The sequence below is a fragment of the Hordeum vulgare genome, chromosome 5H, assembly GCF_904849725.1.
Source record: "Hordeum vulgare subsp. vulgare chromosome 5H, MorexV3_pseudomolecules_assembly, whole genome shotgun sequence".
NCBI lineage: Eukaryota > Viridiplantae > Streptophyta > Magnoliopsida > Poales > Poaceae > Hordeum > Hordeum vulgare.
The window spans coordinates 299,411,968-299,556,146 of NC_058522.1; the positions used below are offsets into that span (position 1 = coordinate 299,411,968).

The window sequence follows — 144,179 nt, forward strand, 5'->3', positions numbered from 1 at the left end:
TGGTGCACCCCCCTGACTAGCTCTCCATCTCAGTATTTATCAAAAATTTCAGAAAAAATCATACTTGATTTTCACGACATTCGGAGAACTTTTATTTTCGGGGTACTTTTCTACGGGACGCTAAAAAGAGAAAACAGGGAAAACTAAACTAAATCTATCGTTTTTCTTCTAAGCAACCGAAGGTGAAAGCTTGGAACAGAGGTTTGTGACTCCTCGATTCATCCATCTCATGGTCATCGAAAGAAATCTGTCAATGAGGTTGATCAAGTCTCCTTGACAAACTTTTTCGAATCGGAAAAGAGAACGGAGAATTTTCGAACAGTCACTAGGTTACCTCAATGGGGATGTGCATCGCCCCAACAAGCAAATCATACTTCATCTTAACAGGAGGTATAGGGCATTCAAAGCTCCCAATAAGAATCGATGAATTTTTTTCGATAACATTGATGCAATGTACTCGATATTGTTTCTTCGAAAAGTGTACCGTATGCTCATTACCGTTGACATTGAAAGTGACATTGCCTTTGTTGCAATCTATAACAGCCCCTGCAGTGTTTAAAAAGGGTCTTCCAAGGATGACCGCCATGGCATCATCCTCGGGAATATCCAGGATAACAAAGTCCGTTAAGATAGTAACGTTGGCAACCACAACAGGCACATCCTCGCAAATGCCGATAGGGAAAGCAGTTGATTTGTCGGCCATTTGCAGATAGATTTCAGTGGGTGTCAACTTATCCAGTCCAAGCCTACAATAAAGAGAGAGAGGCATAACACTAACACCGGCTCCAAGGTAGCATAAAGCAGTTCTAACATAGTTGCCTTTAATGGAGCAAGGTATAGTGGGCACTCCGGGATCACCTAGTTTCTTAGGAGTTCCACCCTTGAAGGTATAGTTAGCAAGCATGGTGGAAATCTCAACCTCAGGTATCCTCCTCTTATTAGTCACAATATCCTTCATGTACTTAGCACACGGAGACATTTTGAGCATATCTATGAAACGCATTTGCAGAAAGACAGGTCTAAGCATTTCAACAAATCGCTCAAAATCCTCATCATCCTTTTTCTTGGATGGTTTGGGAGGAAAGGGCATGGGTTTCTGAACCCATGGTTCCCTTTCTTTACCATGCTTCCTAGCAATGAAATCGTTCTTATCGTATCTCTTATACTTAGGTTGTGGGTTATCAAGATCAACAAGTTCAATCTCCACATCCTTATCATTGCTAGGTTGAACATCTTTATGAACATCACTATTGATATTATCATTAGGCTCATGTTCATCACCAGATTGTGTTTCGGCATCAGAGATAGAGACATCGTTTGGGGTCTCAGGTGTATCAGCAACAGGGTTGCTAGCATGCAAATCCCTATCATCTTTCTTCTTCTTTCTAGGATGACTAGGTGCATCAATGCTAACTCCTTGAGAATCTTGTTCAATTCTCTTAGGATGACCCTCAGGATACAAAGGTTCCTGGGTCATTCTACCGCCTCTAGTGACGACTCTGACAGAATTGTCATTCAACTCATTGAGCAAGTCATTCTGATCCTTAAGTACTTGTTCTACTTGAGTAGTAACCATAGAGGCATGTTTACTCAAGAGCTTAAGATCATTGACGTTTCTGTCCACACAAATACTTAAATGACTAAGCATACGAGCATTCTGTTCCAATTGTCTGCTAACATAATCATTGAAACTCTGTTGTTTGGCAACAAAGTTATCAAATTCATCTAGGCATAAGCTAGCAGGTTTATCAAAAGGAATATCACTCTCATTGAATCTACGAAGAGAATTTACCTCTACTACCTGTATCGGGTTATCAAGACCATGGATCTCTTCGATAGGCGGTAGATTTTTGACATCTTCAGATTTAATGCCTTTCTCTTTCATAGATTTCTTAGCTTCTTGCATATCTTCAGGACTGAGGAATAGAATACCTCTTTTGTTTGGAGTTGGCTTTGGAGGTGGTTCGGGAATAATCCAAGCATTCTCATTGCTCAAGATATTATTCAATAGGATCTCAGCTTGTTCTATAGTTCGTTCCCTAAAAACACAACCAGCACAACTATCTAGGTGGTCTTTAGAAGCATCGGTAAGTCCATTATAGAAGATATCAAGTATTTCATTCTTCTCAAGAGGGTGATCAGGCAAAGCATTCAGTAGCTGGACAAGCCTTCCCCAAGCTTGTGGGAGACTCTCTTCTTCAACTTGCACAAAGTTGTATATTTCCTGCAAGGCAGCTTGCTTCTTATGGGAAGGGAAATATTTCTCAGAGAAGTAGTAGATCATATCCTAGGGGCTACACACACAACCAGGAGCAAGAGAAGTGAACCAAGTCTTAGCATCATCCTTTAGCGAGAAAGGAAACAGCTTGAGGATATAGTAGTGGCGGATCTTTTCCTCACTCGTGAATAGGGTGGCTATATCGTGCAGTTTGGTAAGATGGGCTACAACCATTTTAGACTCATAACCGTGGAAAGGATCAGATTCGACCAAAATGATTAACTCAGGGTCGATAGAGAATTCATAATCCTTATCGGTTACAACGATAGGCGAAGTGCCAAACTTCGGGTCGTATTTCATCCTAGCGTTCAGAGATTTTTTTTCCACTTGAGCAGTAATTTCTCAACATCATAGCTATCCTTACAAGCAAGAAAGTCCTCAGCTATCTCTCCCCCCATAACATAACCCTTAGGCATATCAGGCAATTCATATCGAGGAGAGCTAGTTCTAACAGGCAAAATAGCAGGTTCTACTTCAATAGTATCAGCAGTTTCAGAAGTATCATCACATCTAGCAGCAACTCTAGCAATTTGTGCATCAAGGAATGCACCTAGTGGCAAAACAGTATCAAGCATAGCATCATCATAAGCATCATGGGCAGCAGAAGTAGCATTATCAAGCACACGCGACATATCAAGATTTCTAGCAGGAGGTGGTGTCGCAAACTTACTCATAACTGAAGGTGAATCAAGTGCAGAGCTAGATGGCAGTTCCTTACCTGGCCTCGTTGTTGAGGGCAGGACTTTAGTTCTTGGATCTTTCGGATTCCTCATAGTGATTAGCAGACGTAAATCCCAAGTGACTCAGAGAATATAGATATGCTTCCCCGGCAACGACGCCAGAAAAAGGTATTGATAACCCACAAGTATAGGGGATCGCAATAGTTTTTGAGGGTAGAGTATTCAAGCCAAATTTATTGATTTGACTCAAGGGGAAGCCAAAGAATATTCTCAAGTATTAGCAGTTGAGTTTTCAATTCAACCACACCTGAAAGATGTAGTATCTGTAGCAAAGTATCAGTAGCAAAGTAGTGTGATAGCAACAGTAGAAACGGTAACCAGTAGCAACAAAGTGACAACAGTGGTAGCAGAGTAACAGCAGTAGCAACAGAGTAACAGTAGCAGCAGTGACAACAGTAGCGGCAAAGTAACGTAGCAAGGACCAGTAGGAAAAGACTCGTAGGCAATGGATCAGTGATGGATGATTATGCCGGATGCTATTCATCATGCAACAGTTATAACACGGAGAGATATTTAACTAGCTCCAGTTCGTCAATGTAATGTAGGCATGTATTCCGTATGTAGTCATACGTGCTTAGGGAAAAGAACTTGCATGACATCTATTGTCCATCCCTCCCGTGGCAGCAGGGTCCTAATGGAGACTATGAGATATTAAGGTTCTCCTTTTAATAAAGAACCGGACCAACACATTAACACTTAGTGAATACATGAACTCCTCATACTATGGTCATCTCCAGGAGTGGTTCCGGCTATTGTCACTCCAGGGTTGCCGGGTCATAACAGATAGTAGGTGACTACAACTTGCAAGATAGGATCAAGAACACACATATATTAGCGACAACATAATAGGTTCAGATCTGAAATCATGGCACTCGGGCCCTAGTGACAAGCATTAAGCATGGCAAAGTAGTAGCAACATCAATTCAGAACATAGTGGATACTAGGGATCAATCCCCGTCAAAACTAACTCGATTACATGATAGATCGCATCCAACCCATTACCGTCTAGCAAGCCTACGATGAGATTACTCACGAACGATGAAGAGCATCATGGAATTAGTGATGGAGGAAGGTTGGTGATGACGATGGCGACGATCTCCCCTCTTCGGAGCCCAGAACGGACTCCAGATCTGCCCTCCAGAGGAAGAACAGGAGGTGGCGGCGCCTCCGTATCGTAAAACGCGATGAACTCTTCTCTTTGATTTTTTTCCACACGAAAGGGACTAAATAGACCTGAGATTGGAGGCGGTGGAGCAACATGGGCCCCACAAGCCTGCCAGGCGTGGCCAGGGGGCCCACGCCTGGTGGGCTTGTGGGCTCCACGCTCCACTTCATCCATTGATTCTTGCGCCAGTATTTTTTATATATTCCACAAAAAATCCCCGTAAATTTCCAGGTCATTCCGAGAACTTTTATTTCTGCACAAAAATAACACCATGGCAATTCTCCTCAAAACAACTTTAGTCCGGGTTAGTTCCATTCAAATTATGCAAATTAGAGTCCAAAACAAGGGGAAAAGAGTTTGGAAAAGTAGATACGAAGGAGACGTATCACCCTCCAACATATCATCTTGCCTAAGGAGTTTTGTTTTGATTTAGTTTTGGTTATGTGGGGCTGGGCACCCCTTTACCAACCTCCCTCATGCAATGATAGCATATAAAAGTGCGTCTTCAGAGTAACCTACTTAGCATGCAAGATACCAATTTCCCCGTTGCTCCATGAGCGGTACGAGTGCACAAAATAGATGTTTATTTGAAGGTTTTAGAGGTGGCACATGCAAATTTACTTGGAACGGCAGGGTAATACCGCATATAGGTAGGTATGGTGGACTCATGTGGAATAACTTGATTTCAGGATATTGGATGCACAAGCAACATTCCCGCTTAGTACACGTGAAGGCTAGAAATAGGTTGGGAAGCGACTAGCTAGAGAGAAACAATGTTCATGAACATGCATTGAAAATAATCAACATTGAGCGCTAGCATGACTAAGATATGAGCACTCTGAATTTAAATATTATGAAGGCTGCATTGGTTTTAAATCAACTACATGTTTGCACACGGGCCAAGTCAAACCACTCGAAATATTGAGAGGAAAATACTATACTGCCATATCACATCATAACCATTTTAATGCATGTTGACACACAAGGTAAATCATTATTAACTCCTAGCTATTTAAGCATGGCATGAAGAGCTATGATCTCTAATTGTCATCACAAACATGCTCACTCATGATATACCGAATCAAGATCGAACGAGCCAACATATTTACAAAAACTAAAAACAAGAACACTTCATACCTGTTTCCTTTGCCACGATCACTTAATCTAATATCGTCATTATTGACTTTCACTTACATGACTGAATGATATGATAATAATAAAAGTGCAAGGGTGTCGTGGACTAAGCTCGAATCTGCAGGGTATTTTTAAACAAAGGAGAAGACATAGTAACATTGGCTCTTTGTTGGATCCACAATAAGGCATATGTAAGCCACTCAACATTTTCATCGTGGTTTTCTCCATTTATAACTCATCAAACGGGAAAAGAAGTTCACAGGAAAAAGCTGAAATATTATTGGAGTTTTTGTTTTTCTTTAAGAAAGAAGGGTAAACTACGGGAAAACAAGAACGAGAAAAATTATGTACCCGGGAAAGCTCCCAACAAGCAAGAGGAAATATTTTTTGGGTTTTCTTTTAAGACTACAACTAATTGAACAGGAAAGTAAAACCAAAAAGAAGTAAGAGATATTTTTGGATTTCCAAAAGTTTTTCAAACACACAAGAAGAAAGTGGGAAAATAAAGCTAACATGGATATACAATGAAATAGGTTGAACACCAAAAATTTGTATGAATTGTGTGAACATGACTGTAATGTCGGTGAGAAATACGTACTCCTCCAAACCTTAGGCTTTTGCCTAGCTTGGTAATCACCACTGGTAGTGTGGAAAGTGGTTAAGATGGTAACTTGTTGGTGCATTCCTGGCTTGCTCTTTCGCCAGGCGAGCGGCCTCTACTGCAACATTGTACTCCCACACTTCGTTCTCAAGAACGTCGTATCTCTGGCGAGCCTGAAAACTAAAGAGGGCAGACGCACGCAAAATAACAAGCAATGACGTGTACTTTTCAAAAATTAAGTTATACTCATATCTTATAGCATGGTTTACAATAAATTCATGATAACGCATATCTTCAAAGTCTAAATATCTATTAGTTCAAATTGGATCAATAAATTGGGGTGTCACTCCTAATTGTGCAGCTACATGGGATGCATAAACTCCTCCACATAAACCTCCGTTCCTAGAGTTGGAATGCAACTTCAGCCAACAATTACACCAAGGTTATAGTGTCGCTCATGACCCAAAACAGTGTGAATAATGCTTAATCCATGGGCACATAACGCAAAACAATCTTCTTTCCCAACTATGCATTTACTGCTAAATAATGCAAAGTAGCAGATAGAGGGAAAATGAATGCTTTTAATTCTAGCCTGTGTTACTCCTCTATTTTCTCCAACACACAGGATTTCAAGAGACATATTATAATCATTTTGTGAGGGCTTTTCTAGTGAACCCCAAACTGGGAGTTCACATGTAATGGAAAATTCTTCTAAGCTCATGTTATAGGCTTTATCATAGAGAGTAAATAACACTTTGGAGGTACTAGAGTGATAACGAATTCCATTCGTGAAAGTGTGTGTAAGGTTGTAATGTTGGGCACACTTATCTTCAAGGAAGTCGGTGAGGCTAGTATTGTAAATAAAATTATAAACTTCCTCCTTGATACGTGCACCATTGATGAACCCATCGCTTGGCCACTGGCACAATTTTGCGTCACCCATGACTACTTGGTTGGCCTGGGGCCCATTATAAGGTTGTCGTGTCGAGCCCTCACTCGAAGATTCACCATGATTACGCCTTATCGAGGAGTTCCTCCTAAAGAAACTCATCTCCTTGCACACAATTTCTGAAATTTTTGGACCACAAACACTATGTTAATAAAACCTTGCAAGATTGGTAGCAACTACTCATATGGGTACTTAGAGGCTACGTCAAGCATTCATGCTACTTGGAGCTCAAAGATTTCAGCATGCAAGCTCATATTCTACAACACCAAGTGAAGCAATTTAAGAAAAAATTAAACTACTAAAGTAAAAACTAATTGGAGGAATGGAGGAGTCACATACCAAGGAGCAATTCCTTCAAAACAGTTTCAAAACGGAGTCCCGAGCAAAGAGATCGAAAATTTCAGTTTCTAAGGGAAGAACACGGGAAAGAGAGTGCTAGGAACTAGGTAGGAGATGAAGTGAGCTAAAGAGGTAAGGCAGGGGCCGTGTGGGCCCCACAAACTATCAAGTCGCGACCCTAGGGGGTCGCGCCCTGTTGGCTTGTGGCCCACAGGTGCACCTCCCTCCTACACTTTTTACTCCAAAAATTCTTATTTATTCCAAAAAAATCATGTTGAAATTTGGTGGCAATCTGAGAATTTTTATTTTTGGGCCATTTTCTAGTGCATGGAAAACTCATAAAATAGGAAATCCATGGCATTTTATTTTTATACGGCTAAAAGAATAGTAAATAAACTTGGGGTACAAAGAGATGTGAAAACTAAATTCATCAATCTCATGTCTTTTGAAGAGGATCCATTAATAAGGTTGATCAAGTCTTACTAATATCCGATTCCGATTAACATGAAACCGAAGAACTTTCGTATGACACTAGGTTACCTCAATGGGGATTTGCATATCCCCAACAACAAGATTATAGTAATTCTTTTTCTTGGTAGTAGGTAGAGGGATTTGAAAATCTCCGATGATGACCACGATGCATGGCTCCATAACATTAATATTGTTTACCAAAATTTTCTTCTTTAGAAAATGCATAGTATGTTGCTTTCCATTCACATTGAAGGAAACCTTGCTTTTGTTGCAATCAATAACAGCCCCTACAGTATTCAAAAAGGGTCTACCAAGGATGATCGACATATTGTCGTCCTCGAGCATATCAAGTATAGCAAAGTTTGTTAAAATAGTAACGTTTGCAACCACAACGGGAACATCCTCACAAATTCCAATAGGTAGAGCAGTGGATTTATCAGTCATTTGCAAAGATATCTCAATGGTTGTAAGCTTATTCCATTCAAGTCTTTTATAAAGAGAAAAAGGAATAACACTAATACCGACGCCTAGATCACATAAATCAGGTTTAATATAATTTCTCTTAATGGATCAAGGTATAGTGGGGATACTAGGATCTCCCAACTTCTACTCCACCATGAAAAGAATAATTAGCAAGCATGGTGGACATTTCAATTTCACATATATTTGTTTTGTTGGTAATAATATCTTTCATATACTTATCATATAGAGACATTTTCAATATATCAGTCAAGCGAGTGCACAAAAAGAGAGGTCTAATCATTTCACTAAAGCGTTGAAAATCTTCATCATCCCTACTTTTGGAAGACTTTTGAGGGAATTGCATAGGTTTTTGAACCCATGGTTCTCTTTCCTTACCATGTTTTATAGCGACAAAGTCTCTCTTATCATAGCGTTTATTCTTAGGAGGTGGGTTATCAAGACCCTCAACAGGTTCAATTTATATATCATTGCCATGTTCTTTATTACTTTCAGGTGGAACATCAACATGCACCCTATTATTCTCACTTACATTTTCGTTATCACTTGGTGCATGTTCACTACCAGACTGTGTCTTAGCATCTGAAATAGAAACATCATGGTGATTCTCTACAAGTTTTTCTATATCAGGTTCAATAGGAGCATGCAAAGTCCTGTCATTTTTCCTTCTCTTTTTCTTCTTAGAAGGACTACATGTATCATCATTCATTCTGCGAGAATCTTGTCTAACTCTTTTAGGGTGACCTTCATGATAAAGGGGTTCCTGAGTCACTCTACCTCCTCTAGTCACTACTCTAACATCATGACCATTAAAATTATTCATCTCTGTAAGCAAATCGTTTTGTGACTTAGCTACTTGATCTAGTTGGGTGTGAACCATAGAGGCAAGTTTATATAGACCTTTCACATCATTAGCAATTCTAAACATCAAGTCACTCCAATGATTTATCATCAGCATTATTCCTCAATTGACTCTTAACATAGTTATTGAAGTGCTCTTGCTTAGCAATGTAATTATCAAATTCATCCATGCATTGATGAGGAGTCGTAGCATAAGGTATAGCAGTCTCATTAAAGGAAAGGAGAGAGTTTACCTCTCCTACCTGTGTCGGGATATCAACTCCTTGTATTTCTTCATCGGTGGTAACTTCTTAATATCCTCAATTTTAATACCTTTCTCCTTCATAGTTCTTTTTGTTTCTTGCATATCTCCAGGGTTGAGAAATAGAATACCACTCTTCTTTTGGGTAGGTTCAGGTGGTGGTTCAGGGAGTGCCCAATCATCAGCATTTTGCGACATATTATTTAATAGCTTTTTGGCTTGTTCAACGGTTCTTTCCCTAAAACACAACCAACACAATTATCTAGGAAATCCTTAGAAGCGCATGTTAGTCCATTATAAAATATATCCAGAATTTCTTTTTTCTTAAGAGGACAATTAGGCAAAGCTCTTAGTAACTAGAGAAGCCTCCCCCAAGCTTGAGGGAGATTCTCTTCTTTAACTTGAGCAAAGTTAAATATTTCTTGTAAGGTAGCTTGTTTCTTATGAGCAGGAAAATATTTTTCAGAAAAGTGATAGAGCATATCTTGGGGACTACGCATCAGCCAGGAGCAAGAGAAAGGGACCATTCTTTGGCCTCGCCTTTCAGCATGAAAGGAAAAAAGCTTAAGGATATAATAGTATCATATCTTTTCAACATTGGTAAACAAGGCAGCAATATCATTCAGTTTCATAAGGTGTTGTACCACAGTTTCATTCTCATAGCCATGGAAAGGGTGATATTCCACTATAGAAATCAGTTGAGGGTCTATAGAAAATTCATAGTCTTTATCATTAATAAGTATAGGAGAAGTAGCAAATTTAGGATCATATTTCATTTTAGCCATCATAGACTTTTCTTCTAGTTTACCTAGTAATTTCTTAAAATCATCTCTATCATTACTAGCAAGAAAGTCTCTAGCTACCTCATCATCCATAACATAACCTTTAGGTACATAAGGACATTCATATCTATTAGGTGGACGAGGTGTAGCAAGTAATTCAGAGTCTTCGTCAGTTTCAGCATTTTCAAGTTCACTAGCTCTAGCAATATGTGCATCAAGTAATTCTCCTAGTGGCACAGTTTCAGTTTCATCATATGTAGCAATATTATCATCATTAATTTCAGAAGTAGAATCATCAAATTCATGTGGCATATAAGGTCAAGCAATAGGTGGCCGTGTAACAAGCCGATTCGAAACAGTGGGTGAATCAAAAGCAAAGCTAGATGGTAGTACCTTACCTCCTCTCGTGCGAGAGGGGACGATCTCGGTTCGATTATCTTACAGATTCTTTGTAATAGAAATTGAATATCCCTAAGTCAACACAATAAATAGAGCTATGTTTCCTGGCAATAGTGCCAGAAAAAGGTCTTGCTAACCCACAAGTGTAGGGGATCACGACAATCTTCACGGGTAGTATTTCACCCTAATTTATTGATTCGACACAAGGGGAGCCAAAGAATATTTATTGTCCGTAAGAGTTGAGTTGTTAATTCAACCGCACTTGGGATATCCTTCTAGAGAAAATATTTAGTAACACAACAAATGATAGTAGTAACAATAACAGTGATAGTAGCAATTTTGGTAACAGTAGTAGCAGTAACAGTTTAGTAACAGGTGTGACAGTAGCAGCCATAGTAGTAAGTTAGCAAGATTCAATATATGTAACACGCATGCACATGGATGAGCAGTGAATAATGATTTAGATGACATTGATCATATAATAGTTACACACTAGGGCGACACAGAACTAGCTCCAATTCATCAATATAATGTACGCATATATTCAGTATATAGTCATACGTGCTTGTGATAGGAACTTGCATGCCATCTTTTTTCCTACCCTCCCGTGGCAGCGAGGTCCTATGGGAAACTAAGGGATATCAAGACCTCCTTTTAATAGAGAACTGGAACAAATCATTAACACATAGCAAATACATGAACTTCGCAAACTATACCTGATGGAGTCATAGTCCTAGGGTAGGGTCATAGGCCTGTCGTACAGGTCCTACCCAAGGACTACCCCACACAAAGGACAAGACCCTAAGTCTACCCCGACTGAATTAAGGAATCCAAATTATCCAGTCGGCAACAGGTCCTATATCATCCAGTCGGATACTAGCATTCTGAGAATACCAAGCTAACCGACTGGATACACTCGGTACATCGTAACCTCCCTGGAGGGAAACGGTCGTACGTTTCCGGGTGCATTTATTAGCATTTAGAGCATACGTTACCTGTAACGTATGCATTCAATCCCCACTACTCCGCCCTTATACCGGAACCGTTGTGGAGGGCAGCGCACTCCATATAAGCCGCCCTCCCCCACTGGTAGAAGGGTTAGCAAATCATTGTATTCCATATTACACTCGGTAACAAGCTCCGAGAGCAATGAGACGTAGGGCTGTTACCTCCACCGCAGAGGGGCCTGAACTCATACAACCTCGCCGTAGCTAGGACTCTGCCCATCTCATTCGTACCCTACACATCTACTGTCAGGCTTATACCCACGACAGTTGGCGCCCACCGTGGTGCAGGCGTCTAAGCGACTTCCGGCGAGTTTGCGATTACTTCCTTTCGTCATGTCGTCCGGTGGAGATTCGAGCATGAGTCACCAGATCTTCTTCGGTGCTCTCTCCTTCATCGTCGACGATTCGGCATGGCTTCGGGAGGCACCTCTCAACGTCGAGGCGCTTCCCCGTCGCGGGGCCACGCACTTCCGTGCCGGCGCCCGCGGCGTTCTTCTTCTCCAACAATCGGCTCCGTTGTCAACCTGCACCTCCATCATGCGCCACAACAAGCGGTCCCGCCGTCCGCGTCTCCAACGTTAGGTGCAGCATGCCCGAGCGCGTCAGATCGCGTCTTCTCAAGTGGCAGTTCTGGAGTCTGTTGTGGTTGCCCCGCGTTCCCAGCACTCGGGCTCAGTTCCGACTAAGTTTCCTTCCGAGTACGCGGGCCGCGGGCCTGCAGCAGAAGTTCACATGGCCAACACCCATGAAGATCCCCGTCAAGCTGGTCGAAGCGAGCGCGAGGTCGGGGAAGCATCCGGTGCGCGCCGTCCACCTCGCCGTTCTACGAGTCGACACACTCGGCGGAGCAACGTAGAGTTGTTCCGCACGCCCCTCCTCAACTTGGCTGCTGCTGCCAAGATAGCCGATTCCCTCCAGTCGACTGATTCAGAGGCTGGTAGAGGGATCGAGCAGATCCGAGCCCTGTTGCACACGGCGCAACAGCAGAATTCGGCAGTCTCCCAGTCATACAACCGGATCTACAATAATTCTGTCCACGCCAACACGCATCGGTCGGTTCACAGCCCTGGATCCCATCAGCGCCACAGGGGAGGCAGCCGTTCCTTGATTCATGAAGATCGCCGCCGCTCACGCACCCCTCCGCGGGGTGGGCCCTATGGGTCCGGACATCATGATGATCGACGTTCAGTCGACGACACTCACAACCCAAGACCCAACGCAAGAGGACGTATCGCCCAGCGAAGAGTCGATAGGGGTCGAGCCCACCGTGATGGTTTCAATATGGACCGTCCGAGTGGAAGCCGAGCCATCGTGTCCGGTCCCGAGTGTTTTAGTCGAGCCATCCGCTCGGCTGACATCCCGCCCAACTTCCGATTGGCAGCGGGAATCAGTAAGTTTACAGGAGAGTCCAAGCCGGAAACATGGCTGGATGATTACCCAGTGGCAGTCCAGATCGGAGGAGGGGACGACCATGTCGCTATGAAGCACCTCCCTCTGATGCTCGACGGCTCGGCGCGAGCGTGGCTAAACCAGTTGGCCCCCTCGAGTATTTACAGTTGGGTAGATCTGGCCCAAGTATTCATCAGGACCTTTGAGGGGACGTGCAAACGCCCTGCAGGCCTTGTGGAGCTCCAGCACTGTGTCCAGAAGCCGAATGAGCCCCTGCGCGACTTCATCCAGCGTTGGACAACTCTCTACCACACGGTGGAGAACGTCACCGAGCATCAGGCAGTCTGCGCCTTCAAGGCGGGCGTGCGGTACAGAGAGTTGTACTTAAAGTTCGGTCGAACAGGCGACATCTCCATGAGCAAGATGATGGAGATAGCGGCGCGCTATGCAAATGGCGAAGAAGAGGACCGCATCCGGAGCGGCAAGCACAAGACAGTCGGCGATGTTGACGGAGGTAACACTCGGAAGCAGAAACAGAAAGCTCCGCCCACACCGCAAGCAGAAGCTGCAGCCGTGACCAATGCCAAGTTCAAGGGCAAAGGGAAGGCGCAGTTTACCCCCAAGAAGAAGCCGTTCAACAATCCCATCCTGGACCAGCCTTGTCCGGTTCACACGAAGATGGACGAAGAAGGCAACCCCATATATACAAAGCATACCACTCGACAGTGTCGCCTCCTGATCCAGGGATTCAGCGAAGGGCAACCGAGTGAGAAGGACCATGAACAGGATGAGGAGGATAAGGAGGATCCGTTCCCCCAAGTCCATGCCACCCTGATGATCTTTGCTGACGTCGAGAGCAAGAGCCGATTGAAGCTGGTGAACCGAGAGGTGAACATGGCCACCCCTTCCAACCCCAAGTTCCTCAAATGGTCCCAGACTGCGATCACCTTCGACCAGTCGGATCATCCGGCCCATGTACCCACCCCGGGAAGACTGGCCCTGGTCGTCGACCCGGTGGTAGAAGGAGTCCGACTTCACAAGGTCCTCATGGATGGCGGCAGCGGCTTGAACATCATGTACGCCGACACCCTCAAGGGGATGGGCATCCCGATGTCCAGACTCAGCGAGAGCAGCATGCAGTTCCACGGAGTCGTCCCTGGACGGAAGGCCAAATCACTCGGCGAGATCGCGTTGGACGTCGTTTTTGGCTCTGACAAGAACTTCCGCAAGGAGAGGCTGACGTTCGAAGTGGTTGACTTCCAGAGCGCTTATCATGCAATTCTGGGTCGCCCAGCGTATGCGCATTTCATGGCCCGTCCATGTTACGTGTACCTGAAGTTGAAGATGCCGGGCCCGAAAGGCGTGATCACCATCACAGGCAATCGGCAGCGGGCTGAAGAGTGTCTGCAGCAGGGATCAAGGATCGCCGACCAGCAGATGGCCGTCCTCGAGCTGGACGAGTACAAGAAAATAGTCGACCCCGCCGACCTGATGCGCTCGAAGAAGCCAGCTTCAGAGTCTGCATTTCATTCGGCGGGAGAGACGAAGAAGGTCAGCATCCACCCGACGGACGCCACTGCTGCCCCGACGAACATCTCCACCACCCTCGATCCTAAATAGGAAGCCGAGCTCACCCAATTCCTCCGTGAGAACTGGGACATCTTCGCATGGAAACCCTCTGACATGCCAGGTGTACCCAGGGAGTTGGTTGAGCACCGACTGCACGTGGATTCCACAGCTTGGCCTGTCCGAGAGCGCCTGCGCCGGTCCGCCGCACACAAGAGGAAGGCAATCGGGGAAGAGGTGGCCAAGCTGTTGGCAGCCAACTTCATTCGCGAGGTTCACCACTCCGAGTGGCTCGCCAATGTTGTCATGGTGCCCAAGAAGGACAAGTCGCTCCGAATGTGCATCGACTTCAAGCACCTCAATAAGGTGTGCCCGAAAGACCATTTTCCGCTCCCCCGCATAGATCAAATTGTCGATTCGACTGCGGGTTGCGAGCGTCTGTCGTTTCTCGATGCCTACTCGGGCTATCATCAGATCCGTCTGTATGGTCCTGATGAGTTAAAGACAGCCTTCATCACCCCATTCGGGTGCTTTTGCTACATCACTATGCCTTTCGGTCTGAAGAATGCAGGAGCTACCTTTATGCGCATGATCCAAAAATGTCTCCTCGACCAGATCGGTCGCAATGTGGAGGCATATATGGATGATATCCTAGTCAAGTCACGCAAAGGTTCCGACCTGCTGACTGACTTGGCAGAAACATTCGCCAACCTTCGTAGGTACGATATCAAGCTCAACCCAGCCAAATGTTCATTCGGTGTTCCCAACGGAAAGTTACTCGGTTTCTTCGTTTCCGAACGAGGGATCGACGTCAACCCCGAAAAGATCGGGACCATCGTCCGAATGAAAAGGCCGGTCAAAATACACATGTTCAACGGCTCACAGGTTGCCTAGCGGCTTTGAGCAGGTTCATCAGTCGACTCGGCGAAAAAGCACTTCCTCTGTACCGACTCATGAAGAAATCAGATACCTTCAAGTGGACAGATGAAGCCCAAGTCGCATTCGACGACCTCAAAGTCCTACTTTCCACCCAGCCGGTTCTTACTGCTCCTCTCAGTAAAGAGCCCCTTCTTCTATATATTGCAGCTACAAATCAAGTCGTCAGTGTTGTTCTTACAGTCGAGCGAGAAGAAGAAGGCAAAGCATACAAAGTTCAGCGGCCAGTGTACTACGTCTCTGAAGTCCTGACTCCTTCCAAGCAGAGGTATCCCCATTATCAAAAACTTATCTATGGGATCTATATGACTGCGAAGAAGGTGGCTCATTATTTCCAAGACCACTCGGTATTTGTCGTTTCTGATGCTCCGTTGTCGGAAATTCTCCACAACCGAGACGCATCAGGCCGAGTGGCGAAGTGGGCAATGGAGATGATGTACTGTGACATCAAGTTCGAGGCCAAGAAAGCTATTAAGTCTCAAGCCCTGGCTGACTTTATAGCAAAATGGGTAGAACAACAGCAACCGACCCACATCTACTCGGCTCATTGGACAATGTTCTTCGATGGGTCTAAGATGTTGAATGGCTCCGGCGCTGGCGTTGTGATCATATCACCAAAGGGATACAAGCTCAAATACGTGTTGCAGATACACTTTGATTCCTCCAACAACGAGGCAGAGTATGAGGCTCTCCTCTACGGATTGCGCATGGCCATCTCACTCGGCGTTCGTCGCTTGATGGTCTACGGCGATTCGGATTTGGTGGTCAATCAAGTGATGAAAGAGTGGGACGTCAGGAACCCCACCATGACCACATACTACAATGCAGTGAGGAAGCTGGAGAAGAAGTTTGAAGGTCTGGAGCTCCACCATGTTCGAAGACTGAAGAACCAAGCAGCTGACGAGTTAGCAAGACTCGGATCCACTCGGAGACCAGTCCCGAGTGACGTCTGCCTCGAGCACCTCCACCTCCCCTCAGTCAAAGAGGATCCTTTCACAGAGGAATCGATACAACCCAAGAGCGCAACAGATCCGACTGAAGTCGATGTACCCGCGGTGGTTGATCTGGTCATGGAGATTCTGGTTGTCATTCCCGATTGGACTGTGCCGATCATGGCATATATCTTGAGGGAAGAACTTCCAGAAGACGAAGTCCAAGCCAGACAGATAGTCTGCAGATCGAAGTCATTTACTGTCATTGAAGGCCAATTGTACAAGGAAAGTATCTCGGGTGTTCTTCAACGATGCATCTTCCCAGAGGAGGGGCAGCTGATTCTGGAAGATATTCACTCGGGAACCTGCGGTCATCACGCTTCTTCGAGAGAAATCGTAGCCAAGGCGTTCAGGGTTGGCTTCTTTTGGCTTCAGGCTAATGAGATGGCTAAGGATATGGTTGATCGATGTGAGGGCTGCCAGTTCTACTCCAACAAGTCCCACAAGCCAACGTCTGCGTTGAAGACGATCCCTCTTGTGTGGCCGTTTGCAGTGTGGGGATTAGATACAGTCGGCCCATTCAAGACAGGCCAAGGTGGATACACACATCTGTTGGTGGCAGTCGACAAGTTCACGAAATGGATCAAAGCGAAGCCCATCAAGAAGCTCGACGCTTCGACAGCCGTCAAGTTTGTCAGGGACATCATCTTCAGATTCGGTGTACCTCACAGCATAATTACGGACAACGGGACAAACTTTGACTCGGACAGATTCAAAGGGTTCTGTACAAGCCAGGGCATCCGAGTGGATTTTGCTTCCGTAGCACATCCTCAGTCCAATGGACAAGCAGAGCGGGCAAACGGGCTTATTTTGCAAGGATTGAAGCCCCGGCTCCTGCGAGAGATAGGACATGCCGCTGGCGCTTGGGTTACCGAGCTACCTTCAGTGCTTTGGGGACTTCGAACAACCCCGAATAGATCTACAGGGCGATCACCGTTCTTCCTCGTTTATGGAGCAGAAGCGGTCCTTCCGAGTGACTTGCTTCACAATGCGCCACGAGTCGAACTCTTCTCCGAAGCCGAAGAAGAACAAGCAAGGCAAGACGGAGTGGATCTTCTGGAAGAGGAGCGTGAGATGGCGTTAACTCGCTCGACCATTTATCAACAAAATCTGCGGCGTTTTCATGCACGCCACGTCAGAAGTCGGACGTTCCAAGCAGGCGACCTCGTGCTCCGAGTGGATCAACAAAGACCCCACAAGTTGGCTCTGGCCTGGGAAGGACCCTTCATCATCTCCAAGGTGCTGAACAACGGAGCATACAGACTCTACAACATTCAGAGGGAGACAGACGAGCCGCGCGCATGGAACGGAGACCTCCTGAAGCGCTTCTACACGTGACCGTCGACTGAAGCGATGTAACGAACAAGTATTGGCGAAATAATATAAAGCAGATTGAGCTTTTTGCAGGTTCAAAGTTCTTCCGCGGTCACAAACTCCGGTCTCAAAAAAAAAAATAGCTGCGATCCAGAATCGCCTAAGTATTAACCTTCTCCGAGTGTGCACTACACGTCACACTCGGGGGCTTAGCTGCGATCCAGCATCGCCTAAGTACTAAACTTCTCCGAGTGTGCACTACACGTCACACTCGGGGGGGCTTAGCTGCGATTCAGCATCGCCTAAGTACTAAACTCCTCCGAGTGTGCACTACACGTCACACTCAGGGGGCTTAGCTGCGATTCAGCATCGCCTAAGTACTGAACTTCTCCGAGTGTGCACTACACGTCACACTCGGGGGGGCTTAGCTGCGATTCAGCATCGCCTAAGTATTAACCTTCTCCGAGTGTGCACTACACGTCACACTCGGGGGCTTAGCTGCGATTCAGCATCACCTAAGTATTAACTTCTCCGAGTGTGCACTACACGTCACACTCGGGGGCTTAGCTGCGATTCAGCATCGCCTAAGTATTAACCTTCTCCGAGTGTGCACTACACGTCACACTCGGGGGCTTAGCTGCGATTCAGTATTGCCTAAGTATTAACCTTCTCCGAGTTTGCACTACACGTCACACTCGGGGACTTAGCTGCGATTCAGCATCGCCTACACTCGGGGGCTTAGCTGCGATTCAGCATCGCCTAAGTATTAACCTTCTCCGAGTGTGCACTACACGTCACACTCGAGGTCTTAGCTGCGATTCAGCATCGCCTAAGTATTAACCTTCTCCGAGTGTGCACTACACGTCACACTCGGGGGCTTAGCTGCGATTCAGCATCGCCTAAGTATTAACCTTCTCCGAGTGTGCACTACACGTCACACTCGGGGGCTTAGCTACGATTCAGCATCGCCTAAGTATTAACTTTCTCCGAGTGTGCACTACACGTCACACTCGGGGGCTTAGCTGCGATTCAGCATCGCCTAAGTATTAACTTTCTCCGAGTGTGCACTACACGTCACACTCGGGGGCTTAGCTGCGATTCAGCATCGCCTAAGTATTAACTTTCTCCGAGTGTGCACTACACGTCACACTCGGGGGCTTAGCTGCGATTCAGCATCGCCTAAGTACTAAACTTCTCCGAGTGTGCACTACACGTCACACTCGGGGGCTTAGCTGCGATCCAACATCGCCTAAGTACTAAACTTCTGCGAGTGTGCACTACACGTCACACTCGGGGGCTTAGCTGCGATTCAGCATCGCCTAAGTAATAAACTTCTCTGAGTGTGCACTACACGTCACACTCGGGGGCTTAGCTGCGATCCAACATCGCCTAAGTACTAAACTTCTCCGAGTGTGAACTACACGTCACACTCGAGGGCTTAGCTACGATTCAGCATCACCTAAGTACTAAACTTCTCCGAGTGTGCACTACACGTCACACTCGGGGGCTTAGTTGCGATTCAGCATCGCCTAAGTATTAACCTTTTCCGAGTGTGCACTCCACGTCACACTCGGAGGCTTAGCTGCGACCCAACATCGCCTAAGTATTAACCCTCTCCGAGTGTGCACTTCACGTCACACTCGGGGGCTTAGCTACGATCCAGCATCGCCTAAGTATTATCCTTCTCCGAGTGTGCACTTCACGTCACACTCGGGGGGCTTAGCAGCAATCCAGCATCGACTGTTTGCTTTTGGCTTCACCAAGAAACGCCAAACAAAAACTCGAATCAACATTGCAACAGAAGAGCAAAAATCGGATTCCAAAATCCTCACAAAGATAGCTAACTCGGTGCGGATCAAGTTTACCCGCACCGATTTAAAAGTGTGACGGCCAACAGAAGTGGCCAAAGTACCTTACAGATAAACACTCGGCATACCGAGGATAAAGTTTCTTACGCATCAGCTGGGCCGGCACCAGGACTGGACGGCTCCACGAAAGTGTCCAAGTCGATTCCGTCGGCGATGCGGGTAGCACTCTCAAGGAACGTCTCCATGAAGTCTTCGAACCGAAGCTTCTTCGTGTTGGCGACCTTCAGCGTCTTCAGTTTTTCCTCACGCACCTCCTTGCAATGGACTCGAACCAGGTACAGAGCAACATCTGCACCGCAACGAGCTGCAGATTTCTTCCACGACTACACTCTCTTGGGAATCTCCGCCAGTCGGGTCATGAGGTTCTCCATCTCCTGCCGCGACTCATCTTCTGGCCAAAGCTCCTTGTCGATTCGGCCGACGACTTCTCTCAGTCGACCGATGAAAGGACCAACTTTGCCCACGCGGATGTGCGCACGGAGCAGATCCCGATTGGCGTCTTCGCCGAGCGGAACGTTCTCAAGAATCGAAAGCTCCACGTCAGCCGCTTCAGCTTCGGCGTCAAAGCAAAAATCTGCGACAATAGGACAAACAGACAATAAGTGCCGAGTGCTACGTGCATAGCACAACCACTCGGAAATATAAGGACTTACCAGCCAGACGCGTCATCATCTGCCGAGCCCAGTCGCTCACATATTTCTCTTGTGCTCTGCATCGTTTGTTCAGCACGTCCATTTGACTCATCAGCGCAGTCCTCTGCTTCCCAATCCTTTCCACTTCCTCAGTCAACACCTTGTTCACTTCACGCGCCTGCTCCAATGACTTCTCCCGTTCCGCCAGAGCTTCCTTCATGCCGACCATTGCAAGCATGGCCGCATCAAGTTCACCAGCGAACTGATTCCTCTCCGCGTTGAGAGTCTCATAGGCTGATCCCATTGCACAAGTTTTCTGCCAACAACAAACAAGGGACAAACAGAAAGTTCAACAGTTAAGACTCTAAGTTCTTCAGACCCCTGCCGACTCAAGCAGTCGACAGCAGTCTCGGGGACTACACCCAGTGGGTTCACTAAGTGTGACCCCGCTGGCATGCACCTCAAGCAGGCCTACCCTATTGAGATGCATGTTATCAACTATGCCTCCAAGGCCAATACTACCCGACCTGAGTACAACTTACTCTCGGGGACTCTTACCGTAAGTGCGATCCGACTGCAACAACTACTCGCACTCGGTACTCCTATCTACAGACACAACCAAACTCAAAGCAACATGTATAAAGACAACTGTCGGTGCAAGCACTCGACAGAAGTCTCGGGGACTACACCCACTGGGTTCACTCAGAGTGAACCCATTGCAAATAACAGCTACTATTCAAGAACACCCAGTGGGTTACAGGGGAAAAGTAAATACTTACTAGACCACTTACTCGGATATCATCGCGCAGCTCCAAGCTCCGCTGGTACAAGGCCGCAATGGAGTCATAGGCCTTCTTGGCTTCTCCAGTCATCAGCTCCGCCTGCACCATAGCCCCCTTGGCCGCTCCCACCTGCTCCTCCGGAAGACGCTGGATGCTGAATTCAGCATGCGACGAACCGGGAATCGTCGGAGGTTCCTGAGGCATCCCAAGGTCCGCCCCAGTCGGCTCCTCCTCCACCAGCACTGGTTCAGTCGGCGGCGGTGCCTCTGTCGGCGGCGCGTCGGTGGTGAGAGCGGCAGTGGGAGGAGCAGCCTCAAGAACAGGCTCCATAGCTGGGTCGGTTCTCCCCTAGTCGCCCTCACCTAGGCAGATCGCCCCTGACAAGCCGAATGACACGAGGTCTCAGAAAAATAAAGAAGCGATGGTATAAAACACGCGACATTCCTACAACGCACCTGGCTGAGACGAGACAACGTTGTCCGTGTCCATGGGGTCGTCTTCCTGACGTGCCGGGGAGTGGCAGAAGTAGCGACCCTATAGAGTGAGATCCAGTCGGCCAGTAAACAGAAGTTCACTCGGATATCAGAAAAAACTGAAAGCTGAGTACACTTACGTGGAGATGACGGGGACAGCGACCCTCATTCGCGGCAGAGCCTTCCGGGGTTTAGGCCCACTCGGCTTGGGCGCCTTACAAGATTGGCCCGCAGGCTCAGCGGCGACATCCCTGGTCGTCTTAGCGCTTCGAACACTCGGGACCACTAGAGCAGTAGCCGGAGCACTCGAAGACGCGGGAGGAGCTGAGGGGACAGCGGGCTCGTGTCGGCGCTTGGTCCAATGCTCCAGTTGTGGAGGTGGCGAGTCCTCCTCCTCGTCTTCTTCCTCCTCCTCGCTGGACTCTTCCTCCGACTCCCCACTGTCGGAGACATATTCAGCACTCTCCACGCTGCCCTCCTGGCTGCGCTCCTCCTCTTCGGCCGAATTCCCGTTCGAGACGGGAGAAAACCAGTTGGTCCACTCCTGCATAAAATTCAGTCGGCGACATCAAACATCACACAGAGATTCAAGCAAACGACAAGATTAAGACAGTTAGGAGCACTCGACAAGAGTCTCTCACCTGATTCGGCGGGGGATTATCCGCGCAGAAGGGCTTCACTCGCCGTGATCCTTTGGGATTCTCACAGGGGCCCGTGATCTGGAGCACCCACGAGGTTACCCTCTCCTCAGTCACGCCCACAACATTGGTCCGAGTGGAATCCTCGGGCCCCGTGTAATGCCACATGGCATGGTCGCGAGCCTGCAGAGGCTGGATCCGCCGACCAAGGAAGACTTCCAGCAGGTCTATACCGGTGATCCCCCTCCTGACGATGTCCACGAGCGCCTCAACCAAGGGCTGGACGTCGTTCTTCTCCGCCTTCGAGAGTGCGAGCTGCTTAGGCGGGGCGGGCCGGTCTAGACTAAAAGGAGGCAGACCAGTCGACGCATTCGGACAGGCTATATCCTCGCAGTAGAACCACGTCGACTGCCAGTTCCTAACCGACTCACTTAACTGGAGAGCAGGATAGCTACTCCGACTCTTCTTCTGGAACCCTAAACCCCCACAGAGCTGGAGGAGGTGCGTCTTATCATCCGACTGGCTAAGTCGTTTGATGGTTTGGGATGGGGCGGAGAAGATGTGTTTGAACAAACCCCAATGGGGAGGGCAACCGATCAAACACTCACATAAGACTATGAAGGCAGAAAGGTGCGCGATGGCATTCAGAGGGAAATGGTGAAGTTGGGCACCGAAGTGATTCAAGATGCCCTTGAAGAAAGGATGCGGGGGCAAAGAAAAACCTCGGTGGACATGGCTGAGGAGCAGGACGCGCTCCCCCTCCCGGGGCGCTGGCTCGACCTCGTCCTCCGCCGGCAGTCTCCAGGACTTGTGCACGAGCACTCCGTGCTCCACCAGCTGCAGCAGATGCCCCTCCGTCACCGTGGAGGGGAGGAAGTCTCCTTGGATCCACCCCGCCGGCAGCGGCCGCTGCCGCCGCTGAGCAGGCGCCGCCGCCTTGCCCTTCTTCTTCCTCGCCTCCATCTTGCTGGTCTGACCCTTGGTCATGGAGGCGACGGCGAACTCTCGAGAGCAACGAGAAGGAGGGAGTGTTGGAGCGCTGGAGGTGGCGAGGAAGACGGAGCAGGCGAGAGCGAAAGACTCGGCGAGCGTAACGAAGAAACCTCGCCGCCCAGATTTAAATAGAGTTCCGGCTGGGTCACTGGCGGGTGGCCCCGAAACCTTATCCGCCCGACCGGCCGCGGCGATATCAGTGGAGGACTTGAAGGCACGATAATCGAGGCGTCAGGCGCTACTCGAGTGCGCCGACGTCGTCCCGCTGAGCGCGCGGAACCCGAAATTTGAGATCCCGGAAAATCCGCCGCTGTCAGTTGACCGGTCGCGTCAAAAGATGCCGCGGAAGCACTCGGTTCCCGACAGTCGGTTTCGCAAGCACTTCCACTCGGATCATTGGTCAGAAAAGGTAAAATGGATAGAGGCAAGCAACGCCCAAGCCGAATCTAATCCAGTCGGATCCGAACTTCAAGCACCGCTTCGTCATTTCAACCCCAATCCATTCGGGGACTAATGATGGGGTCATAGTCCTAGGGTAGGGTCATAGGCCTGCCGTACAGGTCCTACCCAAGGACTACCCCACACAAAGGACAAGACCCTAAGTCTACCCTGACTGAATTAAGGAATCCCCATTATCCAGTCGGCAACATGTCCTATATCATCCAGTCGGATACTAGCAATCGGAGAATACCAAGCTAACCGACTGGATACACTCGGTACATCGTAACCTCCCTGGAGGGAAACGGTCGTACGTTTCCGGGTGCATTTATTAGCATTTAGAGCATAAGTTACCTGTAACGTATGCATTCAATCCCCACTACTCCGCCCTTATACCGGAACCGTTGTGGAGGGCAGCGCACTCCATATAAGCCGCCCTCCCCCACTGGTAGAAGGGTTAGCAAATCATTGTATTCCATATTACACTCGGTAACAAGCTCCGAGAGCACTGAGACATAGGGCTGTTACCTCCACCGCAGAGGGGCCTGAACTCATACAACCTCGCCATAGCTAAGACTCTGCCCATCTCAGTCGTACCCTACACATCTATTGTTAGGCTTATACCCATGACAATACCAATTACCGGAAAGAATCACAATTATTGTCCCCTTGGGGTATGCGGATCAAGACACATAATAGGTAACTATAACTTGCATGAGAGGATCCAAATCACTCTTATATTCATGAAAAAATTAATAGGTTCAAATCTGAAATCATGGCACTCATGCCCTAGTGACAAGCATTAAGCATAGTAAAGTCATAATAACATCGATCTCAAAACAAAGTGGATACTAGGGATCAAGCCCTATCAAACTTAACTCGATTACGTGATCAATTTCATCTGATTCCACTGCCATCAAGCATGCCTAAAAAGGAATTACTCACTCCCGATGGTGAGCATCATGGTGGTGTTGATGGAGAAGGGTTGGTGATGACGAGGACGGCGAATCCCCCTCTCCGGAGCCCCAAACGGACTCCATGTCAGCCCTCCGGAGGAAGAACAGGAGGTGGCGGCAGCTCCGTCTCATAAAAGATGATGAAAAGTTCTCTGCTATCTTTTTTCTCGGCGAATATGAATTTATAGGACTGGAATTAGAGTCGTAGGAGCCTCAAGGGCCCCACAAGCTACCAGGCCGCGACCTCGGGGCCGGAGGGGGGCTGATAGCTTGTGCCCCTGTGGCACTTCCCCTCAGCAGGTCTTTGCTCCATAAATCCTTATAAATCCCAAAAAATAATTCAAAAACATTTCGTCCGATTCCGAGAAGTTTTATTTCTGCACGAAAATAACACCACGGTAGTTTTGCTGAAAATAGCGTTAATCTGGGTTAGTTCCATTCAAATCATGCAAATTAGAGGCCAAAATCAGAGCAAAATTGTTTGGAAAATTAGATATGTTGGAGACGTATCAAAGGGCTAGCGCCCAAGGGATGGACCAAAGATATGTAGGTGTCCATGACGGGCTCCTCCATGATTGCCGAGCACCGCGTCCTTCTAGGCGCGACGCTGCAAAATTATCGGTCCGGAGAGGCTGGTATGATGGAGGACTTTAAATGCCTCTATCAAGGCTTTCACATAATGTTTGGTCTTGGTATTAAGAATTTACTTCATTGGATAAGACTGTTAGAGCTGGATGTATTCAGCATTCCTTAACACATAATTTAAAACGTTTAGGTGGTCGGCACACATATGCTGCCACGGCCAAATTCTGAGAGCGTATAGCCACAGTAGCCTCTAAGCCCTCAGTTAGATACAAATATCTTACTCACGGGTCTGAAAGTTCATTTTTAAGAGCAAATGTAGTACCCCCGAGACCCTGATTGGTTTAAGAGAGCCGATCAAGGGATCAATATCATCCGGGGAATCTTACTATTGATCCTTTTTAGGTGACGGCCTCGGCTTCAGTGTCCAACTCGAGAGAGTTCGAAGAACTGAACAACAAGCTTGATCGGTCCGAGAAGGACACAGATCTGCTTAAAAAGTAGATAGAGGAAACTCAAGGTAAATTCCAAAAAGCTTTGAGTCTTTTTAGATTTGTACTTTAAATAGTAACTTGGCATCTTTTAGAGCTCTAATGTTTTATTAATGTATGTGTAGTTTCTTGTGTGGAGCTTGAGAAGCTCCAGTTTCAGCTGCAAAAAGCTCGAGGGGAAGCTGAGCGGCAAGGGGCTATGGCTAAGCACACGAGCAAAGAGCTCCCCGTGTCGAAGAATACGTAAAGAGGGTTTACGCTGAGCTTGATACCCTTTAGTAAGAAAATGAAAAGCTAGCCGCCGAGCTTGCCAAAGCGAGCTTGGATTGTAAGGCGGCTTCGACCCAGGCCCGGACCGGTCGCAAAGTCCTCAATCAAGTGATGCAGATTGTCGGTCGGTAAGCCATACTGATACGTCTCAAACGTATCTATTATTTTTTATGGTTTCATTCTGTTATCTTGTCATCTTTGGATGTTTTATGTACCTTTAATATCTTTTTTGGGACTAACTTATTAATTCAGTGCCAAGTGCCAGTTCCTGTTTTTCTGTGTTTTTGGCTCTTTTCAAATCTGATTTTCGAACGGAGTCTGAACTGAATAAAATCCCCAAAATGATTTTTTTCCCGAACGGAAGAAGATCAGGGGGCCTGTGGGCCAAGCCAGGAGGGCTACAGGGAGGCCACAAGCCCCCACTCCGCCACCAGGGGGAGGCGGCAGTGGGCAGGCTTGTGGCCTCCCTGGCGCCCCCCTGACCTAGATCTTGCGCCTATATATTCCCTAAAAATCAGAAAAAAAATCAAGGGAGCCTCGAAATTACTTTTCCGCCGCCGCATGCTTCCGTTTCCGCAAGATCTCATCTGGAGACCCTTCCCGGCTCCCTGCCGGAGGGGACTTTGGAGTTGGAGGGTTTCTTCTTCATCATCATCGCCCCTCCAATGACTCGTGAGTAGTTCACTTCAGACCTATGGGTCCGTAGTTAGTAGCTAGATGGCTTCTTCTCTCTCTTGGATCTTCAATACAAAGTTCTCCATGATCTTCATGGAGATCTATTCGATGTAATCTTCTTTGGCGGTGTGTTTGTCGAGATCCGATGAATTGTGGATTTGTGATCAGATTATCTATGATATATATTTGAGTCTTTGCTGATTTCTTATATGCATGATTTGATATCCTTGTAAGTCTCTCCGAGTCTTGGGTTTTGTTTGGCCAATAAGATCTATGATTCTTGCAATGGGAGAAGTGCTTGGTTTTGGGTTCTTACCATGTGGTGACCTTTCCCAGTGACAGTAGGGGCAGCAAGGCACACATTGAGTAGTTTCCATCAAGGGTAACAAGGTGGGATTTGTCGTTGATATGAGATTGTCCATCTACATCATGTCATCTTGCTTAAGCCGTTACTCTGTTCTTTTGGACTTAATACACTAGATGCATGCTGGATAGCGGTCGACGTGTGGAGTAATAGTAGTAGATGCAGAAAGTATCGGTCTACTTGTTTTGGACTTGATGCCTATAGATATAATCATTGCCATAGATGACGTCACGAATTTGCGCAGTTCTATCAATTGCTCGACAGTAATTTGTTCACCCACCGTCTACTTGCTTTCATGAGAGAAGCCACTAGTAAACACTACGGCCCCCGAGTCTATTCACATCTATCGTTTACACCTCCTCTTTTACTTTGCTTTGTTACTTTGTTGCTTTCAGTTCTCACTTTGCGAACAATCTGGAAGGGATTGACAACCCCTTCATAGCGTTGGGAGCAGGTTCTTTGTGTTTGTGCAGGCACTTGTGATACTCCTTCAGTGGATCGATACCTTGGTTCTCAAAACTGAGGGAAATACTTACCACCGCTACGCTACATCACCCTTTCCGCTTCGAGGGAACACCAACGCAAGGCTCCAAGGCCACGGGGAAATCCTTTGCATATTTGCCTAGGAAGTCCCTAAAGGCGTAGCCGTAGCAGAAGGATTCCTGGTGCCGTTGCTGAGGAGAATCAAGACAAGAACAGTCTCCTGTCAGCATGTGTTTCTGGCGCCGTTGGAAGGTCTTTTTTTGCAGTAGCAGAAGTATTTCTGGCGCCGTTGCCGGGGAAGAGAGATCTATCCAAGTAGGTCTCACAAACTCATCTCCTGCATTTACTTTTTTGCCAGTTGCCTCTCGTTTTCCTCTCCCCCACTTCACATTTGCAATTTTCATTTGCCTTTCTCCTTTGCGTTTTTCATTCGCCATTTTCTCTCGCTTGTGTGGTTTCTGCCTTCATTATGCTTGCATCTTGGCTTGCTGAAAATCTATTGATATGGATCCTCATCCACTAGCTAATCTCTTTAAGAGACCCACTTATGTGGAACGAATTGCTAGTGAGTTGAGTGCACTTGACTATCTTTATGGAGTTTTTCTTGAGATGCGTGAATCTCAAAACTGTGAGAAAGAAATTTATGAAGAGATTCACGAGGGCTCCTTGGATGAAAAGCATGATTGCAATGGTTTCACTATAAATTCTATTAGTGACAATCATGCTAAAAATATGCAAAACCCTAAGCTTGGGGATGCTAGTTTTTCTTTGTCCACTACTTGTTGCAATAATCATGATTGGGGTGATGATCTTTCTTCTGATCTTGAAAATTTGTTCAAACCTCATGATGAATATGATATTTGCAACAATACTGAAAGTGGGATTGGAAAAGGCATGACTTTATTTGATGATAATCCCACTATTTTTGAAGAGCGTCAACTTTGCATGCATGTGGATCATGAAAATAATATCCTATGGGATAGCTATATTGTTGAATTTGAATATGATCCCACATGTAATTGCTATGAGAGAGGAAAATATTTTGGTAGAAACTTTCATGTTACCAAATCACCTCTCGTGATGTTGAGATTGCTCTTGTCTCTTTCTTCTTCCTTGCATTTGGTAACTATTGGTTGTCTTGACAATCTATTTTCCTATAAAATTCCTATGCATAGGAAGTATGTTAGACTTAGATGTGATTTTCACATGCTTTATGATGCTCTCGTTGTGCTTCAATTCTTGTCTTTTGTGAGAGCATCATTCAATGCCTAGCTAAGGGCGTTAAACAATAGCGCTTGTTGGGAGGCAACCCAACGAATTTATCCTTTTTCTTTCTGTTTTGTGTTTTCCACACTTTCATAATTCTGTTATTATTGTGTTTTTTGTGTTTATTTTTGTGTTTGTGCCAAGCAAAACCGTTATGATTAGTCTTGGGGATGATCGTCTGGTCATGCTGGAAAAGACAGAAACTTTCTGCTCACGAAAAGAATTTTAATTTTTTTCTGTAAGAGATTTTGAGTTGATTCTTTCTGCTGTTGATTGCTACGCAAATTATTCAGACTGTCGTAATTTTTCAGAATTGTTGGAGTAACAGAAATATACAAAATATACAGATTGCTACAGACTGGTCTGCTGTTGACAGATTCTGTTTTTTTTTTTGGTTGCTTATTTTGATGAAACTATGGATAGTATCGGGGGGTATTAGCCATGTAAGATTGAAAATACAGTAACCCAATATCAGAACAAGGAGAATTTATGTTTTCTACAGTATCTAAGGAAGTGGTGGTTTCTTTCTCATACAAATGTTATCACGAGTTTCTGCTTAAGTTTCGTGTTGTGAAGTTTTCAAGTTTTGGGTGAAGTTCTTATGGACAAAGAGATAAAGAGTGGCAAGAGCTCGATATTGGGGATGCCCAAGGAACCCCAAGAGATTAAAGGATGCCATAAAAGCCTAAGCTTGGGGATGCCCCGGGAAGGCATCCCCTCTCTCGTCTTCAATCCATCGGTAACGTTACTTGGGGCTATATTTTTATTCACCACATGTTATGTGTTTATGCTTGGAGCGTCTTGTATCGTAGGAGTCTTTTATTTATTTTTTGTTGTGTCCCAATCATCCTTGCTTCACACCTAGAGAGAGAGACATGCACTCACCCTGATTTTGTCGAGCTTCACTTATATCTTTTGGTAGACAATTCAGCTCACATGTGCTTCACTTATATCTTTTGAGCTAGATACTTTTGTTCTATGTGCTTCACTTATATGTTTTAGAGCACAGCGGTGCGTGGCTTGGTAGTTGATATATTATTTGAAAGTAGTCTCAAAAGGGGTAGTTATCCAAAGGGATACGAAAACTTCCACCTTCATGTGCATTGAATAGTTAGAGAAGTTTGATTCATCTCAATTAGTCTTGAGTTGTGGTTTTGGTAATAGTGAAGTTATGCTAGTAAGGTGTTGTGGATCTAGAAATACTTGTGTTGAAGTTAGTGATTCCCGTAGCGTGCACGTATGGTGAACCGCTATGTGATGAAATCTAAGCATGATTAGTCTATTGATTGTCATCCTTTGCGTGGCGGTCGGGATCGCGCGAAGGTTTATACCTACCAACCCTTCCCCTAGGAGTATGCGTTGAATGCTTTATTTCGATTACTAATAAAACTTTTGCAACAAGTATATGAGTTCTTCATGACTAATGTTGAGTTCATGGTTTAGATGCACTTTCACCTTCCACCATCACTATCTTCTTTAGTGTCGTGCAACTTTCGCCGGTGCATAAAACCCACCATTAGCCTCCCTCAAAACAGCCACCATACCTACCTACTATGGCTTTTTCAAAGTCATTCTGAGATATACTGCCATGCAACTACCACCATGACATGTGTCGTCACGTCTACATTGCCATTGCATGATCGTAAGATAGCTAGCATGATGTTTCCATTAATGTCTATGCCATGCTAGATCATTGCCACGGTACACTACCGAAGGCATTCCATATAGAGTCATAGTTTCTCTAAGTTTTGAGTTGAAAGTGTGATGATCATCATTGATGGAGCATTGTCCCATGTGAGGAAATAAAAGAGGTCAAAGAAGCCCACCAAAAAAACAGGCCAAAGAGCCCACCAAAAAAATAAAAAAAATGAGAGAAAAATAGAGAAGGGACAATGCTACCACTTTTCCACACTTGTGCATATGAAGCACCATGATCTTCATGATTGAGAGTCTCTCATTTTGTCACCACCATATAGCTAGTGGGAAACTTTCATTATATAACTTGGCTTGTGTATTCCAATGACAGGCTTCCTCAAAATTGCCTTAGGACTTCATAAGCAAGCAATTTGGATGCACACCCACTAGTTTTCTTTAAGAGCTTTCACTTACTCTTAGCTCTAGTGCATCATTTTTATGGCAATCCCTACTCATTCAAATTGATATCTATTGATGAGCATCTCCACAACTCATTGATATGCCTAGTTAATGTGACTATCTTTTTTTTGTCTTGCAACCTCCATCACACTCCACACCATCTATAGTGCTATAACCATGGCTCACGCTCATGTATTGCATGAGAGTTGAAAAGGTTTGAGAAAGTAAAGGTGTGAAACAATTACTTGGCCAATACCGGGGTTGTGCATGATTTAAATTCGTTGTGCAATGATGATAGAGCATAGCCAGACTATATGCTTCCGTAGGGATAACTTTCTTTTGGCCTTGCTATTTTGAAAGTTCATGATTACCTTGCTAGTTTGCTTGAATTATTATTGTTTCCACGTCAATAGCAAACTATTGTTTTGAATCTAATGGATCTGAACATTCATGTCACATAAGAGGAGTTACAAAGGACATCTATGCTAGGTAGCATGAAAGCATCAAAAATTCATTCTTTATCACTTCCCTACTCGAGGACGAGCAGGAGTTAAACTTGGGGATGCTTGATACGTCTCAAACGTATCTATAATTTTTTACGGTTTCATGATGTTATCTTGTCATCTTTGGATGTTTTATGTACCTTTCATATCTTTTTTGGGACTAACTTATTAATTCAGCGCCAAGTGCCAGTTCCTGTTTTTTCTGTGTTTTTGGATCTTTTCAGATCTGATTTTCGAACGGAGTCCAAATGGAATAAAATCCCCGAAATAATTTTTTTCCCGAACGGAAGAAGATCAGGGGGCATGTGGGCCAAGCCAGGAGGGCTACAGGGAGCCCACAAGCCCCAACTCCGCCACCAGGGGGAGGCGGCGGTGGGCAGGCTTGTGGCCTCCCTCGCACCCCCTAACCTAGATCTTGCGCCTATATATTCCCTAAAATTCCGAAAAAATCAAGGGAGCCTCGAAAATACTTTTCCGCCGCCGCAAGCTTCCGTTTCCGCAAGATCTCATCTAGAGACCCTTCCCGGCGCCCTGCCGGAGGGGACTTTGGAGTTGGAGGGCTTCTTCATCATCATCATCGCCCCTCCAATGACTCGTGAGTAGTTCACTTCAGACCTACGGGTCCGTAGTTAGTAGCTAGATGGCTTATTTTCTCTCTTGGATCTTCAACACAAACTTCTCCATGATCTTCATGGAGATCTATCCGATGTAATCTTCTTTGGCGGTGTGTTTGTCGAGATCCGATGAATTGTGGATTTGTGATCAGATTATCTATGATATACATTTGAGTCTTTGCTGATTTCTTATATGCATGATTTGATATCCTTGTAAGTCTCTCCGAGTCTTGGGTTTTGTTTGGCCAACTAGATCTATGATTCTTGCAATGGGAGAAGTGCTTGGTTTTGGGTTCTTACCATGTGGTGACCTTTCCTAGTGACAGTAGGGGCAACAAGGCACACATTGAGTAGTTGCCATCAAGGGTAACAAGGTGGGCTCTGTCGTTGATATGAGATTGTCCATCTACATCATGTCATCTTGCTTAAGGCGTTACTCTGTTCTTTTGAACTTAATACACTAGATGCATGCTAGATAGCGGTCGACGTGTGGAGTAATAGTAGTAGATGCAGAAAGTATCGGTCTACTTGTTTTGGAGGTGATGCCTATAGATATAATCATTGCCATAGATGACGTCACGACTTTGCGCGGTTCTATCAATTGCTCGACAGTATTTTGTTCACCCACCGTCTGCTTGGTTTCATGAGAGAAGCCACTAGTAAACACTACGCCCCCCGGGTCTATTCGCATCTATCGTTTACACCTCCGCTTTTACTTTGCTTTGTTACTTTGTTGCTTTCAGTTCTCACTTTGCGAACAATCTATAAGGGATTGACAACCCCTTCATAGCGTTGGGATCAGGTTCTTTGTGTTTGTGCAGGCACTTGTGATACTGCTTCACTGGATCGATACCTTGGTTCTCAAAACTGAGAGAACACTTACCACCGCTACGCTACATCACCCTTTCCGCTTCGAGGGAACACCAACGCAAGGGTCCAAGGCCACGGGGAAATCCTTTGCATATTTGCCTAGGAAGTCCCTAAAGGCGTAGCCGTAGCAGAAGGATTCCTGATGCCGTTGCTGAGGAGAATCAAGACAAGAACAGTCTCCCGTCAGCACGTGTTTCTGGCGCCGTTGGAACGTCTTTTGTTGCAGTAGCACATACCTACTTCGTTGTGTTTTTGGCGACAATCACTTTGCCCACCTTACGTAAATGTGGCATTCCTTAGAGGCCTTCAGGGACCTGCCACGGAGTGCTGTGCACGTCGTCGCCCACTACACCGCCCGCCCCGATGGTCCCGTCGAGAAGATCTTCTAGGCTCAGTTTCCCTAGTCCAGGACATTGTCATGTGTGCACTTGCAGGACATCACCAAGTAAATTTCTTCCCTCCCAAGGAGGTTCTGTATATAGATTGCCAACTCCTTTTTCTTCATACTAACATCAGTTGAAAACGACATTCTCGTCAAAGCCTCAAGGTCCTTCGACGCCTTCGTGATACGAGTGTGAGGGCCCTTTAGCACTCTTTTATCCCATGCATAGAGGTCCTTAGGAATTGAATTGACATTGTCCTTCGTCGTTGGACAGGGCGTGATACGAGCGTGAGGGCCCTTTAGCACTCTATTATCCCATGCATAGAGGTCCTTATGAATTGAGTTGACGTTTTCCTTCTCCGTTGGACAGGGGGCATGTTGCATGGCCTTCAAGGATGCAGCCTTAACTATTTCATCCACCGTTTCTTCAGCTTGCCACCTACCCTCAAATTTCATCTCATAAAAGGACTATTATTAGCCACACCTACTAGATGACTAGTGTCCATGCAAATAGGTCGGTGGTCTGACTTTCCCGTCATCAAATTACATAACTTATCCAATGAATGCTATTATACCCGGCCTGCGTTTAAAACAACTCAGTCCAATCGCTCACGTAGTCCTCCCCGAAACCAAGTAAATTTGTCCCCTTCATACCCAACATCCTCAAGCATGCAACCAAACGGAGCATCCTGAAATGCTTGAAGACACAAGTGATGACTAGGAACTCCTCCTTCCTTCTCCTACAAGGACAGTTAAAGTCCCCAATGACGAGCCATGACAAACTTGACTCAGCATGGAGATCATACATGTAACGATACATGCGATCTTTATTATCCCAGCTTGGTTCCCCATAAATTCCATTCAATCTCCACATGTCCTCACTCGGGCCTCAATTGAAACATCAATTAAATCCAGGATGGTAGCCTCACAATAGATCCTCACCTTCTTCTTCTAGACAAACAACAATCCACCCTTTCTTTCATCTAAACTTGGAACAATGATCATGTGATCCATACGTATTTTTTTCCACCAATTATTCTGCGTTAGTGTCATCTAGATGCGTTTCAAACAGAAATACACATCCATGTCATGTCGCCTCCTCATGTTCAAAAATAAACCCTCATGACCTTAAGAATACACTCACAGTTCCAACTAACGTGCTTCATTGCTTCCGGCGAGCCCCACAAAACTCGGTCTTTGCCGAGGATAGATTTTTTTTTTACTTTTGATGAACCCTAACTTGTCCGAGTGGAGGAGGCTTCATGTAGCAAAGTCAAAATTATGGTCAAGGGAAAAATTGCAGATGTCGGACAAAACCACAAGCGCCAAAGTCTTAAAAAAAAGAGCTTTGTTTTGCCACTTGGCTTTGGCATAGCTGGTTGCTCGTCCTTTCTTTCCCACTTAATGGGCTTAATTTGCTGTCATCTAAAAAATTCGTTGACAACTGTTGACCAGGATAGACTAAAAACACTATTGACCAGGGGCGGTAGCCCCACACGTCAGTGAAATTCAATGACCAGGCTGACTGGATGATGCCCCACCAGTCAGCGAACAGGCCTGTGCTTCGGAGCAGCGCCTCCTTGAAACGACCCGCTTGGCGCCTGAACAAAACCGTCGTAACAAACTCTTCTCCCCTCCCCCTCTGCTCGTCTTCCTCGCAACGCCAAGAAACCAAGAAAGCCGAGGAGAATCAAGCCACCCGCCTTCACCCCTCTCTGGGCGAAGCTTTGATCTGCGGCGGAGAGAGATGGATGTGTTCGAGGGCGTGGACTTCGTGCGGCTGCGGAGCATGCAGCACGGCGGCGCGTACTTGCACGCCGCCAAGGACGGGCGCTCCATCCGTCTCCACCGCACCGGCCTGTCGTGGTCGTATCATGCGGTATGGGCAGTGCAGCGGCGTGTCTCCGCCGCAGGCACGCCCTACGTCCTCCTCCGCGGCGCCTACGGCCGGTACCTCGGGGGCCCCGACGCTAGCACCCGCGGCTCCCTCTGCCCGTTCCCTGCCCCCTGCCGGGTTGCCGCGCAGCGGGACTTCGACGAGCCGGAGGTCCTCGCCATCATGTGGCGGGCCGTCGCCACGGGCCGCCGGGGCCGGGGCGCATTCCTGCTGCACGACGCGTCCGGGCGCTACCTCCGCGCCAACTCGAGGTGCCTCCGGGCGTGCCGCTCCGGCGTCTCCGTCTCCTCCTGCAGCAGCGTCGGCACGGCGGTCCAGTGGGCGGTGGAGGCCGCCCCCCGGCTCCAGGCCAGGCCATACCTCCCGATAGCGCGTGATGTGAGTTCCTTACTCATCCCCTGCATTCTTCCACAATCTTGTCATCTGGATTCTTGACTGCGCATGTGATTCTTGAGATTGTCATAATATCATTCTTGCGAAACTTCTGCTAGAGTTCTTTCTAGCGAAGTTCTTTGATTCCCGTGCTTGCTCGTGTCAAAGAATCAATCAATCAATCAATCACAGTATCATTCTTGCAAAAGAAACTCTGCTAATAAATTCAGTTCGAGTTCTTCTTTCCGGCGCAGTTCTTGCCCGATACTTTCATCGCTTGCAGTTACATTTGGTGTCAAGATTTCCAGTTGATTTTTCGATTTTGTGCAGTCGGAGTGGGGCAAGCTTTTCGCCCTGGTATGCCCATCGCTGTCCCACCTCTGCGTGCGGTGGTTCTCCTTGGAGCGGGAGATACGGTGGGTGCGGGCCGACGACTCCGGCGCCTTCAGCGAAGAAGACTGGGCCTCCTTACGGTACACCGGGAGGCACACGATCATCATGAAGGGACAGGTGGTGAACCTGCAGGACCCTCCGGAGTCCGCCTCCAGCTGCACTCTCTGCGTCCGCGCCGGTCGCTACGGGCAGCCGAGCCCTCTGTCCATCAACCTGCCTCACAGCCGGGAGCCGTTGGACGTGGTGATTTTCAGGGTCGGCTCAAGAGGTCAGTGTACTTCTGAATTTACTGTTGCCTGTGGCTGCTAATGCATTTTGCAGTTACGAATTAGGAATCTGTCAGCTTGATTTTTTGCTGGCTTGGTTTAGGTTAGTAATGTGATATTTCTGAAAGTTAAGGGCGTACATAAATCATCTGAAACCAGTGATGTGCACTAAGAAAGCAGTAGATGGTCCGAAACTAATTACATGAATCATCTGAACAATTATGTGGATCATCCGAAACTAGTGATATGCACTAAGAAAGCAGTAGATGGTCTGAAACTAGTGAATTTGTCAGCTTGTTTTATGCTGGCTTAGTTAACCTTCTGTTGCTCTGCATTATTTTCTATTACCTGGTTTCACTTCTTAGGGTTTTTTAGTTTTTACCACTTGCCATGTAGCAGGCCGTGCCTAACTGACTGCATCTGTGGCTGCAGCGGATGATGAGCTGATATACCCAGATGTGATGGCACCGGAGATGGCACGGGCAGAGCCAGCGGACGACAACGAACCACTAATCTGACTCCGACCGCGCCCTCTTCAAAACCATCGCAACTTGTTCCAGATTTTATAGCTTGTAGGGATTAGAAGGGATGAATGATCCTGTTTTCCTTTTTTCTGAACTCCAACATATTGCAACTTCAGTGTTTGATCCAGGATTGAAGTTTCCAGTCGATACTGAAATCCAGTTTCCATGATGTACAATCGCAGAAATCAAAGTTTTGTCATGTTTTCCTGTCTTGCACGTTGACATGGGCTGCATCATCTTCTGAGTTGTGAACCAAGTAGTGGTTACACTTTACAGTCTTCAGATTCATATGGGTATAAATATCTTCTTTTTATGGTGTTTCTGAAGTGATATGAAACACTCTCCCATATGAATGTAACGGTAGAATGCATGTCTGAATCCTGCCTTGCGCACTGACATTGATTACATGTTTCTTCTGGACAAAATAACGTCGCAGTTACCGTCTTCAGTATTCACTGGCTGTGTTATTGTTGCCATGTGCTCGGGAACAAATTCTCCTGATATTGCACTGTATACGCCATTAGGTTTCTTAATGCCGGAACTAGGAAAACTCGGAACATTCAGGTGTGCATTTCATTAGCTCAGCTACAGTTACTGTACTGTGATTACTGATAAAGATAGAAATGCGCTATTGTTTCCTGTATCAAGTGTTTCACCCTTGTAGGTATAATTCAGTCGCCTGCAAATAACGCTGCCATGGCAACGAAATCCATAGGCATCTTTCTGTTAGTATTTCCCCCGTTTTCAGTTAAGTTCAGTAGCTGCACAAGGGCATGCTTCATTGTGTGCTCAGTGCGCTTAGGTAGTGTACCCGACATGGCTCAGCTAACGTTTCCTATATCAAGTGTTTCGTCCTTGTTGGTATAATTCAGTCGCCTGCAAATAACGCTGTGATGGCAGTGAAATTCATAGACATTTTTTTTCTTTAGAGAAAAGACATATGTACGATTTTATAAATAAAGTCACCGGAAGAGTTAACACACCAAAGATCAAGACACACAGTATAAACCAACACAGGCAGACAATGCGTAAATAAAGCGGAGGCCAGATAGCTATGGCTCGCATGCCATCGACCTACAGAACCAGGACTGAACACCACAGAACAAAAGTCATGAGCTATCCGTCGAAGACTCGGCTTGGGCGAGGAAGAAGCAGAAGATTGTACTCTTGAGATGAGCTCCTCCAAGGCCGTCCGGTCAGCAGTGCAAGAGGTAGAGGGTAGCTTGACATTTGACAATCCCCAGAGAACGACGGCTCAGATTAAACGATACCCTTTCATAAAAAAAGGCATGATGGTCTTTTTCCCGTTCCGACATAAGCACGTCAGCCCCGCGGGCGCCAGCGGACGGACGGACGACGTACAGGTACCGAGGAGATACGCGTCGTATCCGCGTCCACCAGCGTGACGTGGCGTCTTCACGTCGGCCTGACCGCGGTCGCGTCGGTTCCGGATTGACCGGTCGGTTCCTGAGACCGCCGCCATTAATCGCGCGCTGCGTCGTCAGTTTGCCGTCTCCCGAAACATCGCCATTAACACCGAATGTGTCGCACCAGCGCCAGACGCCGCCGTCTATGGCCCGTCGTTTCGCGGTCTCCCGAGGCGATGTCACTAATGGCGACCGCGTCGTCAGTGCCCCGTCGAGTCGCTCCCTGAGGCCGCCGTCAGTTCGCCGCCTCCCGAGGCGACGCTGCCTGTGGACCGCGGGTCCACCGCACCCCCGAGGCCACACATTTACTCTCGGGAGTAACGCCGCTCAACCACCCCGTCGCCTCCCCTTCCCCCGGTGTGCCATATATAGCCGGCGCCCCGCGACACGTCGACCACACCGTCGCTCTCTTCTCGTCTCCTCTGCCCCCGTCGCCCCGCTGCTCCTCTCGACCCTCTCGCCTCGACGATGGCCTATTCCGCCGGCAGCAGCAGTTCCGGTGCCGGTGGTGCCCCGGAGAGCAACTGGTCGCCGAGCCTCGACACGCCGGTGACGGAGGAGCTCCACCGCAACGAGCTCCTCGTCCCGCCGGGGTGCCGGCTCGCGAAGCCGTGGAAGGTGAGCAAGGATGGCTTCGTATACTGAGTAATTTGATTGTGGATCGCACTTTGGATCCGTACTGAGTAATTTGATTGTGGATCTTTCTATCCAAACCCTCAATAAGTTCAACTGTGGCAATTTTGTTTTCAATAGCGTCAAGCCTTTGCATCACGTGTTCCAAGGTCAAGATAGTTCCATTAACCATGAGCGGGGGTGAGCCTACCAAATTAATGATAGCTCTATAGGAGTAAACAGTATGGCTCCCCAAAAATTTCCCGCCTACAATGGTATCAAGGATATACCTATTCCAAGGAGAAATTCCAACATAGAAACTGCGAAGGAGGACCGTAGTGGATTGCTTACGAGTAGATCTACTTTGAGCATTGCAAATCCTGTACCAAGCGTCCTTCAAATTTTCTTCCTCATTCTGCCTGAAATTGAGAACTCCATTTTCAGGGGTGTCGTTTGGAGTGGTGGGTCTAGCCATTGATGGACTATCTCACACACAAACGAGCAGAAAGAGAGAGTGAAACGGGCAAAAGAAAACGGCGAAAGAGAAAGGTAAATGAAAACGGCAAATGTGAAGTGGGGGAGAGGAAAACGAGAGGCAACTGGCAACAAAAGTAAATGCAAGGGAAGAGTTTGTGAGACCTACTTGGATAGATCTTGATTTCTCCTCCCCGGCAACGGCGCCAGAAATACTTCTGATGTCTGTTGTGTATCCCTTGCAACGGCGCCAGAAATAGTCGTGTCGACGGCACCATGAATCCTTCAGCTGCGGCTACGCCTTAAGGGACTTCCTAGGCAAGTATGCAAAGGATTTCCGCTGTGGCCTTGGAGCCTTGCGTTGGTGTTCCCTCGAAGCTAAAGGGTGATGTAGCACAGCGGTGGTAAGTATTTCCCTCAGTTTGAGAACCAAGGTATCAATCCGGCGGAGGAGTATCTCAAGATCCTGCACAAACACAAAAGCTTGCTCCCAACGCTATGAAGGGGTTGTCATTCCCTTATAGATTGTTTTCCAAGTGAGAACCGAAAGCAACAAAGTAACAAAGCAAAGTAAAAGCGGAGATGTAAACGATGGATGTGAATAGACCCGGGGGCCGTAGTGTTTACTAGTGGCTTCTCTCATGAAAGCAAGTAGACGGCGGGTGAACAAATTAATGTCGAGCAATTGATAGAACCGCGCAAAGTCGTGACGATATCTATGCAATGATTATATCTATAGGCATCACATCCAAAACAAGTAGACCGATACTTTCTGCATCTACTACTATTACTCCACACGTCGACCGCTATCAAGCATGCATCTAGTGTATTAAGTCCATAAAAACAGAGTAACGCCTTAAGCAAGATGACATGATGTAGAGGGATAATCTCAAACCAATGATAAAAACCCCATCTTTTTACCCTTGATGGCAACTACTTGATGTGTGCCTTGCTGCCCCTACTGTCAATGGGAAAGGTCACCACATGGTAGAACCCAAAACCAAGCACTTCTCCCATTGCAAGAATCATAGATCTAGTTGGCCAAACAAAACCCAAGACTCGGAGAGACTTACAAGGATATCAAATCTTGCATATAAGAAATCAGCAAAGACTCAAATATATATCATAGATAATCTGATCACAAATCCACAATTCATCGGATCTCGACAAACACACCGCCAAAGAAGATTACATCGGATAGATCTCCATGAAGATCATGGAGAACTTTGTATTGAAGATCCAAGAGAGAGAATAAGCCATCTAGCTACTAACTATGGACCTGTAGGTCTAAAGTGAACTACTCATGACTCATTGGAGGGGCGATGATGATGATGAAGAAGCCCTCCAACTCCAAAGTCCCCTTCGGCAGGGCGCCGGGAAGGGTCTCCAGATGAGATCTCGTGGAAACAGAAGCTTGCGGCGGCGGAAAAGTATTTTAGAGGCTCCCTTGATTTTTTGCGAAATATTTGGGAATTTATAGGCCAAAGACCTAGGTCAGGGAGCGGCCAGGGAGGCCACAAGCCTGCCCACCGCCGCCTCCCCCCTGGTGGCGGAGTGGGGGCTTTTGGGCTCCCTGGAGCCCACCTGGCTTGGCCCAAAAGCCCCCCTGGTCTTCTTCCGTTCGGGAAAAAATCATTTCGGGGTTTTTCTTCCGTTTGGACTCCGTTCCAAAATCAGATCTGAAAAGAGTCAAAAAAATGGAAAAAACAGGGACTGGCACTTGGCACCGAATTAATAAGTTAGTCCCAAAAAAGATATAAAAGGTACATAAAACAACCAAAGAAGACAAGATAACAACATGAAACCATCAAAAATTATAGATACGTTTGAGATGTATCAAGCATCCCCAAGCTTAACTCCTGCTCGTCCTCGAGTAGGGAAGTGATAAGAATGAATTTTTGATGCTTTCATGCTACCTAGCATAGATGTCCTTTGTAACTCCTCTTATGTGACATGAATGTTCACATCCATTAGATACAAAACAATAGTTTGCTATTGACGTGGAAACAATAATAATTCAAGCAAACTAGCAAAGTAATCATGAAGTTTCAAAATAACAAGGCCAAAAGAAAGTTATCCCCACAAAAGCATATAATCTGGCTATGCTCTATCATCATTGCACTACGAATTTAAATCATGCACAACCCCGGTATTGGCCAAGTAATTGTTTCACACCTTTACTTTCTCAAACCTTTTCAACTCTCACGCAATACATGAGCGTGAGCCATGGTTATAGCACTATAGATGGTGTGGAATGTGTTGGAGGTTGCAAGACAAAAAAGGAGAAGATAGTCACATTAACTAGGCATATCAATGAGCTGTGGAGATGCTCATCAATAGATATCAATGTGAATGAGTAGGGATTGCCATACAAATGATGCACTAGAGCTACGAGTATGTGAAAGCTCTTAGAGAAAACTAGTGGGTGTGCATCCAACTTGCTTGCTCATGAAGACCTAAGGCAATTTTGAGGAAGCCTATCATTGGAATATACAAGCTAAGTTATATAATGAAAATTTCGCACTATCTATATGGTGGTGACAAAACGAGAGACTCTCAATCATGAAGATCATCGTGCTTAATATGCACAAGTGTGGAAAAGGTGGTAGCATTGTCCCTTCTCTCTTTTTCTCTCATTTTTTATTTGGTGGGCTCTTTGGCCTCTTTTTTTTTCTTCTTTGGCCTCTTTTATTTCCTCACATGGGACAATGCTCCATCAATGATGATCATCACACTTTCAACTCAAAACTTAGAGAAACTATGACTCTATATGGAATGCCTTCGGTAGTGTACCGTGGCAATGATCTAGCATGGCATAGACATTAATGGAAACATCATGCTAGCTATCTTACGATCATGCAATGGCAATGTAGACGTGACGACACATGTCATGGTGGTAGTTGCATGGCAGTATATCTCAGAATGACTTTGAAAAAGCCATAGTAGGTAGGTATGGTGGCTGTTTTGAGGGAGGCTAATGGTGGGTTTTGTGCACCGGCGAAAGTTGCACGACACTAAGAAGATAGTGATGGTGGAAGGTGAAAGTGCATCTAAACCATGGACTCAACATTAGTCATGAAGAACTCATACCGACGCCGATGGGTTGCACATGATGTACATGCATGCATGCATGAAATTTCCTCAACTTTTGCCGACACTTGAGAATGCACATCCAATGAAGCCACGCAAAATTTCAACAAAATCGGAGATCAAACACACGTTGTGTCACGTCCGGCATCTGTTTTTGCCTGTTTTTGAATAAAAATTCGGAGAAAAAGCACGGATTGTCAGAAAATTCAAAAATATGACGTGCCACCTAGTGAAGTTCATTACGAAACGCGGAAAAATTGGGTCCGTTTGATGAAGGGCAGTAGCAATATTGCGTTGTAACACCCCTTCCGTCCATACCGACACCGATGGGTTGCACATGATGTACATGGATGCATGCCTGAAATTTACCCAACTTTTGTCGGCACTTGAGAATGCACATGCAATGATGCCACACAAAATTCGACAAAATCGGAGACCAAACGCACGTTGCGTCATGTCCGACATCTGTTTTTTTGCCTGTTTTCAATAGAGATTCGCACAAAAAGCACGGATTGTCAAAAAATTCAAAATTTGGACGTGCCGCCTAGTGAAGTTCATTAGGAAGCGTGGAAACCAATTGTCCATTTGATGAAGGGGAGTAGCAAGATCGCGTTGCAACACACCTTCCGTCCATACTGACACCGATGGGTTGCACATGATGTACATGGATGCATGCATGAAATTTAGCCAACTTTTGCCGGCACTTGAGAATGCACATGCAATGATGCCACACAAAATTTCGACAAAATCGGAGACCAAATGCACGTTGTGTCACGTCCAACATATGTTTTTGTCTGTTTTTAATGAAAATTCGCAGAAAAAGCACGAATTGTCAGAAAATTCAAAAATTTGACGTGTCGTTTTGTGAAGTTCATTAGGAAGCGTGGAAAAAATTGGGTTCGTTTGATGAAGGGGAGTATCAAGATCGCGTTGTAACACACCTTCTGTCCATACCGACACCGATGGGTTGCACATGATGTACATGGATGCATGCATCAAATTTACCCAACTTTTGCCGGCACTTGAGAATGCACATCCAATGATGCCACACAGAATTTCGATGAAATCCGAGACCAAACCCACGTTGCATCACGTCCGACATCTGTTTTTGCCTGTTTTTGAATGAAAATTCACAGAAAAAGCACGGATCGTCACAAATTTCAAAAATTTGACGTGCCGCCTAGTGAAGTTCATTTGGAAGCATGGAAATGTTTTTGGGTCCGCTTGATGAAGGGGGTAGGAAGATCGCGTTGTAACACCCCTTCCGTCCATACGGACACCGATGAGTTGCACATGATGTACATGGATGCATGCATGAAATTTACCCGACTTTTGTCGGCACTTGGGAATACACATGCAATGATGCCACCCAAAATTTCGACGAAATCGGAGAACACACGCACGTTGCGTCACGTCCGACATCTGTTTTTGCTTGTTTTTAAATGGAAATTCGCATAAAAAGCATGGATTGTCAGAAAATTCAAAACATTTATGTGCCGCCTTGTGAAGTTCATTAGGAAGCGTGGAAAAAAAATTGGGTCCATTTGATGAAGGAGAGTAGCAAGATTGCGTTGTAACACCCCTATCGTCCATACCGACACCGATGGGTTGCACATGATGTACATCAATGCATGCATGAAATTTACCCAACTTTTGCCGGCACTTGAGAATGCACATGCAATGATGGCATGCAAAATTTCAACGAAATTGGAGACCAAACGCACGTTGCGTCACGTTCGGCATCAGTTTTTGCCTGTTTTTGAATGAAAATTCGCAGAAAAAGCACGGATTGTCAGAAAATTCAAAAATTTTACGTGCCGCCTAGTGAAGTTCATTAGTAAGCATGGAAAAAACTAGATCCGTCTGATGAAGGGGAGTAGCAAGATCGCGTTGTAACACCCCTTCCGTCCATACCGACAACGATGGGTTGCGCATGATGTACATGGATGCATGCATGAAATTTACCCAACTTTTGCCGGCACTTGAGAATGCGCATGCAATGATGCCACGTAAAATTTTAACGAAATTGCAGACCATACGCACGTTGCGTCACGTCCTGCATCTGTTTTTGCCTGTTTTTGAATGGAAATTCGCAGAAAAAGCACGGATTGTTAGAAATTTCAAAAATTTCACGGATCGCCTAGTGAAGTTCATTAGGAAGCATGGAAAAATGTTGGATCCGTTTTATGAAGGGGAGTAGCAAGATCGCGTTGTAACACCCCTTCCGTCCACACCGACACCGATGGGTTGCACATGATGTACATGGATGCATGCATGATATTTACCCAACTTTTGCCGGCACTTGAGAATGCACATGCAATGATGCCACGGAAAATTTTGACGAAATCGGAGACCAAACGCATGTTGCATCACGTCCGACATCTGTTTTTGCCTGTTTTTGAATGGAAATTCACAGGAAAAGCACGGATTGTTAGACAATTCGAAAATTTGACGTGTCGCCTTATGAAGTTGATTAGGAAGCGTGGAAAAAATTGGGTCCGTTTGATGAAGGGGAGTAGCAAGATCGCGTTGTAACACCCCTTCCGTCCATACCGACACCGATCGGTTGCACATGATGTACATGGATGCATGCACGAAATTTACCCAAGTTTTGCCGGCACTTGAGAATGCACATGCAATGATGCCACACAAAATTTCGATGAAATCGGAGACCATACGCACGTTGTGTCACGTCCGGTATCTGTTTTTGACTGTTTTTGAATGGAAATTCGCACAAAAAACACGGATTGTCAGAAAATTAAAAAATTTGATGTGCCGCCTTGTAAAGTTCATTAGGAAGCGTGAAAAAATATTGGGAAAATTTCGTATTTATTATGGGAAAATTTCGTCACATCGCCATATTGTTTTTATTAAATTTCGTCTTTAATATGGAAAAAAAATCTCAACTGACGTAGCCATATTTGTTTCCCATGCCGACAGGATTACTGACGTGCATGCAGTTTGTTCATACCCCTAGCCCTACCCCGACGTGATCTCACCGCCGCCGCGCCCCCGACGTGATCTCGCCGCTGCCGCCCAGCCCCGCCGCCCCCGCACTATACTCTCCCGTCGCCCTCCACATCTCGTCGGCGCTGTGATCTATCACCCCGTACGCCGTCACAACTTCATCGCCGCAGACTTCACCGTCCATGCGTCGCGGCGCCCTTCACCCGTCCGTGCGTCGCCACGCCTTTCTCCATCCGTCCGTTGTTGTGCCCTTCACCTTCCGTCCGTCCATCGTCCGTACTGCCGCCGTTGCATCGTCCGCCGTCCACCGTCAACCTTCATCGTCCGTCCGTCCGTCATCGGCCTTCTACTTGGGTAACTATTTTTATGATGTTTTCATGTTATTATTCAAATATCAAATGAGTGTCATCGTACGTGACAAATTTTTTAAATTATGAAGGATGGATATAGACGGTGTGATTCCATGTTCAGTTAAGAAGTGGGTTAGCCTTTTTGACAAACTTTCAGCAAGTCAAAAGTTTATGTTTTATGAAACGGATTTGCAAGGCATGTTACAAATGCCGTGCATGAAGATGCGTGAATTTTTACTTCACTTTTTGATCCAAGGCTATAATCGTCATAATAAAATATTCATGGTTCGAGAGTCATCTGGGAGTAAAGGCCTTATTTCAGTAGGGCATGATGATGTGTTTTCTATATTTGGGTTGAAAAATCAAGGACTTGATGTTGTTGGTTTTCTTAGAACGGAAGGGCAAAAAGCTATGAAAAGAATACCAATTAATTTTGTGGACACAAAAAGGGTAAGATCATGATTGACGATCTTATCAATTAAATGGTGAAGAATGAAAACACAGGTGATGACTTTGTCCGGATGACGTTTCTAGTTTAGTTGGGAACAGTAATCACACCTGTCTCCCATGAATATACTCCGAAGGAGTATTATGCCTTAGTTAAGGACAAAGAGATGATAAGTAAGTTCAACTGGAACAAGTTCACTTTGAAGTTCCTTCTTTCAGAGATTGGAAAGGTTCTAGAGGACGGCCGTGTTAGGGAATGGCCACACGTGAACCTTGCCCTTTTGCAGGTATGTATTATTCAAATTATTACTTACGTAATGTTAGTCAAATATGTATTATTCAAACATATTTGATGTATTGCAGTATGCATATTGGGAGAATGTACAACTAGTTATAGGTCCAAAATATGATCCGTTGTCACTTATGAGCCCCTTGATGAGGAACTGGACGGAACCTCTCACGGAGAAAAGAGACAAATACGACTATGATTATGGTCGGGGTGTTGGAATGGTAATCCATATTTTCTAAATTTTCTTTTAATGTTACATTTCCGTGGTTCAGTTTATTGTCTAAATTTGATGTATAATTATCGCTCTCTAATTATTGTTCTTGTAGATTGATGACAATATTACGTATGAGTATAGGGCGAAATTTTTTCTCAAGAACAAGCTAAAAAAATAAAAAATCAAGTACAAAAAAGTCTACTGTTAGTGGAAAGAAGAAAGAGAGCAACACATCAGAGGCTTCCGCAAGCAATGTTATGGACCACATTTGGCATGAGTTGACGGAAATACGCAAGGACATGCGTCGTTTGCTAGAGTTATGCGCACGGGTAACGGTGCAACATATTTTTACTATCGTGCATAATGTATTTCATTGACTTACATAACTCTCATGAATAAATGTTTTTTCAGAGGATGATTGAGAAAATGAACAAAACCGGTGTGTTCTATAGAACCGGTAACATGGAAGAAGAAGAAGAGAATCTATATGGTGACATTAATGAATCTACAAATGATGGTGCATTTCGTGATAAGGAGTTTGTTTATCATTCTAATATGGACGACTATCGCACACCTTCTCATGGTAAAATGAATAAGCAAAAGGACGATGACGGTGGTCATGTGAATTCTCATGCTAAGGTACCTTATTATTGCACTCCTGAGTATCTGGATAGTTTCAAGGGTGATAGGAGTGATCCTATCAAAGTACCTGACGTATCAGATGAGAAGGCGGTCACGTCTTTAGAGACAAATGAAATATCACCACATGGATCAGGTCATTATAATGGAGTAGATGAGCAAGTGGAAAAGGTGCTTGGCAAACGTAAACGCACTGCATCAAAAGCCGGAAAGTCTCCTTTTGTTGCTGTTAAACCCATCAAACATGCAAAACGTCCTGCCAAAGCGAGTAAGATTGTTATGAATCAATTTGTTTTTCTTAAAACAAAGTTTATTATATAGTTACGTTTACTAATATTTGATTTGTGATTTGCAGAATTGTTTAATAAAGAAGATGTTAAGAAAACTAGTGTTGACGTCGATGTGATCAAAGCGAGTGTTATGTTCTTACGCGCATGTGAGCGCTCAAGGAAACATGGAGCTACAGAAATTTTCAATGATGGTGTGGCGGACGCTTTGACTGCACAGAGAGCTTGTCAGATTCTGAACCACCAATGGATAAGCGGTGACGTAAGTTACTTATATTTTTAACATTATATTTCACAACAAAGTACAATCATTACATTTGTTATATTATTTTCAGGTTATCAATGTGTACTCAACTTTTTTGTTGGGGGAAGCTAAAGACAAACGTTACATAATACCGATTTGGAGGGTGAAGTGGCTACTTGAATATAGAAAGGATAAGAAGGGTGACGATAATGAGTATGAAAGAGTGTCAAATTCAAATGAACCCGTGAATAGGTGTCTCAACGAGTATTTCAAAACACCTAAGGTATGTTTCAGTGGTTGTAAGGTATACAAATAATGCACTAGTATAACAAATGTTGCATTGATATGGGTTATATTCTCTTTTTTCTTTATGCAGGCATATATGGCTCTCAACAAGGATAACACCCATTGGGTTACGGTTGTCATGCATAAGGAAAAGGAAGAGTTCCAGGTTCTAGACTCGTTGATGGGAAAAGAACTTGAGAGTACAACTAGAAAACTTGTTGAGGACTTGGTAGGTTTTAATACATATTTGCATTGCGAAACCATCATTGTGTTTACATTATTTATTGAAAGTTTCTTGCGTTGTTATTGTTATTTTTAGACAAGAGAAATTGGAGCAGATATTGCACAAGCAAATGCAACCACAAGTGTGCAGTATCCGGATGTATCCACATGGCCTATTAAAACCTACGGCATGCCTCAACAAGAAGATGAGTGAGTATGTAGTTGAATATAATCTTGGTGTATTATATGTGTGTGATGCATAATTATTTATTGTTAATTACATGCATCAGGAACTCATGTGGATTATTTGTTCTTCATTGCTTTAAAAATTGGAATGACGATACATGGGATCGATCTTTTTCACACATACAAAACTAATATTGGTACTCTTTACTATGAGCACTTTATAGTGGACTAAAATGATTTTTTTTTGCAGATATCAGTTGATGATGCGAGGAAACTAATGATAGCGCAAATTATTTATTCTGAAAAGAACACCCTTGGGGAAATGAAAGACAAAGTTATTAGGATTACAAGGAGGAAGAAATAGATGACACCGGAGGAGATTCACGCGTGTTTGAGTTTACTACGGAACTAGATTATTTTTGTGATTTTCGTGTTTCTTTTGAAAATTTTGTAAGAGACATATATATTTTCCACATATATTTTATGATATTTTGTGTTTAAAGAATTTATATGTAATGGTAATTCTCTTGTTTTAGAAATATATTGAATATTATGTTGTTGTTGAAAATACTATAAAATATGCTATCTGATTATCTCATTATAACGTGTTTAAGCCCACGGTCGATAAACACGCCGTGTCGTCGGTGCATGCAGTCAGCCGCGCGAGCGGGGGTCAACTACGCCCGCGTGGTGTCGGTGCATGCAGTCGGGGGTCAATTGCTCCGTCGGTGCATGCATTCGGTCATGCGGGCGCACTATTTTCTGCACGACGGACATAGCGCCGTGGGCCGGCCCAAGTGAGACGACGGGCGTGCGAAACCGGCGGTGCGACGTTTTTAGTCCCACCCTGCCGACCGAAGGGTGCGACGGCTTGTTTATATACCCCGCGACCTCGACGTTGCTGAAGTTCTGTGCACGTGGCCGTCGGTCGGTCGCGACGCACTAGCCGACGTCGGTACAAAATACAAGCCCCCGTCGCCGCAACGCTGGAACCGACGTGCATACTTTTTGCATGAAAAAACACCACAATCGACGTCGGCTAAAGTGCACAGTAGTATTGTCTTATACATATTGTCTTAAATAACATGAACAACATATACATATTGTCTTAAATAACATGAACAACATATACACATTGTCTTATGTAACACAATAGTATTACACATATAAAAAAATCTCATACATTTTCATAACGCGAATACAAAGAAAAGTATTGTCTTCCATATTATTGAATAAAGTAAATTCTTGTGTTTTGTATAAATGAATGAAGTAAAACACTTGCAATAACACCGCTTGTGTCTTCAACCTCAGTTACTGCATGAAATAAGTTACAGATTGTAATAATAATTACCGAAACAAAACAACATAAGTAAAATAAACGAACGAAAACACATACTAATATGTACTCTGGATTTTGGTTGCAAGTGGCCTTGTTATGACCTGGAAGTCTGCATAGTCTACATAGACGTCCGCTTTTCTCATCAAATGATTTTGGTCTTCCATTTTTGGTCACATCGGGACCATTCTTACCATGACCTCTACTATTCTACTTAGGTACCCCTTTGGTGGACACCTTCAATGGATCACGAATAAGAATACAATTCTACTTAGGCTGAAATTCATCATTACTCACAAAGCTTTGCTGACTAGGTTCTTCATTATCCAAGATGTCCTTACTCGCTCTAATTTCTTACATTGCTGCCAGCATCTTGTCGAATAAGAATGGGTTATGACATGCGATATGAGAAGATTCTGCACATACAATGCTCAACTTACTATATCTAGCTCTGGCCTCAGTATCCGTCCAACCCCATGAAAACAAATCGCTGGTGCGCTTCACGGGCAATCCAGATCTTGCTTTCTTTGTGAACGGTCGCAGGATACATCACTTAGGTATTGTAGGTAAGTTGAGTGCATTCAAAACATGAAGAATATGTTTGTAAGGAAGGCTTTTGCGAGTCATACTTCGACAAGTGCACTTTATAGTTTCTATGAAGTTACCTGGTGCGTAGTCCATATTAAACATACGATCCCTGTTATTTTTCCACGCAACCATGAATATGTGACTGTCTGCTCCTCTTAATCTATCAATTACCTCAAGCTGATGTACCTTCATTAAATCTTCCTACAAGATGTAAAAGTTTGCCTTCGTGAATGCTTTGGTAGCGAACACCTCGATGGTCTTACACTTAGTCACTTCTACTGGTAGAGTTTGTGAGGCCATGCAATCGTCATGTGATTCATACTCGCGGAGGCGCATGATGCAATTCTCATAGTGTACAATCATGTCAACAATTGTCATACCGTAGTCAAGATGTAGGTGCAGGCATGAGTTCATGCTCTCGCTCCTCTGATTACTCCGCATACCAAGAAATAACCCACCAGACAAATATGATGCAGCCCAAAGCTTCTTCTTCCTGTACATCCTATAAAGCCATGTTTTTGTTTTCTCCGTCTGCCAGTTCTGAACAAACGCGACCCATCTCTCCTCAAAACTATATGTGTGGTGGCGTAGTACAAGAGTTGACCTGAATTCCTTCAATGACTTCTGGTGGAGGTGTTTCTGCATGTTCTTTTCAATATGCCATGAAAATAAACGATGCCACACGTCAGGAAGCACCTTCCTGATAGCTCTTATCATCGCTGCATCTCCATCAGTAATTACAGATTGGGGCTTCTTCTGGCAGTGAGCTTTCAAAAACGTCTCTAGCAGCCAAACATACGTACCTTCAGTCTCATCTGAAACAATGGCGCATGGAAATACCATAGTGCAATGGTGATTGTTGAGACCAACAAAAGGGATAAATGGCATTCCATACCTATTCATATTGTACGTACTGTCGAACACACTGACATCACCATAGTCAAGATAGTCCCGACGTGATTGCGAATCGCACCAGAACAAGTTGTTCAGCCTACCTTCACCATCAACAGTATGCTGAAAGAAGAAATCCGGATCCCTGTCCTTTCTAGCCAACATGATTCCTATAGCAGTGTCACCATCACCCTCGGCAAGCAGTTTCATATTCTCCCTATCGCACATATTATACAACTTCCTCCTTCCAAACCGTGTCTTAGCGCACGAACCGTACCTGGTGACAAAGTTATCAAAAATAATGTGCTTTCTTATCCCAGCTCCTGCCATAGCTGATATCTCTGCTTTCATAAAATCTTTGATCACATTGTGAGACCGGAGGAAAGGGACTTCGTCCAGTTTTGCAAGAACATGGCTGTGATCATCGAAGAAACTACTAACATACCAAAGTCCACTCTTTCTATCAAGCTTCACTTTTAAATGGGCTTCATAGAAGCATCGACTCTCCGGTCTCAGTCTGCGGGTCCGGCCTTCCATGGTACAAAATTTGGCATGTTGTTTTCCTGCCCTCGAACAGAGATATCTGCTCAAGGATAAAACTTTTTTAGAACCTTTTGCAAATCTTTTCAAGTCCCTCCTGATACTGAACCCACGATCTTTCGCGTACTGGTTTGTAGAACATGTACGCCTCTCCTTCTGACCTGAATGTCTTGGCCATGACTTCCCAATGCCTATCCAATATCTCTTGCTGATATTCATCATAGCCGATGTTAAGGTCAAACTCAAGATCGTCAATATGCTCATCCTTCCCATTAGAACCATCAACACCCCCTGCAAAATAAGACATATCACCATGTTCGTCAGTCTGTTGTTATGTTTTCAGTTTTCATGAATAATTTGAACACGTACTATAACTTCGCTCATATTTCCTTCATTAGATGCATTGTCATCATCCTCATCATTGTCATCATCCTCATTATTGTCATCATCCTCATCATTGTCATCATGTAAAGTTCTCGGCTCAGTGTCACCATCGGTATTTCTGTGTGCAGATTCAAAAGTGTAAGTGATAATACTATTTGTATGCTAGTAATTATACAACATATTTGAAACATACCTGGGTTCCACTTTCAGCACAAGATTGTTCATCTATATCGCAATCGTCATTGTCATCATTGGCATGCACCTATTTAAATTCAATAGCAATTGTAAGTGTCAATGTAATAGCTTATATTCCATAATTTATAGTCAATGTACACAACACTTACATTACCACTATATGATTCATCCTGACTCATATAGTTGTGTCCGAGTGATTTATTTGCATTCAATGACGATGATTCATCCTCACTACTAGAGTTACTACCAGCATATTCGATGTCTTTCTCTAACAATAAACCTTTCAATAGGTGTTGTATCAATGTCACAATACCAAAACATAAATCATACAATGAAATCATGAAAAATCGTATGGATGAAATGAAAAAAAAACTTAATCTCCGTCGTCGAAGGGTTGACCGACATCGTTCGTTGTGTTCGACGTCGATGCACCGGTGGCTGCAACATCGTCATTTGAAGGTGGACACGCCGCGTCGGTCACTGCAACCGTTGGCGTCGAAGCATCGGCGGCAGAGGTTTGTTGCTGTCGATGGTCACGTCCACCACGGCGGAGACGTGCGGGGGGAGGGGAGTCACGTCGCCGGTGGAGACGTGCGAGGTGGCGTACAAGCGGCGGCGGAGGCGTGTGTGCTGGCGTAACGGCGGCGGAGACAGCGGTGGAGACGACGCTTGGTGGAGTCATGGCAGCGGCGGAGACGTGCGGGGGTGGATTCACGTCGGCGGCGGAGACGGCGGTGGAGACGACGTGTGGTGGAGTCGCTGTGGCGGCGGCAGAGACGTGTGTGGTGAAGATAGTTTTTTTTTCTTTTTTTTCCAAACCAATCGCCGACGCGTGGGCTGACGTGGCGTATGTACGACGGGCAGGCGGACGTACCACGGGCGGGTGGACAGGCGACGGATACTGTATACAATGTGTAATGACCATACTGCCCTTATACATTTAGTGGGGGAGGGGGTTGTACTGAAGTCCTTCTCAAAACATAAATGTATATGTGCAACAACATTACTAGCCCACCCTGGTTCAGTGGGATAGGTCCGCCACTGCCGGTCAGCATCTTTAGTTAATGATTTTCACTGCTGCAAGAAGATGATCGTTTTGAAAAAGCAATCAGCTGGTCTGTTAGGGAACATGTCCTCAATAATAAATTTATTTCTAGTAGTTCACAACGTCCAACACAGCGCGGAGAATCCCGCGCAGAATAAACACTTATTAAAGTCCACAAGACCAGTAGCGAGAGGTCGAAGCTGAGCGAAGGAGGAGGGGGCCGAGACACAACCAAAACATATATGATCTGTGTTTTCTGGGGCCTGACATAACGAGCACAGGCCCAAGCCCGGCCCATTCCATTTACGGATTTGATCAGCCGCTGGCAGCCTGCCCCAAGAGGCTTGCCACATGAAGATATTGATCTTAGGCGGTAGCCTGGCATGCGAGATAGGTTTGAATCTGTTAGAAGGGGAGCCAGAGATAAGGCAAAGGTACAAAGACCTGACCGAAAATCTTCCAGAAAGGGCATGGGGCCAGGTGACAGATTCCTCTTCCTCCAAGAGCACCGGGAAGCGGGCAGCGAGGAGGTGCCAGCATCCGAAATCTTCGGGAGAAAGAGTCCTTCTCAGTCCCAGGTCCCACCCAGCAATGACCAACTCACGGATTGTGATTTTCGGGTCAGGGAAATAAGAAAAGAGGGTAGGAAAAGTGACATCCAAGGGGGAATCATGAGACCACCAGTCTAGCCAAAACCGAACCGAAACCCCATTGCCAACTACAAATTTGACGTGGTCTCTAAAGATATTTCCAAATTTGATCAACCCATGCCACAATTGTGAACCACTCGAGGCATTGGTGAATAAGGGGCTTCCAGAGGGGAAGTATTTGGCTTTAAGAATATCAAACGAGAGGGTGCTTGGCCCCGATGACATAATCTTGGACTACCATTTGATGATCAGACAAGTATTCATGATGGAGGTGTTCAGGATGCCCAAACTGCCATGGGATTTAGGGCGACATATGGACTGCCATTTGACCAACCTATATTTGCATCTATTATCAGCATCATTCCAGTAAAGCGCCCCCAAATTCTTATCAAAACCCTTGTGTGTCCCTTCCTTAAAATGATAGAGTGCCATGGTGAACACTGGGAGGGAAGAGAGACAAGCAGTAGTCAAGAAGACTTTACCTGGATTAGTGTTATAACGGTCGCGCCAGGGCATAACGTGATTGCCGACCTTGGCAGCGAGAGGTTTAAAGCCTTTGACTAGCATTTTGAAAGGAGCAATAGGGGGCCAAAATACTTTAATGGGAAAGAGCCCAAACTATAGTTAAGGATGTAGGCAACTCGGGTGGCCTCATCATTGATCACACCTATGACCAGGACGTCGCTTTTCGCAAAGTTAATTTTAAGGCTTGAGAGAGCCTCAAAGCTGTGGAGGATGAATTTTAGATTTGTAACATAAATGTCATTAAGCTCCACCATGATAATAGTAACACCCTGAGGGATGACGTGGAGGAGATCGGGGTAATATGCGTCGCCTAGGAAACACGAGAAAGGATGTAGGAGAGGGCATCAGCAACAAAGTTGAGAAGGAGGGGAGAGGACGGACATCCTTGTCGAAGCCCTCTACCATTGACAAAGAAGTTACCGATGTTCCCGTTGACGGCCACAACTGTATGTCCCCCAGTTACCAACTACATCAAACGATGAACCTAAGCCCCTTCAAAGCCCTTGGCCAGCAAAATCTTTCGCAAGAACTCCCAACTGACTGAATCATAGGCTTTCTCAAAATCTAGTCTAAGTATCACCGCCTTAGAACTCCTAACTTCGAGGTCGTGTACAATCTCGTGAAGGGAAGATACCATCCAGGATCAAACGACCCTTGACAAATGCGGTCCGAGGCTAGCTAAGCACCCTATGGGCAATCGGGGAGAGCCTAGAAGTGAAACCTTTCGCCGGAAACATGGCCATATTGTTAATAAGCGCAATGGAACGAAACTAGGAGATGACCTCGGCCACTTTGACCCTGGGGATAAGAGAGAGGATGAAATAACTGAGCCTAGAGATGTCCACCATCCCAAGGCAAAACCCGTAAATAATCGCACAAGCAAGAGACTTAAGGATGTGCCCGAAATGTTTGAAGAAGAAGAGTGAAAATCCATCATGGACTGGAGCAGGATTTGATTGTAAGGAGAGGGTAGATGCCTCAACCTTCTCGACCAAAAGAGGTAGAGAGAGATAGGCATTATCGACATCACACACCCTAGCCCGGCCCTCCCATAGATGAGGAGAGATGGAGAAGCTCGACGCATGCTAGCAGACAGAAGCTCGTGAAACACCATGAAACAGAAGATTGCCAATCAAACACCGGCGGCGTCTACCATTGGTGATGGATAAGAAGAAGGCAGTGAGAGAGTCACCTTTCAGCATCCAACTTACAGTGCCCCATTGGGACCAATACCACTCCTCGTGCCGATGCAGTTGCATGAGGAGGGCTTCAAGATCATACCGACCCAACTAGCCAGCAAGGGGTAGCCCAGGGAGTCAACCTTGGCATCACATGCCACAATCCTAGTCAGAAGGTCCTCTTTAGACCTACGGGCCTCAGCCACCCTATTCCTGCCCCAACCCTTGAGGAACTTCCTTAGTTAATTAGTGCTGAAGTTTCGGTCATCAATAGGCCCATACGATCTAGGAACCGAGGCAATGAGGGGAGAGATCCTATCTGAGATCATGTGTTTGAACCCATTGACAAGGAGCCAATGGGCTTCAAAGTCAAATCGCCTAGTCACAAGGGAGGGGGCTAACCCCGCATCAATAATGTGGGGGGAAACGGGAGCCAACGTGAGGAAGGTCAAGAAAGGATGCCCGAGGAAAAGCCATATCCTAGGAGTTTTCCATGAATGCCATGTCAAGAATAGAGCGAGTAGGATCAAACTAATGGTTGGCCTAGGTAAAGTGCCCCCCACTCGCGGAACTTACCGTAAGGCGCGATCCGAAATGAAATCATTGAAAGATTCATCAAGGGGCCATGAAAAGTTAAAATTATTCTTGTTAGATGGGTAATGAAGAAGGTTAAAGTCACCTCCAATGGCAAAGCAAGATTGCATGCCTCAATATGGATAGACAACTCATCAAGATAAAGAACCAAAAGGGAGTGATCCGCAGGGGCCATAAAACAACCAAAACCTCCCACATGAGGTTAATTTATTTGTGGAAAACCACCATGCTGGCCCAAAACACCCCATGATCAAAAGAAACAAAGTTGAAAACATCAAGATTAGCGCCAATAAGAATCCCTCCAGAATGACTTGAGGCCAGTAGGGTCCTCCAAGCAAACTGGTCCGCACCCGCAATAGAGGATTGTTCATTAGGTGAAAATGAAACTTTGAACGTCTCCACCAACTCCACAAGATCGACATTATTCGCCCTACCAAAATGTATAATTTGGTCTCGTCACCCCTAGCGCCGAAACCCCTAATGTTCTAGAATAGAGCTCTCATTTCTAAGACAAGTTTTTGATGCAGAGACTCGACCTGCACGGAGCAATACATGATTTAGCACGTTTAAGGGCGCCCCACATAGATGGAATCGCGGAGGGATGACCACTACCAATATCCCCCGTTCCATGTTCAGAAGCTGATGACAAAGGGTTCCCAACCTCCTTGTCAATAACATTATCAGTCGCCACCACGACAATTGACGCCATGTCCTTAGCTTTGACGATAGACGCTTGGGCTAATTCATTGGCACATATCAGTGCAAGAAGGGAGGAGGGGAACCAATGTACGCATCCAGAACAATACCCGAATCATAAAGAACCTTGACTAGAGGACTATCAGAAATAGACGGGACAACTAATCGAACCGGAGGGCAGTGTGTGTGGGGGCAGGTTTACCTATGGGAGTGGCGTCCTTAACTTGTGCGTCGTGTGACACCTTCTCAGCCACCGACATCGCAACATCCTTGGAGCACTTGTTCTTGCAAGCCATGGAGATGGGCGAATGAGAAGGCATGAAGCGAGACAAAGAAGGAGTCGCCGTCTCACCCTAGGTCCCCACCACCACATCCTTGAGATCCACATCAGCCTCCTGCATAGACCAACCACCGACTGTTTGTAGCCCGAGGTTGCCCTGCTCTTTGCAAAAAACTTCTGGATGGACGTACTGTTCTTTGGGAGAGATACCGGGCCTGAAACCTTCGGTTCCTGGGATAGAGGCATGTCCACGATGCTAGAGAGGGGCGTTGAGGCAGGGCGGGGGCATTGGAACACACATTAGAGAAGGGGGTGCCAAGGTCGTTAAGAGATTCGGATGCCACCCCTCCACCCCGTCAAGGGCCATAGCCACCCTAGGAGCCGATGCATCCGAGGCCGCTGCCCCCGCCTGAGCACCTTTGGCCATCAAGCCATCACAAGGGGCGCTGGACTTGAGCATACCACGTAGATCAGATCCAAAGTCCTGCCATTCAGAGGGCGTGAACTTGGCACCACCTCCACCACCCCCATTGTTGTCGTAAAGACCGTCACCATCACGGGCGAGTTTAATAGGAGTGCTGGAGGGGGGACCTGGTGAGAAGATTGGCCTCCCACATGCACACAAATCTGGAATGCCTTCATTGGAGGGAAGATCTCCACCAAGCCGAAGAGACAAGCCGGGTCAAGACACCAAATACAAACTCTAGTTGGGCCCAGTCGGTCCAAGGAGGCCAGATCCACCACCAAAGGCTTGCCAAGGAGATATCCAAAGGCCATCAGGAAGGAGTTGGATCAAATCCCCAAAGGCACATCATCAAGAAGGACCCATACATCAGACAACGAATGAGAAGGACGAGCGCTCGCATAAACAACTTTGACGGAAATCACGATTTCATTGGGGAGAGTGAAGCTCGCACAGGCAGAGACCATCTTGAGATGCTCCTTGGAGGGGAAAACGACCACAAACTCAGTGTCGGAGAGAAGCTGGAGATGCCAGTCCCAGCGGGGGAGACTAGTTGGGACAACACAAAGATGACTATCACATTGGAAAGGGCATGAGTTACAACATTCAGTCCCGCCTCGCCCTCTTAGGCAAAGAAGGAGCAGCCTAGCAGCCCAAGGCCAAATTGTTTGAACACAGGGAGTTGGGAGTGGTCACGACAGTCCACGGTAAGATAGCCCTGAGAGCGGCAGATGAGACAAAAAGGAGGGAAATCACACTTGGATTGGAACTGTCCAGGGGAGGGGGTGACAGGCGACACAAATCAAGGAGGACGAGGTGGTGGAGATGGACGGAGTAAAACCTTGAGGAAGGGAAGGTGGAGGAGGGAGAATGCCATCCCCGATGGCCATGGAGAAAGAGCTAGGGTTAGTGGGGCCGGAGTTTGTGGACTTTTTGGGGTATGAGTAGCCCGCACAAAGCCTCTATCAATGGTGCCCATTGAAGCCACCGTCCCCGGTGCCGTAGCCTCTAGGCGGCGGATGACGAGAGGGAGAGGGAACAGATTCACGGCCCGCAGCCGCCACATGGCCACCCGTGCCTGCCGATTGGCCCATCGCCACCGCCTCCCAGGGGTCACGAGAGGTACTGCTGTCGATGTCAAAACCGGTTGGGGTCCGAACTGTGGATCTTGGATTGATGGGTAATAAGGGACGAAGGAGACGATGTTTAACCAGGTCCAGGCCTTCTTTAAGGAGGTAAGATCCTACGTCATGCTCTTGTTGTATTGATGAAGTAGTACAGAGTACAGAGTTGATCTATCTCGAGATTGGATGTTGTGGTCTAAAACCCTAATTGTAATGATCTTAATGTATCTTATGAACTATAACCCCCTCATTTATATAGATACCAAGGATTATAGGGTTACACAATGTCGGTTATATCAGGAATGGAATATGCCAAGTACTACATTGCTTTGGATTGCACGCCAAGTCTTCGGAAGAGTCCATCTAGATTTTGGTATCTTTAATGATGATCAAGAGGCCCGAGAGTCTGGCCCATAGGAATAGATAAGCGGCCCAAGGACCCCCTAGTCCCAAATTACCTCGGTAGCTCCCGGACTGGCCTCCAATGACGAAACCTTTAAACTCCAACTGCTTCATATACATAGAGTCTTCAGATTGCGGGGAAAGTTCCCCTTCATCTAATTGACGATTGTATGGCTGCCAATGACTTTCCCTCCTTCAAACATACAGACATATATGTACATAAATGATTTTCAATTTCTAAGTCGATTGTTCGATGGTGAACATGGGTTTTCCTCCTCTATCCGAAAGGTCGCGACTGGTCAAGGCCTATAACCCTTTATGATAGAGCAGTTCAAGACTGTTTTTACTGTCACATTCCATCATGGAGATCGTGTCCCTCTTTTACAGGGATATGGTTTACGATTTGGGTTATCCCACGTGCTCATAACCGAACGATTATATCAGGAAACGATGAAGTTCACGACGCAGTGGGGAGGGGGTGGATTTTGGTATTTTAGCGAGTCAAAAAGGTAAACCCGCCACAATAGCCCCCTCACACATTCTAGATCTCGCATCACTGTTGCCATTCCCTGCTTCCAAAGCTTCAGCGCTCAAGCCTTCCTTCTCCTCTCATTCTCTCAAATTCCTCCCTTAATCCGACGATGGCCAACTTAGGCCCAAGGGCAAGTGGGAGGCTCATGTGTCACTGAGAAGGGCATCCTAGAGCTAAAGAGCTCCGGCTACCTGCCGGCGAATATAGACCACTGTGCTCCGGAGAATTGTCAGGTTATCCCCACACCAAAAGTTGGGGAGAGAGTAGTTTTGAAATCACATATGATCACTTTTGAGTCCATAGGAAAGCCAATACTATTTAAAGGGGGTGATGTAGTAAAATGAACTGATTGCTCAAATGCTCAAAGTTAGCCACCAAAACACTCCACATATCCACTCTGTGAAGATCCACATACACAAATCCGGTGTCACCAACATTTTCATATCGGACCCATCGAGTTTGACCTTAGACACAAACCCTAGCCATTACCACCAAATCGGTGCAACCGATACCAAGTCAGTGCTACCGAGTTCAGTGTGACCAACATTTTGTTGCCAAGATACATAATATCAGAATTTTCGAGTTTGAGTATCGGCGCCACTGAGTTTGGCCATCTGACGGTTAGTCACCTTTTCGGTGCCATCGAGTTTCGTATATCGTCTCACCGAGATTCGAAAGTTCACACTTTTAGTGCTAATCGGTACCACCAAGTTTTCAACTTCGGTGTCACCGAGTTTGCCTTTTGTGTGTGTAACGGTTGGATTTTGGATGCTGCCTATAGATATACCCCTTCACCCACCTCTCATTCATGGGAGAAGCACTTAGAACACACACTTCATTGCGAGATCCATTTTCTATGAGAGAACCACCTACTCATGTGTTGAGCCAAAATATTCCAATCCTATCATTTGAAACTTGAACTCTAGCCTCCCAAAACTGCTTTCCACCAAATCAACCTCTCCTACCCCATGCATATTCTATGAGAGAGTGGTTTGTGTTGAGGCGACTATCTTTAGAAGCACAAGAGTAAGGAGTTCACTGACCTACCACATCTAATACCTTTTGGAGGGTGGTGCCTCCTCGATTGGTTAGGTGTCGCTTGGGAGCGTCCTACTTCATGTTGTGGAGTTGAACCAAGATGTTTGAAAGGGCAAGGAGATCGCCTACTTCGTGAAGATCTACCGTGAGTAAGGCTAGTCCTCCATGGACAGAAGCCGTAGTGGAATAGACAAGTCCGCTTCTTTGTGGACCCTCCGTGGGTGGAGCCCTTCACGCACTCTCGCAGTCGTTACCCTCCATGGGTGGAAGTCTCCACTAACATCGACGTACGATAGCGCCACCTATCGGTACCATGCCAAAAATCGCCGTGTCAACCTCTTGCTATATATCTTCCTAACCTCTAGTCCTTTACATGTGCAAAGTCTTTACTTTTCCGCTGCCATATATGTTGACTAGCATGTGTACACTAGTAGAAAATAGGGGTTCGGGCCTGGCCAGCCCATTAGTCCAGGTTCTTCATGAACCGGGACCCATGGGGGGCATTAGTCCCGATTCATAAGCCCAGGGGGACGGCCGGGGCCTCGTGGGCATTGGTCCCGGTTCAAGTGGACCCATTTGTCCCGGTTCTAGGCACGAACCGGGACCAATGGGCCGCGCTCCTGGCCCACATCCATTGGTACCGGTTCATGCCTTGAACCGGTTTAGAAGGGGGGCTTTAGCCCCGGTTTATGCCACGAACCGGGACAAATAATTTGCCTATATATACCCATCGACGCGGCAGAGCACTATGTTTTTTCCTGGCCAGCGAGGGGAGGGCGTTTGGGTGCTCTAGCTTACCTCCTATGCACATGAGGTGTTCGATGAAATGCCCGAGCCACACTAGTTAAGCTTTCTCCTCTCGAAGCTTGACCTCGGAGCTCCATTTTCCTCGAGATTTGTCTAGATTTAGCGGTCCGTCACGCCCCGTCCCCGTTTTCACCGCTGGGGCACGTCCATGTGTACGTCCGCAATGTCTTGTGCAAGCTCCTCCGAAGACAGTGAGGTAAGTCGATTTGGATTTTCGGTTGACATTGGATTTGGGGATTTCTCATCTAGGGTTTCGCGGGATGGGCCATAATATGCGCCTTTCTGGCTCGTAGGTGGATGGCTGCGGGATTGTGCAGTTCTAATCCGAATTTTTCATTCCCAATCCAAGTTTCTACGGCCTTGAGGAGCGCTCGAATCACCGTTTCCTGGGGCATGGGCTAATTCCTACTCGCCGTGTTTCTTGGGGTGGGGCAAGCACGGGAAGAAGGTTTTTGGATTGTCCACTCGATGTAATTCCTCAAAACATCATTTGGTACTCTATTTTCATCGATTTATTGCAAAGTTATGAATTTCACCTAATTATGTGAACTCTGATTTAACAGCTTCCTGATGAGTGTGATTGGGTTGTTTGGATTGACCCCCTCCCACTGAGCTAGTGGGGCAAGCTTTTGAGGAGCTCCATGGTGGCCTTGAACGTAGTTGGATCAAAGCTAGTAGGATGGAGAAGAAGGTTATGGATCTGAACAATGAAAACAAGAAAATGCAATTGAAGTTGCAGAAAAGGAATGAGCTCATGGAAAGAATGGGTTTTCTCATTGTTCTTGGTATCATCATTGTGACTAGTTTAGTTTCTATTTGATCTAAGCAAACCAATGAAGTGGCAGTGTGTGTTATGTTTCTGCTAGTGTGTTGTGCCCTAGATGTAATTCTATCATTTGTGCACTGTTGTGAACTTGAACAAATGTAATGTTGTGCCCTAGATGTAACGGATATCATGTGTTGTGTTAAAATTGTCACCACTGCCAACTTGGAACCTTTTCAGAGTTCATTTCAAATGCTTTTCAATTTCATGGTCTTATAGCTCAAAATAATCAGTAAATGCATGAAAAATAACAAATGAAGTCAGAAAGGGTTGTAAATTGATGATGTGGCTTTGAATGGTGCATTTTGAACACAGAAAAACTATGGAGTTCAAGTAAGTTCAAAAAAATGAAATCCCTTTGTAACAGATGAGTTTCCGTATGAAACCCTGATACTTCGAAAGAGATTGTCCGTTTTGTACACGAAGTGCATCCAGTTTTTGTCGTAACCCTCTCAACTTTCTCGCACATGCTATGTGGGTGAAATGATGATAGCATGCCAACTTGGAACCTTTTCAGAGTTCATTTCAAATGCTTTTCAATTTCATGGTCTTATAGCTCAAAATAATTAGTAAATGCATGAAAAATAACAAATGAAGTCAGGAAGGGTTGTAAATTGATGATGTGGCTTTGAATGGTGCATTTTGAACACAGAAAAACTATGGAGTTCAAATAAGTTCAAAAAAATGAAATCCCTTTGTAACAGACGAGTTTCCGTATGAAACCCTCATACTTCCAAAGAGATTGTCCGTTTTGTACACGAAGTGCATCCAGTTTTTGCCGTAATCCTCTCAACTTTCTCGCACATGCTATGTGGATGAAATGATGATACCATGCCAAAATAAAAAAGAGGCGCAATGCTCACCTGCACGTTGCTTAGCTTCAGGCAAACGTGCACGTGAGCAGTGCGCTTCTCCCTTCATCGTCTCTACACTCAGGGCTTATAAAAAAATTATCATAAAAGTAATATGTAAGAATTATCATAAAATTATATAGAATTTTGTTACAAACTTTAATAGCAAAAAGAATTATCATAAAAGAAAATAAATAAGTAATTAGAATTTTGTTCAAAACATTAAAAGCAAAAAAGAATTATCATAAAATAAAATAAATAAGTAATTAGAATTTTGTTACAAAATTTAATAGCAAAAAGAATTATCGTAAAAGAAAATAAATAAGTAATTAAAAACAAAAAAGAAAGCAAAAAAACTGGGGAAAAAATTAAAATAATGGAATCAACTAAAAAGCTTTTATAAACCTCTAGTATCATTGAAACTAAAATTATATAGAATTTTGTTACAAACTTTAATAGCAAAAAGAATTATCATAAAAGAAAATAAAGAAGTAATTAGAATTTTGTTCAAAACATTAAAAGCAAAAAGAATTATCATAAAAGAAAATAAATAAGTAATTAGAATTTTGTTACAAACTTTAATAGCAAAAAGAATTATCGTAAAAAAATAAATAAGTAATTAGAAACAAAAAAGAAAGAAAAAAAACTGGGAAAAAATTAAAATAAAGGAATCAACTAAAAAGCTTTTATAAACATCTAGTATGATTGAAACAAAAATTATATAGCATTTTGTTACAAACTTTAATAGCAAAAAGAATTATCATAAAAGAAAATAAATAAGTAATTAGAATTTTGTTCAAAACATTAAAAGAAAAAAAGAATTATCATAAAAGAAAATAAATAAGTAATTAGAATTTTGTTACAAACTTTAATAGCAAAAAGAATTATCGTAAAAGAAAAAAAAAGTAATTAGAAACAAAAAAGAAAGCAAGAAACTGGAGAAAAAATTAAAAAAAATGCCACCTACACGGCCACCACGGCCTGCATACGACTTGAAACCCATTACTACGGCCAGGATGCAGGCCCGCAGTGGGCCCAATAGGCCCACAAGCAGAGAGAATGATTTTAGGCGTGTAAGCCTGCAGTAGAGAGGAGCTCAAAGTGGTTGGTTCGGCACGGCTTATAAACCACTCCGAGCCCCTCTCGGCTAGCGAGGTGGGACTAAACATAGCACCGCACCGCGCAAGGCCTTTGGTCCCGGTTGGTGGCACCAACCGGGACTAAAGGGGGGCATTGGTACGGGTTGGTGCCACCAACCGTGACCAAAGGCCTTTGCTTCCCGCCCTTTGGGCTGCTGAAAAGAGGCTTGTCATCCCGGTTTGTCCCACCAACCGGTACCAATGCCTCTGCTTCCCGCCCTCGGGCTGCTGAAAAGAGACCTTTGGTCCCGGTTGGTGCCGCCAACCGGGACTAAAGATGGGGCTATATAAGCGACAGTTCAGAAATTTTGATCTCTCGCCCTCTCTCCATTCGATCCCGACGCCGCCAGGCTGCCCCGACTCCGTCTCGCCGTCTCCGTGTCCGCCTCGCCGTCGCCCCGCGCCGCCCCGACGACGTCCCACGCCGCCCCGACACCGTCGCCGCCCCCCCGCCCCGCGCCCCGTGTCCCGCGACGCCGCCGGCCCCTGCCCGTCGCCGCCCCGCCCCGGCCTGCGCCGCACCTCACCGTCGACCGTCGCCGCGCCGTCGCTGCCGTCGTCACCGTCCCCGACACCGTCGCCGTGAGCAAAGATTTTTTTCTGTTAAAAGATTTTTTTGGTGATATTATTGTTGAATATGCATGTTCGTATGTTCATATATATGCAAAGATCGAATATGTCAAAATGTGAACATGCATGTTTGTATGTTCATATATATGCAAAGATCGAATATGTTTATATTATTGGTGATTTTATTGTTGAATATGCATTTTTTGGTGATATTATTGTTGAATATGATATTTTTTTGGTGATATTATTGTTGAAGTAGTTCCCGCATCAACGTCGACTTGTTGTTATATATAATCGTGACACACTTTATTTAACTATGTATGATGATGATTAATTAGTAGGACTTGTTGTTATATATGATGATGCATGATGCGAGCATGAAGAGTTATTATATATATAGATGTTCAATTCTTTCGATATATATAGTGTGTCACAATTATATTGTTGTTTACACACATTTACCACATTAAAATAGGAAATGTCTGACGATGGATATTGCGAGTGTGAATATTGCGGTGACTCTCCGGGTATGTGCGACATGCCTCACCTACGAGACGATATGTTCTTCAGCATGAAGCTTGACGAGAACGGCGATATGTACCTCCCTTTCCATGCAAGAAGATATGTGTTGGAGAGGCTCGGTTTCGAAGACCACGAGAGAATTGAGACGAGGAGCGCTAAGCTGAGGACTATACATGGTCACACATTTGTTATCCAAGTATTTAATTTAGTTTTTCAAACAGAATTTGGGTGCCCAAAGTGGGAAGATCTTTGCAAGGCATATGGATTTCAGAAGGGAATGGAAATCACCTTCGATCTTCGTCCTGAAGATAATATGCCAGACAACATCGACATTTGGGTGGTTGTCGATGATATGCTTCCTGTTTTACCTCCATGTGAGTTTCTCAACCATATTTGTCAAGTAATTTGCATTTATATTTATAAATAGTTGGTGTAGTCAACCTGTTTTCCTCTCGCAATTTACATGTCATGTGGTGTTCATCGTCTATTAAAACTGTGGCCACACGTTGCAGGTTCCTAATTATTGGGACATAGTTATAATTATATCATGTTACATGTTGTACAAACAACAACAACAACCTAAATTGTCCTTTGAATGATCGTAGCACATGTGGTCGTTTTGAATGGTTTATATAATGCCCACATCTTGTGGACAATTACAAAATTTCTAAGTATTTTTGAAACATTAAATTATTACAAAATTTGGGTGGTTGTCGATGCTATGCTTCCTGTTTTACCTCCATGTGAAGTAATTTACATTTATATTTAGAAATAGTTGGTGTTCATCTATATACTAAATTTTTTAAATTATAATTTACAGCTTATTTCGTTGCTTCGACTGAATTACGAAAATTAATTGACACGACACACTACACGTTGCGTAATATTGACAAACTTATAAAATGTGGTCATATTCTTGGTGTTAAAGATGTTATCTTTGACAAAGATAGACTTTGTAGTGCTTGTCAAGCAGGAAAGCAAGTTTGTGGAACTCATCTCGTGAAGAACATCATGACCACAAGAAGACCCCTCGAGCTACTTCACATGGATCTCTTTGGTCCAAATGCTTACAAGAGCCTCGGTGGAGATTCTTATGGTTTAGTCATTGTTGATGATTTTTTGAGATTTACGTGGGTGTTCTTTCTCATTGATAAGTTGCAGGTACAAATGATCTTCAAGAATGTTGCTCAGAAAGCTCAAAACTGGTTTGAAGTGAAGATCAAGAAGGTTCGGAGCGACAACCGAATGGATTTCAAGAACACTAATGTAGATACTTTTCTTGACGAAGAAGGTATCTTACATGAGTTCTCGGCGACGTACACACCTCAACAGAATGGAGTTGTTGAGAGGAAGAACTAGAAGCTCATAGAGATGGCGAAAACGATACTTGACGAATATAAGACCCCAAGACAGTTTTGGGCAGAAGCCGCGAAAACATCTTGCCATACCATAAACCGACTCTACCTGCACAAGCTTCTCAGTAAAAATGGCATATGAGCTACTCACCAGTAACAAACCCCAAGTTGGATACTTTCAGGTATTCGGCTCTAAGTGCTATATTCTTGATAAGCATCGTCGATCTAAATTTGCACCTAAATCTTATGAAGGTTTCCTTCTTGGTTACATATCAAACTCTCATGCTTACCATGTCTACAACAACTTCACTCCAAAAGTTGAAGAGAAGGTAGATGTGAAGTTTGATGAGACTAACGGTTCACAAGTCGAACAATTGCCAATTGATGTAGGAGATAAGGAACCTTCGGAAGCTATCAAAGACTTGTCCATTGGCAAGATTCGTCCCATGGAGTTGAAGGAAAGTACTTCATCAACTCAAGTGGAAGATCCCATTTTGCGTCAAGGCGAACCACAAAATGACATGGAAGCATCCACAAGTGGTACAAGACATCATGAAGAAGAGGAAGAAGTACATCGTGACGATGGACCTCAACCTTCTTCACCACCACCACAAGGAGATGATGACGTCAAAGACAACACTCAAGATGATGAAGTTGATGAAGAAGAAGCTCCTCCATCCAACAAGAAGAAGCTGCCAAGAATTAGAGCAAGAGTAGACACAGATGATCCGTTGAAACAAATCTACGGTGACACAAAAAACGGGAGAGTCACTCGCTCTAAATCTAGTTTACCTAACTTTTGTGAGCATTATTCTTTCATCTATAGTATTGAACCCTTGGAGGTAGAATAAGCTCTTCAATATCTGGATTGGGTGAAAGCTATGCACGAAGAGCTACACAACTTCGAGAGGAACCAAGTATGGACACTTGTTGAAAAACCTGAAGGCGAGCAGAATATCATTGGTACAAGATTGGTGTTTCGGAACAAGCAAGATGAAGACAGACAAGTTGTACGCAACAAAGCATGTCTCGTAGCCCAAGGATACACGCAAGTCGAAGGTATGGACTATGGTGAGACTTATGGTCCTGTTGCTAGCCTTGAAGCCATTAATATTCTTCTAGCTTTTGCCAATCACCATGTATAACTCTTTACCAAATGGATATCAAAAGTGTCTTTCCCAATGGAGAAATTGAAGAGGAAGTTTATGTTAAACAACCTCATGGTTTTGTGAACCCTAAGAAACCAGATCATGTTTACAAACTTCGTAAAGCTTTATATGGTCTTAAACAAGCACTTGGAGCTTGGTACAAATGCCTAACAAAGTTTCTCATTGAAAAGGTGTAACATCTCGAGACCAACGCTCCACAAGATTCTCCTTTTATTCCTTTGTCGCCGTGTTAATTATTTGTTTGTCGCAATCATCATAACATTATGCGCAACATCTGCATTGCATGGACACTCCGTTGCCGTCAATTTTCAAAACTGCATCCGTTATTAGTGTTGTAAATATGCCCTAGAGGCAATAATAAAATGGTTATTATCATATTTTCTTGTTCATGATAATCGTCTATTATTCATGCTATAATTGTATTAACAGGAAACAGTAATACATGTGTGAATAAATAGATCACAATGTCTCCCTAGCAAGCCTCTAGTTGGCTAGCTCGTTAGTCAATAGATGATCATGGTTTCCTGATCATGGGCATTAGATGTCATTGATAATGGGATCACATCATTGGGAGAATGATGTGATGGACAAGACCCAATCCTAACCATAGCAATAGATCGTATTGTTCGTATGCTAAAGATTTTCTAATGTCAAGTATCTTTTCCTTTGACCGTGAGATTGTGCAACTCCCAGATACCGTAGGAGTGCTTTGGGTGTATCAAACGTCACAATGTAACTGGGTGACTATAAAGGTGCACTACGGGTACCTCCGAAAGTGTCTGTTGGGTTAGTATGAATCGAGATCGGGATTTGTCACTCCGTGTGACGGAGAGGTATCTCTGGGCCCACTCGGTAGAACATCATCATGAGCTCAATGTGACTAAGGAGTTAGTCACACGATGACATGCTACGGAACGAGTAAAGAGACTTACCGGTAACGAGATTGAACAAGGTATAGGTATACCGACGGTCGAATCTCGGGCAAGTTCTATACCGACAGACAAAGGGAATCGTATACGGGATTGATTGAATCCTTGACATCGTGGTTCATCTGATGAGATCATCGTGGACCAAGTGGGATCCACCATGGGTATCCAGACCCCGCTTATGGTTATTGGCCAGAGAGGTGTCTCGGTCATGTCTGCCTGTCTCCCCAACCCGTAGGGTCTACACACTTTAGGTTCGATGACGCTAGGGTTATAGGGAATTGTTATACGAGGTTAACGAAAGTTGATCGGAGTCCCAGATGAGATCCCGGACGTCACGAGGAGCTCCGGAATGGTCCGGAGGTAAAGATTGATATATAGGACGGATGGTTTCGGACACCGGAAGTGTTTCGGGCGTCACCGGTAACGTACCGGGACCACCGGAGGTGGCCCCGGGGGTTTACCAAAGGGGGGCAACGACCCCGAGAGGCTAGATGGGCTAAGTGCGCGAGGGAACCAGCCCCTAGGTGGGCTGGTGCACCTCCCACACCCAGCCCAATGCGCAAGTGGTGGGGAGAGGGGGCAACCCTAGGCGCAGGTGCGCCTTAGGTCCACCAGGTGGTGCGCCACACCCCCTCCCACCCTAGCCGCCGCCCCCTCTCCCATCTGGTGGCCGCCGGCCCCTAGGGAGGGAACCCTAGGGGAGGCACAGCCCTCCCCCCTCCTCCTATAATTAGAGAGGGGTTTTGGCCATTGAAAGACACACTTTTCCCTCTCCCTCGGCGCAGCCCTGCTCTTCTTTCTCCTCCTCTCTGCCGGTGCTTGGCGAAGCCCTGCTGGGAGACCTCGTCTCTCCATCGACACCACACCGTCATGCTGCTGGAGTTCTTCCCCAACCTCTCCCTCCTCCTTGCTGGATCAAGGTGCGGGAGACGTCACCGGGCTGCACGTGTGTTGAACGCGGAGGTGCCGTAGTTCGGCACTAGATCGGAATCGCTGCGAGTATGACTCCATCAACTGCGTTCCAGCAACGCTTCCGCTTAGCAATCTTCAAAGGTATGAAGATGCTCTTACCCCTCTCTCGTTGCTGGTCTCTCCATAGGAAGATCCAAATATGCATAGGAAAATTTTGAATTTATGTTACGTTACCCAACAGTGGTATGAGAGCCAGCTTTTCTATGCGTAGATTCTATGCACGAGTAGAACACAAAAGTTGTGGGCGATGATTTGTCAATTTGCTTGCCGCTACTAGTCTTATTCTTTTCCGGCGGTATTGTGGGATGAAGCGGCCCGGACCGACTTTACACGTACGCTTACGTGAGACTGGTTCCACCGACAGACATGCACACCGTGCATAAAGGTGGCTAGCGGGTGTCTGTCTCTCCTACTCTAGTCGGATTGGATTTGATGAAAAGGGTCCTTATGAAGGGTAAATAGCTTTGGCATATCATCGTTGTGACTGTCACGTAGGTAAGAAGGCGTTCTTGCTACAAACCCAAATCTGCCATGTAAAACTTGCAACAACAATTAGAGGACGTCTAACTTGTTTTTGCAGGGTTTGACATGTGATGTGATATGGCCAAAGTTGTGATGTTGCATGTATGATGTATGAGATGATCATGTTATTGTAATAGGTTTCATGACTTGCATGTCGATGAGTATGACAACCGGCAGGAGCCATAGGAGTTGTCTTAATTTATTGTATGAGATGCAACGCCATGTGCTTACTACTTTTACTTCATTGCTAACGGTTAGCTATAGTAGTAGTGATAGGAGTAGTTGGCGTGACGACTTCACGGAGACACAATGATGGAGATCATGGTGTCACGCCGGTGACGATGATGATCATGCGATGCCTGAAGATGGAGATGGAAAGAGCAAAGATGATAATGGCCATATCATGTCACTATATGATTGCATTGTGATGTTTATCATGTTTTACATCTTATTGCTTAGAACGACGGTAGCATAATAAGATGATCCCTCTTAAAATTTCGAGAACGTATCCCCCTAAGTGTGCACCGTTGTGAAGGTTCGTTGTCTCGAAGCACCACGTGATGATCGGGTGTGATAGATTCTAACATTCGCATACAATGGGTGTAAGCCAGATTTACACACGCGAAACACCTAGGTTGACTCGACGAGCTTAGCATGTACAGACATGACCTCGAATACAAGAGACTGAAAGGTCAAACATGAGTCGTATGGTTGAATACGATCAGCATGGGGTTGCTCACCATGGTGACTAGTCCGTCTCACGTGATGATCGGACACGGGTTAGTCAACATGGATCATGTATCACTTAGATGACTAGAGGGATGTCGATTTAAGTGGGAGTTCATACTTAATTTGATTAAATTAACTTAATTGTCATGAACTTAGTCTAAAAGTTGTCTTTATAAATATTGTAGATGGCCAACGTCAACCTCAATTTCAACGCATTCCTAGAGAAAAACAAGCTGAAAGATGATGGTAGCAACTATGCGGACTGGGTTCGCAACTTGAAGCTCATCCTTGAAGCAGCTAAAAAGGCTTATGTCCTTAATGTGCCGCTAGATGACCCTCCCGCTCCCGCAGCAGCCCAGGACATTCTGAACGTCTGGCAAACGCGGAGTGATGACTACTCTCTGGTTAGGTGTGGCATGCTATACAGTTTAGAAATGGGGCTCCAAAGGCGTTTTGAGGAACACGGGGCATATGAGATGTTCCAGGAGCTGAAGCTAGTTTTTCAAGCTCATGCCCGTGTCGAGAGATATGAAGTCTCCGACAAGTTCTTTAGCTGCAAGATGGAGGAGAACAGTTCTGTCAGTGAGCACATACTCAAAATGTCTGGGTTACACGGTCGTCTGACTTCACTTGGAGTCGAACTTCCGGATGATGCTATAATTGACAGAATCCTCCAGTCTCTCCCACCAAGCTACAAAGGCTTTGTGCTTAACTACAACATGCAAGGGATGGAGAAGACCATTCCCGAGTTGTACTCGATGCTCAAGTCTGCAGAAGTAGAAATCAAGAAAGAGCATCAAGTGTTGATGGTCAACAAGACCAATAGTTTCAAGAAAGGCAAGGGTAATAAGAACTTCAAGAAAGACGGCAAAGTTGTTGCCGCGCCCGGTAAGCCAGATGCCGGGAAGAATAAAAAGAATGGACCCAAGCCTGAGACTGAGTGCTTCTATTGCAAGGGAAAGGGTCACTGGAAGAGGAACTGCCCCAAATACTTAGCGGACAAGAAGGCCGGCAACGTTAAAGGTATATGTGATATACATGTTATTGATGTGTACCTTACCAGCGCTCGTAGTAGCTCCTGGGTATTTGATACTGGTGCTGTTGCTCACATTTGCAACTCAAAGGAGGAACTGCGGAATAAGCGGAGACTGGCCAAGGACGAGGTGACGATGCGCGTCGGGAATGGTTCAAAGGTCGATGTGATCACCGTCGGCACGCTACCTCTACATCTACCGTCGGGATTAGTTTTAAACCTTAATAATTGTTATTTCGTACCAGATTTAAGCATGAACATTGTATCAGGGTCTTGCTTAATGCGAGACGGCTACTCATTTAAGTCAGAGAATAATGGTTGTTCTATTTATATGAGTGATATGTTTTTTGGTCATGCTCCGCTGGTGAATGATTTATTCTTGATGAATCTCGATCGTGATGTTACACATATTCATAGTGTGAGTACCAAAAGATGTAAAGTTGATAATGATAGTCCCACATACTTGTGGCACTGCCGCCTTGGTCATATCGGCGTTAAGCGCATGAAGAAGCTCCATACTGATGGACTATTAGAGTCTCTTGACTTTGAATCATTTGACACATGCGAACCGTGCCTCATGGGAAAGATGACTAAGACTCCATTCTCAGGAATAATGGAGAGAGCAACCGACTTATTGGAAATAATACATACTGATGTGTGTGGTCCAATGAACGTTGAAGCTCGTGATGGTTATCGTTATGTTCTCACTCTCACCGATGATTTGAGTAGGTATGGGTATATCTACTTGATGAAGCACAAATCTGAGACGTTTGAAAAGTTCAAGGAATTTCAGAGTGAGGTTGAGAATCAACGTGACAGAAAAATCAAATGTCTACAATCTGATCGTGGAGGATAATATTTGAGTCACGAGTTTGGCACACACCTAAGGAAGTGTGTAATCGTTTCACAACTGACGCCGCCTGGCACACTGCAACGCAAGGGAGTGTCTGAACGTTGTAATCGCACTTTACTAGATATGGTACGATCTATGATGTCTCTTAACGACTTACCGCTATCATTTTGGGGATACGCATTAGAAACTGCAACATTCACTTTAAATAGGGCACCATCTAAATCCGTTGAGACGACACCGTATGAACTATGGTTTGGCAAGAAACCAAAGTTGTCGTTTCTTAAAGTTTGGGGATGCGATGCTTATGTGAAGAAACTTCAAGCAGAAAAGCTCGAACCCAAAGCGGAGAAATGCGTATTCATAGGATACCCTAAGGAAACTATTGGGTATACCTTCCTTCTATCTTAGATCTGAAGGTAAAACCTTTGTTGCCAAGAACGGATACTTTCTAGAGAAAGAGTTTCTCTCGAAAGAAGTAAGTGGGAGGAAGGTAGAAATTGATGAGGTAATTACACCCCCTCTCGAATAGGATAGTAGTGCAGCGCGGAAAGTTGTTCCTGTGGCGCCTACACAGACTGAAGAGGAAGTTAATGATGATGATCATGAAGCTTCGGATCAACTTACTACTGAACCACGAAGGTCCACAAGGGCACGCTCCGCACCAGAGTGGTACAACAACCCTGTGATGGAAATCATGTTGTTAGACAACGGTGAACCGTCGAACTATGAAGAAGCGATGGCGGGCCCGGATTCCAACAAATGGCTTGAGGCTATGAAATCCGAGATAGGATCCATGTATGAGAACAAAGTATGGACTTTGGTGGACTTGCCCGATGAACGGCGAGCCATAGAAAATAAATGGATCTTCAAGAAGAAGACTTACAAAGCTCGACTTGTCGCAAAGGGTTTTCGACAAATTCAAGGAGTTGACTACGAAGAGACTTTCTCTCCCGTAGCTAAGCTGAAATCAGTCCAAATCATGTTAGCAATTGCCACCTTTTATGATTATGAAATTTGGCAAATGGACGTCAAAACAGCGTTCCTTAACGGGAACCTTAAGGAAGAGTTGTATATGATGCAACCAGAAGGTTTTGTCGACCCTAAGGGTGCTAACAAAGTGTGCAAGCTCCAGCGCTCCATCTATGGGCTGGTGCAAGCTTCTCGGAGTTGGAACATTCGCTTTAATGAGGTGATTAAAGCGTTTGGGTTCATACAGGTTTACGGAGAAGCCTGTCTGTACAAGAAAGTGAGTGGGAGCTCTGTAGCTTTCCTCATACTGTATGTGGATAACATATTATTGATGGGGAATAATATAGAGATGTTGGAGAGCATAAAGGCCTATTTGAACAAGAGTTTTTCAATGAAGGACCTTGGAGAAGCTGCATACATATTAGGCATCAAGATCTATAGAGATAGATCAAGACGCCTCATACGTCTTTCACAAAGTACATACCTTGACAAGATATTGAAGAACTTCAATATGGAAAACTCAAAGAAAGGGTTCTTGCCAGTTTTGCAAGGTATGAGATTGAGTAAGACTCAGTCACCGACCACGACAGCAGATAGAGAGAAGATTAGTTCTGTCCCCTACGCTTCAGCCGTGGGCTCTCTAATGTATGCCATGCTGTGTACCAGACCTGATATAAACCTTGCCATAAGTTTGGTAGGGAGGTACCAAAGTGATCCAGGTATGGAGCACTGGACAGCGGTCAAGAATATCCTTAAGTACCTGAAAAGGACTAAGGAAGTGTTTCTCGTTTATGGAGGTGACGAAGAGCTCGTCGTAAAGGGTTACGTCGATGCTAGCTTCGACACAGATCCGGATGACTCTAAGTCACAGACCGGATACGTATATGTGTTGAATGGTGGGGCAGTGAGCTGGTGCAGCAGCAAGCAAGAAGTCATGGCAGCATCTACATGTGAAGCGGAGTACATAGCTGCTTCAGAAGCAGCTCATGAAGGAATTTGGATGAAGGAGCTCATCACCGACCTTGGATTGGTTCCAAGCGCATCGGGTCCAATGACACTCTTCTGCGATAACACTGGGGCCATTGCCATAGCCAAGGAGCCCAGGTTTCTCCGGAAGACGAAGCACATCAAACGCCGCTACAACTCCATCCAGGACCATGTCCAGAGTGGAGTGATAGATATTTGTAAAGTACACACGGATCTGAATATTGCAGACCCGTTGACTAAACCTCTTCCACGAGCAAAACATGATCAACACCATAATGCTATGGGTGTTCGATACATCACAATGTAACTAGATTATTAACTCTAGTGCAAGTGGGAGACTATTGGAAATATGCCCTAGAGGCAATAATAAAATGGTTATTATCATATTTCCTTGTTCATGATAATCGTCTATTGTTCATGCTATAATTGTATTAACAGGAAACAGTAATACATGTGTGAATAAATAGATCACAATGTGTCCCTAGCAAGCCTCTAGTTGGCTAGCTCGTTAGTCAATAGATGATCATGGTTTCCTGATCATGGGCATTAGATGTCATTGATAACGGGATCACATCATTGGGAGAATGATGTGATGGACAAGACCCAATCCTAAGCATAGCACTAGATCGTATTGTTCGTATGCTAAAGCTTTGCTAACTGGGTGACTATAAAGGTGCACTACGAGTACCTCCGAAAGTGTCTGTTGGGTTGGTACAAATCGAGATCGGGATTTGTCACTCCGTGTGACGGAGAGGTATCTCTGGGCCTACTCAGTAGAACATCATCATGAGCTCAATGTGACTAAGGAGTTAGTCACACGATGACGTGTTACAGAACGAGTAAAGAGACTTACCGGTAACGAGATTGAACAAGGTATAGGTATACTGACGATCGAATCTCGGGCAAGTTCTACACCGACAGACAAAGGGAATCGTATACGGGATTGATTGAATCCTTGACATCGTGGTTCATCCGATGAGATCATCGTGGAGCAAGTGGGAGCCACCATGGGTATCAAGACCCCGCTGAGGGTTATTGGCCACAGAGGTGTCTCGGTCATGTCTGCCTGTCTCCCGAACCCGTAGGGTCTACACACTTAAGGTTCGATGACGCTAGGGTTATAGGGAATTGTTATACGAGGTTACCGAAAGTTGTTAGGAGTCCCAGATGAGATCCCGGACGTCACGAGGAGCTCTGGAATCGTCCGGAGGTAAAGATTGATATATATGACGGATGGTTTCGGACACCAGAAGTGTTTCGGGCGTCACCGGTAACGTACCGGGACCACCGGGACCACCGGAGGTGGCCCTGGGGGTCCACCGAAGGGGGGCAACGACCCCGAGAGGCTAGATGGGATAAGTGCAGGAGGGAACCAACCCCTAGGTGGGCTGGTGCGCCTCCCACACCCAGCCCAATGCGCAAGTGGTGGGGAGAGGGGGCAACCCTAGGCGTAGGTGGGCCTTAGGTCCACCAGGTGGTGCGCCACACCCCCTCCCACCCTAGCCGCCGCCCCCCTCTCCCATCTGGTGGCCGCCGGCCCCTAGGGAGGGAACCGTAGGGGAGGCGCAGCCCTCCCCCCTCCTCCTATAAATAGAGAGGGGTTTTGGCCATTGAAAGACACACTTTTCCCTCTCCCTCGGCGCAACCGTGCTCTTCTTTCTCCTCCTCTCTGCCGGTGCTGGGCGAAGCCCTGCCGGGAGACCTCGTCTCTCCATCGACACCATGCCGTCGTGCTGCTGGGGTTCTTCCCCAACCTCTCCCTCCTCCTTGCTGGATCAAGGTACGGGAGACGTCACCGGGCTGCACGTGTGTTAAACGCGGAGGTGCCGTAGTTCGGCACTAGATCGGAATCGCTGCGAGTACGACTCCATCAACCGCGTTCCAGCAACGCTTCCGCTTAGCGATCTTCAAAGGTATGAAGATGCTCTTACCCCTCTCTCGTTTCTGGTCTCTCCATAGGAAGATCCGAATATGCGTAGGAAAATTTTGAATTTATGCTACGTTACCCAACAATTAGTTGCTTGTTCTCTCCGATTTGCCATTGACCGTTTTGAGAACAACCACACACGATGCGCCCGCGACATCGTTAAAAATATTGTTTTTAAAAGTGTGGCTAAAACATTCTTGGATTGGGTTGAAAGTTGGCATGCGGTCTTGTTTTAATGTAGGTAGATCGCCTGCCAAATTTCGTCGCAATCGGAGTTCGGTTGATACCCGTACCGTTAAATATATAGTGACACTATAGCCGGTTTAATTGTCGAACGTTTTCGCGTTTTCAAACTCTGTCATGGGCCGCACCACTTCCCTCTCATCCCCACATAGCCCATCTACACACCCACCTAGCCCATCTTACCCCAGCGCTGTTTGTGGTCATCGGATCATCATCGAGTGGACGCAATTCATCCCATCATAGTTCCATCCCTATATAACCCCTAGTAAACCTAATCCCTAAAAATGTTCCACCTTGTCCCAACCCCCCGCCGTGTGCATCTCCTCCATCGGGATCCATCCCACAACCAACCAACCTTCCTCCTCGTTTTCCCCCAATCCACCAACCAGCTGCATCCATCCTCCCATCCCCTCTCCTACCAGAGCAAGCCCCGCAGCCCCGAGGAGACGGGAGCTCGAGCTCCTGCTCCTGCAGCTCCCTCACAGGAGCAGCCAGCAGCGATCGAGCACCTAGCGCTACTGCTCCTCGTCTCCCCACCGGACCAGGCCATCATCGTACTCTCATGCCATCATTTTCTCTTGTCCTTTCTCTGTCTCTTAGGTTCCCCTCTCTCTCCTTATTCCCGTAGAGGAATAGCCATGGATCAGGCGCATGACAAACATCCTCGCATTGACTTCTCCTGGAGCTTGAGCTCTCGTGGCCTCCTTCTGTCCCGCTCATGCCGGCCTCTTATCGACTGTTGAGGTGGGCCATCCTCTCTACTGTGTGCTCCTCCCCTCCTTCCCTGTCCTTCCTCCTTTAATCCCTCTTGTTTGTGCTTCGTTTTTCTCTATCAGGAAATGAATGGAAGCCCGCCGCCGCCGTCAATGGACTGCCCATCCGCATCACCACAAGCTCCCTCGTCTTCGGGAATGGATTCCCCATGCCCGGATTCGTCAAAACCCCGGACGCTCTCCACGTCTTCTCGCCATGGCCGCCGGCCTCTCTGCTTCCCGATGTGAGCAAGTTCTTGCATAACTGAATTTCAGTTCTTTCCTAGATCTGTTCTGCCATGTTGATGTTATATAGTATCGCCACTGAATTTGTACACGAGAACATGAGTAGCTGAGTTGGCTAGCGCAGTTAACTTCCATGCAAGGTGTCTGCGTGTCTAGTATTATTGTCAGATTAGGGCCTCAGTGTGATACATCTTTGGTAAATATCACCCCTGCTGCATCGAAGTCACACCGTATCTCAGTGGTCACCCTTGCATGCATCCATCCATGAGGTTTTGATATCTCACTGGTCACCCTTGCATCCATCCATCCATGAGGTTCTGGGTTCAAGTCCTAGCGAACCATTACTACAGATTAGATGCAAATTTTAAAACGACCGTAACTTTTAAACTGTGCATCAAATCGAAGTAAGTTAGATATGTAAAACATGTAGAAGTCCATGTAGATTAATATTTTCCAACTCTCATGCATATATAAAACTGTTAACCTTGCTGTTTGCCTCGTTTTGCATGAAGCCACGCTAAAACGGTGTAATTTGTAACTAGTTAACCGTAGCTCCGTTGGATGTAAGCTATATATGTAAATCGACTAGGATGACGTGTCGAATCACATGCTTCATCTCTTGCCATGTTAACAACAATTTAAAATTGTCATGTACCTAAATGAGAGTGAACTAAATATTTGAATGTGGTGTTTCATCAATATGCAACTCGTTGCATATTGAGCTTCATTTAATGTCTAGTGTTTGGTTGTTGTGATTTGCCATGCCATGCCTTTCATAATTGAAATGGACATGCATCATAATTGGTTGTGCATCATATCGTGCATGTGCCGTGGTGAATATCATGTGTTGATTCTTGTTTCTGGTTTGCTTATTCTCGATAGAGTTCCGATCCGCTTCAGAGTGTGAGGATCTGCTTCACGGAATTGTTCTTATTCCAAGCGGGATCACAGGCAAGATGACCATTTCCCCATATACGATTACTATCATTTCCATGCTAGTCGTTTCGTTTCTATCGCTATGTCTCTCTGCCTACCACTTAATTGTCAGCGTCCCAACATTGCCATGAAAAGTCCCTAACATTTCCACAACCCAACAAACCATAGTTTGGCTATGTCACCGCTTGCTCAGCCTTTTGATAGTGTTGCTAGTTGCAGGTGTAGTTGCTTCCATGTGCCAACATGGGTTCCTTCTTATATCACCACATTATTGCTAATTAAATTAATGCACCTATATACTTGGTAAAAGGTGGAAGGCTTGGACTTCTAGCCTGGTGTTTTGTTCCACCTTTGTCGCCTTAGTTTCGGCTACCGGTGTTATGTTCCATAAATGAGCGCTCCTAACATGCTTGGGGTTGTCCTGGGGACCCCCTTGACTTTCTTTTTGGGATAAAACTGGTCTGGCAAGGCCCATCATTGGTACTATATTTTCTCAACATAATAATATTGATATTAATCTGACGCATAGGGAGTTAGTGCTACCCTATGAGTAGTTCAACATAATACAGGGGGGCAGTTCTGATGGTGTTGGTCCCAAACTAGAGCATCGTGCGGGCTACCTGGGGCAACCTGGAACTTCAGTTACTGTATGCTTAGCTCATCCGTCGTGTCCTAAGAACGAGATACGTGACTCCTATCGGGATCGTCGACACGCCGAGCGGCCTTGCTGAACTTGTTTTACCTTTTCTCGAGCGTCTTGTGCATCGGGATTCCGGTGATGCTTTGGGCTATCTCATAGTTGAGGTTTTCCACTAAGGAATCCAAGGAGATCGCGAGATTCGTGGTCGAGGGTTTCTATGCAGCTTGTGGTAGTTTGTAATGGACTAGTTGGAGCACCCCTACAGGTTTAAATCTTTCGGAAAGTCGTGCCCTCGGTTATGTGTCAAACCTGGAAACTTTGTTTAACATACGGTTCTAGATAATTTGAAGTAAACATAATTAAACTATGCCAACTATGTGCGTAACCGTGATTGTCTCTTCTCGGAGTTCTGCATTCGGAAGAGGACATGGTGGGGTTATGCTTGATGCAAGTAGGTGTTCAAGATCATTCATTTCATCATTATTAGTTCACGTCCGATTATGTGTAGATCACCCCCTCTTATTCTTGTACTCGTAAGTTAGCCACATCAAATAAATGCTTAGTTGCTTGCTGCAGCCTCATCACTTAACCATACCTCACCCATTAAGCTTTGCTAGTCTTGATACCTTCGGAAATGAGATTGCTGAGTCCGTGTGGTTCAAAGATTGCTACAACAACAGTTGTAGGTACAGGTAAAGCGATACTTTGACATGAGCGCGATGATTGTTCTATTTGGAGTTTCTTCTTCTTCTTCATCGATCTAGGTTGGGTTCCAGGGCGGCAGCCTGGGATAGCAAGGATGTACGTCGTTCTTTTATCGTTTGTTTTCGTCTGTAGTCGGACCCTGCTCTCCGACATGATGACTGTATATTGCTGTATTGATGTGATCTTGATGTAGGTTGTGGCGAGTGTAAGACAACTCCTTATACTCATCTCTTCAGTACATGTACTTTTAACAATATCCATTATTGCAAAACGACGAGATGCGCTTCTATCCCTGTCGAGGCCCTCGTGCCAAAATAAGGATTGGATCGCATCTTGGGCATTACAAAAGGGTTTTGAGATTGGTAAAATCGATGCAACCTTATTCACTAAAAGAGTCAATGGAGAACTATTTGTTTGCCAAATATATGTGGATGACATTATATTTGGTTCCACTTACCCACATTTTAGTGAAAAAATTGGAAAGCTGATGTTAGAGAAGTATGAGATGTCTATGGTGTGTGAACTGAAGTTCTTCCTTGGATTGCAAATCAAACAATCGAGAGAAGGTACATTTATCTCTCAAACCAAGTACACCAAGGACTTAATCAGAAACTTCAACATGCAAGAATGCAAACGTATGAGAACCGCCATGCCTACTAGTGGACATCTTGACCTCACTACGGAGGACAAACCCGTTGATCAAAAGGTTTATCGATCAATGATTGGTTCATTGTTATATCTATGTGCCTCACGTCCTGACATCATGCTAAGTGTTTTCTTGTGTGCACGCTATCAAGCAGCATTTAAAGAGTGTCATCTATTGGCTGTGAAAAGGATAGTGAGATACCCTATACATACACCAAACTTTGGCATATGGTATCCCAAGGGATCTTCTTTTAATCTTGCTGGCTATTCCGACTCGGACTATGTTGGAGACAAGGTTGATAGAAAATACACCTTGAGTACATGTCAATATCTTGGGAGATCTCTTGTCTGTTGGACATCCAAGAAACAAAACTCGCTATCCTTATCCACTCCCGAAGCCGAATATATTGTCGCTGGATCATGTTGTGCCCAATTACTATGGATGACTCAAATGCTTAAGGATTATGGCATTCATGTTAGAAAAGTGCCATTGTTGTGTGACAGTGAAAGTTCTATTAAGATTGCCTATAATCCTTTGCAACATTCTAGAACAAAACACATCCAAGTACGACATCATTTCATTCGTGATCATGTTGCTAAAGGAGATATCGATCTCAAGCATGTTCACACTAACAAACAACCAGCTGATATCTTTACCAAACCGCTTGATGAGAAAGTGTTTTGTCATTTGAGGAGTGAGTTGAACATCATTGATGATTCAAACTTGAGCTAGACTCACTCGGAAGCATGCAAGGGCATGAGCTTGACTGACTATTCCTTGATGCCATTGATTTGATTATCTTATATCTTGGAAACTATCCTCCCTGGTATTGCATCTAACTTTTTGTAGGTACTTGGAAGAAATACACACCACAAGATTGCCATCAACTCCAATCAAAAGCAACCTTGACATGGCCAAGTATCAACAACACATCTTCGAGGATGAAGGAAGAAGACAACAAATCATATCCTTGACAACCATTTGATGAAGCAATTTACTCATGTCATTTGGATACATTATGCCGTTCCTTGCATGACTAAGCATTGTAGCTGAAAAGTGAAACAAAACGACATGGATTTCTCCCAACAAAAGATGATCTTCATCAACTTTTAGCATCCACAACAAGTTCACCTACCTGCCACATCATCAACATCATTCGAAGGTATGTACTCATATCCTTGATAAAGCTCTACACCATTTCATGGAGTGAAGAAACTCAAGTGATATGAAGACATTGAAAAGCTTTATCGAAAAATGGTAACCCCATTTTTGTGCTTAACGATGCGTATGACCTATGATCAAGCATCCTTGCTTGAATCCTCAAGTCAAATACTCTAATATAGGCGACCTTGTCACCGCCCCACATCTAGATGGAGATTATCATATGGTTCACATTCGTCATTTCATATTCTCTTGGAAACATTCAACTCTCACCTAAATGTATGTATATATTTCTAAAACAATTGCTGCTACATTATGTTTTCTTTTCAATTAGTACCTTCTTTTACAATTGAAATCTTGGAACAAATCTTCCAAACAGCCTATTCTTATGTTAAAGAGTTGACTATCATTGCAACTCGGTTTCACCGAATTTGGAAACTCGGTCCAAGCGATTTCAGCGAAGAGGCCTTAATATCATTCTCGGTTCTACCAAACCATTTTTCCTCGGTGACTCCGAATTTTCTGACAAACTTTATTGCTCTAAAAATTTCTTCTGAACGTATGTTTTAGGGGGAGAAACATCTCAGTGATCCCATGCAATATAAGAGGGAGAATCATCTAGGATCCCTAACATAAGGGGAGATAATACAAGGAACTCTTATTCATACCAAAGGGGGAGAAAAGACAAATTCAAGGAGCCCTTGTAAAAGTGAGAAGTATCCAGGATCCCTTTGTCTCAATGAACCCTTACCCTCCGACCTTTGTTTGGTAATTTATGCCAAAGGGGGAGAAATATCAAAGTATCACAACTTCCATTCAATGAACCTATTCGTGGGGGAGAAATATCACCAAGAAGCTTCTACAAAAGAGGGGGAAACAACACTAAGGGGAGATATTTGTTCCTAAAGGGAGATGTATCAATCCTTACACATTAAGGGGGAGAGATATAAATATGGATTTATTAGTTTGAACTTATTTGCCCTGCCTACTCCCAATATCTACATGCTATGATTCAGGGGGAGAGAAATCCTACATATTCATTCTCAGGGAGAAAAGTTCTTGTTCTATGGAGACATATCCTTTTATGAAAACCTATCTTCAATATGTATTCAATTTCTAGGTATTTTTAGGCTCTTTGCATCTTTACAACAGGTTACTCTTGTGTTATCTAACATTTTTTTCCCAAGTATACTCCTATGTGAAGATGCTCAAGATCCTCGAGGTAAGTATATGCATCATATCCTTGTTCATGATGACCTCTTGTTTCTTGCACATACTGTTTCCAAGAGGGAGTCTTGAACATGGAACTTCTTCATCTACTCTATGACTTGTATTGTCCTTCTACCTTGTATGTGCCCATGCATTCCATATCAACTATCCTTTAAAAGGAATTGCACACATTTAGGGGGAGCTTGTATTAGTGATATTTTTTTAAAGCTGTCATATCTTTACGATTATCTTTATTTGAAGCTCTGATTGTATGTTGTCATCCATTACCAAAAAGGGGGAGACTGAAAGCACATATGTTCCCTTTGGGATTTTGGCAATTCATGACAACATACAGTGTCTCTTGGACTAACACTTTTATCTAGATATTTCAGGAAAGGTCGATGGAGAGCTATGGCTTAAGGTTTATGTGGTGATGCCCCTGGATGCAAGAAAGGAACAATGTTGTCTCAAGCTTCAAGCTAGAAGACTCTTAATTTTATATTTATGAGAAATTACTTTTGAGTCCATAGGAAAGCCAATACTATTAAAAGGGGGTGAGGTAGTAAAATGAACTGATTGCTCAAATACTCAAAGTTAGCCACGAAAATACTCAGTCATTTTCCCCACATATCCACTCTGTCAAGATCCACATACAGAAATTCGGTGTCACCAACATTTCCATATAGAACCCACCGAGTCTGACCTCAAACACAAACCCTAGCCATTCCCACCAAATCGGTGCAACTGAAACCAAGTCGGTGCTACCGAGTTCACTGTGACCAACATTCTGTTGCCAAGATACACAAAATAGGAATTTCCGAGTTTGAGTATCAGCGCCTGATATGTCTCCATCGTATCTACTTTTCCAAAATCTTTTGCCCTTGTTTTGGACTCTAATTTGCATGATTTGAATGGAACTAACCTGGACTGACGCTGTTTTCAGTAGAAATGCCTTGCTGTTGTTTTTGTGCAGAAATCAAAGTTCTCCAAACGTCCTGAAAATTTACGGGGAGCATTTTTGGAAAATATGAAAAATACCTGCGCCAAGTTCCACCTGAGGGGGTGGGCCAGTGGGCCAGAAGCCCTGCCTCTGCCACCCCTCTGGTGGCGGTGGGCAAGCTTGTGGGGCCCACACAGCTCTGTCGCCCCCAACCTTAGGTCTATAAGATCACTTTCGTCCTAGAAAAAATAAAAAGAGAAGATTTCATCGCGTTTGCGATACGAAGGCGCTGCCACATCCTGTTCTTCACCTGGAGGGCAGATCTGGAGTCCGTTTTGGGCTCCGGAGAGGGGAAATCGTCGCCATCGTCATCATCAACCTTCTTCCCTCTCCAATTCCATGAAGCGCTTCGTCATTCGTGAGTAATCTATTCATAGGCTCGATGGGCGGTGATGAGTAGGATGAGATCTATCATGTAATCGAGTTAGTTTTGATGGGGATTGATCCCTAGTATCCACTATGTTCTCAGATTGATGTTGCTACTACTTTGCCATGCTTAATGCTTGTCACTAGGGCCCGAGTGTCATGATTACAGATCTGAAATTATTATGTTGTCACCAATATATGTATGTTTTAGATCCGATCTTGCAAGTTGTAGTTACCTACTATGTGTTATGATCCGGCAACCCCGGAGTGACAATAACCGGAACCACTCCCGATGATGACCATAGTTTGAGGAGTTCATGTGTTCACCAAGTGCTAATGCGTTGGTCCGGTTCTTTATTAAAAGGAGAACCTTAATATCCTGTAGTTTCCTTTTGGACCCCACTGCCAAGGGAGGGATGGACAATAGATGTCATGCAAGTTCTTTTCCCTAAGCATGTATAACGACACACGGAATGCATGCCTACATCACATTGACGAACGGGAGCTAGCCACATATCTCTCCATGTTATAACTGTTGCATGATGAATATCATCCAAACAAATCATCGACCCATTGCCTACGAGTTTGTCCTACTGCTGCTATTACTACTGTTGCTGCTGTTGTTACTTGTCTTGCTCTGCTGCTGTTACTACTGTTGCTACTGCTGTTACTTGTCTTGCTCTGCTGCTACTGTTGCTACTACTGTCGCTTGCTACTGCTGTCACTACTGCTGTTCCTTGCCACTGCCGTTACTCGCTACTTTGTTGTTACTACTTTGCTTGCAGATACTAATCTTTCAGGTGTGGTTGAATCTGATGCATTCAGCTGCTAATACTTGAGAGTATCCTCTCACCTCCTGTTTGGCGATCAACAAATTTGGGTCGAATACTCTACCCTCGAAAACTGCTATGATCCCACGCGCTGGTGGGCCGTCAACAACATTCTTCTAGTTTCGATTGCCGGAGAGTGCTAGCAGCATTATTCTGGTGCCGTTGCAAGGGAAGGTTTGCTGTTACGGAGTCAGCATTTTTCTGGCGCCGTTGCCGGGGAGGTATTGCTATATTCTCTGAGTCACTTGGGATTTATATCTGCTCATCACTATGAAGAATCTGAAGGATCCAAAAACCAAAGTCTTGCCCTCAACTACGAGGGGAGGTAAGGAATTGCCATCTAGATCTGCACTTGGTTCACCTTCAGTTGTGAGTAAGTTTGCGACATCACCTCCTGCTAGAAATCTTGATATCTCGCTCGTGCTTGATGATGCTTATGATGCTACTGCTAGATATGCTATGCTTGATAATATGCCTGATACTGCTTTGCCTGATACTACTAGAGATGCTATGCTTGATACTGCTAGAGATGCTATGCTTGATACTATGCCTGATACTGCTTTGCCTGATACTGCTAGAGATACTATGCTTGATACTGCTTTGCCTGATGATGCTAGAGATTCTATTTTGCCTGATGATGATATGCTTGATACTGCTAGAGATACTACTTCGCCTGATGTTCCACTAGGAGTATTCCTTGATGCTCATATTGCTAGAGTTACAGCCAATGCTCGTGATGCTTCTGAAACTGCCGATACTATTGAGATAGAACCTGCTTTTGCTCCTGTTAGATCTAGCTCTCCTAGATATGAATTGCCTGATATACTTGAGGGTTACGTTATGGAGGGAGAGATAGCTCAGGATTTTCTTGCGTGTAAGGATGCCTATGACACTGAGAAATTACTTCTCAAGTGGAAGGAAAAATATTTGAAAACTAGGATGAAATACGACCCGAAGTTTGCCACTTCACCTTTCTTTATTACCGATAAGGATTATGAATTCTCTGTCGATCCTGAGATAATCTCTCTAGTCGAATCTGATCCTTTTCACGGTTATGAGTCTGAGACGGTCGTAGCCCATCTTGCCAAACTACACGATATAGCCACTCTTTTCACTAACGAGGAGAAGATCCGCCACTACTATATCCTTAAGTTGTTTCCTTTCTCTCTAAAGGATGACGCTAAAGCCTGGTTCACCTCTCTTTCTCCTAGATGTGTGAGTAGTCCCCAGGATATGGTCTATTACTTCTGTGAGAAATATTTCCCTGCCCATAAGAAGCAAGCTGCCTTGCAGGAAATATACAACTTTGCTCAACTCCAAGAAGAGAGTCTCCCACAAGCTTGGGGGAGGCTCATCCAGCTACAAAATGCTTTGCCTGATCACCCTCTTAAGAAGAATGAGATACTTGATATCCTCTATAACGGACTTACCGATGCCTCTAGAGACCACCTTGATAGTTGTGCCGGTTGTGTTTTTAGGGAACGGACTCTAGAACAAGCTGAGACCCTACTGAATAACATCTTGATCAACGATAATGCTTGGACTATTCCTGAACCACTTCCTAAGCCAACTCTGAAGAAAAGAGGTATTCTATTCCTCAGTCCCGAAGATATGCAAGAAGCCAAGAAATCTATGCAAGAGAAAGGCATTAGATCTGAAGATGTAAAAAATCTACCACCTATCGAAGAGATCCATGGTCTCGATAACCCGATACAGGTAGTAGAAGTGAATTCTCTGCATGGTTTGATGAGAGTGATATTCCTTTTGAAAAACTTACTAGCCTATGCTTTGATGAATTTGACAACTTTGTTGCCAAACAACGGAGTTTCAATGATTATGTTAGCAGACATTTGGAACAAAGTACTCGTATGCTTAGCCATTTAAGTGCTTGTGTAGACAGAAATGTCAATGATCTGAAGCTTCTGAGTAAACATGCCTCTATGATTACTACTCAGGTAGAACAAGTACTTAAAGCTCAGAATGACCTGCTCGATGTATTAAATGACAACTCTGTCAGAGTCATTACTAGAGGAGGCAAAATGACTCAGGAACCTTTGTATCCTGAAGGTCATCCTAAGAGAATTGATCAAGATTCTCAAGGAATCAATGCTGGTACACCCAGTCATCCTAAGGAGAAGAAGAAGGATGATAGAAGCCTGCATGTTAGTTCACCAAATACTGTCACACCTGAAGAACCTAATGATATTTCTACGTCTGATGCAGAAACACAATCTGGTGATGAACATGAACCTGGTGACAATATGGACAGTGATGTTCATAATAATCCTCAACCTAGAAATGATGAGGATTTGGAGATTGAACCTACGGTTAATCCTGATAACCCACAACCAAAGAAATACGATAAGAATGACTTCACTACTAGGAAGCATGGTAAAGAAAGGGAACCATGGGTTCAGAGATCTATGCCAGTTCCTCCTAAGCCATCCAAGAAAAAGGATGATGAGGATTTTGAGCGCTTCATTGAGATGATAAGACCCATCTTTCTGCAGATGCGGTTAACTGATATGCTCAAGATGTCTCCGTATGCTAAGTACATGAAAGATATCGTGACTAATAAATGGAAGATACGAGATCTTGAGATCTCCACCATGCTTGCCAATTACACTTTCAAAGGTGGAACTCCTAAGAAACTTGGTGATCCCGGAGTGCCCACTATACCTTGCTCCATTAAAGGAAACTACGTAAGAACTGCCTTATGTGACCTTGCAGCCGGTGTTAGTGTTATGCCACTCTCTCTTTATCGTAGACTTGAATTGGATAAGTTGACACCCACTGAAATTTCTATGCAAATGGCCAACAAATCAACTGCTTTCCCTATCGGCATTTGCGAGGATGTGCCTGTTGTGGTTGCTAACACCACTATCTTAACAGGCTTTGTTATCTTGGATATTCCCGAGGACGATGCCATGGCTGTCATCCTTGGAAGACCCTTTATAAACACTGCAGGGGCTATTATAGATTGCAACAAAGGCAATGTCACTTTACATGTCAACGGTAAGGAGCACACAGTGCACTTTCCGAAGAAACGATATCAAGTACATTGCATCAATGCTATCGAAAAGACTTCATCGATTCTTATTGGGAGCTTTGAATGCCCTATTCCCCGTGTCAAGATTAAGTATGATTTGCTTGTTGGGGAGATACATATTCCCATTGAGGTGATTTAGTGACTATTCAAAAATTCTCCGTTCTCTCTTGAGATTCGAGAAGGTTTTGTCATGAGGACTTGATCAATCCTATTGACGGATTTCTTTCGATGACCATGAAATGGATGAATCAAAGAGTCACATACCTCTGTTTTGAGCTTTCATTTTCTGTTGCTTAGAAGAAAAATGATAGAATTAGTTTAGTTTTCCTATTTTCTGTTTTAGCGTCCCGGAGAAAAATACCTTGAAAATAAAAGTTCTCCGATGGTCCTGAAAATTTAGTATGATTTTTTCTGGAATTTTTGAAAATTACTGGGCCTGAGAGGTGGCCTGGGGGCCAGACCTGTGGGCCACAAGCCCTGGCACCGCCACCCCCTGGTGGCGGAGAGCAAGCTTGTGGGGCCCACATGGACCCCCTCCACTCATTTCAGCTCCGAGCCTCTTCTTCCACGTCCAGAAAAAATTGTTTCGTAGCTCAAACCCGTATTCTTGCTCATTTGGTTGTGATTTTCGATCTCCTTGCTCAAAGTACCATTCTCTGAACCGTTTTGGGGAAATTACTCCTTGGTAAGTGACTCCTCCATTGGTCCAATTAGTTTTTGATCTAGTGCTTTAACCTTCGCGAATTCTTGCTACCTTGGTGACCCTATTCTTGAGCTAGAAAAGGTGATTTTAGCTGGTCCCAAGTAGTTTTAGCGCGTGATACGGTCTCTAGGAACTAGTAGGAGTAGTTGCTACGAGTTGGGCTAATCTTTATTCACTTTTCTTTCAAAGTCTCTAAAAATTCAGAATTTTTCAGAGCTAGAAAAAGGAAAAGATGAAGAGGTTCTTGGCAGGCTCTTCAAGCCGTAACCCGAAGGAGGATGAGAAGAACCACCCCAAGTACGTAGTCCCTAGAGTCACAGAAGTTTGAGCGTGCGAATGGCCAAGTGATGAATTTTTGCGCGCCGCTAGGCTTTATGAAAACTTCTATTACTTGGTGGAGAACGCAGGTCTTACTGCGTTTGTTGAAGATAAGTGCTCACAATACCTCCTCCTCACCAATATTTTCGTTCAAAGCTTCAACTTTTATCAGAGGAAGAATCCTCCCATGGTTGAGTTCATGATATACGATGTTCCCCACTGCATGACACTACAGGATTTTTGCAATGTATGCAAATTACCTTATGTTGGGGATATCCGTGACCCTCGTCCACGGGACTTGGAGGATTTCATTGGTTCTATTGCTGTTGGAGAGGAGAGAGGAGTGTCTCGCACTAGAATTGCTAGCATACATTTTCCTTTGCTTTGGTAGTTCTCATTATTTGTGGGAAAATGTTTGATTGGCCGTGGGGAGGCTGGATAACTTAGTTCTCCAGACCTTGCGGTTTTGCACGAAGGTCTTTATAGCGATAATACTTACAACCTAGGTGCTATAGTGGCCCAGCGGTTGAACATCAACCGTTCCAAGGGTGTCGTCTATGGAGGTATCTATGCTGCCCGTCTTGCCAGACACTTTGAGATACCCATTAGACTGGGAGAGGAAGGAGATATGCTTCTCCCCGAAAAATATCTGGATTATGATAGCATGGTTCACCATGATTTTCTGGATAGAGATGCTAGTAGACGAATGATTTATAACCTGGTATTTAGTGAGGGTACTCGAGAGACTATTACTTTGCCTGCTCCTTCTTTCTTTGATCTTCATGCAGGCAGGTTCACTATTATGCCCTCGGACATCTACGCATATTGGGGCTTGGCCCAACCACAGGCGCCCGTGCCCGAGCCGCCAGTCGAGTACCAGACGCCAGTTTATCAGTGGGAGCCAGAGGAGCTCACACAGCAGTGGCATCCATTGTTGGGGAACGTCGCATGGGAAACAAAAATTTTCCTACGCGCACGAAGACCTATCATGGTGATGTCCATCTACGAGAGGGGATGTGTGATCTACGTACCCTTGTAGACCGTACAGCAGAAGCGTCAGTGAACGCGGTTGATGTAGTGGAACGTCCTCACGTCCCTCGATCTGCCCCGCGAACTATCCCGCGATCAGTCCCACGATCTAGTACCGAACGGACGGCACCTCCGCGTTCAGCACACATACAGCTCGACGATGATCTCGGCCTTCTTGATCCAGCAAGAGAGACGGAGAGGTAGAAGAGTTCTCCGGCAGCGTGACGGCGCTCCGGAGGTTGGTGATGATCTTGTCTCAGCAGGGCTCCGCCCGAGCTCCGCAGAAACGCGATCTAGAGGAAAAACCGTGGAGGTATGTGGTCGGGCTGCCGTGAGAAAGTCATCTCAAATCAGCCCTAAAACCTCCGTATATATAGGTGGGAGGGAGGGGAGGAGGCAGCCTCAAAACCTAAAGGTTTGGCCGAAATTGGAGGTGGAGGAGTCCTACTCCAATCCTACTTGGAGTAGGATTCCACCTTCCCACTTGGAAACTCTTTCCACCTTGTGTTTTTCCTTCTCAAACCTTATGGGCCTTAGTGGGAACTTATTCCAGCCCACTAGGGGCTGGTTTATCTCTTCCCATAGCCCATGAGACCCCTTGGGGCGTGACACCCCTCCCGATGGTCCCCGGCACCCCTCCCGGCACTCCCGGTACACTACCGATGAGCCCGAAACTTTTCCGGTGACCAAAACAGGACTTCCTATATATCAATCTTTACCTCCGGACCATTCCGGAGCTCCTCGTGACATCCTGGATCTCATCCGGGACTCCGAACAACATTCGGTAACCAACCATATAACTCAAATACGCATAAAACAACGTCGAACCTTAAGTGTGCAGACCCTGCGGGTTCGAGAACTATGTAGACATGACCCGAGAGACTCCTCGGTCAATATCCAATAGCGGGACCTGGATGCCCATATTGGATCCTACACATTCTACGAAGATCTTATCGTTTGAACCTCAGTGCCAAGGATTCATATAATCCCGTATGTCATTCCCTTTGTCCTTCGGTATGTTACTTGCCCGAGATTCGATCGTCAGTATCCGCATACCTATTTCAATCTCGTTTACCGGCAAGTCTCTTTACTCGTTCCGTAATACAAGATCCCGCAACTTACGCTAAGTCACATTGCTTGCAAGGCTTGTGTGTGATGTTGTATTACCGAGTGGGCCCCGAGATACCTCTCCGTCACACGGAGTGACAAATCCCAGTCTTGATCCATACTAACTCAACTAACACCTTCGGAGATACCTGTAGAGCATCTTTATAGTCACCCAGTTACGTTGCGACGTTTGATACACACAAAGCATTCCTCCGGTGTTAGTGATTTATATGATCTCATGGTCATAGGAATAAATACTTGACACGCAGAAAACAGTAGCAACAAAATGACACGATCAACATGCTACGTCTATTAGTTTGGGTCTAGTCCATCACATGATTCTCCTAATGATGTGATCCCGTTATCAAGTGACAACACTTGCCTATGGCCAGGAAACCTTGACCATCTTTGATCAACGAGCTAGTCAACTAGAGGCTTAGTAGGGACAGTGTTTTGTCTATGTATCCACACAAGTATTGTGTTTCCAATCAATACAATTATAGCATGGATAATAAACGATTATCATGAACTAAGAAATATAATAATAACTAATTTATTATTGCCTCTAGGGCATATTTCCAACATCCATAGTCTGCTCCGGAGTATCCTGGAGCTAGTGATTTCCCACCATGGGAATAGACCAAGCTAGGCCAAAAGCCTAAGCTTGGGGGAGTACGTGTTCTCACCGACTTTACATTCCTGCTTAAGCTTTCACTTTGTTAGCCGATGTTTACACTTTGCCATTGTATTATGCATGCTAGTTTATTTTCGTTTTCTCGTTTTCTTGTTTTGTGTCCTTTTGAGAAAACCCAAAAAGATTTTTCTTTCTTCTTTTGCTTGTTGGGAGCTTTCCCGTGTAAATAGTTTTCTTTTTCTTTGGGTCAAGGTAGAAGATATTGGTTACAATGTTTAGTGGTTCTTGCATGCATACCTGTTTAGCTTACAAAGAGCCATATTACTTTGTCTTCTCCTTTGTGTTTGCCTGCAGATTCAGCTTAGTCCAATGCTCTTATTATTGTTCACATCATTCGATCGTGCAAATGAAAGGCAATAATGATGATATATGATGAAGTGACTCAGACTGAAAAGCTGGTATGAACTCTATCTATTTTGTTTTGGTAAATATGACTAGCTTGTCGACCCAGATTTAGCTTTGTTGTGAGAGAACCATGTTTGCAATGACAACTTAGATATCATAGTTTGTGATGCCATGCTTATTTAGCTGAGAGTTTATAATGGTTTGTCTTGAATGCCAACATAGATTTTGAAATGACTATGATGTAGTATGATAGGATGCTATTCTCCTTTGAATGTTTCAAGTGGCTTGACTTGGCGCATGTTCATGCATGTAGTTGAAACAAAATCAACATAGCCTCTATGATGTTCGTGTTCATGGTGATTTATATCCTGTTCATGCTTGCATTCAATGTTAGTCAAACTCATTGCATCTTGATGACTGTTGTCGCTCTCTAGTTGGTCGCTTCCCAGTCTTTTGCTAGCCTTCACTTGTACTAAGCGGAATACTGCTTGTGCATCCACTTCCATAAACCCAAAAGTTTTTTCCATGAGAGTCCACCATACCTACCTATTTGCGGTATCTACCTGCCGTTCCAAGTAAATTTGCATGTGCCACTCTCTAAACCTTCAAGAAATAATCTGTTTTGCATGCCCGAACCGCTCATGTGGTGACAGGGGGCTATTGGTATCTTCCATGCTAGGAGTGTTATCCTCGACATGTGTTTATTCACTGTCATTCACGAGAAAGGGGCCGGTAATTGGAATGCCCAGTTCCACGCTTAAATCGAAAACATAACTGTAAAACAAGACTCCCCCCGGATTGATGTTAGTATGGACGGTACCCGAGGATTCGGCTAGCCGTGGAGTGTGATTGATTGATGGTGGGGGAGTTAAAACTTTACTTTTCTGTTTGGGAACCGCCTATAGCATGAGTAGCATGGACGATACTGAGAACTCTTGGTCATTGCGTTGACAATGCAAGCATGCCACCCAAAATTATTATCTCTGTTTTCAAAGCTTGAGCTCTCGCACCTCTGCAAATCAATGCTTCCCTCTGCAAAGGGCCTGTCTATTTATTTTCTTTTGAGTCATCCTCCTCTTTTATAAGAACCAATTAGAGAGCACCTCTGTCATTTTTATGCTTTGCTTTAGATTGATATTGAGTATGACTATGACTGGATCTTCGTTGCTATGAATTACCATGTTTAGTCAGCCCTTGATCTTTGAAAGTGCTCTGCATTTATGTTTTGCGGTCTCAGAAAGAGCTAGCGAGATACCACCTATTCGTATTGCTTCATGCTTGTTTTGATTGAAGTGTTGGTATTTGAAACTCATTATTATTTGCTCGTTAGCTGATTATGCCATTGATATTAGTTTACCGTGAGACCTTTGTGTCATTTGCTTATGTGGTTAACTTATGATCTTGCTAAAATTCTGGTTATGAGTTAGACATAGTTGCAACAACAAGATCAAACGGAGTTTGTCAAAGTTTTTCTTTCTCTCTCAGTTTTTCAACTGAGTTGCTTGAGGAAAAGCAAGGTTTTAAGCTTGGGGGAGTTGATACGTCTCCATCGTATCTACTTTTCCAAATTGTTTTGCCCTTGTTTTGGACTCTAATTTGCATGATTTGAATGGAACTAACTTGGACTGACGCTGTTTTCACAAGAATTGCCTTGGTGTTGTTTTTGTGCAGAAATCAAAGTTCTCCAAACGTCCTGAAAATTTACGGGGAGCATTTTTGGAAAATATGAAAAATACGTGCGCCAAGTTCCACCTGAGGGGGTGGGCCAGTGGGCCACAAGCCTTGCCTTCTCCACCCCCGTAGTGGCGGTGGGCAAGCTTGTGGGGCCCACACAGCTCTGCCGCCCCAACCTCAGGTCTATAAGTTCACTTTCGTCTCAGAAAAATTAAAAAGAGAAGATTTCGTCGCGTTTGCGATACGAAGGCGCCGCCACATCCTGTTCTTCATCTGGAGGGCAGATCTGGAGTTCGTTTTGGGCTCCGGAGAGGGGATGTCACACCCTGTTTTTCACCACAAGCATTTTATGTTGCAAAAATCAGAGCTTGTTAAAACTTTTTCAAAATAATGTTGTGAGTGCAATGAAAACCCTTGTTTCAGTGAATGCTTGCTTGTTTGATGACTCAAACCCATGAAAACTTATTATTTTGCTCTCTTCAAAAACCCTTTTTCCTTTATATCAAGATCACCTTCACCATGTTGGGATACACTACTAGCTCATGAAGCCAAGTGGCACTTCCAACCAAAGTTGGTGATCTGATCCAAATATTATTTTCATTCATTAAAAACATTAATTGGTGATTTAAAATATTATTTTCCTATTTTATATCTATGTCTGTTTCTAAGGCCAGTAATGATATTTCCACAAGGAAAATTGCTTTCCTGCCTTAGAAAATTCTAAGTAAATTCATGGAAGCTCAAAAGGACATATATTTTCCATATATAAGATTTTCAACCCTATTTTATATTAATATTATTTGAGTAAAACCCTGAAAACCATTTCTGTCTGTTTTAGCTTTTTGAGATGTTTCCAAAGGAAATTATCTCACTAAATTCCCATAAAATTGCAGGAGCCCTCCCAAGCCATATTAGGTGCTCACATAAAATCTCACCTTGATCCAAGGTGGGGAAGTGCACCTAATGAGCCCAAAACCCTCTCTGTCCAGAGAAGAGTTGGAACAACTCTACATTGCAAAGTTTCTCCAATGCAGCTGAAACTTTGCAGAGGTGTTTGAAACCCCAAATAAGGACTCCACACCAAAGATGGGATTTGTGAGACTCTGTTTGGTCACACTTCCTTTGTAAAGGACAGTACTGGTCGTTTTGAGGCATTTTCAAGTTTACAAAGCTAAACTTGTTCAATGGAGCTCAAATTTGGTGAAACCCCATATTTTTACCCCAAGACCAAACCTGTTAAGTTTCATTTCCAGTGGTGGAGTGGAAGCACCCCAAGTCACTGTCGAACACCTACTGACAGGAAGGTAAAAACCCTCCTAGCCACTGTTTTACCCAATGGAAAGGCCCCAAACTTGGTGGGTTAGAGCCCCAGAACACCCTGAGCACCCAGTGAATCAGCCCCTCCCCAACTCCAAGCACAAGTGACAAGAACTCCAATTTGAGCCGCAGGGCAGTACTGGCAACACTAGTGTTCCTTGCTCCCTTGACCAACTCGAGCTCCCACTAACACACAACGGCTAGGCACACTCCCAAAAACACTCAGGACATGGAGGACACTTCCCAAGTGCCCCAGAGCGAGCCAGCATGCCGTGGCATGCCAAAACTGCGCTCTGGGCGCGCTCCAGAGAGACTCCAGCAAGGGGACGATGCCCCGGCCGGTCCCAACCTCCCCAGTTATGTCCAAACACTCCCCCGACAACCATTCAGTGCGAAGCTACCCCCAGGTACCCTCTCTCCTCGCGCAAGAGATCAGGCGACGCGTGCCCGTGCGCGCCCGACGCGGCCGAGCATGCACGGTCGGTGCGGCTCGACCCCACTCGCTTTCCCTCTGTGGCCGATGCACCAGGAGGTCCTAAACCACGTCCCGGACCCGTGGTTTCGCGGACAGCACCTCACTGTGCTAGCACGCGCGCCACGGTGAGTCACCGGCGCGCCCGAGTCGGATCACTGTCGCTGGCCTATAAATAGGTCCCCTCGGCACCCCAGCACCCTCCAAGTAGCTTCAGCACAACCAGTAGACACCCCTTGTCCACCCAATCGAGCTCGCAGAGCCCTGGAGCTCGAGATCGACCGAGGCCCCTCCGCCTCGGAGCTCCGGTCGATCTCCGGCAACACGTCGGCTCCTGCGCTGCCCGACCTCCCATTACACTGCCCTTGACGCCAGGACCATTTCCCCCAACCTTCCCGAGCGATTCCGTGCCCCTAGCAACTAGTTCAACGCCGACCCGAAACCCTTCCGCCATGGTAACCTCGTCGTCGGCGACCCAGACCACCTCCGGTGACGTCCCGACCACGAGCAGGTAGGCGGAGGCACGAGGGATCCGTTCCCGCTCCTAGATTGGCCTGAGGACAATGGCAGCCTCGCCGGCGTCCGTCTCCACCTCTCTGGCTGGAGGTAGGAGAAGGACCCGATAGGTGGAGCCCACCTGTCGGTGTCCTGGGGCAGCCAGCGTGCGCAGCCGCTGACGCTGACCATAGGGGCCCGCAGGTCAGGTTTGAACCTGGCCCGCGCGCGCCTGGCAGCCAGGCTTGCTGGCTGGGCCGGCTGGATCTTCCCCCTGGCCTTTTTCCATTTATTTTAATCCACCAACTTAAATGATTTTTATAAAAATATTTAGCTAGTAGAAAAATATGATTCTTCCACCAGTAATTTTCTAAAAATGTGTAGTAATTGATTTTGTAGTGTTTGACATTTATCAAAAACAGAAACTATTTTGGTATAATAAAATGATATTAAAAGCATTTTTTTGCTTCTGTTTGCTTTTAAATAAATATGCTTAGCTAATAAAAACTATAGTAAACATTTTCCAAAATGATAAACTGAATTTATTAAAAACTAGCAACATTTCTTAAAAGCACTTTGTGAACTGTTTTAGTGAGAGCTATTATTTATTCATTCCTTTCTCGACGGTAGAGTTGCCGAGTGACGGAGGATCCGAAGCGGAAGACCTCGAAGACCCCGGATACCTAGCTGACCAACGCAAGCAGCCCTTTGACCATGACTTGAGCACAAACATTGTTGCATGCTAGTATAGTTGGTATTTTCCCGTTGCATGTGATCACGATGCCGGTTCATCATTGTGGTGATGGTACCGGAGGCTTCTCCGAAGCACTTGCATGTTGATGATGTTATTCATATGGCTCCTCCAAGCACAAGCATGATGAGCTTGACCCTACCATCTATTAGGATCATGCTATTGTCATGCTGACTAGTAGAATAAGATCATTGTCTTGAGCCTGACCCTACCCCTTGATGGTCATGCTATTATCAAGTTGACAAGTAAAGATATAGCATTTTATCATGAGCATGATGATGAGTTAAATCAAAGAGTTTATGAAAATCCCGTCGGGTGCCACTAATGCCCGAGGGTGATGATGAGTTGGTGATCACTTTTGGTGAAGTGATGCACCGGTGTTTTTGTGTGAGTATGGTTTCGGAAATGGGATTAGATTTATGATGTGTCAACCGTCCCAACCTTACCAGTACGACCACGATACCCCTTTGTGGGACGGGGCGTTGTTGATTACTCTGGTCGGTACTAGCAAAGAGCCACATTACTAGTGGCGGGAGTGATCGGTGTAACTCTCGTGATGGGTTGTGCCAGGTAGGACGACTATGCCATTATTATGAGTTCCAGGCACACCGTTGGTCCCCGCATGGTTGATACTGTCCAGACTCGGTGCTTGTAAGACGTACAACATGTGGGCTGGGTACCAATCGAGTGGACCTCTTTGTCTAGTATCGTCAGGGGAAAGATGATGATCGGGTACTTACCTCGGGTATATGTGATATACCGCGAGTCGTGGATGACACGGAAGTTTCCCGTTTCTCGTGGGTCCAGCGTACTACCTCTGCAGAGTGTAAACTATTCGAATAGCCGTGTCCACGGTCAAGGACAGTTGGGTGGTGCTGCTTAAACTACGTCCAGCGTTTCCGCATAAACCAAAAGTGTGTGTGTGTGGTGATAAAGGTGATGTTATAATCATGACAATATATGACCAAGTTCGTTGACTTGACATGTAGGGTAAACCCGGATGGTTTAGCCCTCATTAATACATTGAGGTTATGACAAGTCCAAAGACTTGGCATTTAGGGTGAACCCGGTGTGTTCAACCCTTAGCAGATATGATGATATCTGTAACCTGTTCTTAAAGAGTAATTCTTTAACCTGTTGCATATACCTGATCATTCCACCAAATTGCATTCCACTAAAGATGCATGATACTATTATTCTTCACTATAAATGTTCATATCATGGGCTGTTTGTGAGTACATTCAAAGTACTCATTGGCTTGCCACTGGTTATATTATTGACCAGACATGGAAGGACCGGAGTTTGGCGACGAGTACGCCGTCGGAGACGAACCTGCGATCTAGGACGCTTCCAAGTCAGAATGCCTGTCGGTGTAGGCGTGATGGCATGGGCACCGCTTAGCTCTTACGAGTTTCCGCTACTCGATGTATCTATTTAATTTGGCCTTAGGCCTCGCTCTTGAACCCGACCTTCTGGTCGTTTGATGTAATAATTTCGGTACTTGGATGTAAGACTCTATTAGTCAGTATCTGTGTTCAGTGAACATTGATCCTTGGGGTCACTGGGCATGGCGAACTCGACTTGCTAGTCGGGGTCCCCACAGAACTGGTATCAGAGCCATCCTGACTATGGGAAGCCTTAGATAGCATGGACGTTAGCCGAGAACGTTAGAACGCCAGCCTTGCACAAGACTTTTGCACATACAACCTTCTGACTTCTCTCCTATGCCTTGTAGATGGTTGACGTAGCTGAGATGCTTCTGGAGACTGGCTTTCCACTACTTCTGGTGGATTGTCTCGAGAAGTGCCACGTATGTCGCACGCCCATCTTCTTCTACCACGAGCACTGGGTCAACACCGACACTAAGGAATATCACGTGGACGTGATAGTGAAGGCTAATGACTCCCCGTTTAGTTGGTTCTTCGAAGGATCACAGATGGGAGAGCTGATGTTGGCAGTGGAGACGGCTCCACGAGAGGCGCACGTGCAACTCCGCAGCATCCTCCCTAAGATGGCTAATGAGCCCGTCACTCGTCACCTACCTTTCATTAAGGAAGGAGTGGATGGGAGTTGGACACTCACCCCAGCCACGGAGGATGGGATGCCATTAAGGTTTCAGACCTACTTCAGTCTCTCGTCGGACACCCTTACACACTTCCTGGTTAAGGAATCAGTCAAGCTTTGCCAAGAGCTGCACCTAGTCAAGGGCCTGCTCTACACTGAGAAGATGCAGAACGGCAAGCTAAAGAAGGCAGGCGCACCTGAAGGGATGACAGCTGTTGCCACTAGGGGTGGTGTGTTACCCATCCAGGCAGTCCCTCTTCAGAGTCGCCGCCTGACAGCGGAAGAGTACACTGAGATCTTCGCCGCCTCGCCTAAGAGACGCCGTGATGTGCGGATTCTTTCTTCCACTCCTATAAAGGAAGAAGATGTTGATGAAGATGAGGATCCTGTTGAGTCCTCCTTTGAGACCGAGAGTCCGCCGCGTAGGATTTAGCATAGGCAATTAGGAGTACCCCGAGCATAGGGTATCCATGTATCCGTTTCTAATTTGCGTATGTGTACATGATGTAAGTCACATATTGCCCTAGGAAGCCTGTAAGTGACTACATCACCTAGTTTTTATGAATGCAATTTCCAGTTTGTCAAAAACTTTGGTTTTGAAAACTTGGCACATGCACGTATTGGACCCCCTCTTACTAGGAGCGAATCCTTGTATTCCCGAGCTAGGTGGCATTTTGACCTGTCTGTTTCTGTGACAGGATGGTGAACGCAACCCGCAACAGCACCTTCGGCAACCCCGGCGCCGGCTCCTCAGGGACGCCGCAGGGAACCGAAGGAGAAGCTCACGCTGGACGTCACCACGAGCAGCCTAGAGACCTTCCGCCACCACCTCCTCCTGAGAACTTGACAATGGCTCAGTTCCTTCAAGCTCTTCGGGAGGAGCGTCAAGCCAGCAATGCCGCTATTCAGCAGCTGACTCAAGTCCTGGTGGACAACCCGCCGCGGAATGGGAATGGCGGTGGTCGCTCTACTCTCTCTGAGTTCATGCGGACTACGCCCCCCATATTCACGGAGTCGACTGAACCACTAGACGCCGATGACTGGATTCGCACCATTGAAGATCTCCTTGTGCTGGTCAAGTGCACCGACGATCATGAGAAGGTCCTTTATGCTTCTCACTGTCTCGGAGGCACCGCCAGGGCATGGTGGGATGGATTCCAGATCATGCGGATAGGGCAAGTCATCACTTGGGTGATGTTCAAGGAAGGATTTCGCGCGGCTCACATTCCACCTGGACTGATGACCATTAAGAACCGGGAATTCCGAGCCTTGAGGCAGGGCAGTGGAACTGTTAAGGAGTACCTGCAGAAGTTTAACCTCTTGTCGAGGTACGCGCCCGAAGATGTTAACACTGAGGCCGCTAAGGTGGAACGCTTCATGGAAGGGTTACAGCAGTCCCTGCAATACCAGCTGGTGGTTTGCGACTGCCAGACTTTCAGCGAGCTGGTTAACAAGGCGCTTATGTTGGAAGACAAGCGTCGTGCGATGGACGACACCCGCAAGCGCAAACTGATAGGCAGTGGAGGACCCAGTAACGCAAGACCAAGACCATGGCAGTCAGCACCTGCAAGACCCGACTTTTAGCAGCAGCAGTACAAGTATCCGATGTTCCGCCAGAATTATCAGCCTCAGTAGCAAGCCAAGCCAGCAGTCAACCCGCCGAACCACGGTGGAGTCAAGACCAACTCTCCGGGGCAAGTCACCTGCTTTGGGTGTGGTCAGACTGGGCACTATTCCTGGCAGTGTCCCAACAAGAAGCCCGACGCACCGCGTCCCAATGCACCCAACCCGAGTCAAGGTGCACTAGGAAGGAACCAGGCCCCCCACAACCAGCAGTTCAATGGCAGGGGCCGGATCAATCACATCACTGCAGAAGAGGCGCACGAAGACCCGGAGTGCATTCTGGGTACGTTCCTCGTCAACTCAACTCCAGCAACAGTGTTGTTTGATTGTGGTGCCTCGCATTCTTTTGTTACTCAAGGGTTTGCGGAGAAGTGTGGTTTGAAACCCACTCTACTCCGTGGGCAGATGGCAATTCAAACCCCGGGAGCAGTATTGAGGACCAACCTAGGGTGTAGAAGGGTCGAGATAGTTATCAATGGGACGAGTTTCTTGGCAGACCTCATTGTGCTTAAATCGCAAGGTGTAGAAGTAATCCTCGGCATGGATTGGTTGGCCAAGCACCAGAGTCTTTTGGACTGTGCCAACAGGGACATTACCATGACAAGCAACCAAGGGGTCAAGGTCAAGTTTGTCTCTGACCAAGTATCGGCTCAAGTGCCTCGAGTCAACAGTCTATCCGAGGTAGAGCTTGATCAAGTGCGTGTAGTCTGTGAATAACCGGACGTCTTTCCTGACGAGCTACCCGGAATGCCTCCTGACCGAGACATCGAGTTCATCATTGATCTCATGCCCGGATCAAGGCCTATATATAAAAAGCCTTACAGGATGGGTTCCGAAGAGCTGGCAGAGCTAAAGAAGCAGCTGGATGAGCAACTCAGGAAAGGGTTCATCCGTACGAGTGCATCACCTTGGGGATCACCTGTTCTATTTGTTTCAAAGAAGGATGGTACGATTCGACTCTGCGTCGATTACCGTTCTCTTAATGAAGTCAGAATTAAGAACAAGTACCCGCTCCCCAAGATCGAAGACCTGTTTGACCAGTTAAATGGGGCCAGGGTATTTTCCAAGATCGAACTTCGATCGGGATATTACCAGTTGAAGATTCGACCTGAAGATATACCCAAGACTGCATTCGTGACCCGGTACGGTCTATACGAATGCACTGTCATGCCCTTCGGTTTGACAAATGCCCCAGCCTACTTCATGCACCTCATGAACAAGGTCTTCATGGAATATTTGGACAAGTTTGTCGTCGTGTTCATCGATGACATATTAATCTTCTCTAAGTCCGAAGAGGAGCATGAGCAGCACCTGAGGCTAGTTCTGGGGAAGCTTCGAGAGCACGAACTTTATGCCAAATTCAGCAAGTGTCAGTTCTGGCTGAACGAAGTTGGATTTCTGGATCATACCCTGACGGCACGTGGTTTGGCCGTAGATCAGTCCAAGGTTACTATAGTGACCAACTGGGAATCACCAAAGGACGTGAAGGATGTCAGGAGTTTCCTCGGCCTCACGGGATACTACCGCAAGTTTGTAGAAGGATTCTCCAGCATCGCTCGACCTATGACTCAGCTCTTGAAGAAAGGCCGGAAGTTCGAGTGGACACCGACGTGTGAAGCAAGCTTCCAAGAGTTGAAGAAGAGGCTAACTACCGCCCCGGTATTGGCTACCCCAGACATCAACAAGAAATTCGTGATATATTGTGATGCCTCTGGAACCGGGCTCGGTGGAGTCCTGATGCAGGATGGCAGAGTCGTGGCGTACTTGTCACGGCAACTGCGACCGCATGAGGAGAACTACGCCACCCATGATCTCGAGCTAGCAGTTGTAGTGCATGCTCTGAAGACGTGTCAACATTACCTTCTGGGGAAGCAATGTGAGATATATACAGACCACAAAAGTCTGAAATATATCTTCACTCAAAGGGAGCTGAATATGAGACAACGGAGATGGCTTGAGTTAATCAAGGATTACGACCTCAGCATTCAGTACCATCCCGGCAAGGCGAACGTGGTAGCCGATGCCTTGAGCCGGAAGGCAGGCTCCTTGAACGTCACGCTCAAGGAAAGGTTGTTCGTCTTATATGAAGAGATGGAGGACTTCGGGCTTGAGATAGTCGAACCAGGGTACCTGGCCAACCTCGAAGTCAAGCCTACTCTGGCAGACGACATCAAGGAAGCCCGGAAGGGGCACAAGAGTATCGAAGGCCTCAAGAGGAAGGTGCGAGAAGGAAAAGCCCCAGGATTCTCGATTGATGAGCAAGGAGTATTGTGGTACGGGAAGCTCTTGTGCGTACCTAACAAGGCTGAACTTAAGGACTTGATCCTGCAAGAGGCTCATGACACACCGTACTCTATCCATCCAGGTGGTACCAAGATGTACCAAGACATCCGAGAACGATTCTGGTGGCATGGCATGAAGAGAGAAATTGGCTCCTATGTCGCTAAATGCGATGTATGCCAGCGAGTCAAGGCTGAACACCAGCGACCTGCTGGATTGCTGCAACCTCTTCAAGTGCCGGAATGGAAGTGGGATAAAGTCGGCATGGAGTTCATCACCGGGTTGCCTCGGTCGAATAAGGGTCATAACTCTATTTGGGTCATAGACGATCATTTGACCAAGGTGGCCCATTTCATCCCCGTTAACACCACCTACGATGGCAGCCAGCTGGCCAGTCTATACATTCATCGAGTGGTGAGTCTCCATGGAGTTCCTAAGGAGATCGTGTCCGACCGCTGCACGCAATTCACCTCAAGATTCTGGAAGAAGTTTCAAGAAGCTCTCGGAACCAAACTCTCCTTCAGTACGGTATTCCACCCGCAGACGGGCGGACAGACCGAGAGGGTAAACCAGATACTTGAGGACATGCTCCGCGCCTGTGTTTTGGCTCATGGTGCCAAGTGGGAAGACTGCCTGCCGTTTGCTAATTTATCTTACAACAACAGCTACCAGTCCAGTCTTCAGATGGCCCCATTCGAAGCGTTATATGGGCGGAAGTGCAGCACCGTGCTCAATTGGTCCGAAACCGGTGAAGGACTAGTTTTCGGACCAGAAGCACTGCAGGAAGCAGGGGACAAGGTTCAGCTTGTCCAAGAGAACCTGGAGGTAGCTAAGTCAAGGCACAAGAGCTATGGGGACCCTCGCCGCAGAAACGTGGAGTTCGCTCCCGGAGACCAAGTGTACTTATGAGTCACGCCTCTCAAGGGGACCAAGCGTTTCCACGTCAAGGGGAAGCTAGCTCCAAGGTTCATTGGACCCTTCAAGATCACGGCAAGGCGCGGGGAAGTAGCTTATCAGTTGGAGCTACCTCCTGAGCTTTCGGGTGTGCACAACGTGTTCCACGTGTCACAGCTCCGGAAGTGTTTGCAAGTGCCGAACCGTCCTGATCTTTACAAGGACATTGATCATCAAGCTATTGACCTTCAACCGGATCTTACCTACCGCGAGAGACCGATCCGCATTTTGGATGAAGCCGAGCGTTGCACCAGAAGCCGCACGATCAAGTTTTTCAAGGTTCAGTGGAGCAACCATACCGAAGCAGAAGCCACGTGGGAACGTGAAGACTATCTCCGATCAGAATTTCCCGAGCTATTTAACGCTTAGCTTAGGAATCTCGGGGACGAGATTCTTGTAGGAGGGATAGGTCTGTCACACCGTGTTTTTCACCACAAGCATTTTATGTTGCAAAAATCAGAGCTTGTTAAAACTTTTTCAAAATAATGTTGTGAGTGCAATAAAAACCCTTGTTTGAGTGAATGCTTGCTTGTTTGATGACTCAAACCCATGAAAACTTATTATTTTGCTCTCTTCAAAAACCCTTTTTCCTTTATATCAAGATCACCTTCACCATGTTGGGATACACTAGTAGCTCAGGAAGCCAAGTGGCACTTCCAACCAAAGTTGGTGATCTGATCCAAATATTATTTTCATTCATTAAAAACATTAATTGGTGATTTAAAATATTATTTTCCTATTTTATATCTATGTCTCTTTCTAAGGCCAGTAATGATATTTCCACAAGGAAAATTGCTTTCCTGCCTTAGAAAATTCTGAGTAAATTCATGGAAGCTCAGAAGGACATATATTTTCCATATATAAGATTTTCAACCCTATTTTATATTAATATTATGTCACATCCCTGACACCTTAAGCAAGTTAGCTTTGTGCTCATGTTTTCTTTGCATTGCATCTAGGAAATTTTCAATAAGAACAAAGTAAGTATTGAAGGAAAATTCTAAAACCCTAGCCACTTCTCAAATTAAAGGAAATTCCAAACTAGTTAAAATCAATGAACCCAAAATGGCCTCAAGAAAGGTCAACTTTTCTGATAATTCTTGGAAACAAATAAGCAATAAAGGAAACCATTTATTTTATACTCTTGGCATTTTAAATAAATGCAAAAGCTACTGGTTTTCAAGTTTCAAATTTGAAATCACAAACTTTAAGCTTTGAAAAATGTTGAAAACTTTAGGAATGGTTGGAAATATTCCAACAAATATTCTGGGTGTTCAACATAGTTTTTAGTAACCATTCGGGAGCTGAAATAAATAGTAAATCAATGAAATAGTAAAACATAAAGAAAACAGAAAAAAAAGAGAGAAAAGAACTACCTGACGCTCACCTGGCCAGGCCCAGCTTTTCCTGTCGTCTTCCTCCCCCGCCAGTGGGCAGCAGGAGGTGGCCGCCGCGTACTCCGGCGCGTCCACGCACCTGTGCGCCTGCCTGGCCGCCGCCTCGCGCTGGCAAGCACAAGGATATCTTCCCCGAGCCCGTCCCTATCCGTTCCCCAGCTCCAGTTCCCCCACCTCTCGGGATCTCTCCGCCCTCCTTCTGCCGCCATTGCCAAGAGCCCGAGCTCGAGCCGCCGTGCCTGTAGCCACATGACCCCCCCTCCGAGTAGTCCAGTAGCTTCGCCTCGTTGAGCTGGTTCTCTCTGCAACGGCCGAAGTCTCCCTGAGCTCTACAATGTCCCCAACGCCATCGTCTTCAACCTTCGGTCGTCGGCAAATCGACGGTGAAACGCCGGCAACAGCCCTTCCCCGAGCCGTCTAAGCCCTTCTCTGCACTCCCCGTGAGCCTGCGATCATTTCCCCTCTCCTACCCCTCGGATCCGTGCCCCCTAGCAACTGGACCATCGAACCCGTACTCCGGCAGCCGCCCGGCTCGTCGCCGGCTTACTCCGGCCACCTATAGCTCTCCCTGAGGCCAGCGCTGGATGAGGTCGAGCCTGGAGATCACTCCAGTGCTCTCAGCATCCTTTTCCGAGCACCACAACACGTTTTAGCATGTCTCCGACGAGGTTCTGCCGCGGATCTGGTCGCCGCCGGCCAGGCTCCGGCGAGGAACGACGTGGCCAGCCTAATCCAGTAGTTTAAAGCTTAAACACTCACTGACAGTGGGCCCAAGGCCAAGTCAAACCCACTTAGGGGCTGGTCAGCGCGGGATTAGCCCCTGAGACGCTGACCAGTGGGTCCCCCCTGTCAGGTTTGACCTGAACAGGTCAGTTGACCTGCTGATGTCAGGCTGTCACAATAAAAGGGTTTTCCAGTATAGAAATAATTCCAGAAATGATTAAAACTTCTAAAATTCATAGAAATTAATCTGTAACTCCAATGAAAATAATTTATATATGAAAAAGTATCAGAAAAATTCAAGGAATCTGAATATGTCATTTTCAAACATGTTTGAAAAAGTTACAGAACCCAAACATGTACATTAATGAATAAGTTAATTCTGATAAATACTTTATAAATAGAATTTGGAAAATATTCAAATTTCACTATGAATGACATTGTCAAACACTGTGCTAATTACAAACCAGCAACCTAACATGTCATCCCATGCATGTTAAAAGCAAGTTGATCTGAGCATCAGGTTGAATCAATTAAAATGGTATTCGAGAATACCTCGTTTGAAGTGATATTTGAATTTGATTCAAATCAACTACAAACCTAATACATGTTAGCCATAATAGTATATCACCTTGCACCCTCATTCCATGCTCATGCATCATCTTGATTACATATGTTTGTTATTGATTGTCGTCATTCCTCTCGGTAGGCTCCGCTCCCCCGGATTCCATCGAATATCCGTGTGACGGATATTGTCACTCCTCTGAGCAACAAGGCAAGCAACCATTTTGATCATCCCGATAAATCCCATGTTCTTGCTCCTGCACTTACTTATTGCATTAGGATCAAATGTTTCAACTGCTTTTGCCACGTTAGTTGAACCCACTTCCTTTGCATGACCTATCCTTGTCACAGTAAATAGCTGAACCTTGCAACCTAGCATACCTGTAGTTGCTTGAGCCATGATGTGCCTTATCCTGCTATGTATGCTATGCTTAGAGTTGTGTATGGTCTGTCATCTGGGAGATGAACAGAATTGTGAGAACGTGTTCGGTAAGCAAAGGTTGTGTGTTGAACCTGATTTGGTAAAGGTACCGGTGAAAGGTTGTGTACGAGTACATGGCGGGTTGTTTCATTGGAACCGTCCTTAGGAACTGAGTTCCGTGTATGTAATCCAAGACGACATACTACCACATGCTGGGCCCTGAAATATGACCCCGCTCGACTTATTAATCGCTTAGTACTCGGTCCAGGAGTTGCAAGTAGTTTCTGGTGTTTATAGTCATGCTGGAGGCCGTGCATGGTGCTGACCTGAGAGGTGGGCTGTGATGCGGTAGGAAGTGGCACGGTGTACCAAGTGGCACCCGGATGGTGGGCTTAGGAACCCTGCGCACATCGTTTGGGACCGTGACGGAAACCTCGGCCGGACTTCCGTACGGGTTACTCTCAGATAGGCGATAAACCTGGACTAGGTACTAGTGTGGTTAACGGTCATGGCCGACTCCCTCGCTGGGCTTCCGCTTGAAGGTTGCCGAGGTGCATGACATGCACATGGCGATAAGTGGCGAGAGCGTGTGTGACGGAGTACACCCCTGGAGGGTTATGATCTATTCGAATAGCCGCGTCCGCGGATATGGACTACTTGGAGACATATGTTGTTCATAGATAACTTCAATGGCTACTCATAAAATTGTCAAGATAAGCGTGAGTGTCGTGGACGGCATTTCCGTATGGAGACGGAATGATTCCACGATGGTGTATTGTTGTGGTGTTAGTGGACTCGTGTGCGAGAAATCAAGTTGTCAAAATTATTTAAATATGCAAGTTGTCTAGCCACGAGTCAAATGCTGGCTTTCCGCATGAAACCCAACAATACCTTATTGATACATTGCATGAGTAGATAGTTATCCTAAAGTCTTGCTGAGTACCTCCATACTCATGTTTTCTTAATAAATGTTGCAGAGGTTGCTAATGACCCTAACGGAGGGTTCTTCATAGACATCGACAACGACGAGTAGCTGGTGTCCCAGCTACGATCTGGCCCTAGGTTGGGTCTGTAGTATAGTCAGGCCATGTGCCTTCTAGTTGCACCTGTCTGTACTCAGACAGTTTTAAACACTTCCGCTGGCTTATAACTGAATGACTGCTATTATGGGTCGTGAGACCCTTACTGTGTAATATTATGTGTGTGGCTCTTCTGAGCCTCTTAAATAAAGCTTGTATGTTTATGGTTATGTTGTGATGCCATCGATGTATCTATACATATCGGTATGCCATGCGTACGTGTGTCGTACTTGATATGTATGGGGTTCGATTACCTGGTCGTGAATTTTAGTAGCACTCCTTACAGGGAAATGCCCCTTTGTGATCCAACGAGCCATGGTAGCTCGCTACTGCTCCGGACACATTGGTTGACCGGCATGTGTCCTTCTTAGCTGCTGTGTCTGCCCCTTTTGGGGAAATGTCACGCGATGTAATGGAGTCCTTGTAGCTTGCTACGACTCGTCTACACTCGCTGGTGACCGACACCTGCTTTGTTGGGTCATGTATGTGTGTCCTTGTGCGGTACTGCCACTTTGGTTTATGACTAGACTTGTCGATCCGGGTTCTTTGACATTGGAATGCTAGCGACACTATTGCATACGTGAGTCAAAAGACGCAAACGGTCCCGGCTAAGGTAAGGCTGCAGCCGTGGAGTTAACTGTGCGTGAGACCGCAAAGGGATGTGATGTGTTACAGGCTGGATTCCTATGGCTTAGGATCGGGGTCCCGACATATTATTTGAGTAAAACCCTGAAAACCATTTCTGTCTGTTTTAGCTTTTTGAGATGTTTCCAAAGGAAATTATCTCAGTAAATTCCCATAAAATTACAGGAGCCCTCCCAGGCCATATTAGGTGCTCACATAAAATCTCACCTTGATCCAAGGTGGGGAAGTGCACCTAATGAGCCCAAAACCCTCTCTGTCTAGAGAAGAGTTGGAACAACTCTACATTGCAAAGTTTCTCCAATGGAGCTGAAACTTTGCAGAGGTGTTTGACACCCCAAATAAGGACTCCACATCAAAGATGGGATTTGTGAGACTCTGTTTGATCACACTTCCTTTGTAAAGGACAGTACTGGTCATTTTGAGGCATTTTCAAGTTTACAAAGCTAAACTTGTTCAATGGAGCTCAAATTTGGTGAAACCCCATGTTTTTCCCCAAGACCAAAGCTGTTAAGTTTCATTTCCAGTGGTGGAGTGGAAGCACCCCAAGTCACTGTCGAACACCTACCGAGAGGAAGGTAAAAACCCTCCTAGCCACTGTTTTACCCAATGGCAAGGCCCCAAACTTGGTGGGTTAGAGCCCCAGAACACCCTGAGCACCCAGTCAATCAGCCCCTCCCCAAATCGAAGCACAAGTGACAAGAACTCCAATTTGAGCCGTAGGGCAGTACTGGCAACACTAGTGTTCCTTGCTCCCTTGACCAGCTCGAGCTCCCACTAACACACAACGGCTAGGCACACTCCCAGCAACACTCAGGACATGGAGGACACGTCCCAAGTGCCCCAGAGCGATCCAACATGCCATGGCATGCCAAAACTGCGCTCTGGGCGCGCTGTAGAGAGCCTCCAGCAAGGGGATGACGCCCCAGCCGGTCCCAACCTCCCAGTTATGTCCAAACACTCCCCCGACAACCATTCAGTGCGAAGCTACCCCCATGGACCCTCTCCCCTCGCGCAAGAGTTCAGGCGAAGCGTGCGCGTGCGCGCCCGACGCGGCCGAGCATGCACGGTCGCTGCGGCTCGACCCCACTCGCTTTCCCTCTACGGCCGATGCACCAGGAGGTCCTAAACCACGTCCCGAACCCGTTGTTTCGCGGCCAGCACCTCACTGTGCTCGCACGCGCACCACGGTGAGTCACCGGCACGCCCTAGTCGGGTCACCGTCGCTGGCCTATAAATAGGTCCCCCCGGCACCCCAGCACCCTCCAAGGAGCTTCAGCACAACCAGTAGACACCCCCTAGCCACCCAATCGATCTCAGAGAGCCCCGGTGCTCGAGATCGACCGAGGCCCCTCCGCCTCGGAGCTCCGGTCGATCTCTGGCTACATGTCGGCTCCAGCGCTGCCCGACCTCCCATTACACACCCCTGGACGCCAAGACCATTCCCCCAACCTTCCCGAGCGAATCCGTGCCCCTAGCCACTAGTTCAACGCCAACCTGAAACCCTTCCGCCACGGTCACCTCGTCGCCGGCGAACCAGACCACCTCCGGTGATGTCCCGACCACGAGTAGGTAGGCGGAGGCACGAGGGATCCGTTCCCGCTCCTAGATTGGCCTGAGGACAACGGCAGCCTCGCCGGCGTCCGTCTCCACCTCTCTGGCTGGAGGTAGGAGAAGGACCCGACAGGTGGAGCCCACCTGTCGGTGTCCTGGGGCAGCCAGCGCGCGCAGCCGTTGACGCTGACCCCAGGGGCCCGCAGGTCAAGTTTGAACCTGGCCCGTGCGCGCCTGGCGGCCAGGCCTACTGGCTGGGCCGGCTGGATCTTCCCCCTGGCCTTTTTCCTTTTATTTTAATCCAGCAACTTAAATGATTTTTATAAAAATATTTAGCCAGTAGAAAAATATGATTCTTCCACCAGTAATTTTCTAAAAATGTGTAGTAATTGATTCTATAGTGTTTGACATTTATCAAAAACAGAAACTATTTTGGTATAATAAAATGATATTAAAAGAATTTGTTTGCTTCTGTTTGCTTTTAAATAAATATGCTTAGCTAATAAAAACTATAGTAAACATTTTCCAAAATGATAAACTGAATTTATTCAAACCTTGCAACATTTTTTAAAAGCACTTAGTGAACTGTTTTAGTGAGAGCTATTATTTATTTATTCCTTTCTCGCCGCTAGAGTTACCGAGTGACGGAGGATCCGGAGCGGAAGACCTCGAAGACCCCGGATACCTAGCTGACCAAGGCAAGCAGCCCTTTGACCATGACTTGAGCACAAACATTGTTGCATGCTAGTATAGTTGGTATTTTCCCGTTGCATGTGATCACGATGCCGGTTTATCATTGTGGTGATGTTACCGGAGGCTTCTCTGAAGCACTTGCATGTTGATGATGTTATTCATATGGCTCCTCGAAGCACAAGCATGATGAGCTTGACCCTACCATCTATTAGGATCATGCTACTTTCATGCTGACTAGTATAATAAGATCATTGCCTTGAGCTTGACCCTACCCCTTGAGGGTCATGCTATTATAAGGTTGACAAGTAAAGATAGAGCATTTTATCATGAGCATGATGATGAGTTAAATCAAGGAGTTCATGAAAACTCCGTCGGGTGCCACTAATGCCCGAGGGTGATGATGAGTTGGTGATCACTTTTGGTGAAGTGATGCACCGGTGTTTTTGTGTGAGTATGGTTTCGGAAATGGGATTAGATTTATGATGTGTCGACCGTCCCAACCTTACCAGTACGACCACGATACCCCTTTATGGGATGGGGCTTTGTTGATTACTCTGGTCGGTACTAGCAAAGAGCCACATTACTAGTGGTGGGAGTGATCGGTGTCACTCTCGTGATGGGGTCGTGCCAGGTAGGACGACTATGCCATTATTATGAGTTCCAGGCACACCATTGGTCCCCGTATGGTTGATACTATCCAGAGTCGGTGCTCGTAAGACGTACAACATGTGGGCTCGGTACCAATCGAGTGGACCTCTTTGTCTAGTATCGTCAGGGGAAAGATGATGATCGGGTACTTACCTCGGGTATATGTGATATACCGCGAGTCGTGGATGACACGGAAGTTTCCCGTTTCTCGTGGGTCCAGCGTACTACCTCTGCAGAGTGTAAACTATTCGAATAGCCGTGTCCACGGTCAAGGACAGTTGGGTGGTGCTGCTTAAACTACGTCCAGCGTTTCCGCATAAACCAAAAGTGTGTGTGTGTGGTGATAAAGGTGATGTTATAATCATGACAATATATGACCAAGTTCGGTGACTTGACATATAGGGTAAACCCGGATGGTTTAGCCCTCATTAATACATTGAGGTTATGACAAGTCCGAAAACTTGGCATTTAGGGTGAACCCGGTGTGTTCAACCCTTAACAGATATGATGATATCTGCAACCTGTTCTTAAAGAGTAATTCTTTAACCTGTTGCATATACCTGATCATTCCACCAAATTGCATTCCACTAAAGATGCATGATACTATTATTCTTCACTATAAATGTTCATATCATGGGCTGTTTGCGAGTACATTCAAAGTACTCATTGGCATGCCACTGGTCATATTATTGACCAGACATGGAAGGACCGGAGTTTGGCGACGAGTACGCCGTCGGAGACGAACCTGCGATCTAGGACGCTTCCAAGTCAGAATGCCTGTCGGTGTAGACTTGATGGCATGGGCACCGCTTAGCCCTTACGAGTTTCGCTACTCGATGTATCTGTTTAATTTGGCCTTAGGCCTCGCTCTTGAACCCGACCTTCTGGTCGTTTGATGTAATAATTTTGGTACTTGGATGTAAGACTCTATTATTCAGTATCTGTGTTCAGTGAACATTGATCCTTGGGGTCACTGGGCACGGCAAACTCGACTTGCTAGTCGGGGTCCCCACAGGGGAAATCGTCGCCATCGCCATCATCAACCTTCTTCCCTCTCCAATTCCATGAAGCTCTTCGTCGTTCCTGAGTAATCTATTCGTAGGCTCGCTGGGCGGTGATGAGTAGGATGAGATCTATCTTGTAATCGAGTTATTTTTGATGGGGATTGATCCCTAGTATCCATTATGTTTTGAGATTGATGTTGCTACTACTTTGCCATGCTTAATGCTTGTCACTAGGGCCCGAGGGCCATGATTTCAGATCTGAAATTATTATGCTGTCACCAATATATGTGTGTTTTAGATCCGATCTTGCAAGTTGTAGTTACCTACTATGTGTTATGATCCGGCAACCCCGGAGTGACAACAACCGGAACCACTCCCGGTGATGACCATTGTTTGAGGAGTTCATGTGTTCACCAAGTGCTAATGCGTTGGTCCGATTCTTTATTAAAAGGAGAACCTTAATATCCCGTAGTTTCCTTTTGGACCCCACTGCCACGGGAGGGATGGACAATAGATATCATGCAAGTTCTTTTCCCTAAGCATGTATGACGACACACGGAATGCATGCCTACATCACATTGACGAACAAGAGCTAGCCACATATCTCTCCGTGTTATAACTGTTGCATGATGAATATCATCCAAACAAATCACCGACCCATTGCCTACGAGTTTGTCCTACTGCTGTTGTTACTACTGTTGCTACTGCTATTACTTGTCTTGCTCTGCTGCTCTTACTACTGTTGCTACTGATGTTACTTGTCTTGCTCTGCTGCTGTTGTTGCTACTACTGTCGCTTGCTACTGTTGCTACTTGCTACTGCTGTCACTACTGCTGTTCCTTGCCACTGCCGTTACTCGCTACTTTGCTGTTACTACTTTGCTTGCAGATACTAATCTTTCAGGTGTGGTTGAATGTAACACATTCAGCTGCTAATACTTGAGAGTATCCTCTCACCTCCTGTTTGGCGATCAACAAATTTAGGTCGAATACTCTACCCTCGAAAACTGCTACGATCCCACGCGCTGGTGGGCCGTCCACAACATTCTTCTAGTTTCGATTGCCGGAGAGTGCTAGCAGCATTCTTCTGATGCCGTTGCAAGGGAAGGTCTGCTATTACGGAGTCAGCGCCAACGAGTGTGGCCATCTGGCCATTAGTCACCTTTTTGGTGCCACTGAGTTTCGTATATCGGTCCCACCGAGATTCAAAAGTTCAAACTTTTAGTGCTAATCGGTACCACCGAGTTTTCAACTTCGGTGTCACCGAGTTTGCTTTTTGTGTGTAACGGTTGGATTTTTGCTGCTGCCTATATATACCCCTTCACCCACATCTCATTCGTGGGAGAAGTACTCAGAACACACACTTCATTACCAGATCCATTTTCTGAGAGAGAACCACCTACTCATGTGTTGAGACCAAGATATTCTAATCCTATCATTTGAAACTTGATCTCTAGCCTCCCCAAACTGCTTTCCACCAAATCAACCTCTCCTACCCATGCATATTCTGTGGGAGAGTGATTTGTGTTGAGGAGACTATCTTTAGAAGCACAAGAGCAAGGAGTTCATTGATCTACCACATCTATTACCTTTTGGAGGGTGTTGCCTCCTAGATTGGTTAGGTGTCGCTTGGGAGCCTCCTACTTCGTGTTGTGGAGTTGAACCAAGATGTTTGTAAGGGTATGGAGATCGCCTACTTCATGAAGATCTACCTTGAGTAAGGCTAGTCCTCCGTGGATGAAAGCTCTGGTGGAATAGACAAGGCTGCTTCTTTATGGACCCTCCGTGGGTGGAGCCCTCCGTGGACTCTCGCAGCCGTTACCCTCTGTGGGTTGAAGTCTCCACTGACATGGACGTATGATAGCGCCACCTATCGAAACCATGCCAAAAATCACCGTGTCAACCTCATTCGTTTGATCTTCCTAACCTTTACTCCTTTACATGTGCAAAGTCTTTACTTTTCCGTTGCCATATATGTTGACTAGCATGTGTAGGGTGCACTAGGCTTGTTAGAACTTCTGAATTTCTGCCCTCCTAGAATTTGGGTTAGGCTAGAAATTTTATCTTGACAAGTAATCTATTCACCCCCTCTAGACACATCTTCTATCGATTCCTCGAGTATTCATTCCTCATTTTCTTCGGGGTTTGTGTTTTCCCCTTCACCCCTTTGTCCGGGGCATCATGTTTTAATACGGGCTCGACTTCCATGATCTCCGTCCGAACTCCATTACACACCCCTCAACCTTCATCACAGTCTGCGGGGCGTTTTTACGGGTCCAACCCCACTTTGGCTTATGCCAAAAGGGCCTCAATGTCGAGCCCAAGGTCGTCAACGGTGAGCAGACTAACTGCGGGGGAGTAATGATGAGCACGCTTGCTAGGGCCAAATGGCCAAAACACACATTCATTGACACTGTCAAGGCATGGAAGAAAGAGTGGTTCTACATCACAGATCCGCGCAATGCGGGTGAGGCAGCTCCTCCAGTGTTTAGATCTGGCCCTCCCACCCGTCTTATGTCCTGGATGAAAAAGGCCCTGGATTGGGGGGAGGCCCTAGAGGTGAAGGAGCTCACAAAGAAGATCTCCAATCTACTGGAGAATAAAACCGAGCTCACTAATGTATTCCACGTAATGCTGCATCGCCGCCTTCTTCCCTGCCAACGTTGGTCCATCCTAATGTGGGCTCACAATAAGGATGATCTTGCCATTTCGGAAGGTGTTGTGTGGAACATTTTCTGCATTACCCTTGAGAAGTTGTGGAAGGCACTTTTCAAGCCAAAAAAGGCTTGGCCAGCCGAGGACAAAGACGTAGGCCTTTCCGTTCTTAACCCTTCGGGGTCCGTAAGGTTTTTATTGCATCCTTAATTTTCGTTCCTTCATTTTAACAAGGTACTCACTTCTTCCCTCTTCCGCACTTGCAGGACTGGCTGAAAAAGTCTGAGCAGATCAACTGCCTGACACCCTTGCCCAAGGACCACATGACGTCCCTACTGGCAGCCCTGTTGGTCGAGAGGCCATACACGGCTTCGAGGGAGAAGGAAGAGCAAAATAAATGGAAGAAGAATATCTAAGAGGGTCTTCGGTCCAAGGGTCCACTTGACACCGGGTCCGAGGAGACGGTGCCTCCCTCCAATCTGGAAGGAGAGAAAGAAGACGATAAGGAGGAGGAGAGCGGCTCCTCTCATACGAGGTAGAGAGCGGCGTCCAAAGATGCCGAGGGAGATCATGCTCCCGTTGCTCCAAAGAAATAATGCAGGCCCCCATGGCCCTATTTGAAGATGTTCCAGAGTCAGACAAGGAGCCCGAGGACAACGCACTGGTCCCCCAAAGGACCCTTTGGGTAAAACCCCGAGCACAAAGGTACTTTACCAAAAATCCGAACACTCCATTCTTTTTTAATGTCATGGATCTAATGATTAGGCATGTTTGCCGTATTGCATCCCACAGAGTGACTTGCCCTCTGATTCAATTTTGGTGGGGGATTATTTGCCAGCCAATCTCGTTGAAAGGAGGACTCGCTCGCCCAGCACGCGTCCCCCATCACCAAGGAGATCGGGGAGGTAGTATCTCGAGAAGTCCCCTCGGAGCCAAAAACCAAGGTCGGCGGTTACGATATCATGGCCGAGGTTGACACCTTAGCCACAAAGGACTAGGAGTATGAATCCCTCCTCGAAAGAAAGGAAGGGGGGTCCGGACCTTCTAGGTCTTCTCCAAAGACAACTCCGGAGGCCCCTCCATCTCCGACACTGTCAATAGCAGTTTATGCGCAAAGGAAGACTGCTACGCCACACCCGGAGCCATCCATAACGGAGCAACTCTGACCTGGTTGGTTGGCCATGAGGGAGAAGGGTCTTGATACTTCCATTTTGCATCATGTTTTCATGTTGCTATTTATCGCTTCTTTGGTTGTTATTTCACTTCACGGTACTATTCTTATGCCTTTTCTCTCTTATTTTGCAAGGTTCACATGAAGAGGGAGAATAACGGCAAATGGAATTCTGGCCTGAAAGTGGAGCGAAGTTGAGATACCAATTCCGCACAACTCCAAACGCTGTAAAAATCAACGAGGAATTTTTTCCTGATTTATCAAAAATACTGGGCCGAAGAAGTTCCAGAGGGGCACCAGGGGGTGCCCACAAGCCTGCACGGCGCGGCCACCCCCCAGGCCGCACCATGGGGGCTTGTGGGCAGCCTACTGGCCCACTTGCTCCCTATTTTGCTATATGGAGGGTTTCATCGAGGAAAACAAATCAAGGAGGAGCTTTTTCGTGGTTTCGCCGCCGCCACGAGGCGGAACTTGAGCAGAACCAATCTAGAGCTCCGGCAGGACGATCCTGTCGGGGAAACTTCCCTCTCGGAGGGGGAAATCGTCGCCATCGTCATCACCAACACTCCTCTTATCGGAGGGGACTCGTCACCATCAACATCTTCATCAGCACCATCTCATCTCCAAACCCTAGTTCATCACTTGTAACCAATCTCCGTCTCGCGACTCCGATTGGTACTTGTAAGGTTGCTAGTAGAGTTGATTACTCTTTGTAGTTGATGCTAGTTGGATTATTTGGTGGAAGAGTTTATGTTCAGATCCTTGATGCTACTCATTACCTCTCTGGTCATGATTATTATTATGCTTTGTGAGTAGTTACTTTTGTTCCTGAGGACATGGGATAAGTCATCCTAATAGTAGTCATGTGAATTTGGTATTCTTTCGGTAATTTGATATGTTGTATGTTGTTTTTCCTCTAGTGGTGTTATGTGAACGTCGACTACATAACACTTCATCATTACTTGGGTCTAGAGGAAGGCATTGGGAAGTAGTAAGTAGATGATGGGTTGCTAGAGTGACAGAAGCTTAAACCCTAGTTTATGCGTTGCTTCGTAAGGGGCTGATTTGGATCCACTAGTTTAATGCTATGGTTAGACTTTGTCTTAATTATTCTTTCGTAGTTGCGGATGCTTGCGATAGGGGTTAATCATAAGTGGGATGCTTGTCCAAGTAAGGGCAGTACCCAAGCGCCGGTCCACCCACATATCAAACTATCAAAGTAACGAACGCGAATCATATGAACATGATGAAACTAGCATGACAGAAATTCACGTGTGTCCTCGGGAGTGTTTTTCCTCCTATAAGACTTTGTCACGGCTTGTCCTTTGCTCCAAAAGGGATTGGGAAACTTTTCTGCACCATTGCTACCTGTGTTACTTGTTGCTTGCTACGAATCATCTCACGACACAATCACTTGTTACCGACAATTTCAATGCCTGCAGATTTTACCTTGCTGAAAACCACTTGTCAGATCCTTCTGCTCCTCGTTGGGTTCGACACTCTTACTTATAAAATGGACTACGATTGATCCCCTATACTTGTGGGTCATCAAGACTCTTTTCTGGCGCCATTGCCGGGAAGTCAAGCGCCTTTGGTAAGTGGAACTTGGTAAGGAAGCATTCATATAGTGTGCTGAAATTTATTGTCACTTGTCACTATGGATAATAATCCTTTGAGGGGCTTGCTCGGGGTATCTTCACCTCGAACGGAAGCTCAAATAGTTGCTCCTTAACTTGCTGCACCTACTGAAAATATTTGCTTTGAATTTCCTTCGGGTATGCTTGAGAAACTGCTGGCTAATCCTTTTACAGGAGATGGAACATCACATCCAGACTTGCATCTAATCTATGTAGATTAAGTTTGTGGTTTATTTAAGCTTGTAGGTGTGCCCGAGGATGAGGTCAATAAGAAGGTCTTTCCTTTATCTTTGAAGGATAAGGCATTAACATGGTATAGGCTATGTGATGATACTGGATCATGGGACTACAATCGGTTGAAATTGGAATTTCATCAAAAGTTTTATCCTGTGCATTTAGTACATCGCGATCGGAATTATATTTATAATTTTTGGCCTCGTGAGAGAGAAAGCATCGCTCAAGCTTGGGGGAGGCTCAAACCAATGCTATATTCATGCCGCAATCATGAGCTCTCGAGAGAAATTATCATTCAGAACTTCTATGCTTGGCTTTCTAATGATGATCGCACCATGCTTGACACTTCTTGTACCAGTTCTTTTATTAAGAGAGATATTGACTTCAAATGGAATTTATTGGAGAGAATTAAACGCAACTCTGAAGATTGGGAGCTTGAATAAGGTAAGGAGTCAGGTATGAATTTCACGTTTGATTGCGTTAAATCCTTTGTTGATACAAATACCTTTAGTGATTTTAGCACTAAGTATGGACTTGACTCTGAGATAGTAGCTTCATTGTGTGAATCCTTTGCTGCTCATATTGATCTTCCCAAAGAGAAGTGGTTTAAATATCATCCTCCTTTAGAGGTCAATGTAGTTAAACCCACTCCAGTTGAAGAGAAAGTCATTGCCTATAATGATCCTATTGTTCCCAGTGCTTACATTGAGAAACCACATTTCCCTGTTAGGATAAAGGATCATTCTAAAGCTTCAACTGTGATACGTAGAGGCTACATTAGAACACCTACACCCCCTGAGAAAATTAGAGTTGAACCTAGAATTGCGATTATCAAATATCTTCTGTGTGAAGAAGTTGAGGGACATGATATTCACTTCTGTGAAGATGCTGCCAGAATTGCTAAACCTCACGTTAGAGACAGACATAGGCCTGTTGTTGGCATGCCTGTGGTTTCTGTTAAGATAGGAGATCATTGTTATCATGGCTTATGTGACGTGGGTGCTAGTGTTAGTGCAATACCTCAATCCTTATATGATGAAATCAAAGACGAGATTGCACCTGTTGAGATAGAACCTATAGATGTCACTATTCAGCTTGCCAATAGAGATACTATCTACCCTGTGGGAATTGTTAGGGATGTTGAAGTCTTGTGTGGTAAAATGAAGTATCCTGCTGATTTCCTCATTCTTGCTACTGCACAAGATAGCTTTTGTCCCATCATATTTGGCAGACCTTTTCTCAATACTGTCAATGCTCATATTGATTGTGAGAAGCAAACTGTCACTTTTGGCTTTGAAGGTGTGTCACATGAGTTGAATTTCTCTAAGTTTGGTAGACAACCTCATGAAAAGGAGTTGCCTAGTAGGGATGAAACTATTGCCTTAGCCTGTATTGCCGTGCCACCTACTGATCCCTTAGAGCAATACTCGCTTGAGCATGAAAATGATATGCATATGGATGAAAGGGATGAGATAGATAGAGTTGTCTTAGAAGAATATCCTATTCTGAAGAATAACTTGCGTGTTGAACTACTTGGAGATCCACCTCCACCAAAGGGTGATCCTGTGTTCGAGCTTAAACAGTTTCCTGATACTCTTAAGTATGCCTCTCTTGATGAAAAGGAGATATATCCTGTCATTATTAGTGCTAGCCTCTCAGAGCATGAAGAAAAGAAGTTACTAAAAACTCCGAGGAAGCACCGTGCTGCTATTGGATATACTCTTGATGATCTTAAGGGCATTAGCCCCACTCTATGCCAGCACAAGATTAAAACTGATGTTGATTTCAAACCAGTTGCTGATCATCAATGGAGATTAAATCCTAAGATGAAAGAAGTAGTGAGAAAAGAAATACTAAAGCTCCTAGAAGCGGGTATTATCTCTCCTGTTGCTCATAGCGATTCGGTGAATCCGGTGCATTGCGTCCCTAAGAAGGGAGGCATTACCGTTGTCCCTAATGATAAGGATGAGTTGATCCCACAGAGGATTATTACTGGCTATAGGATGGTGATCGATTTTAGGAAATTGAATAAAGCCACTAGGAAAGATCATTACCCTTTCCCTTTTATCGACCAAATGCTAGAAAGGCTATCCAAACACACACACTTCTGCTTTCGAGACGGTTATTCTCGTTTCTCCCAAATACCAGTTGCACAATCTGATCAAGAGAAAACCACTTTCACCTGCCCTTTCGGTACCTTTGCTTATAGACGTATGCCTTTTGGCTTGTGTAATGCACCTACCACCTTTAAAAGATGTATGATGGCTATATTCTATGACTTTTGTGAAAAGATTGTTGAGGTTTTCATGGATGACTTCTCCGTTTACGGGTCTTCCTTTGATGATTGCCTTAGCAACCTTGATCGAGTCTTACAGAGATGTAAAGACACCAATCTTGTCTTGAGTTGGGAGAAGTTCCACTTTATGGTTAATGAAGGCATCGTCTTAGGACATAAAATTACTGAAAGAGGTATTGAAGTCGATAAGGCTAAGGTTGATGCAATCGAGAAAATGCCATACCCCACAAATATCAAAGGTATAAGAAGTTTCCTTGGTCATGCTGGTTTCTATAGAAGGTTCATTAAAGACTTCTCTAAGATTTCTAGGCCTCTTACCTATATCTTGCAAAAGGATATTCCTTTTGTTTTTGACGATGATTGTGAGGAAGCCTTCGAAATACTTAAGAGGGCTTTGATAAATGCACCTATTGTTCAACCACCTGATTGGAACTTGCCTTTTGAGATCATGTGTGACGCTAGTGATTATGCTGTTGGTGATGTCCTAGGGCAAAGAGTTGATAAGAAGTTGAATGTTATTCACTATGCTAGTAAAACTCTAGGCAGTGCCCAAAGAAACTATGCAACTACGGAGAAGGAATTTTTAGCAGTCGTGTTTGCATGTGAAAAGTTCAGATCTTACATAGTTGATTCCAAAGTCACTATTCACACTGAGAATGCTGCTATTAAGTACCTCACGGACAAGAAAGACGCTAAACCTAGACTTATCAGATGGGTTATCTTGCTACAAGAATTTGATTTGCACGTTGTCGACAGAAAGGGTGCTGATAACCCAGTAGCAGATAACTTGTCTAGGTTGGAGAACGTTCTTGATGACCCACAACCTATTGATGATAGCTTTCCCGATGAGCAACTGAATGTCATGAATGCTTCACGTAGTGCACCGTGGTATGCTGATTATGCAAACTATATCGTCGCCAAATATATAACACCTAGTTTGACGTACCAGCAAAAGAAGTAATTCTTCTTTGACTTGAGACATTACTTTTGGGATGATCCTCACTTTTATAAGGAAGGAGTAGATGGTGTTATTAGACGTTGTGTACCTGAACATGAACAGGGACAAATCCTATAGAAGTGTCACTCCGAGGCTTACGGAGGACACCATGCGGGAGATAGAATTGCACACAAGGTATTGCAATCAGGTTTCTATTGGCCCACTCTCTTCAAGGATGCCCATAAGTTTGTCTTGTCTTGTGATGTATGTCAAAGAATAGGTAATATTAGCAAACGTCACGAAATGCCTATGAACTATTCACTTGTCATTCAACCATTTGATGTCTGGGGCTTTGATTATATGGGACCTTTTCCAAAATCCAACGGGTACACTCATATCCTAGTTATTGTTGATTATGTCACTAAGTGGGTAGAAGCTATCCCCACTAGTAGTGCTGATCACAACACCTCTATCAAGATGCTGAAAGAAGTTATCTTCCCTAGTTTTGGAGTCCCTAGATATCTAATGACCGACGGTGGTTCACACTTCATTCATGCTGCTTTCCGTAAAACGCTTGCTAAGTACGATGTCAACCATATAATTGCGTCTCCCTACCACCCTCAGTCCAGTGGTCAAGTAGAGCTAAGAAATAGAGAGATTAAACTGATTCTGCAAAAGACTGTCAACAGGTCTAGAAAGAATAGGTCTAAGAAGCTCGATGATGCACTGTGGGCTTATAGAACTGCCTATAAGAATCCCATGGGCATGTCTCCATACAAAATGGTGTATGGGAAAGCATGTCACTTACCTCTTGAGCTAGAGCATAAAGCTTATTGGGCGATCAAAGAGCTCAACTTTGATTTCAAACTTGCCGGTGAGAAGAGGTTATTTGATATTAGCTCGCTTGATGAATGGAGAACTCCGGCATATGAGAATGCCAAGCTGTTCAAAGAGAAGGTTAAGAGGTGGCATGATAAGAGGATACAAAAGTGTGAGTTCAATGTAGGTGATTATGTCTTGCTATATAACTCTCGTTTAAGATTCTTTGCACACAAGCTTCTCTCTAAATGGGAAGGTCCCTATGTTGTTGAGGAAGTATATCATTCCGGTGCTATCAAGATCAACAACACGGAAGGTAATTGTCCGAGAGTGGTAAATGGGCAGAGAATCAAGCATTATATCTCAGGTACTCCCATAAATGTTGAAAGCAATATTATCAATACCATAACGCCGGAAGAATACCTAAGGGATATTTATCAGCCTTTTCACACTCCGAAAACGAAGAGGTATGTGATTCGGTAAGCAAACAGAGTCCAAAACTTTTCCAGTAGGAAATTTTCTCTGTTTTAGAATATTTGAAAAAAATACAAAAATTGGAAGTAGTCCGGGAAGTGCGCGAGGAGGCGACAAGCCTGCACCCCCTGGCCGCGCCGTGAGTGCTTGTAGCCACCACGTGCGCCTCCCGGACTCCGTTTTCGTGCGGGGTACTCCTTCTGGTCTGAAAAAAATCATTATATATAGTTCCGTTTGGTCTGACCCCTGCATCACGCAGATTTCATGTGTTTTTCGTTTCGAGCCTGCTTCTGTTGCAGATCTAGATCGCTATGACTTCCCCAAAAGCTCCGAAGGACAAGATCTTCGAGAAGGTCATCAATCCCTACCTCAAGGAAGTGCTGCGACACCCTCAATCTATCGGGACGCATGAGGGGATGTTCCACATCCGTGATGTTGAGGGGCCTAAGAAGACCGAAAGCATGGAGACGAGGGTCGAAGCAATGGAGCAACAAGTCTTCAAGTGCCAAGGGATGGTGGAGCATGGACTCAACACCAACCACATGATGATCACGGAGTTCACCAACAAGCACATGATTGATGCCAATGACATTGGGAAGCACCTCTCCAGGCTCTATGACAGGGTTGATCAACTCCACGGCCAGATCTATGACCTGCAGAACCAAAACTGTGAGTATGAGTATAGATTTAAATCAATAAGGTTGGCTGCAGATTTGAGGATTCCGACGATTCGTTCATATTTCCATGATGGAGCACCTATGCCTTGGAAGACGGAGGATCAAACTCATGTTGCAACAACTCCACCATTACCACCAAAGGAAGACAACTGAGCATTGGTATCACCATCACCATCACGATTCCGACGATTCGTTCATATTTCCATGATGGAGCACCTATGCCTTGGAAGACGGAGGATCAAACTCATGTTGCAACAACTCCACCATTACCACCAAAGGAAGACAACTGAGCATTGGTATCACCATCACCATCACGATTCCGACGATTCGTTCATATTTCCATGATGGAGCACCTATGCCTTGGAAGACGGAGGATCAAACTCATGTTGCAACAACTCCACCATTACCACTAAAGGATTTTGCCAAGCTTGGGGGAGTTGCCCCGGTATCGTATCACCATCACATCTTTTGCCTTTACGTTTGTTTTAGTTTTGCTTTTCAGTTTTCTTTTTCTCTAGTAGTTTAAAAGTCTTAGTGTTTTAGTTTTGAGTTTTGCTTTCTGTCACCCCCGATGTATTCTTGATCGTGAGACTTATAATAAAGAGTGTCTTAGTTGAAGGACTTTGCCTCTTGCCATGATCAAAAGAGTGAGAATAGAACAAAAGCATGAAAGATTATGTAATGATCTTATGGAAAGTGATGGCTTCACATATAAAAAGAATGAGGATTGAAACTTGTTGAGGGTAGGCAAACGTAGACCTTGGTCATGGTTGCAATTAATAGGAAGTGATAAAGAAGGAGAGGTTCACATATAAATATATCATCTCCGACACCATCTATGATTGTGAACACTCAGCAAACTATTGCATGCCTAGAAGTAGATGTTGGACAAGGAAGACAACATAATGAATTGTGTTTGCTTGGCTCTGAGCAATGTTAAATGATTAGAGATCCCTTAGCATGTGACGATTGCTTCCACCTCATATTAGCCAAAACTCCCGCACCAAGTAGAGATACTACTTGTGCATCCATAAACCTTGAACCCAGTTTTGCCATGAGAGTCCACCATAGCTACCTACGGATAAGATCCCTCAAGTAAGTTGTCATCGGTGCAAGCAATAAAAATTGCTCTCTAATATGTATGATCTATGAGTGTGTGGAAAATAAGCTTTATACGAACCTGTGATGAGGAAGACATAAAAGCGGCAGACTGCATAATAAAGTTCTTTATCACAGGAGGCAATATAAAGTAACGTTCCTCCGCACTAGGAGGACAGGCATCCAAACCTCAAAAGCGCATGACAACCTATGCTTCCCTCTGCGAAGGGCCTATCTTGTACCTTTACTTTTTGTCCCTGAAAGAGTCATGGTGATCTTCACCAATTCCTTATTTCGCCTTTATCTTGGCTAATGTCATATGCTTGGGAAAGATCTATATTCATATGTCAACTTGGAGGTAGGCATTCATGAATTATTATTGTTGACATTACCCTTGAGGTAAGCAGTTGGGAGGCAAAACTATAAGCCCCTATCTTTCTCTGTGTCCAGCACTTTGATCTCATGAGTACCACGTGAGTTGTAGCAATTGTAGAGAACGAAAGAATGATTGAGTATGTGGATTTGCTTTACAAGCTCTTATTTGACTCTTTCTGATGTTGTGATAAATTGCAATTGCTTCAATGACTAAAGGCTATCGGTTGTTACTTCTTGGTAAGGTTCTTGATCCATGCTTTACTTTGTGAAGGAATTATCACTTTAGCATGAGAGATTATATGTTGGTACTGCTGTTGTGATCTTGATCATGATGCATGCATGGTCATATCTTGTTTAGTCGACACCTCTCTCCCTAAACATGTGGACATATTTATTGAGCTAGGCTTTCGCTTGAGGACAAGCGAGGTCTAAGCTTGGGGGAGTTGATACGTCCATTTTGCATCATGTTTTCATGTTGATATTTATCGCTTCTTTGGCTGTTATTTCACTTCACAGTACTATTCTTATGCCTTTTCTCTCTTATTTTGCAAGGTTTACATGAAGAGGGAGAATACCGGTAACTGGAATTCTGGCCCGAAAGTGGAGCAAAGTTGAGATAATTATTCTGCGCAACTCCAAACGCCGTAAAAATCAACGAGGAATTTTTTCCCGATTTATCAAAAATACTGGGCCGAAGAAGTGCCAGAGGCGCACCAGGGGGTGCCCACAAGCCTGCACGGCGCGGCAACCCTCTCATCGGAGAGGACTCATCTCCATCAACATCTTCATCAGCACCATCTCATCTCCAAACCCTAGTTCATCACTTGTAACCAATCTCCGTCTCGCGACTCCGATTGGTACTTGTAAGGTTGCTAGTAGTGTTGATTACTCTTTGTAGTTGATGCTAGTTGGATTATTTGGTGGAAGAGTTTATGTTCAGAACCTTGATGCTACTCATTACCTCTCTGGTCATGATTATGATTATGCTTTGTGAGTAGTTACTTTTGTTCCTGAGGACATGGGATACGTCATGCTAATAGTAGTCATGTAAATTTGGTATTCGTTCGGTAATTTGATATGTTGTATGTTGTTTTTCCTCTAGTGGTGTTATGTGAACGTCGACTACATAACACTTCACCATTACTTGGGCCTAGAGGAAGGCATTGGTAAGTAGTAAGTAGATGATGCGTTGCTAGATTGACAGAAGCTTAAACCCTAGTTTATGCGTTGCTTCGTAAGGGGCTGATTTGGATCCACTAGTTTAATGCTATGGTTAGACTTTGTCTTAATTCTTCTTTCGTAGTTGAGGATGCTTGCGAGAGGGGTTAATCATAAGTGGGATGCTTGTCCAAGTAAGGGCAGTACCCAAGCGCCGGTCCACCCACATATCAAACTATCAAAGTAACGAACGTGAATCATCTGAACATGATGAAACTAGCATGACAGAAATTCCCGTGTGTCCTCGGGAGCATTTTTCCTCCTATAAGACTTTGTCCAGGCTTGTCCCTTGCTACAAAATGGATTGGGCCACTTTGCTGCACCGTTGCTACTTTTGTTACTTGTTTCTGGCTACGAATCATCTCACCACACAATCACTTGTTACCGACAATTTCAGTGCGTGCAGATTTTACCTTGCTGAAAACCACTTGTCAGATCCTTCTACTCCTCGTTGGGTTCGACACTCTTACTTATCGAAAGGACTACGATTGATCCCCTATACTTGTGGGTCATCAGGTCTCAATGGCCCTTCCAGTCTTGTAGAGTGCTGCACTCATCTAAGCGCAGTATTGAAAAGCATTCAGTCTATTGACAACGATCTGAAAGATGCCTTCGACGTACTCTTGGCAGGTATCAAGGTAATCCGAACACTCTATTTCCTTTGCAAATCAATTCTGTTTTTTTTGTATTATCTATAAGCAATCTTATGCTGAGTATCACTCGAGCCTTGTGTGAGTTTGAAAAAACTCATGTGGTGGTCAGAATAGTTCAGAAAAAGTTGCATGTAGCCCCCAATACTCTAGTAGGACGATAAAAAACACCTTAGCAGAGGATTTTGAAAAATATATGAGAACTGTGAAGGTCTAAAAATCATTATGTGTAGGCCTCCACTTCGGTCGCAGCCCCCAACTCCGTGGACATGGTGGAAATGAACCGGAAACTGAAGGTACCCGAAGAAGAGCCGGACTGTATCAACAAGCGGTTTGAAGACGCACAAGGTAAACACTCAAACCTTAGTTTACTCATAAAAGGAGGTGTTTTTAATATTTTAGTCTCTTAGTGAGATTTATATGCATGACCCTCATAGCTGATGGTGCTAATGTCGAGTGGTTCAAAGCCGAACTGGACAAGGCCAAGCATGAGGTTGTCCAACAAAGAGCGGTGGCCGAGCATACCAAGTGTGCCAGCGAGAGGTCCGAGGCTAGTGTCAGTGAGGTCTACCAACAGCCCAAGGAAGCCGTCACAAAAAAATGAGGCACTTGAGCGGAAGAATAACAAAAATTCTTCCGAGTTGACCTCGGTAACCGCCGCACTCCAAGAAGCACGGAAGGAGGCACACGATCATCGAAAGGAGATCCACCAGATCAAGCGGATTGCAGATGGTAAGAGATATTTACTACAATGTATATTCATTAGACAAGGTCTGCATTGCTTACTCGAGTGTGGAATTCTCCAGCCGCGATTGCGAATCTTTCGAAGAATGGGGCGGATGTTGTGAAGCACTATGCATCCCAGGAGGGTGAGGTCCAGCAAAGGCTTTTCTGGGGACAATTTCAAGCACCGCGAGCAACCACTGCTCATGTTCGATCAGTTGAAACAAGTGATGGAGCTGCACAAGATGACGGAGCCGGCTATGAAGGATCTTTGCATGAGGATTTGGCCGATGGAACTGTTGCCCAACAACTATTTTGGCCTGGTGCAAAAGTTGATTGACACTGCGCCCCAAATTGATATCATGAAGCATTATGTCTGCATCAAGGGAGCTCGGATGGCCTTTGCAAGGATGATGATGCATTTGCCGAAGGTGGAGCCCTTCAAGATGGCCACCGCACCTCCGCCACGTGGAAAGGAGCATAGATGCCCGGAGCTATACTTCTCCACTGCCATGGAAGGTGCTTGGGCTATAGAAGTGCAATGCTTAAAAGATTTAATGTTTGAACGAAAATATCGTCTTGTAAAAGTGCTTGTATGATACAATGTAGTATAACTTTTGCATGCCATACCATGCATTTTTATTTAATTACAACTTGTGTGTGGTTGTTTTAATAATGAATGTTTCTAGTCGTCGGCTTCAGCCCCGTGGGAGATACTACCAGAGGTGTTTGTGGCTTCCTTGTTGTTACCCTTAGCCAACGTATTGGTGCCCTAAGGCAGTAATGCAATATAAAACCAGACAATCAGACTATGTGGCTTTAAATCTTTCACTTATGTAGGATCGAAAGTATGTCTAGAAGGGGGGACTAGACTACTTGACAAGATTTTTTTTTTGCCTTTTCCCAGTTTTACTTGAGAGGCAGCTTTGGTAGTTATAGCAAGTCATGTATACCCTACACATGCAGTTCTAAGAGTATAGTAGCGAAATGTAAAACATGCAAGTATAAAGTAAAGGAGTAAGGTAGGGAGATCAAACGCATGAGGTTGACACGACGATTTTTGGCATGGTTCCGATAGGTGGCGCTATCGTACGTCCATGTTAGTGGAGACTTCAACCCACGGAGGGTAACGAGTGCGAGAGTCCATGGTGGGCTCCACCCATGAAGGGTTCACAAAAAGCAGCCTTGTCTATTCCACCACGGCTTCCGCCCATGAAGGACTAGCCTTACTCATGGTAGATCTTCACGAAGTAGGCGATCTCATTGCCCTTACAAACGTCTTGGTTCAACTCCACAACACGAAGTAGCAGGCTCCCAAGCGACACTTAACCAATCTAGGAGGCACCACCCTCCAAAAGGTAATAGATGTGGTAGATCAATGAACTCCTTGCTCTTGTGCTTCTAAAGATAGTCTGCTCAACACAAAATCACTCTCTCACATAATATGCATGGGTAGGAGAGATTGGTTTGGTGGAAAGCAGTTGGGGAGGCTAGAGATCAAGTTTCAAATGATTGGATTGGAATATCTTCATCTCAACACATGAGTAGGTGGTTGTCTCTCAGAAAACGGATCTGGCAGTGAAGTGTGTGTTCTGAGTGCTTCTCCCACCAATGAGAGGTGGGTGAAGAGGTATATATAGGTAGCACACAAAATCCAACCGTTACACCTAAAGCGGCAAACTCGATGACACCAAAGTTACAAACTCGGTGGTACCGATTAGCACAAAAGGCATAACTTTTGAATCTCGGTGGGACCAATATACACAACTCGGTGGGACCAAAAAGGTGGCTAATGGTGAGATGCCCAAACTCGGTGGCACCGATACTCAAACTTGTAAATTCTGATTTTTGTATCTTGGCAACATAATGTTTGTCATACTGAACTCGGTAGCACCGATATGGATTCGGTTGCACCGATTTCGTGGGAATGGCTAGGGTTTCTGTCTGAGGTTAAACTCGGTGGGTCCGAAATGTGGAATTTGGTGACACCGAATTTGATTATGTGGAACTTGACATAATGGATATGTGGGAATATGACTGAGTATTTTGGTGGCTAACTTTGAGCACTTTGAGCAATCAGTTCATTTTACTACCTCACCCCCTTTTAATAGTATTGCCTTTCCTATGGACTCAAAAGTGATATCTCACAAATATAAAATGAAGAGTCTTCTAGATTGAAGCTTGAGCCAATATTATTCCTTTCTTGCATCAAGGGGCATCTCCACATAAGCCTTTAGCCATAACATCTTTTGAACTTTTCTGAAATATACTTGGAAAACATATTAGTCCAATGATGCATATGTTGTGATCAATTATCGAAACCACCCTAGGGAGCAATTATGCTTTCAATCTCCCCCTTTTTGGTAATTGATGACAACATATAGATCAAAGCTTCGACAAAAGATATAATCAATGATTAGCATCGATGCTTTGAGAACTATGTGAAAAGCAAGAGCTCCTCCTAAATTTATGCATTATTTAAAATTTGCGTTTGAATGCAAATGCATAATCAATTAGGATCATGGGTTACTCTTCCATGTCACATACATCTTGGTGGTGCGCATACAAGATAATAATGAATAGCAATGCACGTGACACTAACAAGTTGAGTGAATGATCATCACATAGATAGCTAAAAGGATAATAGCGTAGCATCAGCTAAGCAAAAGGTATGATAAAACACAGGTAACGGGATAAAGTCATCCAAAAGATCAAGGTTTTGAAACCAAATAAGAGCAATTAAAGTCAAAAGCTCTCTCTCTCTCTCTCAAAGTCTATGATCTATACATTTCCCCCCCTTTGGCAACAAGTTACAAAAAAAGTTCAAAAGGTATAGAACTACTCGTCTCTCTGGGCAGCTGATGACGGAGTCGACAGAAGAGCGTCCACGAAGGCATCTGCTGAGTGTCCTGGAGCTGGAGGAGTTGATACTGGAGGTGCTTGAGCTAGAGTTGGAGCTAAAGGTGTTGATGCTTGAGCTGAAGATGTCTGTCATGTCTCCTAAGTAGGAACAACAACTGATCTAGGCTGAGTGCTAAACCGTGTGGTAGTGAGAGGAGGTGACTCTTCTTCATCATCGTCTTCATCATCTGAGCGCGGGATCTCCACCGAGTCAACTTCATGTTGAAGCTGTTTTACTATAGTGGTCAACTCAGTAACCTTCACATCCATGTCATGAAACTTAGTTTCCACGACTCTCTCGAGGCTTTTGTGACTTTGCAGTATCTCCTGGATGTTCTTCTCAATGCCTTGTACAGAGCTAACTAGAAATTCCATTTCCTCGGCTTGAGTTTTGAGCTGTGGAACTGGTGGTGGCCTATTTCTAGCAGCCTTAGCTTCTGCTGCCTTTGCTGCCATTCTTGCTGCAGCCGAGCTGGGATCATTTCATCCATCACCACAACATTGTCTTCAAATTCTGGCTGAAGGGGCAGATGGGGATGATCAAGAAGATATGCATGCTTGCCTAGCTTGGCATTGATAAGCATCTGAATGTAAGGGGCATATCCACATGAACTTTTCTAATCAGCAGCAGTCCTCCGGATAGTCTCTACTATCAAGTCCATCACTCCCAATCTAATGTGAGAGTCCAAATGGTGCATCAGATTGGTGGAGTGTCCTCGAATCATCCTATCATCACCTGATTTAGGCATCAAGGTGTGTCTCACGAAGTGTTGGTGGTGGGTATCCTTGCTTGCAAAAAGTACACTGAGCCCATATTATGACTAGCCAAATACTTGTAAGGAATTGGCTTATACATATTTTTTATGGTATTGTGGCTCATCTTTGCTTCAAAATACACATCCACATATGAAATGACATACGCTCCCTTGGTTATTTTGATAATTCATAACAACATACATTGTCTCTTGGACTAACAGTTTTACCTAGATATTTCAAGAATAGTCCATGGAGAGCTATGGCTTAAGGTTTATGTGGAGATGCCCCTCGATGCAAGAAAGGAATAATGTTGGATCAAGCTTCAAGCTAGAAGACTCTTCATTTTATATTTGTGAGAAATCACTTTTGAGTCCATAGGAAAGAAAATACTATTAAAAGGGGATGAGGTAGTAAAATGAACTGACTGCACAAATGCTCAAAGTTAGCCACCAAGACACTCAATCGTCTTTCCCACATATCCACTGTGTCAAGATCCAGACTCACAAATTCGGTGTCACAAACATTCCCATATTAGACCAACCGATTTGACCTCAGACAGAAATCCTAGCCATTCCCACCAAATCGATGCAACCGAAACCAAGTCGGTGTTATCGAGTTAAGTGTGACCAACATTCTGTTGCCAAGATACACAAAATCGGAATTTCTGAGTTTAAGTATACGTGCCACCGAGTTTGGCCATCTGACAGTTAGTCACCTTTTTGGTGCCAGTGAGTTTCATATACCGGTCTCACCGAGATTCAAAATTTCACACCTTTAGTGCTAATCGGTACCACCAAGTTGTCAACTTTGATGTCACCAAGTTTGCCCCTTTGTGTGTAATGGTTGCATTTTGGCCGCTGCCTATATATACCCCTTCGCCCAGCTCTCATTCGTGGGAGAAGCACTCAGAACACACACTTCACTGCCAGATCCATTTTCTGAGAGACAACCACCTACTCATGTGTTGAGACCAAGATATTCCAATCCTATCATTTCAAACTTGATCTCTAGCCTCCCCAATCTGCTTTCCACCAAATCAACCTCTCCTACCCATGCGTATTCTGTGAGAGAGTGATTTGTGTTGAGGAGATTATCTTTAGAAGCACAAGAGCAAGGAGTTCATTGATCTATCACATCTATTACCTTCTGGAGGGTGGTGCCTCCTAGATTGGTTAGGTGTCACTTGGGTGCCTCCTACTTCATGTTGTGGAGTGGAACCAAGATGTTTGTACGGGCAAGGAAATCGTCTACTTGGTGAAGATCTACCGTGAGTAAGGCTAGTCCTCCGTGAACGGAAGTCGTGGTGGTATAGACAAGGCTGCTTCTTTGTGGACCCTCCGTGGGTGGATCCCTCCGTGGACTCTCACAGCCGTTACCCTCCGTGGGTTGAAGTCTCCACTAACATGGACATACGATAGCGCCACCTATCGGATCCATGCCAAAAATTTCCATGTCAACCTCATGCGTTTGATCTCCCTACCTTACTCCTCTACATTACACTTGCATGTTTTATATTCCGCTGCTATACTCTTAGAACTGCATGTGTAGGGTGTACTTGCCTTTTTATAATTGCTGAATTTCTGCCTTCCTTGAAATTAGGTTAGGCTGGATTTTATCTTGACAAGTTGTCTATTCACACCCCCCTAGACACATCTTCAATCGATCCCTCAATTCGTATGAGAGCAAAGTCTGCAAAACCTTGGTTTAACCGCCATTGGAGGAAGCTGAATGTGACTAGTTTCTAGACTTTTAGTTGTAGAGTGCCTATTCTTGATGGGGAGTACTTTAGGCAATGGAAAGATGAAATGCTTGTTATATTTGACGAGTTCCATTTGCGCAAGTATGTTGAATATCCCTATGCGCCTTCCATTGACCCCATACATCCTTCTCAGGATGATGAAGTTAATATGCTTGGTAACCTTAATAATTTTCAATCTTATCATTAGAGGTTTAGCAAGAAATGTGATTAATCAGTTGCAAAACTTTGAGTGTGCTCATACCTTGTGGAAAGACTTAGAGAAAAGATATCCACACTATTCCTTGAAAAATCTTGATATCACATTTCACAAATGTATTACTTTAAAAAAAAAGAAACCAACCGATCCTAACTTCCATAAATGCCTATTTGAGCTTCGTGACCTCATGCATGCTAAAGGAGGTGTCATTACTATTAACAATATCATTGTTGAAGTCATTCGAATGCATAAACATGAATATTGTCATAGTCAAATTTCTAATGAAATTCTTGTTTCTTATGATGAGGGAACATCATCCGATGATGAGAATGTGGAGCATGGCTACTACAATGAAGATGAAGAGCTTGACATCGAATATGAGAAGACCATGAGGAACCTTAGTCTTATGGATAACCTTAAAGACTACATGGCCGGTGGAAAGGAGTGGGTTCTCGACATTGGATGCACCGATCACGTGACCGGAGATAAAGACATGTTCCATGAGATTACACCAAACTGTGGACCTCGGAAGTATGTGACTTTTGGAGACAAATCCAAAGGTAAGGTAATTGGCCTTGGTAAGGTGGTCATATCTCATGACAATTCCATTCAAAATGCCATGCTTGTTGAATCCCTTGGCTACAATCTTCTTTCCGTATATAGACTACCAGACTTTGGTTTTGATGTGCTATTTACGAAAATTGAATGCCGAGTGTTTCGTAGAGACAATCATAACATTGTATTTACTAGTTTTTGTAGAGGTGACCTATACATTGCAAGTTTCTCTAAGATATCCAAACCCCGTACATGTCTTATCGCAAAATCTTCTAAAAGTTGGTTATGGCATAGAAGGCTTGGACATGTTGGTATGCGTAATCTTGACAAACTTATCAAAGGTGATCATATTCTTGGTGTTAAAGGTGGTATCTTTGACAAAGATAGACTTTGTAGTGCTTGTCAAGCAGGAAAGCAAGTTGGTGGAAGTCATCCCGTGAAGAACATCATGACCACAAGAAGACCCCTTGAGTGGCTTCACATGGATTTCTTTGGTCCCAATGCTTATAAGAGCCTCGGTAGAAATACTTATGGTTTAGTCATTGTTGATGATTTTTCCAGATTTACGTGGGTGTTCTTTCACAATAATAAGTCACAGGAACAAATGAACTTCAAGAATTTTGCTCGGAAAGCTAAAACCAGTTTGAAGTGAAGATCAAGAAGGTTTGGAGCGACAACAGAACAGAGTTGAAGAACACTAATGTGGATACTTTTCTTGATGAAGAAGGTATCTTACATGAGTTCTCGGCGACATACACACCTCAACAAAATGGAGTTGTTGAGAGGAAGAACTGGATGCTCATAGTGATGGCGAGAACGACGCTTGACGACTACAAGACTCCAAGACACTTTTGGGCACAAGTCATGCAAATAGCTTGACATGCCATAAACCGCCTCTACCTGTACAAGCTTATCGGTAAAACGTCATCCGAGCTACTCACCAATAACAAACACCAAGTTGGATACTTTTGGGTATTCGACTCTAAGTGCTATATTCTCGATAAGCCTCATCGGTCTAAATTTGCACCTAAGTCTTATGAAGGATTCCTTCTTGGTTATGGATCAAACTCTCACACTTACCGTGTCTACAACAAATTCACTCAAAAAGTTGAAGTGATGGTAGATGTGAAGTTTGATGAGACTAACGGTTCGCAAGTAGAGCAATTGCCAATTGATGTAGGAGATAAGGAACCTTCGGAAGCTATCAAAGACTTGTCCATTGGCAAGATTAGTCCCATGGAGGTGAAGGAAAGTACTTCAGCAACTCAAGTGGAAGCTCCCTCTTCGCGTCAAGGCGAACCGCAAAACGACATGGAAGCATCCACAAGCGGTACAGGACATGATGAAGAAGAGGAAGAAGTACATCGTGATGATCCACCTCAACCTTCTTCACCACCACCCCAAGGAGATGATGACGTCAATGACAACACTCAAGATGATGAATATGATGAAGAAGAAGCCCCTCCATCCAACAAGAAGAAGCTGTCAAGAATTAGAGGAAGAGTGGATGGAGATCATCCGTTGAAACAAATCTACGGTGACATAAAAACAGGAGAATCACTCGCTCTAAATCTCATTTAGCTATGTGAGCATTATTCTTTCATATATAGTGTTTAACCCCTGAAGGTAGAATAAGCTCTTCAAGATCCGGATCGGGTGAACGCTATGCACGAAGAGCTACACAACTTCGAGCGGAATCAAGTATGGAAACTTGTTGAAAAACCTGAAGACGAGTAGAATATATTTCGTACAAGATAGGTGTTTCGAAACAAGCAAGATGAAGACGGACAAGTTGTACACAACAAAGCACGTCTTGTAGGCCAAGGATACACACAAGTCGAAGGTATGGACTATGGTGAGACTTATGCTCCTGTTGCTAGACTTGAAGACATTCGCATTCTTCTAGCTTATGCCAATCACCATGATATAAATCTCTATCAAATGGATATTAGAAGTGTCTGTATCAATGGAGAAATTGAAGAGGAAGTTTATGTTAAACAACCTCCTGGTTTTGTGAACCCTAAGTAACCTGATCATGTTTACAAACTTCGTAAAGCTTTATATGGTCTTATACAAGCACCTAGAGCTTGGTACAAGTGCCTAATGAAGTTTCTCATTGAAAAGGGTTTTGAGATTGGTAAAATTTATGCAACCTTATTGAATAAAAGAGTTAATGGTGAACTATTTGTTTGTAAAATATATGTGGATGATATTATCTTTTGTTCTACTAACCCATATTTTAGTGAAAAGTTTGGAAAACTGATGTCACAGAGGTATGAGATGTCGATGATGAGTGAACTAAAGTTCTTCCTTGGATTGCAAATCAAACAATCGAGAGAAGGTACGTTTATCTCTCAAACCAAGTACACCAAGGACTTGATCAGGAAGTTCAACATGCAAGAATGCAAAGGTATGATAACCCCCATGCCTACTAGTGGACATCTTGACCTCACTAAGGAGGACAAACCCGTTGATCAAAAGGTTTATTGATAAATGATTGGATTATTGTTATATCTATGTGCCTCCCGTCCTGACATCATGCTGAGTGTTTGCATATGTGCCTGCTATCAATCAGCCCCTAAAGAGTGTCATCTATTGGCTATGAAAAGGACAGTGAGATACCTTATACATACACCAAAATTTGGCATATGGTATCCCAATGGATCTTCTTTTAATCTTGTTGGCTATTCTGACTCGGACTATGCTGGAGACAAGGTTGATAGAAAATCCACCTCGGGTACATGTCAATTTCTTGGGAGATTTTTTGTTTGTTGGACATCCAAGAAACAAAACTCGGTATCCTTATCAACTGCCAAAGCTGAATACATTGCTGCTGGATCATGTTGTGCCTAATTACTATGGATGACTCAAACGCTTAAGGATTATGGAATTCATGTTAGAAAAGTTCCATTGTTGTGTGACAATGAAAGTTCAATCAAAATTGCCTATATCATGTGCAACATTCTAGAACAAAACACATCCAAGTGAGACATCATTTCATTCGTGATCATGTTGCCAAAGGAGAAATTGATCTCAAGCATGTTCGTACTGACAAACAACTAGATGATATCTTTACCAAACCACTTGATGAGAAAGTGTTCTGTCATTTGAGGAGTGATTTGAACATCATTGATGCTTCAAACTTGAGGTAGACTCACTCGGAAGCATGTAATGGCATGGGCTTGACTGACTATTCCTTGATGCCATTGATTAGATTATCTTATATCTTGGAAACTATGCTCCCTTATATTACATCTAACTTTTTTTATGTACTTGGAAGAAGTACACAACACAAGATTGCCATCAACTCCAATCAAAAGCAATCTTGACATTGCCAAGTATCAACAACCCCTCTTCGAGTATGAAGGAAGAAGACAACAAAATCATATCCTTGACTATCAATTGATGAAGTTATTCACTCTTGTCATTTTGATATATTATGCTCTTCCTTGCATGACTAACCATTGGAGGTGAAAAGTGACTCAAAACGACATGGATTGCTCCCAACTCAAGATGACCTTCATCAACTTTGAGCATCCACAACAAGCTCACCTACATGACATGTCATCAACATCATTCAAAGGTATGTACTCATATCCTTGATAAAGCTCTACCCCAATTCATGGAGTAAAGCAACTCAAGTGATATGAAGACATTGAAAATCTTAATCAAAAAATGGAAACCCCATTTCACGCTTAACGATGAGTATGACCTATGATCAAGCTTCCTTGCTTGACTCCTCAAGTCAAATACTTTAATATAGGTGACCTTGTCACCAACCCACATCTAGATGGAGATCATTGTATGGTTCACATTTGACCTTTCAATCTTACAACCATTCAACTCTCATCTACATTTATGTATACATCTTATATCTAAAAACCGAAAAATATTCATTTTTGCTACTTTTCTTTTACTCTTGTTCCTTTTTTCTCAATTAGTACTTCCTTTACAATTGAAATATTGAAACAAATCTTCGAACCAACCTATTCTTCTGTAAAAGAGTTGACTATCAATTCAACCCGATTTCACCGAATTGGGAAACTTGGTCCAACCGATTTCACCCAAGAGGCCTAAATATCATACTCGGTTCTACCGAACTATTTTACCTTGGTGACTTTGATGTTTTTGACAAACTTTATTGCTTTGGAAGTTTCTTCGGAATGAATGTTTTAGGGGGAGAAAACTTCTCTAGGTGGAGAAAAAACTCAGTAATCTCATGCAATAAAAGAGCGAGAAACATCTAGGATCCCTAACACAGGAGGAGATAATTCAAGGAACTCTTATTCATACCAAAGGGGGAGACAAGACAAATTCAAGGAGCCCTTGAAAAAAAAGAGAAGTATCCAGAATCCCTTTCTCTCAATGAGCCCTTACCCTCTGACCTTCTTTTTGGTAATTTATGCCAAAGGGGGAGAAATATCAATTTATCGAAGCTTCCATTCAATGAACCTGTTATGGGGGAGAAATATCACCAAGAACCTCATACGTAAGAGGGAGAAAAAACACTAAGGGGAGATATTTGTTCCTAAAGGGAGATATATCAAACCTTATACATTAAGGGGGAGAGAGATAAGTATGGCTTTATTGGTTTGAACTTATTTCCCTGCCTACTCCGAATATCTAACATGCTATGATTCAGGGGAGAGGAAACCTTACATATTAATCTTTAGGGAAGAAAAGTTCTTGTTATTTGGAGACATATCCTTTTTATCAAAACCTAACTTCAATATCTCTTCAATTTCTTGGTATATTTGAGGCTCTTTGCATCTTTAAAACATGGTACTCTTGTGTTATCTAATATTTGTTTTCCCAAGTGCACTCGTATGTCAAAACACTCAAGATCCTCAAGCTAAATATATGCATCATATCCTTGTTCATGATGACCTCTTGTTTCTTTCACATACTGTTTGCAAGAGGGTGTCTTGAGCATGAAACTTCTTCACTTACATATGTTTGATGCATATAGCCAGGATGTCTATGACTTGTCTTGTCCTTCTACCTTGCATGTGCCCATGCATTCCAAAGCAACCATCCTTTAAAAGGGATTGCACACATTTAGGGGGAGCTTCTACTAGTCATGTTTCTTTCAAAGTTGTCATATCCTTATGATTATCCTTCTTTGAAGCTTTTATTGTATGTTGTCATCAGTTACCAAAAAGGGGGAGATTCAAAGAACATATGCTCCCTTGGTGATTTTGATAATTTATGACAACATACATTGTCTCTTGGACTAACGCTTTTACCTACATATTTCGGGAATAGTCCATAGAGAGCTATGGCTTAAGGTTTATGTGGAGATGCCCCTGGATGCAAGAAAGGAATAATGTTGGCTCAAGCTTCAAGATAGAAAACTCTTCATTTTATATTTGTGAGAAATCACTTTTAAGTCCATAGGAAAGCCAATACTATCAAAAGGGGATGAGGTAGTAAAATGAACTAACTGCTCAAGTGCTCAATGTTAGCCACCAAAACACTTAGTCATTTTTCCCACATATCCACTCTATCAAGATCCACACTCACAAATTCGGGGTCACCAACACTCCCATATCATACCCACCGAGTTTGACATCACATAGAAACCCTGGCCATTTCCCACCAAATCGGTGCAACCAAAACCAAGTTGGTGCTACCGAGTTTAGTGTGACCAACATTCGGTTGTCAAGATACACAAAATCTGATCTTCCGAGTTTGAGTATCGGTGCCACTGAGTTTGGCCATCTGACTGTTAGTCACCTTTCAATGCCACCGAGTTTCATATATCGGTCTCACCAAGATTCAAAAGTTCACACCTTTAGTGCTAATCGGTACCACCGAGTTATCAACTTTCGTGTCACTGAGTTTGCCCTTTTGTGTGTAACAGTTGGATTTTGGCTGCTCCCTATATATACCCCTTCACCCACCTCTCATTCATGTGGGAAGCACTCAGGACACACACTTCGCTGCCAGATCTATTTTCTGAGAGAGAACCACCTACTCATGTGTTGAGACCAAGATATTCCAATCCTATCATTTTAAACATGATCTCTCGCCTCCCCAAACTGCTTTCCATCAAATCAACCTCTCCTACCCATGCATATTCTGTGAGATAGTGATTTGTGTTGAGGAGGCTATCTTTAGAATCAGAAGAGGAAGGAGTCCGTTGATATACAACATCTATTACCTTTTGGAGGGTGGTGCCTCCTAGATTGGTTAGGTGTCGCTTGGGAGCCTCCTACTTCATGTTGTGGAGTTGAAGCAAGATGTTTGTAAGGGCAATGGAGATCGCCCACTTCATGAAGATATACCATGAGTAAGGCTAGTCCTCCATGGACGGAAGCCTTGCTGGAATAGACAACGCTGCTTCTTTGTGGACCCTCCATGGGTGGAGCCCTTCGTGGACTCTCGTAGCCGTTACCCTACGTGGGTTGAAGTCTCCACTAACATGGACGTACGATAGCGTCACTTATCGGAACCATGCCAAAAATCGCCGTGTCAACCTCATGCGTTTGATCTCTCTACATTACTCCTCTACATTACACTTGCATGTTTTATATTCCACTGCTATACTCTTAGAACTGCATGCATAGGGTGTACTTGGCTTGTTATAACTGCTGAATTTATGCCTTCCTTTAAATTAGGTTAGGCTGCAAATTTTATCTTGATAAGTAGTCTATTCACCGCCCTCTAGACACATCTTTAATTGATCCCTCAACATCACTCTCTTTCTGCTTGGGGCACCAATGATAGTGGCCCACTCATTAATCATAGACTCATATTTGTGACCATCACTCATCCAGACAATAGAACCATCTCCTTAGAAATGAACAGTTAAGTAAAATAGCATGATCATCTAATCATTCCATGAGGTCATCTCCTTTCCAACAAAGTCTTCAATGACCACTAGCCTGAAATTTTCTTGGACATGGGGAAAGAAATTCTCATTCTCCTTGATATATTCCCAATCAACATACCTCATATCACTCACAGCAGGACTCTTGTTAAATAGAACAGTCTCATAAAAATCTTGTTGTTCCTTACTGTGAAACCTTGGATCAACAACAGTTCTTCAGACAGCATATGGGTCAACAACACTCCAGTTACTCAAACCTGCATCCTTCCTCTTTCTCATAACCTCTCCTACTAGGTGAGCAGCATTGTGTACTGGCAGGGTTGGTCGGAGCTTCCTGAGAACTGCTGCATTCTCATCTTCTAGTTCCTCCTCTGCAACAGGGCACTAGAAGCAGGGCCTTTTGTAAGTGCATCTAGTGCCCTTAGTGATTTTGGTGGTTTGAAGACTTATATGTTAAGAGACTAATGTGTTTGTATGTGTACACATGCTCTATAAGTCACTGAGGAGTTGGAATTATATGATGAATATCGACCCCTAAAATGTATGTCTTCGGCTGAAGATTTTGGTCTTACCTTGAGGACTTTGATCGCGAAGAAATTGCGATGAAATTGATATTCCTCATGAAGATATTGAAGATGAGGAATTCGGTGTATCCTGAAGAAAAATAGCCTGAAGACTTTGAAGCGTGAAGATTTACTCTTTCTATTTCATTTTCTGTACTCTTGAGTCATAGGAACACCGTACTATTAAAGGGGGCCGAAGTAATACTACAGAATGAATTTCCTCATGATGCTCAACCCAAGTCTAAACCTACCAAAGCCTCAAAATGAGGAATATGAGAGACATGAGGACTTCCACAGTTGAAAGTTCCGAACGTTGTCGTGCCACGCGCCACCTCACTGATCTTATGCACCCAACGGTCACACTATTTAAGGGCATTTATGTCAAATCATGTCAGGATGCTCCCAGGCTATATATAGCCGCCCCACAACCACTTGCGGGTTGGCTGCTCCGAGAGAAACTGACACTTGTTGTTTAGAGCAACCCAAATTCCTCACAGTCTTCGAGAGAAAATCTTCAAGTGAGGAAATACCCCAAACAAAAAAACCCAAACAAAAAACCAAGTGGGTGAGCATCACTGAAGAATTTGTTCCTGTGTGGAACTGAAGCCTTTTACTTTGAGGATTGTGCATCCTCTAGATGGTTAGGCGTCATGGTCTAGAGCATCCAGCAGTCGATAGTGGATCGCCGGGTGACCGAGTTTGTGAGGCTGCCCTGAAGACTTACCTCAAGTGTTGGGGGAGGACTATGTGTCCTTAGCTCAAGGAGAATACGGTAGGGACTGTGTGTCCTTTGGTTTCAATACCAAGATGCTTCAAACCAGACGTACAACTATCCCAGAAGTTGAAACTGGGTCATGAACAATTGTCTTCATCATGATACGGGTTCTATTTGTTCAACTCTTTCATTTCCTCAATTGTATGTTGAAGACTTTGATATGCACTGTTGAAAAATTTGATTGAAGACTTTCTCTGAATTTCCTCAACCTCAAATTCTTCACTTAAGATAATCTTCACCTGCTTCCTGTGTACTTGCAAACTCTGCAAACCGAATCTCATAATATTCAATAAGTAATCTGCTATTGAAGTTTTTGCACACCTGATCCTGTACTACTTCCGCTGCACTTAATTCATCATTGAGGACCTTCCTCACAAGGAATATCCTCAACGATGAAATTCTAAAAATCTCCTATTCACCCCCCTCTAGTCGATATAACGCAATTTCACCTTTCTCCTTGGCAGCTGCAGGAATGTCCTTTGTAGTCTTTCTCCGAGCTACAACCTTCTTTGCCTTGGTAGGAGGCTTAGGAGCAGATTTCATGGCATCTGCCACGAGCTTCTTCTTCTTGGGAGGAGCCGGAATCTCTTCTTCACCAGCAGCTTCTTCAAGTTCCTTATAAATGGAAGTCTGTCTCCCCACAAGATGAACTACCCGCTTTGTGGGTCTCTTCACACCATCCATCTTGGCCATCTTGTCTGTGGAAAGTGCTATGCTATGCCTAGCAGATTCAGGTGCTCTAAGATCAGCAGGTTTAGCATATTCTTTCATGATAATCTTCCTTGGAGCCTTTGGAGGAGCCGATGTTTCCTCCGGCACCAAGTCTGAGTCTTCTTCGTTGGAATTCAGTTTCTTCCTATGCCTGGTGGCTACCTTGGGCAAGCTATGGGAGCTGTAGGATCTAGGGTCAGAGTCAGACTTCTCCGGACAAGTGCATGAGTCCATCTCAACACTTAGTTCTCTGAAATCATCTGAACTATCATCTGATCCAAACATCTTGGCAGACAAGCAGAAACTCAGCAGCAAACAACAAAACCTACAAAGTAGATATAGGAAAGATAGAAGGGTTGAGCATCACAAAATTCAGATGTTTTCGAAAATTTGAACAAAGAAATCCTTAGTTTTAGCTTTCTGCAAATCACATTTCGGTACCCACCGAGTTTGAATTTTCGGAAACACCAAGATAAATGAACTTAACAGAAACTCGGTCATCACTTTCGGTGGCACCGAAAGTGAGAACTCGGTCTCACCGAGTCCATTCTCAGTATCCCTAGGTTCAAATCGGTGGGACCGAGTTTTGCAACTTGGAGGCACCAAGATGGGTTCTTTGGACGGCTAACCCTAAAAACTTTTTGTTCCCTAATCTACACGAGCATGTGGTGGATGGACAGGTTTGCACACTGTGGCTTGTGGATTAAACTTCTAATGCGCATGAGATAGATCAGGGAAGCGCAAAAGAAAGTGGCAGATCCATACCCTAACTTGGCGACAATGGTGAAGAATCCATCGGTGGCAGCGATTCCGGGCGGCGGAGACGGACATGGAGTCAAGGGCGACGAGCAGGGGTCTAGGTGGCTGTGTAGGGCTTGCGAGAAATGAGTTTGACAAACTGAAATAAAAAATCTGGTCCGCTGGAATATATACCCTTTCGCTGTCGGTGTCACCGAGATGACGAAATCAGTGTCACCAAGTTCCTCTACTGTTAGTTGACAGAGAAAATTGGTGTA

The 144,179-nt window shown here is 45.0% G+C and overlaps 1 pseudogene; it reads left to right on the forward strand.

Moving 5' to 3' along the window:
- Positions 1–45,222: 45,222 nt before the first annotated feature.
- LOC123396630 lies at positions 45,223–48,567 on the forward strand (annotated as a pseudogene).
- The last annotated feature ends 95,612 nt before the right edge of the window (positions 48,568–144,179 follow it).